The following is a 102,407-nucleotide window of genomic DNA, read 5'->3' as shown; positions in this document are numbered from 1 at the left end:
TACAGCGCCACCCTGTCCCTTAAAACATGGCATAGTAGGCTGTCAAATGCATGGCACCTGGGAGCAGAGCAATAAAGGTAAAGGTAAAGGTACCCCTGCCCGTACGGGCCAGTCTTGCCAGACTCTAGGGTTGTGTGCCCATCTCACTCAAGAGGCCGGGGGCCAGCGCTGTCCGAAGACATTTCCGGGTCACGTGGCCAGCGTGACATCGCTGCTCTGGCGAACCAGAGCCGCACACGGAAACACCGTTTACCTTCCCGCTTGTAAGCGGTCCCTATTTATCTACTTGCACCCGGGGGTGCTTTCGAACTGCTAGGTTGGCAGGCGCTGGGACCGAACGACGGGAGCGCACCCCGCCGCAGGGATTCGAACCACCGGCCTTTCGATCGGCAAGCCCTAGGTGCTGAGGCTTTTACCCACAGCGCCACCTGCGTCCCAGTTCCTGCCAACCTAGCAGTTCGAAAGCACATCAAAGTGCAATACCTTTATACCAATTCCTAATCCTGCTTTTACTGGGGCATGGCAAATGTGAATCCCCCTTAGAGGAGAACGTGTTTAGTCCCACTCCACCAATTTCCTCTTGCAAATTCCTCTGAGACTATTCTCACCTCCCAAAGTTGGGAGAGGAGGTGAGTTAGTGGGCAGTGGGAGGCAGGGAGAGTTATGTTGTGTCACACACACACACACACACACACACACACACCAGCCTCCTGCAGCTGTTCTCATGGTATGGTCTGAAGGCACAGAAGGTTGCCACCTTGCTGAAGCTAAGCAGATCTGTGCCCTGGATGGGTGATTGCCTGAGAACCACATGCCTGGAAAACCACACTGATGCCACTTTGGGTTCTATAAAAGAAGAAAACTGGAATATAAATGTATAGGGTTAAAAAAAAGTTAACCACCCTATCTCCCCACATTACTGGTGCAAGACAACCATGAGGTTTGGCAGCACTGGCTGCCATCCCCCCCCCCAATAAAGCCATCATTAAATGTGGGACTGACTGTAGCCTTGCACCATAGGTCTTATCTTAACTAGTGGGACATTACTGGGATTTCAAAGGTGGAATTGAAGTCTGGGAGGAATCTCCAAAAGGTGGCACTTTGTCTTGGATCTTAGGCAAGTCAACCTTTGGGGGGTCCTGGTTTTTACTTTTTGAAATACAGCAACCCTATCTTAACTGAGTATCTTATTCATGGTTAATATTCCCCATACCTAATAAATGAGAAGGATGCGGGTGGCGCTGTGGTCTAAACCACTGAGCCTTGGGCTTGCCGATCAAAAGGCCAGCTGTTTGAATCCCCGCGATGGGGTGAGCTCCCGTTGCTTGGTCCCAGTTCCTGCCAACCTAGCAGTTCGAAAGCACATCAAAGTGCAAGTAGATAAATAGGTACCATTCCTGCGGGAAGGTAAACGGAATTTCCGTGCACTGCTCTGGTGTCAGCATTCTGTTGTGGCAGAAGCGGCTTAGTCATGCTGGCCACATGACCAGGAAAAACTGTCTGCGGAGCGGACAAACAGCTGCTCCTTCAGCCTGTAAAGCAAGATGAGTGCCGCAACCCCAGAGTCGTTCGCAACTGGACTTAACTGTCAGAGGTCCCTTTACTTTTAAATACCTTATTTTTTGCACCATAACACTCACTTTTTTCCTCCTAGAAAGTAAGGGGAAATGTCTGTGCGTGTTATGGAGGGAATGCCTACGGGTGGCATGCCTACGGATTTTCCTCCTCTAAAAACTATGTACGTGTTATGGTCGGGTGCATGTTATAGAGTGAAAAATACAGTAAATGAGTTCCTTGGACATTAGGGTGATAGGAGTTAGTTCATTTTGCTGCAGTTTGTAACTTTCTCGCCCCCCCAACCCTTTGGGTTGATGAGGGAAAATGGGCTGCAACCTGCAGGCTGAGTTTCAGGGGAATCGGCAGAACTGCTTCACCCAGACCAGAAGTCTCCTGTTTCCTCTGCCATCCACAGCACACTCCACGTGCTGGATGCTCTGACCTTTGGTCACGTTGGAGGGGTTTGTGCTGTTATGTTAGGAAGTGGTCCCACGTGGAGGGGAATGCTTTAAAAAGAAAATGGGGGGGAGAGAGAGAGAGCACACAGAGCAGGCAGTTACCACCCAGAAGGTTGTGCGCTTGGTTGTGTATGTGCTAATCTGCCAGGATTACCTTTTTATGGTTTATTTCATGGCCTTTGGAGACAACCGTTCTCGCCCTCCCTACTCACCTGCCACCCAAATAAACAAACATGCAGTTTGCTTCTCCGTCCAGAATAGGACACGCTGATAGTCCCCTGCCAAGTCCTTGTTCTATTTTTAAAGCACAATCCCATTTAAAGACCAAGGCGAGAGAGAGAGAAGGGAGCATCTTTCCAAATACAGAAGTACAAGAATGCTTTTAAATCAGGGGAAGCTGATAAGAATGTGTGCTTGGGAGAAGGGAAGTTATTAGAGGTCAACATCCATAAAGTTAATGGGGTGGTTGGTGGTGGAGGAGGGGGGCAAACCCTGATAAGGTGTATTATTGGTTAGTGACCAAAATATCTGTCATGATGGCCTGTATGTATGAAAAGGTTATTTGTTTATTTGGGGGGAGAATAAACAAACTGCCTAGACTGCTCCATTTCAGACCACAGGTGTGTGCTCTCATCTGCACGTCCTTTTTCAAAGGCAAGATTCACAATTTGATTTTTCAAAACAATACCAGACCCTCCATGTGTCCCTTTTTTCGAGGGATAGTCCTGGATTTACAGAAGCTGTTCCAGTTTCTGATTTGATCACAGAATGCACCGCTTTTCCTTAGGATGTCCCTATTTTCACCGGATAAATATTGGAGGGTATGGAGTTATGCAACCCTCAAGCCAAGGAGATTAGTGACTATACAACCCTCAAGAGATATCTGAAGGCACCCCTGTATACAGAAGTTTTTTTTAGTGTTTAATGTTTTATTCTGTTTTATATATGTTGGAAGCTGTTCAGTGTGGCTGGAGTGGGATATTATTATTAAACAGGACATCCCTACTTTCATCAGAGGAATGTTGGACAATATGCAACACACAAACCGAAACCCAGCCGTCTTTTGAAATTCACACTTCTCTGAATTTTGCAGTGCAGCTCTCCAGCTAAGAAACATGTACCAAAAACACACACACAAGCTGGGATAAAGTGTGCATATAAATGCATATGATAGTGAAAAGAACATACAAACTGCATTGTACGAAGGGGAATTGCTTGACAATATTATGTATGTTAGGCAAATTTGCATGCAAAGCTGTGCGTACCAGGGGAAATTCTCTTTAAAATGCTAATGAATTTTCACGAGGTCTTTTTAAAACATTGCCAACGGATGTGTAAAATGGGATTTAAGACTGGAAAACTGGGAAAGGCAACGCTACTTGCTGCTGTCTATTCCTTTTTTGCAGCTGTAGGTCAGTGGTCTTCAGCCCTTTCAGACGCTGTTGGGTTTCACCTTAGACCAGACCGTGGCACAGCAGGGGGTCCTGACCCCCCAGTGTCCTAGCTGACAGCACCTCTTTTGCTCTAACCCTTCAGCAGTGCCCCCTCCCCCATATATATAAATAGTATTCAGGAATCCTGGCTCTGAGCCTGCCGAATCACACTGTCTTCCCAGTAGAATTGCTAGAAGGATTTGGCAGCCTTGTTGGTTTTGGGTTATATAAGTCCCTCCCGGCCCACTCCATACCTTGTACCATTGCCAAATGCCCTGGCCCTGCTCTGGCCCAAAGGCTTGGATTAGCTGTCCCATCCCTTTCTCCTCCCACCGCAGGGTCTTGCCCACAGCCCCGAGGGGCCAGATCACCAGGCCTGCGCCGTTATGCCCGTCATCCTAGTGACCTTGGGCTCCTCACGGGCAGAGACATGTGAAGGCTGGGCTGCAAAAGGTAGCCCGAGCCTGTACATATCAGGCTATCTTTGGGGTTGGTCGCCAAGGTCTGCCTTAACTTTGGTTACTGTTTGTAAGAGACAGTTTGGCTTCGGAGGTTGCTAGGGAAGGGGGGAGCTTGTGCATGGAGTGGGATGGTTATTATCCGAGTACAAGTGGGACCAACAACAAAAGGTTGCACTGTGTTCCTCTTCAGTGTTCCAGCCAGCCATGCCCTTTTCTAGGATACCATTCCATTCCCTCTGCCCCATTTGCGTGACCCAAGTTAGGAGCCATTACACGTCCCTGAGTATCCTCAGGTCCTGTTTGCGTGCTTCCCTCAAGCCACTACACAGGTTGCTGGACAAGATGAGCCACTGAGATGACTCCACTATTCTTATGACAAATGTGGCACTGCCCAACCAACTTTGGTCTGCCCTCCGCCAGCCCAGACCTGCCTGCCTTCTTACTCACAAGAAGCCCAGAGGGTGGCCTTCCTTGCCTGCCAGCACCACCCTCCTTAGTCTCAGAGTTGCCCTTGCAGAACTCAGCAGGGGGACAAAACTAAAATGAGTTGGCTCTGGCTCTGCCTACTGCTTGACTGCCCCAGTGCTTTTTTTTATCTGAGGGTACTCAGGGGTATGTAGTATTGGCACACACACCCCCCATGTTAAAAGTGTGGCACTTACGGTAAGAACTTTGTGGTGAGCAGTGGCGTAGCGTGGGGGTGCAGGGGGGGCCGGCCGCACCGGGCGCAACATCTGGGGGTTAGGGTTAGGGGGCGCAAATCCACGGGTTACGGGGCGGAAATCCACGGGTTAGGGGGTGCAAATTATTTGCCTTGCCCCGGGTGCTGACAACCCATGCTACGCCACTGGTGGTGAGTACTGGCACCTGTTTTTCTTTTAAAAGGGCACATGCATGCCCCACCATTTTTGTTGGGCACCAGACACCACTGCCTTGACTTCTTTGGCCATGTGAAAATTACAGGAGCAAGGCTGCTTGCCCCATTCCTGCAGTGTGTGGGTGGGTGGGTGTGGGTGGGTGGGCTGCTGTTTGCACAGTGCAAAACAATCAGAGCCCCAACAGAATTCTGGGATATGTTTACACATGTGACAAACCCGAATGTGATCCACCCTTCCGAAGGAGATAAACACATTCCGCGCTGCTCTCGCCATTCCTTAAGAGCACAATGCCAAGGCATGGTCTTGTCAGACAGCAACCCCAACAAAAGTATCTCATGCTGTTAGGCCAAATTTCTAGAGGCATAGCTGCGTTGGCAGCAGAAGCAACAAAGAGGTCTGCAGCCTAAGGAAAACAACAACAAATATAGGACAAAGCTGCTTTATACCAAGTTAGGCAATTGGTCTGTATTGTGTTATTAAAAAAAAAATTAAGGGACACACATTCCACAGCAAACCAATCCTTCATCCTTCAAAATTAGGAAATATTCTCTGAAGAAATAGACACTTTGTTTTAGTACACAGGTCAATACCAATGTCATCTTGGCTGTCTTGGTAACCCCAAATATTTCCCCTGCAGTAAAAGGAAATATCCTGGGGAAACCTTTTCTTTTCACCTATAAATCCATCAAATCCTGTGTATGAATAGGAGAAGTCTATGACAATGGTTTCAGAAACTAGGGGATTTACCATTTCAAAAGAATGGTCCAGACTGGCCTGGGGAATGCATTCGGCAAGCATTATCATGGATCTTGACAGACAGCAGACAGGCCACATTCTCAAATTTCTGTTGTAGACTGCCTCTTTCTGTAACGATTATATGGTGCTTTTGGGTGGTCTTTGGCTAAGGACTTGGGCAATTTCTAAAATCTTTAAAAGTTGTTACACACTTTTGTTCTGGTTCCTCACCATCGTGAAAGGTAGTGGTGGTGGGACTCTGTTGCCACACAATAATAAAGATATCCCTTCCTTCTTTCTGCTTTCTTCTTCCTGCCTCCACCCACTCTTCTCTGACCAATCATGGACATAGGGGACTCTGAGTCCCTTGGGAGATTTGGGTTGTAAAAGGCAACCCCAAATTTTCATATAACTTAGGGTGGATTTTCACACAAAAAACACACACGCTATAAGTAAGTCAGAAAATAAATTGTTATAACAAATACGTAAAGAAAAAGCTATGGGAAATCGCAAATATTTTTATTTTATTTTTGCTCTCCAGCATCATATGGTGTTGCATGTTTATAACGCGTTCAAAACACTGTTTTTTGACTAATGTAGCTGAGTCCATAGTCCACAGTGACTGGCAGTAGCTCTCCAGAATTTTAAATAAGTCTTTCAATCTTTGTCTGCAGGCACCAGGGTTTGTACCTGTGGCCTTTAGGATACAAATCACAGGCTCTGCTACTGAGCAGCCCTTCCCTTGTGGCACTTTTAAGACTAGCAAATATATTGTGGCAGAAAGAATCATCCACTTGACTCCACAAAACCTTATGCCACAATCCATTTTTAAAGTCTTTTAAGATGCCGCAAAACTCGCTGTTGTTTTCACATAGGTTGGAGACAGACATAGGCCTTTCCAGTGAACTCAACGGCTGCATTCTGAGGTGTTTCTTTTCAAATTCCAAATGACTTCCAATGCTAAGCCTGCCTTCAATCATAGATTTACTCCCTGGATATCCCTAGGAAGTCACAGATTTTGACAAGGGTCTACATGCTTTGATCATTGTGAACATGCAGTTAGCTAGCTATAAACTGTTAGCTAATGAATCGGCTCAGGCACATTTTCAACAGGGGATTTGTGGAGTTGGGTGGAGATTTCAGTGAGGGGGGGGGAATATTTGCTGATTCAAAGGTCTCTTCTCAACAACATCCAGGACGGAGTTGCAAGAAGATGTTGTGACTTAAAAGGACATCTTGCAATCACTTTTGTGTGTATGTGTGTGTCTCCGCAGGTTGTGTTTTACTAACTTTTACTCAGCGTATACCCATGCTGTTAGCTGAATACAGCCCATAATAATTGGGGAGGTCCATGCTCCTGTGCAGTACCTGTGTGTATGTGTGTTTGAAGGGGGACTTCCATTCACACATCCTGGTGTGGGGCTGTGATGGAAGGGTGCTTGTTTTGAGGGTGTTTTACCCCTGGTAAGTAAGGAGGATTTTGCATTCATACACATGTAGTAGCAGCTCCAGGAGGGAGAAATCCCAAATGGAGACACAGAAGCAGCTTAATCCTTCCCCTTCCCACGGTTTCCCTACTGCAGTTCTTGCCCCTGTGGGCTCCTCCTTCCACCGCAAAGTTCCAGCCGTGTTTATTTGTAAGGGTAAATAAACCATGTTACTTTCCCTCTTTCCCCAATGGAAGTCACGTGAACAGCTGCATGCTCCTTGACCAACGCAAGCTGGACTGAACCAAACTATGCCACCCAATTCGATGTTGTGTTTCCGAAAGCGGCAAGGTAAGGTTTGCTTGGCTTTGCTTTGTTTCCTAAGGTGTGTTGCAGCATGAAGTGAACTGAGAAACTGATGTCTACTTGTGAGGTGGCACAGAATCAGTGGAGAACTTGGCTTTCTTCATAGCTGGGACACCAGCTTCCTTTCCTTTGCACCCGTGGGACTTCTGCGTCACTCTTCAGGGCGCACATCCCTTGAGCATGAAAAAGAGAGCTGAGCAACTTTGCCAGGCAACCTGACAAAAACGCAATGTCTCTGAAATTTAGGAGGTCTTTGAAATTAAGGAGACATTTTTTCTGTCATTCCCCTCATTTTTATTTATCTTATAAGAATACAATAAATCACCATACAGCATTCCACTATGATCAATGTTTTTTACTTTCTTCAAAAGTAAAGCAAAGGACAAGAAATACAGGACATGGGGGGTATTCACAGTGGATTTCTCTACAATTCTTAATGATTTGTCTATAGTTTATCATACCCTATGGGGAGGAGTCAGATGTAAAACCAAATCTGTTTCTTGAACCTCTTCTGTCCAGGTTAAAGCCTCTTCCTTTCCTTCTCTATTAGCCCCTTAATTCAACTTTGGCCCATCTTCACCTCCTCAAGCTGCAGATGTTCCTCATTATATATGCACTGGGAAATTTTTACTGAGTCCCCGTACCCCAAGTCAGGTCTATCTGGGGAGGAGGGTGAGAGAACGCCACCTCAGAAGTTGCTTAGTCCCATTAACCTCTCCCTGCTCCTCAAGTACAACATTCAGATTCCTCTCCACCCACCAAACACCTGCGCAGGCCACATCGGCTGAAACAGAACCAGGAGCGTCGCCAATGTCTTCCATACTCTCTCACTTGCCGCTAACCCTTCAACCTTCCTCTTCTTTCTGCAAGGAACCCTCGCTCTCTCCTGCTAAGCTCATGAAGCAGGGCTCCCATCACCATCTATCTGCAAATATGTTTCACCCAGCTATGTGAAACCACAGGGAGGCGGGCCCTTGAGCTCCGTGAGCTGCTTTGTGCATGACATTCTCGTTGTTTTCTTTTTCTCTCTCCTTTAATTCAGGGGCTCTCCCTAACTCTCCCTGGGGAGGTAGTCCTTTTCTAAAAATAAAATAAAATAAACACCACCGCAATGCACGGTGCAGAAAGGAAAGCACTGGTGGCAGAAGTGCACGATGCTGTACATCTAATATATACATTCACACACAGAGATAGTCCTAGTCCTAGTCCTTGCCCCCACCCCCAAGAGTTCTCCATTGGAGTCATCAAGGTGGCTTTGATCCTACCAAACCTTTTCTATGTGCCTGGGCCCCTTCGGATTGCCCTCATGCAGCAACAGATGTGGGGGGCCACCACCCCCGAGGCATCCAAGCCAGTTCCCGAAGGAAAGTCGTTGCGCTGGGGAAGAGTCCCGTACGCTCAGCCTCTCTGGGCATCCTGAGACATGGAACGGGACAAGGAGCGGGGCAAGCCTTTCTTGAAGTCGGGGCAGGTGGGCTGGATGACCAGGGGCAGCTCTTTGGTGATCTCGGCCACAGATTTCTTGTCGAGACACACGCCGGTCGCCGGCAAGGACTCCACAGACTCTGAGGGGGTCGGGGTGAGCTCCCTGGCGCTTAGCTTGGCTGGTGTGAAGATGGGCAAGGGCAAAGGCCTCTGGTACGGCAGGTGGTAGGAGGTCAGAGGTTTGCCCAGCAGACCCAAGCGAAGGATGCCCCATGGAGACCTCTGCACTATGACCCGGGCTTCCTGTTGCTGGCGGTAGGTTTCTCTGCGCTGTTTGTCTGCTTCAAACCGAGACCAGCTGCGGAGAGAAGGAGTGGAGAATTAATCACAGATTCACCCCACAGCTCTGCTTCAGGCAGGGGTGCCCAAACTTTTTTTTCCTTTTTTTAAAAAACTTTTTATTAAGCAACATAACAAATTATCAAACCATATAATTGCATACATTATTTTTTCCTTTTTCTCTCCCCCCCACCCCTCCCTCCCCCTCCCACCAAGGACTTCCCTCAGCTCCTCTCTCTGATTTCTCTGCACATATCATTCTCTGCATGTTATAAAATTATACATATCCTTACCTTATCTATCTATCATGTTATCAACCAATAAATTTGTGTATGTTTATTTAAAACCTGCCAAGGAGTCCAGTTCATTTTGTTGTCTTTTTAGATAATTTGTAAAAACTCCCCATTCTTCCTTAAAGTCACAGTTGTCCTTGTCCCTCAGTTTGTATGTCAATTTCACCAACTCTGCATAGCTCATCAGCGGCAAGAGTCTTGATAACACAAGGATGGAAGAATGAGGAAATCCCAAAAAACTTTTTTCAAAGAGGGCCAGATTTGGTGAAGTGAGCATGTGTGAGGGCCAACCAGAATTGCTGACCTTTTTTTAGGATTGAAGTTCTTGAGCTTTTTTGGGGATTTTACCCCAAGAAAAAAACTGCCACAGGGGACAGATTAAAATGACCAGCGGGCCGGATTAGGCCTGCAGCATCTCCAGGTGGGGCTGTGAGAGACTTCTGTCCCATCCCTGGAGAGCCACTGCCAGTCCCTCTAGATAGTTCTAAGATACATGGCCCAATGGGTTTGATTCAGTTTAACGCAGCTTCCTAGGTTCCTATGCTCTTCTTTGCTGATAAGGTTGACAAGCAGAGACTAGGCAGCCATCTAACAGTGATGCCCTAGCTGCATCCGGTGTTATAGATCCCGCACTGAGCAACACCTCCTTCTGTTATTCTATGCACCCCAAAGCCCCCTCTCCCAGCCTTAAAACCCCACACGCCTTACCATCCCAGCCCTAGCCTGGCAAATATGATTAGACTGCTTCATACCGGGAGAAATACTTTCTCCCCTGATTTCATACTCATACAAGTGTGATATCCTTGCAAAGAGTTAGAAAGGAAAGGGAAAGATGAACTGGAGGACAGATGTAGCACTCAAAACCAAACCACCACAACTGCTAAAAGCAGACACTCCGCTTTCATTGTCAGAGGTGAGTGATGCAGTGGCCGCATTTGCTGAGGGCACCAAATTATTCAGAGCGGGGGGGGGGGGGGAGAGCAAACAGCGCCTGGAAATTAGCTCCGAAAGGATCTCCACAAGCTGAGTGAATGGGTAATGAAATGTCTAATGTGCCTCAATGTCATGCACACTGGGGCAAAAGAGCCCCCTAACTTTATACACTGATAGGCCTGTGCTGTCTCCCCCTGCCCTTCCTCTTTGACATGTCTGGCACCTCCAAGACTTGACTGTATCATAGGACCATAGAGCTGGCAGGGATCCCAAGAGCAATGCATGTTTAACCTCTCCCAATACTTGGCTTTATCTAGGCTTCCTTGGGAGGACCCAGCCAGTAGACTTCTGTAACAAATACAAAGCCGCCTGGCTGGATTATAACGGTTTGGACCAAGCCTATCATCCCCACCAGACCCAAGCCCAACACTCACCCTTCCTCAGGCCTAGCGGTGAGTGAGAGGTCCTTCCATTCCGCACTGAAAGATTCCTTCCGGGATGTGTCTCTCTCGGATACCTGGCAGCTCAGCTCAGCTGCGGCCAGGTTCCCTGAGCTGCGAAGGACCACACTCTTTCCGTGCATCGTTGCGTCTGGGCTTCTGCTCGAACTAGGATGCGTTCTCGGAGTCTCCCTTCGGTCTAGTCTATTGTCCCTGCTGCGGCCGATTTATATAGGTTTCCTGAATGCCGATTCCAGAGGGGTTGGCATTCAGAGCTATATCGGTCTTGCAAAGTCACCGGTGGAGCATTCTGATACCGGACACCTCCCCTCCCTTCCCCCTGGGTGCGTTTGCTACTGGAAACCAAATGTGTGACGTGACAATATTTTTAATACATTTTTAACCCTGTCATTTCCTGGCAGCAACGTGTGGCTGTCGACGGGTCGTTTCATTAATTTAGCCCGGAATATCAAAACACGCACTATTCTGAGACGGGAGCTGGAGAGATGCTGTAGAAATAATGTTCGTTGCCATTTAATTTGGTGCTTCCAATCTGGGCCCACTGGAAGCCAAGAGACGAGGGCTTCTTTTGATTCTCAAGAGGGATACCGGGTCGTTGCCTAGAGAAATATCTCTTTCAATTGCTGAGGCTCAGCACCACAAACATATGAGGCACTCTCCCTTTGCGGTTTCCAACAACGGGTCTGTCACTGTGAGAACAGGATGCTGGACTAGATGGGCTGTTGGCCTGATCCTGAAAGCTCTCCTTATGTTCTTATGACTGCTATTTAGAAGCATTACTGGCTCTAACTGTGGAGGCAGGTCATAGCGACAGCTTTCGATAGCCCTCTCCTCCATGAATTTGTCTAATCCTCTTTTAAAGCTGGTGGCCGTCTCTGGCTCCTCCAAATATTGAAGCCATGGCAGTATTTGACAATCAGCACACAGCGGTATATGCAGTGGTTAATGCAGCATGACACTGTGGAATAGAAGTCGATATTTAGTTTTTGACAACTTATGGGTGCCCATATTCGTCACCTGTCCAAAGAACCAAGTCACCAATGTCTAATGGAGTGGGAAGTTCACAATTCCTCAGTGGCAAGAGGAGCATGTGTGGCATTACCCTCTAACAATATGGATGCCCTAAGGAAAAGTGGGACATTCCAGGATCAAATCAGAAACTGGGGTGGATTCTGTAAATCCAGGACTGTCTCTGGAAAATGGGGACACTTGAAAGGTCTGAGATCTGGATTCTAATCTTTGATCAGCAGTGGATTTTACTTCCCTTGTATCATCTGTAAAATGGGAATCACTTCAAGGGTAAGTAGTGATTTCGAAGGAGGTGGAGCATTTCATGTGAAATCTAGTTGATTACTAGGGGAAATGCAAATGTTTAATCTCCCCGCTTTCTCTTGATCACTCTTCATCTCAGATGGGAAGGTTTTTTGAGAAAATACTTGGTTGCTGGAAGAAGACTGCAGTGACATGTGGCCTCATCCATGTTGATAATGAGAACGCTTACCGTTATGATCTCATGTGCTGCAGGGATACTAATTTCTGTAATGTACATGACCCTGTATATGATCTCATATGTTCCTACGATGTCACTATGCAGACATGAAATCTCAGCAGAATTTCTGGAACTTTCTGGAGAATGAAACGAACTTAGGTGTCCTGCCTCTGACGAAGAGAAGTTACGAGCAAGGGGATGCGATTCAGAAAGGCATTTGGTGATGGATGGATGGAAGGGTTACGGGATTCACTGGCTGGAGAGGTTTGCACTGAGCCAGCACAGCTGAGTAACGACGCGTCTGGGGGATGAAGTCATTGGGAAAGAAAGATCTTTCCACCCACTCATTCCCCCTCCCCTCACCACCCCACTCTGGTTTCGGGAGGACCAACAGCCCTCCCTCCTTCCCTTCTTCTCTCTCGCACAGACACAGTGCCAGGTTCAAAGGCACTTTCGATCAGCCCCAGAGACAGAATGTCAAAACTTTGGCATAACGGGGAGAAAATGTCCTGAGTGGATTGAGCTGTCTCCTCCTACAGGGTGAGGTGGGGACAGGGGGCAACGTGACAAGCCGACTGGGCAAAAAAGTCACTCAGTAAGGAGTGTTGTGGGCAGAGAGGGCAGGACTCCTGACGCACATGTCTCTCTGTGTGTGCAAGAGATTGCAGGAGGCATTGGTTGGAGGGAAGGCAGAGGGTGGCAAAGAGAGAAGGAAAACCAGTGAGTGGTGTGTCAGGCCTTGACCAGGCAAGAGGACTGGGCTCAAATCCTGGTACGAAGGTCACTTGAGGCCAAGTCATCCTCTCACAACCTAGCCTGCCACACAGGGTCATTGTGAGGACAAACGGTTAGAAGCATAGGCATGCATACCCTCCAACATTTCTCTCATGAAAACAGGGGCGCCCTATTCCATAACAACAACAATAACAATAATTTTACTATTTAAACCCCACCCATCTGACTGCTTTTGAATTATGGTGCTGGAGGAGACTCTTGAGAGTCCCATGGACTGCAAGAAGATCAAACCTATCCATTCTTAAGGAAATCAGCCCTGAGTGCTCACTGGAAGGACAGATCGTGAAGCCGAGGCTCCAATACTTTGGCCACCTCATGAGAAGAGAAGACTCCCTGGAAAAGACCCTGATGTTGGGAAAGATGGAGGGCACAAGGAGAAGGGGACGAGAGAGGACGAGATGGTTGGACAGTGTTCTCGAAGCTACCAGCATGAGTTTGACCAAACTGTGGGAGGCAGTGGAAGATAGGAGTATCTGGTGTGCTCTGGCCCATGGGCTCACGAAGAGTTGGACACGACTAAACGACTAAACAACAACAACAACATCTGACTGTGTTGCCCCAGCCACTCTGGGCAGCTTCCAACATATACAAAAACATAATAAAACATTAAACATTTTTTATTTTTTTAGAAGCCCTCCTCTATACAGGATTGCCATCAGACAGCTCAGGAGTCAGATAACTCCATACCCTCCAATATTTCTCTGATGAAAATAGGGACGTCCTAAGGAAAAGCGAGGCATTCTGGGATCAAATCAGAAAAGGGGGCGGCTTCTATCAATCCAGGACTGTCCTTGGAAAATAGGGTCTGTGTATGCCATCCCAGGCTCCTTGGGGGAAAAGTTGGGGTAACAATGTGAAAAGCAAAAAGAACCACATTCACACCATACATTCAAAGCACCATGTGCCACTGTAAACAGTCGTGGCTTCTCCCCCAAAATTCTGGGAGCTGGAGTTTGTTAAGGGGGCTGAGAGTTGCTAGGAGAACTCTATTCCCTTCATGGAGTTACAAACCTCAGAGTTCTCTGAGAAGAGGGCTTAATAGTAAAAACCACTAGACAGTCTCCTCTGTTGTAGGAGGAGTGGGGTGATTTGCAGGCCCCCCTGCCTCTTGCATGGAAGGGGGAGCTGTCTAACCTTCTGCCAGCCGGGCTCTTCCCTGACAAATGACATAGACTCCCCCTCCCAGCCCACCCTAGTTCCTGACAGTAATTTGGTTATACTGGATGAACAGCTTCAATAAAGTGTCCTTTCAATAGAGTTATTAAACGACTATCCAGTGCGAGATAAAGCAATCCGTTCCCTCGCCCCCAGCGTTGCCAGGACCTCCATCAAGCTCCTGGAAAGGTCTTCTCAATTACTCCACGGCGAGCGGAAGAGTGTGCGAGAGAAATGGCCCCAATTTAGACAGGCCCCGCAGGCTGATCCTGATGGTATCAGCCCAAAGTACTCGGGACTAATTGCATTCGGTCAGCCTGAGCTATAAAGCCACTCACCCAGAGCCGGTTGCGTGAGCCGGACACAGCCAAGCATTTCCCCAGCCATGAGCGCCAATGGTATCGCGGCTGTGGCCGAAAGCTACCAGAAGTTCAACCCTCGGGCCTACCTGCAAAACAACTACATGCCACCCCGTGCCAACTTCGCGAGCGAAGAGTTTGCAGTGCCCTGGAAACTTCGCTGCCTGGCAGATGCCTTTGCCACGGGTAGGTAGACCTGTAATTGTTTTCCTTAGCAAACCTGGGTTTCAAAGGTGATCTCCCTTTGTCTCGTTTGAAAATCTTCTGCCTTGCCTCTTGACAGGGCCGGCCCACCCATGAGGCAAGGTGAGACGCCCGCCTCAAGCGGCAGGATTCACAGGGGGAGCAGATCCCAACGCAAACCTTTATTCTTCCCTTGTTCCTGATGTAGATCTTCATTCCCCTCTTTCTTCCCTGGCTGGGAGGCAGGCACCATTTAGTGGTTCGGCCTCAGGTGCCAATATGTCTTGGGCAGGCCATGCCTCTGGGTCATTTTTACCTTTTCCTTGACAATGTCACCATCCATCAGAAGTAAGCTTTCCAAATGCGGAGCTGTCTAAATTTGAAAAAAGTGCATTGCAAAAAAAGAGAGAGCTCCTTTGTAAACTTGGAGGGTGGGGAGTAAAATGCTTTGCAAAACCTGAACTATGACCTTCCAGGACCTCAGCATCTTTCTAACATTAATTAACTAACTAACTAACTAACTAACTAACTAACTAACTAACTATCATTAAATAGTTAGCTGAACCCAGGCAACTGACTTAGATTGGGTGAGATTTTGGCCTTGTAAGAAGCTCCATTAATGTGTGGCCCCAAAATTTTGCTTTCCCCTGAAACCAATGCCAAAGTTTAGTGCTAGTTTAGTGCCATTTTGAGTTCCAGCATCCTTAGGATTCTTTAAATGCTCTTTAGATGGTGCGCATGCAGCCCAAGTCACTCGTTTTTTTAACCATCGCCAGAGGCTATCAACCACAGAAGTGATCGCAGGTGTAAGTCTTTGCTCCATTAGCTTGCTTAGCATAGGACTAGACAGGCCAGCTTTCTGGTCTGGTGTTTTATTTTCATATTGATAGTGATTACAATTTCTCCCTTAATAAAAATTACTTCTCTTAAATAAATTTCTTAATTGGATTTCTGAGCTGTGCCTGTTTCTAGAGCCCTGAAACTTTGCACCAAATACTGAGGATTGTAGCCAATGCTAGTCTTAGTCAGAGTTAAGGGGCACGCCTAATCCAGGTTCATGAATTTGAGCAGGTCTTCTCCGAATAGATCTTCGTTGAATACAATCCTGATACTCTGGCAATCTTACAGACCGATATATTAGTTGCAATCTGCTAGTCCGTACGGTTTGTAAATAATAACCTCTTTACCTTTTCATCTGCTGGCAAATAAACCAAACAGGACTCAAGAAGCAGGAGGTAAACTGAGCTGCTGGGGTGGGGGTCTGCCTATAAGATCTTTGCTCTGTGCTGCTTGGCGCTTAAGTTTAGGAAATGTGGCGACTTGCAAATTAACTGAGTTTTCTTGCAAAGTTTGCAGAGCGGCTGAGCCATCTCACAAAGCAGGCTGCTTTGATAGACTGTGATAGATTCCTGCTGTGATCTACTGTGGTAGGTTCCTGCCATGGGACTTTGCAAGAGCTCCATTAACATGTGGCTCTGAAATTTCAGGTCCCCCCTCCAAATAAAACCCACAACTGATGCCAAAGTTACCTTAAGTGCTAATTGGACAAGGTTGGATTTGGGGGTGGGCATTAACTTGTGGCCCCAATTTGCTGTGTCAATTAATTAGTTTGGGGGTGGCACAAAAAGTGTAGTTCTGTGTGTACAGTTCCCAGGAGCCTTTTGGTGGCGAAGGGGTGTGTGTGTGTGTGTGTGTGTGTGTGTGTGTGTATTCTTAAATGAATGTACACAGTAGGAGACCACACTGCCACATTTTATCCAGCCTAGAAGGTTCTTTTTATCATATGTGGTGGCCTTGTAGTAAGGTTAAAGCTTACTGGGAAATGATACATAATATAATGAAAATGATGTTTAAAATAACCTTTGTAAAAACAAAAACAGAAGCTTTTCTTTTAGGAATTGTAGAGACAGAACTACCTAAAATGTATTGAAACTTATTCAGGTATGCTACTACAGCAGCAAGTATGTTACTTGCCCCAAAATGGAAAAAAGCAGAAGTCCCAGTAAAGGAAGAATGGATGCAAAAACTTGTGGAATATGCAGAAACGGGGAAACTTACCGGAAGAATACGAAATCAAGATAACATTTTTTATATATATATAAAAGAATGAAATGGTTTATTGACTATTTACAGATAAATTATAAACGGATAAAAACATGGGCAGGATTATTGTAATAACCTGCAGTTTTATAAAAGTATATATTTAAAGAAGATGAATAAATGAGCAAATTAAGTGAATTTGGATATGCAGAAGATATTAAAAACTAATTTAAGGAACTGCAGAAAGAGGGGGAAGGAAGCCAAGTTTTGAAATATCAAAAGGAATGTAAAATTAGTGAAATGTATAAATAAGAGAGAGAGAGAGAGAGAGAGAGAGAGAGAAAGAGAGAGAGAGAGAGAGAGAAAGAAAGAAAGAAAGAAAGAAAGAAAGAAAGAAAGAAAGAAAGAAAGACATTTTTTGGCAGATGAAGGTGATGGACTATATGGAATTGGCAGAAATGACCGGCAGAATCCGAGACCAGGGAGAAGAGTCGGTGGAAGAAGATTGGAAGAAATTTAAAGACTATCTACAGAAATATTGTAAAATTAATGAATGACAGAATGATGTTGGATAGCAATTAAGGGGTTTCCAGCTGTAATGCTTTAAGAGAATATGAAAAAAGGGTTATAAATGGGTTAAAATCTAATGGTAAGGATTTGCTGAACCAATAATTTGAAGTGGAATACAAAAAAGGGAGGTATGAGGAGGTCTGGGAAATAAGTTAAAGGAAAATAAGTAATAGAAAATATGTGTGTTTTTAACTGTTTTTATTTTGTATTTTTCTTTTTTCTTTTTCTTTTTTACTGTATTATTTTTTTAAAAAACCTTAATAAATATTCTTTTTTTAAAAAAGAAAGAAAGACATTTTATCTAGCTTAATCAGTGAGATCATGAGTGTGAGAAGGGCAATTGACCAACGAGAGGGGAGGATCCTTATGGGCAGGGGGATCCCGGAGGAAGAGGGGACTGAGTCACTTCTACAAGGTGTGAAGGAGGACCCAGATGCCTAGGCTTCTCTTGCCAGACAGCGTGTTGCGATGTGGAGTCAAAGGGATGCTAGTTTGGTAGGTGGCTTGCGAGACATCACAATATGGAACCTGCTCTTCCAGCTATGTGGAAGACTTAAAATGTCATGCATGAGCAGATTCTTACAGCTCGGCTGGCTTGGAAAGATCCAGAAAACAGGACCATCTTTCGAGCTGCCCCTCATTCCTCCAAGCCTTGATTGGCTGGGAGCTTCTATCTGACTTTCCCTTGGGCATTTTAACCGTCAGCGATAAGGTGACCAAATGCAATAGAACACAAGCCTCTTGTGCCTGTGATATTTTATTAGAAGCGGCAATTCTGGCAGGTGATGTTTTTCCTGTATCTCCTGAACTACTGTATCACAACTGGAGGCGGTTGGAGGATGGATGGCGGCTAATGGATTGAAGTTGAATCCTGACAAGACAAGACAAGACAAGACAAGACAAGACAAGACAAGACAAGACAGAAGTACTGTTTTTGGGGGACGGGGGGCGGGCTGGTGTGGAGGACTCCCTGGTCCTGAATGGGGTAACTGGGCCCCTGAAGGACCAGGTGTGCAGCCTGGGAGTCATTTTGGACTCACAGCTGTCCATGGAGGCGCAGGTCAATTCTGTATCCAGGGCAGCTGTCTACCAACTCCACCTGGTACACAGGCTGAGACCCTACCTGCCCGTGGACTGTCTCGCCAGAGTGGTGCATGCTCTAGTCATCTCCCGCTTGGACTACTGCAATGCGCTCTACGTGGGGCTACCTTTGAAGGTGACTCGGAAACTACAACTAATCCAGAATGCGGCAGCCAGACTGGTGACTGGGAGCAGCCGCCGAGACCATATAACGCCGGTCTTGAAAGACCTACAATTCAAAGTGCTGGTGTTGACCTTTAAAGCCCTAAATGGCCTCGGCCCAGTATACCTGAAGGAGCGTCTCCACCCCCATCATTCTGCCCGGACGCTGAGGTCCAGCGCCGAGGGCCTTCTGGCGGTTCCCCCATTGCAAGAAGCAAAGCTACAGGGAACCAGGCAGAGGGCCTTCTCAGTAGTGGCGCCCGTCCTGTGGAACGCCCTCCCATCAGATGTCAAAGCGATAAACAACTACCTAACATTCAGAAGACATCTTAAGGCAGCCCTGTTCAGGGAAGTTTTTAATGTGTGATGTTTTAGTGTTTTTTGGTTTCTATGGAAGCCGCCCAGAGTGACTGGGGAAACCCAGCCAAATAAATTATTATTATTATTATTATTATTATTATTATTATTATTATTATTATTACAAGTACTGGATCCTGCTTCCCTCTCAATATAATTTCGGTGGGAAATCTTCCAGTGAGCTGCGCCTCCATGGGATCAAATCTGTTGGGGTTGGGGAGTGGGAGAAGGGGAGTATTTGCAGCAGGCTTCTCCATTACATTTTCCCACACAAACAGAAAAGGGAACCAAGTAGCCTGGATTCTAGGTTTCTCCTCAAGATACGACTTTAGCCATTTGACTTCCACCCTTCACCTTATGAGAAGGTCATTTCTGGGCAGAAAATTCGGGGCCAGGGTATTGAATCCCCTTTTATGATTGTATTTGGGAAAGACTTGCACTCCCCCTCCACCCTCATTATGAATACAGATTTATTTATTTTCTAAGAGGTTTCCAGTATTTTATGTACCGTATTTTTTGCTCTATAAGACTCACTTTTTCCCTCCTAAAGAGTAAGGGGAAATGTGTGTGCGTCTTATGGAGCGAATGCAGGCCACGCAGCTATCCCAGAAGCCAGAACAGCAAGAGGGATTGCTGCTTTCACTGCGCAGTGATCCCTCTTGCTGTTCTGGCTTCTGAAATTCATAAATTTTTTTTCTTGTTTTCCTCCTGCAAAAACTAGGTGCGTCTTGTGGTCTGGTGCGTCTTATAGAGCGAAAAATACGGTAATTGTTTATCGCCAGAGATGAGTGCACCTTAGTTCTTTATTCTCACTCCTTGCAGGGGAAATCTGCGGCCGCACCCTTATTGATATTGGCACAGGCCCCACCATTTATCAGCTCCTCAGTGCCTGCGACTACTTTGAGGAGATAGTGGCCACAGACTACCTGGAAGTGAATCGGGCCGAGATACAGAACTGGGTGCTCGGTGAAGACTCCAGCTGCTTTGACTGGTCCCCTTACATCCAGTATACTTGTAAGATTGAAGGCAATGGGTAAGAAATAAATGCAGAAGGGAGGGGCACGGCTTCCCAAGGAATAAGCCTGGGGATGCAATCATGGTTACCTGGGATCTACCACGCCTTACTGGCTGCTGGCACTGTGGTCTAAACCACTGAGCCTCTTGGGCTTGCAGATCAGAAGCTCGATGGTTCAAATCCGCGCAACAGAGTGAGCTCCTGTTGCTCTGTCCCAGCTCCTGCCAATCTAGCAGTTCGAAAGCACGCCAGTGCAAGTAGATAAAGAGGTACCGGCTGTGCAGTGTGCAGGTGACAAAAGCTTAGCAGAGGGATGGGAAACCTATGGCCATCTAAGTATACCCATTACAAAGCATCTTTTTATAATATACTGAGGTAAAACACCGACAATATATGATTACTGCGGCAAGACTGCTAGATGCACAAAGATGGAAAAGCACAGCCTTACGCACTATAGAAGAATGGCTGATAAAATTATTGGACTTGGCTGAGACGGCTAACATGTTTAATTAGAGAAAAATCATTTACCAACATTTGTTGAGGATTGGAAATTTCTTATGGACTTTTGCGTGAAAGAGAAAATGAGCTTGTAATATCTGGATTTGAAGATTGAAAAAATGCTGGTTTATAGAGGATAGAATGGTTGGATCTTAAAGAATAAATATCATATGTAGCTGCAGAGAGCTGGAAGTCCTTTTATTTTATCTTTCTTCACCCTCCCCCCTTCTATTCATTTTCTCTTTCTTTTCCCTTCTTTAGATTTCTCGTATTTTCTTCCTTCTGACTTTGCTCCTTTTTAGATTCAGAAACAACTATCTAACTTTTAGAAGACATCTGGAGTTTTTAATGTGTGATGTTTTACTGTGGTTTTATTATTTGTTTTGAAAGCCTCCCGGAGTGGCTGGGGCAACCTAGTCAGATGGGAGGCATATAAATAACAAATGATTATTTATTTAGGGAACCATGGAAGGAAAAAGAGCAAAAGCTGAAGAAGAAACTCAGAAGGATCCTTCCCATCGATGTCCACCAGGCCAAACCTCTAGGTTCCTCTCTCAGCCAGCCAGCCGATGCTTTGGTCTCGGCTTTCTGCCTGGAAGCCGTGAGCCCTGACCGGCCGAGTTTCGACCGGGCCCTGCGGAACGTCACAACACTTCTCAAGCCTGGTGGCCACTTCCTCATGATCGGGGCTTTGGACGAGTCCTTCTATTTGGCTGGGGAAGCCAAGCTGTCGGTTGTGCCCGTCAGCGAGGCAGATGTCAAGGAATCCTTCGCCAAGAGCGGCTATCGCACCCGCAGCTTCCGCTCCTACGTCATGCCGCCGAGCCTGAAGATTGGCGTGGATGACGTGCAAGGGATCTTCTTCATCCATGCGCAGAAAACAGCCTGATCCCAGCTCGCCTAGCAGAAACACACACACACAAGGCCCTTGCCCCCTAAAACCCAGCTTATTGCATGCTGCTCCTGTTCTTTTCTGTATTGCTGCTCCTGTGCTGATAACTGATCCTCTGTTCTGTGAGTGCAAATAAGTGTGTGTTCACGTCCACACCATACATTTAACACGTTTAAAGCATATGGCTTACCCCTGAACTGTAGTTTATCCCTCACCGATCTAGAGTTCCCAGCACCCTTAACAAACTACAGTTTGCAGAATTCTTTGGGAGGAAGCCAGATGCTTAAAATGTTTTCTTGCATCGTTCACACAGATCAAAATGTTAGCCTGTTGTTTCCCCCCCCCCCAACCTTTAATCCAGATTTACTGTTTCTGTGGAAAATCTAGTGCTGAAATCTAAACAAAAATCCTGTTGCTGACAGCCCTTTCGTGACATCTGAATGACCTGTTTGCAATATCAAGTCGTTCCCCCCCCCCCATTTATTGCAAAGCGCTTGACGTTTCTTGTAAACTACTTAGAGGTTTTACTACGATTAAGTGGTATATAAATTTTGTTATGAAATAAATCTGGAAGTACCTTTCCTTGGTACACGTTCATTAGGACATGAAGCAGGATGGAGGTTTCCCAAATGTTGACCTTTTTACTTTCCATATTGACTCTTCTGCCAAGGTATCCTAGCACGTTGCAGAAGATTCTGAGGTATGGCCTGTGGTAGGCTCTCGTCTTCCTGTGTGAGGCACTGGCCAGGCCTCTTGGGCTTCAGAAAGTGCAACCCAGAACAGAGCCTTCAGTCCCCTGTATTCCCTGCTCATTGCAGGAGAAAATCAGTAGTATGGTACAGGCAAAACCTCTATTTCAAGTAAGCTTTGCTGCCATTATTATTCCCTTTCCCGCCAATGTTCAGGCAGAAGGTCTTGTTGCTTGTGTAGGTAAAAAGCACCACTCACACACAAGAGGGAGGTACCAGAAGGCTTGAGGGAACCTTAAGTTTTGGGTAGAAACACAAAAGTAAATAAATCACTGCACATATTTGTCAGGGACAAGGGTTGTAGTCAGGAAATCCTAACATGTTGGTTTTCAGTGTGCAATGTTTCGTAATGGAGCAGCATTTTGTAATATGAGCCCTCCGCTCGCCCAGTACAACCCAGACACTGGTTTATTACCATACCTGTTTGCGACACAAAGGCAGAAATCTAAGAGGGAAATCTCCTCTTGCTGAGGAGAACATGTCGCTAGAGTCTGAATTAGGCGGTGGCTGGCCAGAGATTTAAAAAAACAACAACGGAGGCATCCGAGGACAAAATTAAGTGCTTCACCAGACGTGTTTCGATTTCTTATTTAAATAGCAGCTGCTGGTGGGCAGATATCAGATTGGGATGTTGTTGTTTTAAAAACCCTTCCTTCTGTGGCACAATCCAGGTTAAGGGGATGTTCACAATACCACGTACCAGTGTGCTCCCACTGCTAGGTTTTTAGCTTTCACACACTAGCCACATTCGAGATCAAGCCAGTGGTTTTCCTCACTGCTATCTGATGCATCCCCCCCCACCAATCCAATTAGAAAACTGAATGCGGAATAAGCGATAATATGAACATTTGAGGCAGCTGTCACACGTGCAGATGAGCACAAATACTCCATTAATGTTCCAGGGGGAAGTGACAGGGCCAGGAAACCAAAAAGGTTCTGTGCATCAGGCAAAGACACCCGCTTCCAATGGAGGCCAGACATTTTTTAAAATTCCAGCAGGCATGGTAATCAAATTTTGACTTCATAGTCTTAACTCGTTTTTACTTGTTGCCTTGTATCCTTGAGATGGCTGTAGCTAAGTAGCATATAAATTGTTTAAACAAACAAAATTAATAAAATGCATCCTTAACAACAAGAAGAATATTCTGTTTGCAAAATGTATCTCTGCTCGCCAAGAACATGGGTGAGCTTTCAGGCACAGAGGTAGGAACGTAGGAGGGGGCCTCCTACGAAGTCCAGACTTAGGCAGCTCAATATCAAGTCCATTTAGCCCGGGATAATATGTCCTGACAGACAAAAGGAGTCACCATAGGGACTTCCAATTCTTAGGGGCCAAGGTCCCTTTGGCTCCCCCTCAATAAAACATTTGAGGGGGCCAGCCCCCTCTTCCCAAAGTTGATGGACATTGCCATTCAAATGGTGAGCTGCATCATGTGATCAATTATGTGGGGCGGGGCACCCCCAATATTTTATTCAAGTTGGCACGCCTGCAAGTCACCAGCCATCATGAACTGCTAACCCTAATAGCTGGGTCCTCCCTCCACTGTTAGAGGCAGTAATGATTCTGTAGTTGCTGGAAACCACAGGAGCGGGGAGGGGTCTTCTGTTCATGTCCTGCTTGCTGGTTTCCCTCAGGTACCTGGTTGGCCCCTGTGAGAATTGGATGCTGGACTGGACGGGCCTTTGGCCTGATCCACGAGGGCTCTTTTTATTTCATTTATTCCCTCATACATTTTTATTCATTTTCCACACAATTTAACAAATTCAATTCAGTTTCTGCACAATGTTCCCTTAGCATTTTGACTTCCCACCCTTACCTCTGTGATGTTTCTGTTCAAATCCTTTTATCTACTGCCTTAAATGTAATAAATTATTTCTATAGCACAGGGGTCAGCAAAGTTTTTCAGCAGGGGGCCGGTCCCCTGTCCCTCAGACCTTGGGGGGGGGGGGGCGGAAAATATATTGAAGGGAAAAAATGAAGGAATTCCTATGCCCCACAAATAACCCAGAGGTGCATTTTCAATAAAAGGACACATTCTACTCATGTAAAAACACCGGGGGCCGGATTTAGGTGATTGGGCTAGATCCGGCCCCCGGGCCTTAGTTTGCCTACCCATGCTATAGCATATGTCCCATGTTACAGTCTTTTATCATTCTCACTCCTTGGCTTATATTTTCCAGCTCTGCCTGCGATTTAATTGAACTATAATGTTTTCTCAGATAATCAAAAAAAGGGGGGTCTCCACTATTCCGCAAACATTTCGTCTTTTTTGGCCTCTTGATTTTGTCACCAGTTTTGCCATCTCCATATAGTCCAATAGTTTTAAAGTCCACTCCTCTATTGTTGGAACTTCTTATTCCTTCCATTTCTGCGCGTACAGAATTCTGCTGCGGTGGTAGCTTTTGGGGGGACTTCTGCCCCTATTATCCCCCCCCCCAAAAAAATGCTTCAGGCTTTTTTGGGAAATGACTATTTGGCTCTATTTCCTCAAGCCCTCCCCCGGCAACAGCATGTGCTCTGTCCTGCCACTGAGCTACAGGCCCTCCACCAAGGATCCACATGGGCACTTTTCCTAAAGGGAGGGTGCAAAGCAGCCCTTGAATGCTCTCTGACCTTCAGCAGAAGCGCAGCGGTGGCCTTTGACGACAAGCTCCAGCAGGTCACCTTCACCCACCCGTTTCCGAGCTCTGGGCCAAAAGGGCGGGCAGAATGTATAGTTCTTTGAAAGCGGCCTGGGCTTTCAAAGGGGAAGAAGTGCCCTTTTCATGGCAGCAGGAGGATTATTGTTAATCCAGCACACACATCGAGCCAGAAGGTAGATACTATATAAAAATCCAGCATGGCACAAATACAGCTGGTCAGCAGAGCCCAAAACAACTGGCACCTGGGTGGTGAAGAGGGCAGAAGGCAGGCTGCCCCCCTCCTGCTTTTAGTGACTTGCAGAAGATCTGGCTTCCAACCTTGGCTTGGTTGATTCTTCTAGCTCAGCCAGCTTCCCTTGCTGAACAGTACTCTCAAGTGGTGGCAATAATAATAATAATAATAATAATAATAATAATAATAATAATAATAATAATAATAATAGTAATGATAATTTAATACCCTGCCCATCTGGCTAGGTTTCCCCAGCCACTCTGGGCAGCTCCCAACAGAATATTAAAAACATGTCAGTAAGAGATGTTCGACATTGAACAGATTCCCACAAGAGGTGGTGAACTCCCCTTAAAGGTACCCCTGACTGTTAGATCCCATCATGGACGACTCTGGAGTTGCGACGCTTATCTCGCTCTATAAACCGAGGGAGCCGGTGTTTGTCCGCAGACAGCTTCTGGGTCATGTGGCCAGTATGACTAAGCCGCTTCTGGCGAACCAGACCAGCACACGGAAACACCGTTTACCTTCCCGCCGGAGCAGTACCTATTTATCTACTTGCACTTTGACGTGTTTTCAAACTGCTAGGTGGGCAGGGACTGAACAATGGGTGCTCATCCCGTCGTGGGGATTCGAACCACCGACTTTCTGATCGGCAAGCCCTGTGGTCTAAACCACAGAGCCACCCGCGTCCCTGAACTCCCCTTACTTTGCCGGTTTTTAAGCAGAGGTTGAATGGCTGCCTGTCATGTATGTTCTAGTTGAGATTCCTGCATTGCAGAGGGTTGGACTAGATGACCCTTGGGGACCACTCTAAAGTTTCTGACCACTCTGAGATTCTATTAAATGTACCTTCCAAGGCACCAGCAAGCCCTACCACTGGCCTCCATTGCCACCTGGTGGCTGATTATAGTCATAGAACACCTGACATCAGCAAGCCAGCCAAAGCCTTTATTACTTTGGTTCTTCTCGTTTTGGGTCACTTTCTGAAGAACCCTTTGCAGTCTTGGCTTCCTCCTGCTGCACTGTCTCTGTCTCTCTTGTTCTGGCAGGAAATGCTTAAGTGTTCATGCACAACTTGCTGAAAGTGCTGCAACTCGACGCCTGGAGTGGTGCCAAGTTTGATGCCATTTCAGGGCTGCAGAGGTGTGTCATTTGGATGACTCATGGGGAACTTGCCCACCCACCCCCAAAATCTCTGGGAAGGTTCACAAAACCAGTTGGCTTTGCCAGAAATATTGAGGCAGCTTATCTGCAGCCCCACCTTAAAAGGGAATCTTCTGCAACGTCAAGTCTTTCCAAAAGACAAAAAAGGAGATAGGCTCACACCAAATGAACAGAGGAGATCTCAAGGCTGAGATCTCTGCCCCAGAATTCATAGGGGGCGAAATGGCCTCCAGGAATGGCTGTTTGCCACTGTAATCTAAGATGGAACCATGATGCATTTCAGAGATGCTGGGGACACACTTAAGCTTTACAGTTGTACCTTGGTTGTCGAATGCCTTGGTACTCGGACGTTTTGGCTCCCGAGCGCCACAAACCCAGAAGTTAACTGTTCTGGTTTGTGAATGTTCTTTGGAACCCGAACATCTGACGAGGCTTCCACGGCTTCTGATTGGCTGCAGGAGCTTCCTGCAGGCAATCAGAAGCTGCGTGTTGGTTTTGGAAGTCGAACGGACTTCTGGAATGGATTCTGTTCGACTTCCAAGGTACCACTGTACTTGTAAGCATCCCAAGGTTAGTAGACTAGATGCAACTTAGGTGCACAAGACAAGTCTTCTCTCTCTCTCTCTCTCATACCCCACTGCAGTCTGTGTCTATTTTAAAAACAGAGCAGATGTGTCAAAGGAAAGGAGAAATGCCATTTATTTCCCCCATGAATCGCATATCAGCTTGAACAGACGAATACAGCTTCCACAGACTGGAAGGAATAGTCTTCAGGATGAAAAATTTCAGAGATTCACCCCAATTGGGTTTTTTTAAAGAAGTCTTTTAAATATACATTTTTCCATTCTGATCAGACTTAATATGAGACAAGGCCCAACCCCTGGTTTTTAATGCCAGGACTCGGCTCTGAAAAAATAAGAATGAACCGAGGTGCATCTGAGCCCGTACAGAGAGCTCACACCACCAAGGAGTATGTGCACAAAGCTTTGAGGTCAGAGGGAAAAATCTTCTAGGTAGGTTGAGCCCAGCCCCATTTTTCCTCCTAGAAGTCACTGCAACCATCTTAGTTCTTGTTTTTATCACAACAGGGAAGTCGTGGGGAAGTAGGGTTCGCAGAGCAGTGTTACCTGATGGGCTGGCAAAGAACAAAAGGCAACCTGTCAGTGAAACAGCATGTCAGGACTGCTTCTCTGAAACAGTTGACATTTCAATTTCACCCATGGCACATGACAAAGAAGGCTTCTGAAAATTCTGCTTCGAGAAGCATTGTCCATGCTGCTTTCGGAAGTCCACTTAGCAAAAGCATATTAGACCAAGAGATCTAACACCATAGAGCTAATCAGGACGGGATAATAAAAACAAATGTTTAAAAATGAATCGACCAGGACAAGCCACGAGCAAAATCTCCCCAGAGAAGCATGAAAAGACTTGGGAAGGAAGCGCGAGGAACTTGAGCGCAAGTTTCGGGAGAGGCAAGATGTATATCCTGATACATCCAGGAGAAAGGCAGTCAGTCAGTTTAGGACACCATGTCAGCAGAACCCACACGTGGATGCTGGGGAAGAAAGAGGGCAGAACCAGGAAGTGCAAATTGCCGCCAGTGCTCAGAACACAGCACACTCCTGCTGGAAACGAACCAATGGATGTCTTCCATCGAGACCAGTGGTGTTCTCCAAGCTGTGTTCCACCAGCCCCTTCAGTCTATTTTAATGATGGAGTTGGCCTTCAAAAGATAGAGGCTGTCGTCGACGAGGAAACTGCAAGGAGAGGAAAGAGAAAGTTGCTGAATTGACTGGCAAGTGAAGGGATGGATTGAGCTACCCAATATGCCTAGAACTAGAATGTGCCCGTCTTTCAACCTGTAGAACCTGCCTTAGGTGAGGCCTTCCTGGTGATGTATGCAAGTCTACAGAAATAGCAGCTACGTGAACCGCAAGGAAGGTGCAGCACCCATACTGCCCTCCCTCAAATCTAAGGTCCACACCTGAAGTCCTGCTTGCATACCCCAATGGTGGAATTGATTAGAGCTGGTGAGCACATGAAACAGGTCCTTCCTGGTGGTGGCCCTGCAGTTGTGGAACCCTCTTCCAGTCAACATTCATCTGGCTCCTTCAGTTTGTGCATTCAAGGAGGCCTTTAAAGCTCACTTTTTCCCTACTGAATTTCCTAAATATAATCTTGGTGATCTAATTCAGTATCTCCCGTTTTTCTATTGGTTTCTATTGGTCTGCCTAAGGTTCCTGTTCTTTTTTGCTTCCCTGTACATTGCTATATGAGCGCTGAAATGAAGGAATACACTTTATGCTCCAGGGAAATGGCTGCTTGTAGCCTCGTTTCACGAAAGTATATTAAACACGTTACACAGGACTGGCTACAGGCCGCAGATTCCAACAAGTTCTAGCTTGTCGGATTGTTTGTGCTCTAGATAAGTGGTCCCCAGTTGGTGGTCTGCAGACCCCAAGGGTTCTGCATAACTCACTGGGGGGGGGGGTCCATGGCATCATTCACATAACAAAAACTACCATAAAGATATTTAACTTTTCAAAAGTAAGGGGCCCATGGTTTGGCTTTTGAAAAACAAGGGGGTACTCAGCATTTTGGTATTAAGGAACCACTGCTGTAGATCATATGCCTCCTCCATGAGAGTTTTGGTTGCAACAAGAGAACAGGCCTTTTCTGTGGTGGCTCCCCGTTTCTGGAATGCTCTGCCCAGGGAGGTTCGCCTGGCGCCTTCATCATACGCCTTTAAGTACCAGGTGAAAACATTCCTCTTCAACCAGGCCAATATTAAATGTGTTTGTGTGAATGAAGTGGGAGGTGGTGGTATTGGTTTTTGTTTTTATTATGTTGTGTTGTTATCTTGTATTTTTGTGCTGTGAACTGCCCTGACTTGGATGAAGGACAGGATACAAAATAAATAGATTAGTGGTGTGTGTGTGTGTGTGACACTCAAGATGCTGCTGGACCACACAATTCCCATAATCCCTGAGCCTTCGACATGCTGGTTGGGGCTGATGGGAGTTGGGAGTCCAAGCAACGCCCTGACAAGCAATCACAGAGAACCAATGGCAGAAGGCCCACCCGCAAAGGCAAGCAAACTTGGCTGACCTGTAGAAAAGGATATTGACGGGGATGGTGCTGATGTGCCAGATGGCATGGGCATCGAAGACCCAGAGCAGCGGTGGGAAGTCCAGGAGCTCCAGGAGGGCCAAGGCTTGCAGAAGAAGCACAACCGCCACGCACTTCCAGACGTACGGCAGGCGTTGCTGGTTCCTCATGCACCAACCCAGCCACCAGAGGAGGTTGAGGAGGCCTGCAAGGTACAGCAGAAAGAGGACGGTGTTTCATGCCTGACAGTAGTCACAGTGGGGCAGGAACTTAGGTATGTTATGCACATGGCGATGCACCAGAGGCACTAGCAGCCCTGGACCCCAGACCCCTTGCCCCTCAGCACCAAACCCCAAGGCATGCCAGGAATACCCCCTCCCCATGCATACATCCCCCAGAATCATCCACTGAGAAAGCATGGAGGAAACTAGAAAAATATGGGGAGCTGCAAGTGGTGACTCTGCTTCCGAGCCCTGATGGGGCCATAAGTCAAAGGAGGAACCTCTGGGCAAATATGTAACAACACAAGCTTTTTGCAGTTGTGGGAAATCATGGGTCCAGGGATCTACAGACCTGCTCTCCCTTTGCCTCTATAATGCTGAACAACCATAACTAAGGTGCCCTTTTCTTGCTGGTTGGCCCCGCACCCAGTGAATCTGCAGATCCCAGGGAACCTGCCCTGAGGGTCCTGGGCTGCTATCCTGGTGCTCTATACTACAAACGCCCTGGGAGTGCAGGGAAGGAATAAGGGAGATATGTACCAGCAATATAGATGCAGCCTCCAAGTTACGCTCACAGCTACATATTAAAGGGTGTAGCTACATGCTGCTCTTAGCAAGTTGCAAGTTGGCATCTGCCTGTCTCAAGAGACAATGGAGTGCGCCTCCGGGGGTGAAGTCAAACTGCTGCATTGGCGGCACTAAAGTGACCTCCCTGAGGCACAAGCCTGGGCAGTGTGTATGGAGGTTCTGGCTGCCCAGACGACAAGACCTTGACCTCGCTGATATGCTCCAAAGGAAAGCAGAGCAATATGTTTGGCACCAGCTTGGCTGCAGGAGGTGCCAAAAAGGGGGCGTTCAAAGCGCCATCCAACAGTCTTAGGGACTCCAGGTCTGCGTAGGGTTTGCTCCTTAGCCTTTTCTTCTCCCAAAGATATCCCACTAGGCAGGAGATGTTTGGGATCAGTGTTTTCCTCCTTCTAGATGGACTACCTTCCCAGGAGTACGAGCCCCATCTGACCTTTGCTTTCCTCGACAGAATGTGCATTAACTGCCTTCTCGACTGTTGGACCCACTATTGGCCTCATCCGCTCAATCCGCCGGAGCCTGTCTTTGCATGCAGGAGCAAGTCCCTAACTCGCCGAAGGATTGAGACCCATTGGCTACCCTCACCTGGTTTAGCCGGCCAGTCAAAGCTGTTTCTGGGGGGTGGCCACTGTCACATGCTGACAACTTCAAGGAGCCACAGGTGAAAACTGAGTGCAGGGGAGGAACCAAAGGTGGGCAAACCACCCCAGAAGGTGCATGACGTGTCTCCCCCCCAGAGGTGCTACCCTTCCCCTAACACCCCATACACCCCACTGCTCTGAGCATGGCTGGCATTATCTCCACAAAACAATCTTTTGCTCGGGTTAAGAAACAGAATGATGGGAAATGATCTCTCCGTTGCCTTTCTGTGGCCAGATGCAGAGAAGGACTTGTCAGAGATTCTCCAGCCGGAAACAGCTAATCTCTCTTCCCAGGAATTTGCAGTCCTGTTGGGGGATGTCGGGGGTGTTGCCTGACAACTCTCAGCAACCTTAACAATTTGCAGTTCCCAGGATTCATTGAAGGAGAAGCTACAACCATATAAAGTGCCATGATACTGATTGGTGCAGATGGGGCCTTAGAGAGGTTGGGGGCATTAGGGGAGAAGGCCATACAAAGGTTATCTGCTGGGCTACACCTCCACACCAACCAAACCTGCCGCAGGGGGAAGAACATTGCTCCACCGCCCTCACCTATTACCACGTTGGCAACCATATTGTAACCATAGTCAAAGCGCACGAGCGTCAGATACGACACATGGCAGGCCAGGAAGAGGAGCAGGAAGATGCCTATGGCGGTGGCAAAGGCTGGACGTTTCAGACCCAGAGTCCTGAAGGAAAAGAAAAAGAGAGAGACGGTGCTGAAGGAACTCGCAAGAGCTGTAGGAACTGGGTCACTTCTGGACTCGTTCCTCCGGGTCTAGGCCAGGGATGGGGAACCTGTGGCCCTCCAGATGTGAGCCAAGGGTCAAGGACAAAGGAGTCCAGTTGGAGCCCATCAACATCTAGAGGCCGCAGGCTCCCCATCCCTGATCTATGGGCACGGCTGAGCTGCAAAGGCTGGTCCTGCCATTCAGAAACTTGAGCAGACAGAACACAAAGGCATTTTTCTCTTGCCCGATTGGCCACAGCTACAACTCCCAAAAGGCCCAGCCAGTTTCCACTAGCTCTCCTTACTTGCTGCTCTTTTGCTTTGTCCTTGGGTTGCTCCTCCTCTATCTGCACATTTCTTGTCCACACACATTTCCTCTTGCAGCTTCAACCTGTCCTTTTGCAGATGCCCAGTTTTTGAATAAAAGCGAAATATGGGAGCTACGAGTGGACAGGGGAAACTCCTCTCTGCTTCTGCCACTCACCCACTCACTTAAAAAGGGAAACATGAGCTGCTCCCAACAGCTCTGGAGGCTGAACTGGGAGTGTGGGAGCTGCTTTAAAGCCTTTGCATGTTTCTCTGCGCTCTCCCCCTAAACCTCCCAGGTCAGGGGCTTAAAGGGGGAGGCTGGAGATACTTGGCAAAGCCACGCAGGGGATTTCGACAGGTGGGCAAGGCTGATAAAGATTTAGCCTGTGGAGCCCAAAGAAAGTTCCCCACGCCACCATAACATTTCAACCAGTGAAGTTGAAAAGTGAGAGGCAGGACAGACAAAGCAAGTTCGCAAGGCAAGTGGTGAAGCTTGTCACCGGAAGATGGTGACCAACATAAGCCGCTTTGGAAGGGGATTAGATACAATTGCAAGTAGGGGAGTGCTACTGGGCTTGCGCCAACCACATCAGTCTGCTTGGCCACTGTGGGATAACAGAACACCGAACTGGATGCGCCTTTGGTCTTTCCAAGTTCCAAGCCTCTCCTTATGTTCTTAAGAAGGAGAGAAACTCACCGGACGCAACACAGGTAGACAGAGTGAAGGATGACGGCTGATGCACAGAAATAATCCATTTTCTGTGGGAAGAGAAATGTCGTTAGAAATCGGGGCCAGTTCTCATTCAGTGCTACACATTCTCTTTAGAAAATTCTCGTGGTATTTGTGTTTATTCATGGCTTTTCTCCAGTGACAGGGATCTGCACTGAAAGTTTTCTCTTTCCCCTGGGATTATGGCCTGCAAATACTCAGAAGCCTACTAGTAGTGTTTTTAACACCCAACAGGGAAGATTCTTCCTGGTGATAGCTGTCCTCTTATCCTACCAAAAACAACTTGATGAGATTATGATCCTGAGCGCACATATCTAAAAGAAAGTCTCAGGCTAGAATCCGAACCTTACTTCCCTGGGATAAACCCCCACTGAATTCAATAAGATTTACTTTGGAGTAGACATAGTTAGGATTATGCTGTCATGCTGGCTGGACTATTTACCTGGGGTTCACATAACTTCCTTTTTTTCTACTGTTTACCTTATCTATTTTTTAAAAACCCACTAGAGGGGTTTCTGCAATGCCTTCAAAATTCCCCCGGCGCCCCATACCAACATTTTTCATGATACGAAAGCAAAATTGCTCACCTCAGTTAGATTCGTTTCTCGAGTATGGAAAACTGTAGACCAGAACCAGGCATTTAAAGAAACCTGCAGGGGGAGTGAGGGAGTAGGGAAAGAAATGGTTATCCTGAAAATACCACATTCTATGAAGTTCAGTTGTTAAAACTGGCTTCTACCACAGAAGTAATAAAAACAAGCCATTCTGGGATAACCGGGATAACTGCCATATGGTACTTAAACCAACAAACCCAGAAGCAAGTCCCACCCCCTCTTTAAAATTAGAGGAATCATGCTGCTTTAGTCTACTGGACTGCCGCAATAATACTGTATGTAAAACACTCAAAAAATCCTAGAACATGCTATCTATTATCATCATCATCATCATCATCATCATCAATCTATTCTATCCCACCCTTTTCCTCAAATTGCTTCCGAATCAAAACACAATTTGTCCGCAGAGTAGAAGAAAAAGCCTAGATAGAAACTGATATAAGAAAAAATTGCTCCTTTTCCCTTATGGGGAACCCAAGAGTCCGTATAGAGTCCTTATGTAGGTTCTCTATTGGTAGGAGAAAATAACAGACCAAACCAGAGAATACTGAGAGGCAAAGCAGCCAGTAAGCCTGATCTTTATTAAACTGTTGCACCAGGGTGCTCACCATGAAGGAGGAAGGAGGAACCCAGAACACTGATATGCAAGCTCTTACATAGACTTTTGAAATTGCCTACCCTGTAGCTCAAAACCACCTCCCAAAACATCATACATACATCACAGAAAGAGGTGGTCCCCAGCAGAAATCTGAGTGTGTTGCTTCTCTCCTGTCTGCCAGTATACCTGATAGTGCCTTATAAGATTGTCCTTTTTTGGGTAGCTTGGCCATTCCTTTGAGATGGAAAATACTTACAATAGTTCTTGAATCTCTTACGCATATTGATAGTGTGCTCAGCTTAACAGATACTTGCCAGACTGTATTTACAGGGAGGTGTAAGCCCATACAGTCCAAAGACAAATGGAAAGCTTTTCCCATCTGAGGTCAATTTGGGAGGGTCAAAATGGCTTCAGGGTTGTTCTCTTGCACTATTTCAGACATGTGGTTTATATACTTATGTATGTGTATGCTTTGTACATTTATGAATATATATATATGACCTTAGAATTTCTATAACAGAAACCAACTCTATAAGCGTTGTTCCAAAACATAACCCTTTTTTTAAAAAAGCACAGAGGAAAATACCACATAATTCAGCAAACCTTTGTCCAAATACCCACAATGCCACTGGAAACACACTGCACTCTGCTATGGCTCGCGTTTGTTCCTCATGGAAGATGCCCTCCTTACTTCGCTCTGCATTTCCTGAGACAGCCTGGACTGAGGAGCAGAACATCATGTGTTTCTGTGAGTCTTCTTGTAGGGAAACCTGCCATGTTTCCCCCGCTTCCTTCCCACAAGATCTCAAGCAACAAGAAGCCTTCCTTGTCTTTTCTATTCTCCATGTTTCCCACCTCTTTGAAGAAGATGAGAAGGAAGCTAAGGCACCCATCTTGCCGTGCTGAGGAATTAACTGTCCAGAATGACTTACCCAAGCAAAGGCAATGCAGGTATGGTACATGGGAGAAGAGCGGGGGACAGCAGCTTTATATCTGTTCAGCATCACTAAATTGGCAAGTCCATTCAGGAACGAAGCAAAGGCAGAAGCAGGCTCCTGAAAAAACAGGAAGCGGGAAAAGGGCCACTGAGGGTCGGGTGGGAAAACAAGGGAGGGAGAAGAAGAAGAAAAATATGTCATCAGCCAGAAATGAGAAGGTATACATGCTCTTTCAGGACGGTTTGAGGCAATGGTGGGGAACTGGATTTGGCCAGTGGGCCAGATCCTGGGCTCCCCACCACCACCACCCTTGGAGGGCTACTCCCACAGGTCAATCACTTAACATCACAATGATGTCAGGTGACCAATTTTTGTAGAAACCTCCACTACAAAGCAAAATCCCAGCCCAGGAGGGTTCGAAGTTACTACCAACTAGCTGGTAAGTTTCAAGCTCTTTTTTAATCGAGGGCAGATCTTTGGAAGCCATCCAAACTGGCAGCCATCTCTGCCTCCTGTGGGAGCAGGTTCCACAGTTTAACTACGTGTTATGTGGAGAAGTGCTTTCTTTTCTCCGTCCTGAATCTTGCCACTGTGGTGGAGTGTGTCTCTAAGCCACGTGTCCGTTGATGCACCAGCCCCAGGTGGCATGGCTGCTGCACCTTCCTCGCGCCACTGTCCCCAGATCCGAGCCCTGCAAGGCGACTCAGGGAGGATGGTGTGGGGATGCGACAGCCATGCACCCCGATCAAAGGGCGCACAGTTGCTGTGTTTGGTTGCCCTTTTCTGAAAGTTTTCCAACTCTGCAATATCCTTTTTGAGGCAAGACATCCAGAACAGTACACAGTATTCGAAATGCAGTTGTGCCACAGGTTTGTATAACAGCATTATGATAGCAGCTTCATTTTCAATTCCTACCCCAATGATCCCGAACATGGAACGTTTCACAGCTGCTGCACACGAACATTGCTTACCTTTCCATGAAACTGAGGCACTTTGTATCCTTCCTGGACGTAAAGGCCCACCGTCAACCACATACATTCATATTTACATTCATCTCTGCAGGTCCATCCTAGAATACGGTTGGGGGAGGACAAATTAAAATTAGTGCAAATGAATTTATTGCCTAATGCCTGAATGCAATGGAACACCGTGAAATAATTTTAAAATACCGGGGGGGGGGGGGTACACTCAGATTTCCCAAGTTTGTTTTATTGTAAGGGACCATAATTTATGGATGTCTGACTTTATTTCGGGTTACAGACTTCGCTAACCTGGAAGTAGTACCTCGGGTTAAGAACTTTACCTCAGGATGAGAACAGAAATTGCGTGGTGGCGGCAGCGGAAGGCCCCATTAGCTAAAGTGGTACCTCAGGCTAAGAACAGTTTCAGTATCTCCAGGCTTTGTCTTGCACATGGCACCTTAGTATGTTTGTTGTTTGAATGGTTACAAGTGTATCTCTATTCTAGATATTATTCTAGTAAATTTCGTTTTATACTTATAAGCCAGTTTGTGGTGGTGGTGTTTTGCTGGACTCCAACTGCCATCAGACCCAGCCAACATCCGAGGTGGTGGGAATGGTAATCCAAGATCTGGAGGACCCCAGGTTCCCACTCCCTTGCCATGTGGACTTCTCAAAATTAAATGTATGTTTGAAACCTGGGTCTGCCAGTTCTGCCATACATATATAACTATGGAACAGGAGATGTAATGGGCAAGAGAGGTTAAGGTTTCCTGAGTGAGAGAGGCAGAGTGTGGGATGTTAAGGTTGCAATCATATACACTTATTTTATTTTGTATCCCATTTTGCCTCGAAGAGGCTCAAAGTGGCACCCTTTTTATTTTCACAACAACCCTTTGTGGTAGGTTATGCTGAGATATAACTGCTAGCCAAAGGCTGCCCAGTGGCCTTCAAGGCTGAGCAGAGATTATCCAACACTCTTAACCACAATATCGCATCGCCTGCTTTAATTGGGGAGTATATATAACTGAACTCAGAAGGCTTCCTTCTGAATAAACGTACGTAAGATCTAACTGCATGTAAACGATGGTACATGTTATGCCACCCACAAGCAACCTAGTTAATTAAAGAATTGTGGCTTCTTCCCACTTACTTGCTATAACCTCCAAGAAACCTGGAGGGCAGATAAGGCGTTGAACCACATACCTAGCAGTGAATGCTACAACAAGCCACTCAATGGGCTCACTTTCAACAGCGCCATAAGAAACCTGGGAGAAATAAATCAATGGGGGGAGGGGGAATCTCGCTTGAAGAGAGATACTTTAAAAACGTTAGAAAATTGTTGTCTTTACCTAATGGGTAAGGAATGGCTACTCTCTCTAATTCAGGATGAGATATGAACAGCCTAAATAAGTAAAACAATAATAAACAAGCGACAGCTTGCAAGGCCTGAAGCAGGGAGACAGACGCAGCAGCTGCCCCACCAGCCCTTTTGGGGGCATAGCAGAGTCCTGCTTGCAAACAAGGATGCTGCAGTGCAACAGCTGTGTGTGCAGCCTGGCTGCTCTGGAGCCCCAGACTGCAACCCTGTGTGCATTTCCCTGCAAACTGAATTCAGTGAGGCTTACTTCTGAGTAGGACTGCACTGTTAAGAGGGGGAGGGGGCAACATCAGATCAGCACTACATCCAAGAACCACTGCCAATTTAATTGGAAAATGCACTCTGCACATGTTCAGACGCTACTGCCCGCTACTGAACCCCCTCCAACCGAGGGCAGCGGGAGAGAGCGTCAGGAATTGGTCGCGAGGGCGGGTAGGCGGTGCCACCAAGCCGTCCTATGCGGAGACCCAGGGCGGGGCACCATCATTCATGGGTGTGGCTATGCAAATAAGGAGCACGCCGCGGACACCGCCCCCCTCGCGCCTCGTCCTTGGCGGTGGGCGTGGCCCTCCCTCGGCCGGGGGCCATTGCAGTACCTGTGAGGCTCATGTAGAGAGGCTGGTGGGAGCGGAAGTGCCGCAGCCCGGGCCCAGAGCAGTTGCGCCTCTCGCAATGCGTCAGGCATTCTCGATAGACGGGCTCCCGGTCCCCCCGCGAGGCCTGGGCGGGGGCCGGGCCGGCGCCCGCCACCCCGAGCAGCAGTAGGAGCGCGGTCCGAGCCGCCATCCCGCCGGCCGGGAGGCTGCAAGCTCCACTTCTGGTTTGGGGACCGGAAACGGTCCTTTGCTTTAAGCAGCCGGGGGAAAAGCCATAGAGTTGGGGGAAACCCGAGCCGCACGCGCAAAGGTTCCGCCTTGGCGGCAAGGGCAGGGGATTGTGGGAAATGTAGTTCTACTTTAAGTCCTGAGAGACTACAGTACAGTATTGGGAGAAACTTACCCTTCCAGCTAGAAGCAGAGAAGAATCCCCTTCAAGCGCTACAATCCTGTCTCGTCCACTTACAAGCAGTATTGCCACCTCTCTTTCTCTTGAACATTACCTTTTTAAAATCTCTTCCAGCTGTCCCCAATTTTTCTTTTAAAAATAACACCCAAAAAACAAACCCCGTCCCTATATTATTGCCCTTATTTTTGCTTTTCGAAAATTCCTTTGTTCGGTGCAGGTTTCTAGAATGATCGCTCGTCAATGTTCAGCTCCATTCCTCTGGGTCTCTAGAAATTCAATCTTGGGCTGTGGGAACAGATATGTAGCTTGCCTCCAATGCACACGGGTGTATGCAACATGTACACGCACTGGCAATCTGCACACTACCTTTGAAGCACATTATTTGCCTAAAAGAATTCTGGGCACTGTGGTTTACCTACCACAGAACTACAATTCCCAGTAAACTGAAGTGTCCAGAATTCTTTGAGGGGGGAAATGTGCTTTGAATGTGCTTTAGTGTGCATGCAGTCACACATGCACGCACAGCATGCATAGAGTTTATTGTAGCTCTGCCTGCCATTTCACATGCTGGTGAGGTTAATTTTGATAACAGATTGAAGATAACGTATTGTTTGCTTTTCTTGCCTATCTTTAACCCAAACAAACACCTTGGCTTTTCAATCAAGTGAAGAACTGGCTATTGATGAGTAAATTAAATACAGTACAGCATAGCATTAATTGGGGCAGTAAGAAAGTTAGGTGCGTAAAATATATGGTGTGACCATAGTTTTTAGCATTTGTAGTAGAAGCAGAGATGAGGCAAAATGTGCAGGTACAGTGGTACCTCTGGTTACGTACTTAATTCGTACCGGAAGTCCGTTCTTAACCTGAAACTGTTCTTAACCTGAAGCACCACTTTAGCTAATGGGGCCTCCTGCTGCTGCTGTGCGATTTCTGTTCTCATCTTGAAGCAAAGTTCTTAGCCTGAGGTACTATTTCTGGGTTAGTGGAGTCTGTAACCTGAAGCATATGTAACCTGAAACGTATGTAACCCGAGGTACCACTGTACTGTTGTTCTTTTATGGCTGCTCTCCCTGTCAGTGTTTTACTCTTCACCCCAGAAAAAGTCGTGTGGACACCCACAGGCAGAGCTGATAGCAAAGTGAAGTAACAGGAAAGCCTAGCAATAAATAAAGTGACCCATGCTTCTGTCACTTCCCCTTGAGACTTTATTCCTTCTCCTGAAGAGGCTTAATCCCTTGAAATTCTGGTTAGATCCTCAGGCCTAACAAGTAGCAACCACCCGAACCAGACCTCATGAGCAACAGAATCTGGAGGAATTGTTTGCCTCTGTGGGCAGAAAGCATCCTGGTTGTGGCTTCTGAATTTCTTCATCTCCCAGGTTCCTGAGAATGGAAGGGTAGAAGCCATTGCAAATTTATTCTAATTCATGTACTGACAGTCCTGTCCATTGCTTAGAGGTTATAGCTGTGAACTAATTGTTTTAAAACAATCTATGGTACAGTAGTGGTTATGACCGCATCAGCATTACAATGAATTGTGGCAAATTTTATTTTTCAGTGTCTGCTGCCTGGATAGTGTGTGCATTTTATTGTATAGTGGTACCTCAGGTTACATACGCTTCAGGTTACAGAGTCTGCTAACCCAGAAATAGTGCTTCAGGTTAAGAACTTTGCTTCAGGATGAGAACAGAAATTGTGCTCCGACAGCACAGCGGCAGCAGGAGGCCCCATTAGCTAAAGTGGTGCTTCAGGTTAAGAACAGTTTCAGGTTAAGAACTTTGCTTCAGGATGAGAACAGAAATTGTGCTCCGGCGGCGCAGCAGCAGCGGGAGGCCCAATTAGCTAAAGTGGTGCTTCAGGTTAAGAACAGTTTCAGGTTAAGAACAGACCTCCAGAACGAATTAAGTACTGTACTTTACCCGAGGTACCACTGTACTCAATATTTCAAGGTGGCAGCCCCTTTTGCCAGGGACCAAGTCCCAATGAATTCAATAAAAATTACTTCTAAGTAGACACCTCCAGAGATTCATGTGTATACTCTTCCAAGGGCTGCTTTGCAGATATTACAGCTCCAACGTTAATTTAAATACCTTCTATATGATAATTATGCATTCCACCGAATACCTGTCAGACCTGAACCTGTTGCCCGATAGTAGCCTGAACTGGATGACCTTGGGTTCTTGTGTTTTGAAAGAGGGAGATAGTTCCCTCTCCCTATTCATTCTCTCCATACCATTCATCAATTTATAAATTTTGAGATTACATCGTCATGGGGGGAGGGATTAAAACCAAAAAGCCGCATCTTAAGCCTTCTTCCCTCCCCCACATAAGCTGCAACATGCTCTGTTTTTCCAGTCTTTTTACAGCGTCATTCCGTGCAGAATTAGGTGGACAGACTAAGCCCACTGAAATCAGTAGCATGGATCCCAAGATACCTAGTTAAGTTCACAGAAGGAAAGATTTCCTGTCCTCATTCCGTCCCCATCCCCCTCGGTAACCACCTGTGCCTTCTGGACAGCCTCTCTGGAGGGTCAAGGGAAGATGGAATCATTTAAAATTGGATGGATCTCTCCCTCCCTTGGGACAATTCCTCTTCTTCTGATGGAAAGAGCTGCTCAATAGTGGTGGTGCACTCTACTTCACTGGAGATACTTTAAAACAGGTGGGATGGTCACCCGCCAAGGATTCTTTAGCCGTGATTCCTGCATTGCAAGGGGTTGTACTAGACGCCCCTGAGCCCCTTTCCAACCTTACAGTTCTTCAGCAGCTCCCCATGCACCATATCCCACATTATTCAGGAGGGCCCCCAACTCTCCAGAGATGCTTTTGGGGAGGCACAGGTCACTACTGTAGGGAGGGAAGGGTGGGAAACTTTCCTTTCATGAACTTCCTTAACTTAAATTAGGATCTGAGCCAGTAGATCTAGACATGTCTACCTCCCGCATAGGACTGGGCTATTTGTTATGTATTCAGTGGTCTGTGTTTGCCTGATCTTTAGTTTGGACTAAGGAAGGGGTCAGCAAACATTTCCAACAGGGGGCCGGACTATTTTTTTTTGGGGGGGGGATGAATTCCTATGCCCCACAAATAACCCAGAGATGCATTTTAAATAAAAGGACACATTCTATTCATGTAAAACACACTGATTCCCAGACCGTCCATGGGTCGGAAGATGATTAGGCCGGATCCGGCCCCAGTTTGCCTACCCATGGACTAAGGAATCTGAGCTCCTGTGTTCTGATTTGATACATGTTGTCCAATTACGGAACATTTTAGGATTTGGGCCTCTGCCATTGGCCCTTGACCTCTGAGTCGTGATTTGCGGTTTGGAAGTATAGACAGCCAATCACGGTGGGAGTGGGAGTGGCCCAGGCTTTCAGAAACATATACAGTGGTACCTTGGGTTAAGTACTTAATTTGTTCCGGAGGTCCGTTCTTAACCCTGAAACTGTTCTTAACCTGAAGACTACTTTAGCTAATGGGGCCTCCTGCTGCCGCTGTACGATTTCTGTTCTCATCCTGAAGCAAAGTTCTTAACCTGAGGTAATATTTCTTGGTTAGCGGAGTCTGTAACCTGAAGCGTATGTAACCCGAGGTACCACTGTATAAGCAGTTGCTTTGCCTCTGTTTTCCAGTTATGTAGTTCAGTTAAGGTTCTTGCTGTTATTGCTGTGTCTTGCCTTGTGGGAACCCACCTACACTTCACTGGCGACGAGGATGGGATGCTAGGCTAGGTATGCAGCCCTGGCTAGCTTCCACATGCTGAAATCATTGCTGGGGAACTATTTCCTCAGCTGAGCTGAAATCACTGACTGCAGCCACAAGGCAGATGACACAGAGTGGATGTCATGGCCACATCAAGGAATTTGACACAACGGTTCCAGAGAAATACTATTAATTGGCCCTTTTAAATGCTTCTTGTAGCTCTGGAACAACCTTTTTGAGATGGGGGGGGGGGTGACCAGCAGCTGATTCCTGTGTAAATGTAGCATAATGTACTTAATGTCTGTATGATGATAAGGCTTTTTAAAAAACCAGTCCCTTTCCTAAGGTCTTTTATATTCCATTGCCCAATATTTGTAGGGAATATATTCTTTCCAGGCCCTGGTGTTCTACAATGCTTTTCAGCTGGGATTGCAAAGGTAAATGTCTCCTCTCTTTCAGGTGGAACCCGGGGAATTAAAACCCACTACTTGCAAACAGCTGCAAGGCATGGGGAAAAAATATGGCTGAGGGGAAAGAAAAGAATCAGTTAACACCACAAGAAAGTCACACACACAGAGCCTTTGGCTGCCTGCAGGGTTTGGAGGAGGCCTTGAAAGAACCCATTCTCTAGCAATTCCTCCACGTTCCAAGAATTTCCTCCGCAGAGTGCAGTCTCTCAAGCCAACTGCCCCTTCTTCTAAAGTCGTCTCCCACCCACTGGCCTTTCACATCTGAGGCAGACACACACAGAGCGAAACTACAGCAAGCCCAGCAAAGCCCTGATCACAACTGGCAGCAAAGCGAGGCTGCCAAAAGCGGCGAGGAAGTACAGCAAACTGGCAAGGCCTGCTGCACGCACGACTTTCTCATAATCCGTCGGGAGTCAGGATTTTGCCACAAGCCCAGCAGTGCTCAAAGCATCTGGGAGGCTCTTCCTGAAAAGGGGTTTAGGCAGAGGAGAGCAGCAAGGCTGTGGGAGGATCGAGAAGAGAGGGATTCTTAAACAGTCGCCCTGGTGTTTTGAAGGCAGTTGGGGGGTGGGGAGGAGTGTTGCAGGCTGACCAATACTGGGTTTCTTCTTGCCTATACAGTGGTACCTCAGGTTACATATGCTTCAGGTTACAGACTCTGCTAACCCAGCAATAGTGCTTCAGGTTAAGAACTTTGCTTCAGGATGAGGACAGAAATCGTGCTCTGGCAGCGCGGCGCAGCAGGAGGCCCCATTAGCTAAAGTGATGCTTCAGGTTAAGAACAGTTTCAGGTTAAGAACAGACCTTCGGAATGAATTAAGTACTTAAACCGAGGTACCACTGTATATCTTTTTTAAAGGGGAATACAGACATAAAAAGGCCATTATGATCTGCACACCAGGGAAAGGAGCAGCAAGTTTCCTTGCTGGAGAGCCAGTGTGGTGTAGTGGTTAAGAGCGGTAGTCTCGTAATCTGGGGAACCGGGTTCGCGTCTCCGCTCCTCCACATGCAGCTGCTGGGTGACCTTGGGCCAGTCACACTTCTCTGAAGTCTCTCAGCCCCACTCACCTCACAGAGTGTTTGTTGTGGGGGAGGAAGGGAAAGGAGAATGTTAGCCGCTTTGAGACTCCTTCGGGTAGTGATAAAGCGGGGTATCAAATCCAAACTCTTGTAAGTGCAAAAAATAAAAAGCACACCATTAGCATCCAAGGAGAAATATTTTCTCCTATTCAGTTCAAGGCTTTTGGCCAGGGGATAAAACATTTTCTCTACTCTCGCAGACTAAACCTGTTCCGACATCAGCTCTACGTTCCAGGTAGAGGGTTCCTACAGCTGGAGGCTCTGTACATGTAACTCCCTCTTAGGCCACAGGGAAAATAATAAATTGGTGGAAGCCTGTCATAGCACAGTGATAAGCACTAGCTGCCTGGAGTGTTGGGAAAGAGGAATGGGTTTGTACACGCCTTGGGTCCCTGAGATGAATGACTGAACAGAGCTAATTGGGGCAGTCAGGGGAGAACCTTAGGCCAGGGGGGAAATACCTCCAGACCTCTGAGACTCTCCCTTAAGCCATGCCCTCTCTGGCCTCTCACTTCTCAGACCCCTCACTTCTTTTTGGCTGGAATGTAACCTTGACCTGAGATAATGCCTCTTGCCTACCTGGATGAAGGTGTGTGTGTGTGCCTTCCAAAGGTGGGGGTGCCACCAGTGAGAAGCCTCCCCCTTGCCTCTTGACCCTCGTCAAACACGCCCCAGATCTCAAAGGGACTGAGAGAAGGGCCCTTCGGGGAGAGCTCAATATTCGGACAGGTTCCTACAGGGAGAAGGAAGTCCTTTAGGTAAATACTCATCCTCGGCCATTCAGGGCACTTTAAATCACGCCTGTAAATGAGCCAGCGAAGCTGTCGCAACTGGGAGTGACGTGCCCCTCCCTGGAAGCAGGACCTCTTGCACAGCTCTCCTGTTGACTTCTTCAGGGTGTGGACAAGAGAGCTTTCTATCGGGACCATGCACCAATTAATTATTACGGCTACTTCCCTGAGTTCCACATCTCCTTTCACATTTACAGTGGTACCTCTGGTTACGTACTTAATTCGTTCCGGAGGTCTGTTCTTAAGCTGAAACTGTTCTTCACCTGAGGTACCACTTTAGCTAATGGGGCCTCCCGCTGCTGCTGTGCTGCCAACGCACAATTTCTGTTCTCATCCTGAGGTAAAGTTCTTAACGCATGGTACTATTTCTGGGTTAGTGGAGTCTGTAACCTGAAGCATATGTAACCCGAGGTACCACTGTACTTACCTACTTGCCGGAACCCTTTTGCAGGGGGCGTTTTGTGTGTTGTTCTTCATTAGATCATTTCAGGGGGGGCTTTTAACTCTCCCCCCACCCCGAGAATACTCATCTTCTACATTGTCATTCTTCTGTCTCTTTTCATAGTCAGATGGGTTTGTGTGATTGACTAAAAATGTAAAACATTTTGAACTGCTTTGTTCCTGCAAGTGCAAAGGGCCCAGGGCTCAAGCTTGCCCAATAGCGGGCAGCCTCCAATCTGGAAGCCTTCACATGCCCAGAGGCACTGCCATCTGCATGAGTATCTCACATTAACGGTGCCAAGTCCCGGTCAATTGATTGTGCTAAGAAATCTGGAAATTCCTGGTACACTGACATGTAATCCTATTAACTCAAGAGTAAGTCCCACTGAGTACAAGTGGTTTTACTTTCAGAAAATGGGTGTAGGATTGTGACCTAAATTTCATCTCAGCTATGAAGTTGCTAGGTAAGCCTCTCCTCTCTCTTAGCCTCCCTTTCTGCAAAATGGGAAGTACAATACTTACAGGGGTTTATGTAAGGATTACTGTACAGTACTTAGCACGCAAAGTGCCTTGATCTTTCTAAAATGGTATATAAATGTTCATTTAATATCATTTTGCAGAACAGAGGCCCCATCTGCACTATGCATTTAAAGTACTATCATACCAGTTGAAACAGTGACAACTTCCTCCAAAGGACCCTGGGAACTGTAGTTTGCAAAAGGTGCGGAAAAGTGCTAGGAGACCTCTATTTCCCTCACAGAGCTACAATTTTCAGAGTGGCTTAACCAAAAATAAAAATCACTCTTTCCAGGCAACTCTAGGGAAATGGATCTGTGAGGGGGAAAGGGATCTCCTAACAACTCTTAGCACCCTTAACAAACTATGCTTCCCACAATTGGGGCTGAGGGCAGGTTTAAAGTGGTATGATACTCCTTTAAATGCATAGGACAGATGGGGTTTGAGCCTTGTCAACAAGTCCTGGAGCTGAACCTTGGCTATTCCAGAAATCTCTCAGTCCTTCTCATTTTAGATTGATTCATCTACTACATGACTGCTGATCTCTCCCGAGTACATTTTAGATTTACAGTACGTTAGAAATGTGCAGTGGTTAGAGGGCTAGGCTAGGATCTGGGAGAACAAGGTTCAAATCCCCACTCAGCCATGAAGCTCACTGGTTGATGTTGAGCCACTCACTCACTCTCCACCTAACCTACCTCACAGGGTTGTTGTGAGGATAAAACGAGAAGTATGCATGCTGGGTTGTAAATGTAATAAATAATAAGTTGTCAGCTTTAAGTGGTTCAAGCTGCAGCCCGGTACAGACTTATTTTGAGCTTAAAGGTAAAGGTAAAGGGACCCCTGACCGTTAGGTCCAGTGGCGGACGACTCTGGGGTTGCGGCGCTCATCTCGCTTTATTGGCCGAGGGAGCCGCCGTACAGCTTCCAGATCATGTGGCCAGCATGTTTACCTTCCCGCTGGAGTGGTACCTATTTATCTACTTGCACTTTGATGTGCTTTTGAACTGCTGGGTTGGCAGGAGCTGGGACCGAGCAACGGGAGCTCACCCCGTCGCGGGGATTCGAACTGCTGACCTTCTGATCGGCAAGCCCTAGGCTCTGTGGTTTAACCCACAGTGCCACCCACATCCCTGTTTTGAGCTTAAGCCCTATTATATACAACTGCAATGTAAAAGTTGACTGCTGAGGCTGCATTTTAATATTAATTCAATCCCCAGCATCCACAGGTAGGAGATTCCTGCCTGCAACCAGAGCTGCTGCCAGCCAGTGTAGACAACAGGAAGCTAGATGGGCCAATTGGTCTGACTTGACGTAGGGCAACATCCACGGTGCTGTGAGCTACCAGCATGTTAAGGGTTAAGGCTCCTTTGAATCTTGATTTTAGGATTTTTGCAATCTGATACTGTATTTCAAATGCATTGCAGGGGGTTGGACTAGATTACTCTTGAGTTTCCTTCGAAGTTTACAATTCTATGATTCTAAATGATAGTTTCCGCTGCTAGCTGACCCGAGTGGATTGTGATTTCTCAAGAAATCACATGTGCTTTATTAAATCATAAGGTCCTTCAGAAGGGCAACTACGTATACCGATTTTGGGTCACGGTCTGAAATCATGTATTTTACAGTATTCAAACAACCAATATTAATTATTTGCCTCCTAATCAGTTAAGGTCTTTTGAAATATTGGACAGTTCTACTTATCACATAGCTGTTTCTTCTCCCCCCCCTCCAAAAAACACCCCCACTCCAGATTTATATACTTTCCTCTCCCCACCGCCCCCTCCACCTTAAATCATTTGGCAAGCGTAGCCTGCATTTAATTTAATTCCAAGAAATATATATATTTCCCTTCTCTTTGTCCATTCAAGGTCGATGCTCTGAACTGGAAAGTGTCCAAAGAAATCGCCCAAGGAGAAGGAAAGGAATTCCACCTTCAGCAGCAAGGAGGCAAAGCAAAACGTTTCGCAAAGTTTTCTCCTCTCTCCAGCTTTGATTTCCCACGAGGCAAAGAACGGCTTTGGCGTGCTCCGACGAAGAACTCGTTTGCCACTCCCGAGGGAGCAGGAATCCTGCTCCGGAGCGCGCTCGGAGCGCGTTCCCGACGCCTGGTGCTGGTGGGAGAGAGAGAGAGAGAGTGAGAGAAGAGGTGGTGGCTTTTAGTAGTGCCTTTTTTTTTTTTTTTTTGGTAAAGGAAGTGAAAAGGGTTGAAAAGTTGGGTTGCAAAGAAAAGTGCAAAGGGGGAAGCGAAGCTCGAGAAAACAAACCGGGCACGATTGCCAAGGCGGTTGGAGAAAACAAAAATAAAAAACAAAAATCTCCACCCACCTTCCTTCCTTCTCTTCCCCGGACGAAATTATGAGCTGGGATTTGCAATGAAAAAACAATGGGGCCCATTCCCAGCCCCTGCTGGTTTTGCATGGTGTTCTTCTTGGTTTCGGTCTGGCCAGTTGTTTGGAGCACGGAAGGTAAGTTTGAATCCGTATGTTTTGTTTTGTTTCTATTTCTGTTTATTGGGGCGGCGGGGGGGGGGGAGAAGCAAAGAAAAGGAAGAGGGAAGGCGTCCAGGAAGGAATCTCTCAGCCAGTTTTGCAACCAAGAAAGGGGGTTCCAAGTTGGAAGAAATAAGAGAGGAGAGAAACTTGTGTGCGCAAACTTGTTGATTTTCGGGTTTCGTTCGGGGCGGGATTATTTCATTAATTAGCCGCGTGTTTTTGATTAATTTAATTAATTCCTGGTCTCCGGGTCAACGCAGATCGGAGTCGGTCGCCGGGGGGCGGGCGGGGTATGGTGTGTGTTTTGTGTGTGGGGGGGTGATCGACAAAAGCTCAGTTCTTTGCATTGTTTAAAACGTTGTGGGAGGTGGGTCTGGGAAATGGGGCCAGAGAGAAGTTTCTGCTCCTCTGATCTTCGGTTGCGCCGAGATTTCGGGCCACGCGCGCCTTCAAGGAAACGGCTCCATTAAGAACTCGTTGGGGCGCGGATTAGCTGCCCTTGAAGATGTCGGCGGCCGCCTTCTCTGCCCCCTTTTTCGCCCCCCAAGCCCGGGCTGCAAGGGGAAAAGGGCGCATGTTTGCAGAGCCGCCCTTGCGACGCGTGTTTTTGCGCGGCTGGCGCAGGGCGCTTCTGCGCCGCGTTAGCAATTGCTTGCAAGCTGGCGGTGGAGAGACAGCTCTACTCTCGAGTCGCTTTGGGCAGAGTTAAACGATGTCGCCTTGTTTGGGTTACACATTGCAGTGGATGTGTGTGTGTGAGAGAGAGAAGGGGAGGGTTTTGCCTGCGAAGGAGGAGGCGGGAGATGGTGCTGGACGGAGCGGGACTTGTTCTCATTCAGTCTCGATGAGTTAACGTGACTTAAATCCCCAGCAGGCCACCCCCGCCGTGTGTCAAAACTTGCCGAAGGGCATTGCTCCGGAGATCCCAAATGTCTTTCCTTAAAAACATAAGAAGTGCCTTATGGCAGGAGTGGGGAACCTTTGCCCCCACCCCCCAGATGTTGCCCACCCGCAAGGATGGCCAGTGGGGAAGGAGGAGAGGAGTTGAAGTACAGCAACATCTGGATCAGCACAGCTGTCTGTTCAAGAACTTTGTAAACTTGCAGATCATCTGCAGATCTTGGGGCGGTTGACCGCATAAAAACATGAAAAACATAACAAAATTTAAAAATTCCTTCCAGTAGCACTTTAGAGACCAACTAAGTTTGTTATTGGTATGAGCTTTTGTGTGCATGCACACTTCTTCAGATACGTGCACATGAAAGCTCATACCAATAACAAACTTAATTGGTCTCTAAGGTGCTACTGGAAGGAATTTTTAAATTTTGTTTTGATTGTGGCAGACCAACACGGCTACCTACCTGTAATGAAAAACATAGTAAAAATAAGAGCAGCAAGAAACTGATAATCCCTCCCATTCCCAAAGGCCTGGTTGAAAAGGAACATTTTTGACTGGAGCCTAAAGGTGTATAAAAGGAGAACTTCCCTGGGGAGAGTATTCCACAAATGGGGAGCCACTGCAGAAAAGGCCCGTACTCGTGTTGCTACCCTCTGGACTTCTCGTGGAGGAGGCACATGAAGAAGGGCCTCAGAAGATTATCTCAGGGTCCGGGTAGGTTCATATGGAAGGAGGCAGTCCTTGAGGTATCATATTGTTGTAAGACTACAACTTCCGCCATCCTGACCATGGACTATGCTGCCTTGGGTTGATTGACATGGGGAGTCCTGAAGCAATATGGAGAGCCACTGATCCCCCAGGGCGGTCTACTCTAAATGGGATAGTAGCCTACAGTCTACTTTCTGCTTGTCTGTGAGCTATGAATTGTCCAGTTATTTCAATTGCCCATTCATTTCGTGGTATTTTCTGTCTTGTGAGTGCATCATCCCTACCCCTTGGATGGACTATACCATAGGTAGGCAAACTAAGGCCCGGGGGCCGGATCCGGCCCAACCGCCTTCTAAATCCGGCCCGTGGACAGTCTGGGAATCAGCGTGTTTTCACATGAGTAGAATGTGTCCTTTTATTTAAAATGCATCTCTGGGTTATTTGTGGGGACTGCCTGGTGTTTTTATATGAGTAGAATGTGTGCTTTTATTTAAAATGCATCTGTGGGTTATTTGTGGGGCATAGAAGAAGAAGAAGAAGAGTTTGGATTTGATATCCCGCCTTTCACTCCCTTTAAGGAGTCTCAAAGCGGCTAACAATCTCCTTTCCCTTCCTCCCCCACAACAAACACTCTGTGAGGTGAGTGGGGCTGAGAGACTTCAGAGAAGTGTGACTGGCCCAAGGTCACCCAGCAGCTGCATGTGGAGGAGCGGGGACGCGAACCCGGTTCCCCAGATTACGAGTCTACCACTCTTAACCACTACACCACACTGGCATAGGAATTTGTTCATTTCCCCCCAAAAAATACAGTCCGCCCCCCCAAGGTCTGAGGGACAGTGGACTGGCCCCCTGCTGAAAAAGTTTGCTAACCCCTGGACTATACCATTTTCATGCTGAATCCTCAAGTGCAGTTCAGCCCAATTGCTTTGGGCCTGGGCTGCCTGCTTGTGGAGGATTGAAAATATATATACGGTATCCTTTCCCTTTATTTTGCTGCTACAAGGGAAATGGGGTGGGTAAAGGGTGCGTTATGATGAAAAAAAGTGTCTTGTTGAGCTCTAATACATATATTGCATGGGTGGTGATTTTAAATTGTTGTACACCACTCTGGGTGGTTCACCAGTTTTAAAATCAATAAAATGAGGCTACAACCAGACATTAAAAAACAGTCAATGCAAGAAACTGAACCAGCACCAAAAATTAACATTAAACCATCAGGAGGCAGTAAAAGATCGATAAACATGTGAAACACAACCAGGAAAGGGGTGGGTGGACACAAAACTGATCTAAGGACTAAAATGCAGTAAAACCATAGTTGTTAAACAGTATGTGTGAGTAAAGAGATAAATACCTGGTGCTGAAAGTGTAGGTGTTCAGTGAGCCTCTCTGGAGGCGTATTCCATTGTCTTCTGAGATGGACGGATGCCAATAATACTGGTTCCAAATCATTTAGGGCTTAAAAAAATTAATACTATCACTTTGAATTGGACCAGTGCAGATGAAAAAAACACTGGCATACTATGGCGTGGTATCTGTCACCCTCCCCTTTTGGACTCTTGCTGCCCTGTTTTGAGCTAGCTGGAGTTTCCAGCCCTTTTTCAAAGGAAGCCCCACCACACAGGACCATCCTTGGAGAGTAGGTGAAGATATGTAAAGTCATCTTTATTTAGGAGAGGTGAAGCACTGTAGCTGGGGGGGGGGGGAGATCATCTGTTTTGCATTTAAGATTCCCGGTTTGATCCCTGACCTCTCCAGGTGGGAGACAATACGGAGTTAGATGGACTGACTTGGTATAAGATATTACGTTCCCTCCCATAAGAGCTTTCATCTGATGAGTTTGAGCTGTTGTAAAACTGTGGGTTAATTTTTGCGTTGTGGTTTCTATGATCGATGTTCTTAATTGTTTGATTGCAAAACAAACAGAAAAATGTTCATATAGTTCTGCTGAAAGGAACCCTGCCAAGGGAAGAATCAAATGCCGGAATGGAACCAAGAGCACGAGCTGCAGGAATTCAGCTGATGAAGCATTCTCCTACCTCTCATGTTGTGTTCGTGGGGATTTTACCAATTAAGTTATGCCAGGTTGATGTTAAATGCAGAGGAGCAGGGCTGGTGCAAAACAAAGAGGTTGAAACTGTATCCTGGATGGTTTGATAAGTGTTTACGGACTTGATGCTGCCTCCCTGCATCCCACAGTCACTGTTTAGTGCAGAGATCTTGAATAATACTGAAGTGGGGGCCTTTTCACCACGTTGATTGAGCCAGCTTTCTGTCTGGAAATCTGAAGGGAGATGTGCATGTAGGAATAGAGTAAGGGGAACTGTTCTCATCGGTGTTGGTTGGGCTTTGCATTTTGGCCTGGTTCTGTATCTTGAATGGAGAATGTGAATTCTGCCAGCAGCCCTGGCAAATTGGCTCTAGTAAATTGACACTCACACACACACACAATTTAAATGTTTAGAGTTGGGACTTAAGTTGGACCAAAGATCTGACTTGAGTTGATGATGTTATTTTAGGCAAGGAAGGAAAATTTGATGGGGTTTACTGGAATGTTGCAAAACTTCTGATGTGGCAAGGGAAGATATGCTAACAACAAGCTGTAAATGACACGAAGGGGATTATTTGATCATCCATTCTTGTCATTACTGGCTCCTTGCTTTGCTGCGTGCTGTTCTTTGGCTCTTTTTACTGTGAAGTACAGCAGGCAAAGGCTGTGTTGTTTGTAAATAATTTTTTAATCCCTTGGATTTCATCATCTTTTGTTTTGTTTAATAATCCCGCTAAGAAAATCCAGTGGTTGAGTTTCAGAGTGAGAGATGCTGGGGCTCAAAGACCTTCCTACCTCCAGGTGCATGAGAATTGTTTGTGGCCAGGGATTTAAGAAATGTGTTCACAACCCAGATGGTCTTTCCCCCTGCACATTATATTTTAAATCAATTAACACAGTCACGCATATTTGGAGATTTGGGAAATGTGTAGAATTAGGATGAACCAGTCAGTCAAAAAGTTGCCAATGAAGGAGGCGGTTTTGAGTGCATGTAGGTGTTGCTGCCTTTGTATTGTTTGGCTGAAAAATGCTGTATGACTTGAAGGCTTGCATACTCCAGAGGTAGACTTAAATGCAGATAGCTGTTGGGCTGTAAAAGCATGGTGTGTTCTGCAGATTCAAATAAGACTTTAGCCGGGGTTCTGGTCAAGAGCATGTGAATGCCAAGATTATGCTTGGGCAGTCTCTGCAGTCTAATGTGTAATATACTACAGTGATGCTGGTCTACTTGGCAGGGTTGTTGTAAGCAGTGCTTTAAAAAGAGAGAGAGAAGGTGCCAGTACTCACCATGAAGTTATTACAGTAAGTGCCACAGTTTTAACATTTGGCGGGAAAAGGTTCCAGTACTACGTACCCTTGAAAACCCCAGAAAAAAAGCACTGGTTGTAAGGATTATTGAGGAAATCTGTGTGTCTTTTTTAAAAAGCCCTTGTAAATCATGAACAGACGCCAAAACCTATTTGGCAGACCCAAACCAGATGCTACTTTCATAGCTTTCCAAGATTGACACAGATAATTCTGTGAGAGACTCCTAAGAATTCCTACTTTTCTGAAAGTTTGTTTGCCATGTCAATAAATGGTGACCGAGAGATGCAACCCTTTGCTCAGAGCAGGGTGAACATAGGGGAGCAGTGACCCAGAGCAAAGGTGTGAGACAATAATTTGGCAAGGTCCCAACTTGATTTTCATTCTTCAATCTTCCTTTCTTCCTTGAGTTGGGATATTAGCATGAGTTGGGGGGGGGGGTGTCACACACTCCCTTGACCTTAGTTAGCTTGTTTCCATAGTGACCTTCAGGCTCCCGCCAGAACCTTCCCCCCACCAAACCTCTCTTCTATTGCAGCTGCTGTTAAATATTAAACTCTCTAATGCAGTGTTTCCCAACCGGTGTTCCCCGGCACACTAGTGTGCCGTGAGACATCGGCTGGTGTGCCGTGGGAGGAAGGCGGGCGAGTCGGGCGGTGAGAGGCGGCGGCGGCGGCGAGGATCCGCGTCGAGCCGGGGGCGGCTCCGCGGTGGTGGTGCTGAGCGGCGGGGCAGCGCGCGCAAAAGGGAGGAGCGCGAGACAGCGGAGGAGGAGGAGGCCGGCATGTCCGGGCAGCAGCAGCAACAACAGCAGCAGCAGCAACTCCCGCCGCCGCCCCCTCCTCCGCCCGCTATCGCCGCCACCACCACAACAGCCGCCGCCGCCTCAGCTGCCCTCGCTCTGCTGCCTCCTCCCACCCCGGCAAGGGGGAGGGAAAAAACTTTCATTTTTGTGCGTCCCTCCCGGCGTGACGCTGCGCGCTGACGTCACGGGGCGGGGCTTTAATGGTGGTGTGCCGCGAGATTTTTTTCCGGCTAACAGGTGTGCCGTTGCCCAAAAACGTTTGGGAAACACTGCTCTAATGGTTTTACAGAGCAAGCAAGAAACCTTCAACCTCCCAACTCTCCACCAATCTCTCTCCCCCAGCAACCCACCCCTGTTCCTTAATAGCAGAATGTGCTGGGTAATTGTAACAGACATTGCCATGCTCTGAAATCCCAGGGATTCTTTCTCCTGTAAGATGACCAAAAGAGGGAAGGGGAGATAGATAAGCACTACTCACTTACCACAGGCAGCTGGTGTCCCTGCCCCCAGACTGTTAAAAAATGGTAAAGGTCCCCTGACAGTTAAGTCCAGTCGTGAATGACTCTGGGGTTGCGGGGTTCATCTTCCTTTACTGGCCGAGGGAGCCGACATTTGTCCGCAGACAGTTTTTCTGGGTCATGTGGCCAGCATGACTAAGCCGCTTCTGGCGAAACCAGAGCAGCGCACAGAAACGCCATTTACCTTCCTGCCAGAGCGGTACCTATTTATCTACTTGCACTTTGACGTGTTTTTGAACTGCTAGGTTGGCAGGAGCAGGGACCAAACAATGGGAGCTCACCCTGTCATGGGGATTCGAACTGCTGAGCTTCCGATCGGCAAGCCCAAGGCTCAATGGTTTACACCACAGCGCCAGACTGTTACAGCACCCCAAATCCCTCATAACGCTGCTCCAGCAGCAGCAGCAGCATGACTCAAGCGCTATGCATTGCCATGCCAGTCTAGAATTGCACCACAACTTCTTCTGTGTCATTACAGGGGGTCCTGCGGTTCACTTGTTTTGACGACATGCTATTTTCTAGGTTCCCCTTAAATATACTGCTATCTTAAGTGATTGCACTTGGAATAGTTTGTTTGTTGCTTAAAGCATTCACCGATTTGCTGTGTAGCTGTTTATGATAGATCCAGTGGGGAATGGAATGTTCCGCGGGTTATAGACAACCTGGGATGGGGGACCTGTGACCTTGCAGATGACTTTGGACTCCATCTCCCATCATGGTTAGGGATGGTGGGAGTTGGAAGCCAGCAACATCTGGAGGCCAACAGGTTCCCTGCCCCTGGGGTAGATACCAAAACACTAAGGGGGGGCGTTGTTGTGAGTTGGAGGTTGATTTAGCAAATCATTGAATTGTAGAGTCGGAAGGGGCTCCGAGGGTCATCTAGTCCAACCCCTGCAAATCCTACATAGGTTTCTGCTTAGCCACTTGACTGGTCACTGTGCAGAATAGAAACTCTTTCCCGTTGAACCCCTGCTATCACAGAGCACTGTGTGTGCAGCTGCTACTTTGTTTTTCCCAGCGCTCTTATCCTCCTCAGCAAGATTAGAGATCAAAGTACCAAGTCTGGAAGGGAAATTGAGAGGCACTGCTAGTAGTGCCATGCCACACGGGTGGCTGTTCCTTTTGGCTTCCTCTCCCTTCTGCTTCTGCTAAGTAAGAATGCAGCTAGGAAGCCCACCAGCTTAGGAGGAGCCCCAGCAAAGCACAGTTTGCCAAGGGCTCCCTCAAAGCTGTTCAAGCAGGAGACAGAGAGTTGGAGGGCGAATGGGTGCTTATTAGACAGCATCTGTCCATCAACATCTTTTAAATTTCATGCTTTGGTTTGCCAGAATTCTGCCTCCTCAGAGAAGTGGTCAGATCTAGTGCCTTATCTCCATCCATTCTGGCTCTGTTGATGGGGTTCGCGAAGGGTGTGGATCTTCTGTCCTTCCCTTGAGAACTCATTCATAGCACAATTCCATAAACCGAAAGAACTAGCATGATCTAGTCTACCATGCTGTATCCAACAGCAGCTAGATGGACAGAATGTGAAGGTGACAGCCTTCGCCTGTTGTTTGCCTGTAGAATCACCTGGCTTTTTAGAAAGATGCTACTTCTTAACATTGATGTTCCATTTAGCTATTTTAGCTGTTCATAGATCTGTTAACCAAATGCCTCGACCTAGTGACCATCCTCACATTGTGTTGTGCAGAATTCCATAGGTTAACTGTGCGTTGTGTGAAGAAGGAAATGTTTACAGCGCTATTCTATGAGTCTTACCTGAATTTCTTTTTTCTTTTTGTGTCTGCAAACATGTGAAGCCTGAAGGTGGAGTGGGTGGAAAGGGGAAATTCAGAATAGGACATACCATAGTAGTGAAGGCAGTTGAATCAAAGGATTGGTGGTTTTTTAGAAGGAGAAGTGGTTTGTGGGCTTTGTGCTTGGACCACACCTCTGTTTTGTACTCAGGTTGTGATTTTATTCATTTATTCATTTGTACTTTATTCAATTTATATCCCGCCCTTCCTCCAGGGCGCAAATCACTTGACCTTCAGGTCCAGCACTCTTGTTTTAATACCTTTGGGATGCTTACAAGCAGCGCACGAGGACAACAATGTTCCCTTGTTGTTTATCTGCAACATCTGGTATTCAGAAATATGCTGTGTCTAGTTAGCTATGGTTTCTTCTGTTGGAAAAATTGGGGTGGAGCCACAGAAAAGTAGACATGATTTATAGCTCATTTCTTGCAGGCACCTGGTGCCCTGTACAATAGCATACTAACTTTCCTTGCTGAATTAATTGAAAACAAGCGGGTCCACTTGCCTCAGCTGTATTTGGTTTGTTTACAGATGCCTAATCCACTTTAAAAAAAAGTGGTGCAAAGAGGAGAGCATCTACGAAAGCTGTGGGGGCTCAGTCCGGAACTGAATCTTACCAGCTGTAATAAAGTTAATTTTAATGTGTCCTCCCACTCTTTTTATACCAAGCACTAGAAAAGAGCCCAGGCCCTCTGTTTGTCTGGGTGGCCCAGGCCTGAGGCCTCCTACTGCTTGGTTGCTGGGAGACCACTGGCGGACACGCTGAGAACTCGGGCAGCTGGGAGTTGACTTTATTACGGCCCCTTTTCAGTCGATTGTCCCGTAGGAGAGTCCCCACTGAGCCCTAGATGCCGAGGAAGCGAGACTGCTCTTTGGCAAGTGACATGGCTGCTGTGCCTCGGCCATGGTAGAATTCCCCATTAGCTGTCTGCCATGGGCAATGCACAACCATAGAATATACAGGGCTTCCTTTGGGGTGAAGAATGCCAAAGGAGCAGGGTTTCTGAGACAGCTGTAAGGATCCCCCAGCAAACGCTAGTCTCTTCCCCATTTTGCTCTCTGTAGGATGTGGGGACAGCATTTTTCTTCACAACTGTCTTTCCCAGTGTTGGGGTTCCTCAAAAACCTCCCACTTGTGTCTGGAAACTTATCTGTAGTGTTTGCTGAAACTTGACACACTTTATCGTAGCCTTGCTTACCAGACTGGTGTTTCTGTCCTTACGTGGGCAAGTATTGAACCCCTTGCATGCGGCTTAGTTTTCTTCCAAAACTAAGACCTTTCTCCTTCAGTCCTACCATCTATAGGCTTAGATGCCCTAACTAATTTTGAGATGCACCCTTCAAAACATGGGGAGCTGTAAATGTGCCTTTTTAATAAAGAAAAGAAAAAGAATGCTGAATTTCACCAACCACACATTTTAAAAACCGGGAGTTGAGAAAGAAGAGCACACCTGTTACTTGCCCTGCCAAATTTTGGTTTTTGTGCGGATAGTGTCATTTTTATGGTGTAGCCACTAGGTGACCCTGAATATAGCTGTATCTGGATGAAGTCAAGTTTCCTGTACTGTGTTGCTGTTGTTGAAAACAAGATAATAAAAGTTCTTGTCTGGTGTGACTTACCAGTGGCAGAGTGCATTTATCCAAAACCCTGTGATTGAATTGCATGTCAGAGCTGATTCAGCTCTAAAATGTCTGACGTAAATTTGAAGTGGGTCTCTGAACACACACAGAGTACATTTCCCCTCTTTGTTGCTGTATCAGCTCTCTCCCATGTGAGAATATCTAGAAGGCACAAAGTTGTTTGCCCCTGTGTAAAGAGACTGAGCCCTGTACCTATCAAATGCTTAGCAGCTCCTTCCTTTTCACAGCCTCTGCTATACTGTAGGTCAGGGGTAAGCAACCTTTTTCAGCCATGGGCCGGTCCACCATCCCTCAGACCATGTGGTGGGCTGGACTATATTTGGGGGGGGGGGGAATGAACAAATTCCTATTCCCCACAAATAACCCAGAGATGCATTTTAAATAAAAGCACATATTCTTCTCATGTAAAAACACCAGGCAGGCCCCGCAAATAACCCAGAGATGCATTTTAAATAAAAGGACATATTCTACTCATGTAAAAACACGCTGATTCCCGGACCGTCTGCGGGCTGGATTTATAAGGCGACTGGGCCGGATTCGGCCCACAGACCTTAGGTTGCCTACCCCTGCTGTAAGTCTTGATCTCCCAGTGGCAACTGGGCTGGGTGAAGTGGGGGAGCTTATCTTGATTCTAGCTCCTTTAAGCTGCATGGGCATGCCCAAAATGTGTAGAAGGTGGAGCATGTCGGCTCCACCAGCATTGCTTCAACGAGCCACTTTTCCTTTCTAAAACATGCCCGGCTTGAAAAAGCAGTTTTGTTGTCAAACCCTGCCAAACCCGCCCGGGGGTAGTCTAATGACACCATTGATCCAGGAGGGAGAAGGGTTGAGCCGCAGCTTCTGCTGCAGAAGTCATTCCTCAAAGAATCCCCCAAAAGGCCAATCTAGGCCTCCACCCATAAATGCTTGCTTCATTCTAAAATGGAGATTGTCTAGTGAAGTTACCTGCAATATTTTCAGAACTGGCACCTCAGTCCCAACCTGAAAATCTATATTTAATTTTCTTTCTTTCATCTACCATAAATGTCCATATTTCTCCTTTGCTCTCAAGGAGGCTAGCTGCAATTGGAGCAGGGCTCCTACATCTGTCAATAGCTGCAAAGCAGATTATGTTTTGATGTTCTTTGTTGGTTGTATAGCTCTGTTGACTTAAAAATTGGCAGGTGTAGCATGTTGTGCAGGGAAGGGGGCTCTACACCTGGAGAAATCCCCCAATCTGTGTGACGTTTAGCAGTAACGGGGTTCTGTGACCCTTTGCCATCTGATCATATAATCTAGAATAAGCTAGTGGTAAACTTCTAATTTGATTTAGATGCTGTCAAAGTTCTAATCTATTAATGGTGTATAGTGGATAAAAATGCACACAGTAGGAGGAACCTCCAGTTCAGATCCTGCCTCAGCCATAAACTCTGTTACGTTTAGTAAGGGGTTGTTTTTTCCTCGTTGTCAGTCATTTGTAAGATAGGCCTGTGTTGTTGCTGTTGCTGTTGCTGTTGCTGCTGCCTTTGCCGTGTTGCTGCTGGTTTACCGTCTAAGGCTGCTGTACCTATTATTTTACCGTGCCAAAAATATTTCTGCAACTTGAAGATCCAAATTCTGCCATTGGCTGTCGTGCCAAAGTAGTTGTTTTAATCAATTGTCCATAATACAACTAGGGCTTGGGCAACTGCTTCTCCATCCTAGGGCCAGTTCATTAAAATTAAGATTTAGAGAGAAAATACATGCCCCTTGCAAGTGTGTGCTCGCCTTCTCTCTCTCTCCAGTTCTTTATATAAAAATGACCAGTCCTTACAATTTTAAAAAATCCTCTAGATTTTAAACAAAACTTGTTTCTGTGTTGGCATACTGCAGGTCTAGATAGTTCATGAATCTACCAACCCAAACCTTGCTTACCAGCCTTGTATTGTGGGTTGCCTGCCACTTGACCTGTGCATTTACAGCCGCAATCAGACAGCTCTATCAGGTTATAATTCTGCCTGCTGGGCTGTTTGTTCAGCTTGGTAGGCCAGAAGTTGTGCACACCTGCTATACTGTTTGGAAGTATTGCTGGATAGAAACTCTCATAATAGCCACCATTTTGGGGAATAAATACTCTTTTCTTCTTCTTCTTCTTCTTCCTCCTCCTCCTCGTCCTCTTCTCCCCCATACGTACCTGGGCTACACTGGGTTACAATACATTTCACAGATGGACAAAGGGATCCTTACCGAAAGGATTCCTGCCTGAATTGATGCCTTTGCCATTACTGACTTCTGAGGACTATGTACTCTGCTGCAGACTGTACTCATTTGCTGTGCAGGTAGCCTGGCCTACACCACTTTAAAAGCAGAAAAGGGTGTTTGTTCATTTGGTTAAAGATGCACTAGGAAGACACACTTGCGGTAATACGTTACCAATAACTCAAAGGGAATCTTGCCAGCCACAGAATGTGAAATGGAAAGCTGTATCAAGCATGATACTTCAGTGTTCATTGACATTCATGCCAACAAGAATCCAGTCAGAGATTTCGCTTCTTAAAAGTCCTGGCTGGGGTGGGTGGGACTGAAATGCCACAAATGAAGAGTTGTGTATGCATACTAAACAACATTTTTGCAAGGCATCCCCCAAAGGCAAATGAGAGAAAAATGATTTATCAGGGAGAGGTACCCAAAATAGACTCGGCTGGAGCAGAAGAAATAAAAAAACAATTTGAAAGTCTGTGTAACTTGTTCTGAGATTATTTTCAGATAGTTCTCAGCCACATGGTAAACCTGAGTCCACCTGTTCATTGTTTTTAACCTACTTATTAGTCCCACCTCGCTTATTGCTTCATTCCCGCTGAACCTTGGACCTGACTTGAATCATGCTTTCTTCTGCCAACAGGAATGTGTCAGTTTCTTCCCCACTGTCCAGACTTTTATCTGATTGGGAGCTGCTGGGTTGTGTGTCTGTGGGATCGGTCACTTGGCTGCCACTGGGCTCCTTGGCGTCATGTTGCCGATCCTCTAGAGGCGAAGGCTGGTTCTGCCTCTCTTTCTGGTTCTTGTCCGTGCAGGAAAGAGGGTTGCATAAACGGCCCGCGTGGGAATGGAGTAAACATGAGGAGAAGACGCCCATCCCAACCAGAAAAACAAGCTTGTTTCTCTCCTGCTCTGAATGTTATAACTGGCCTGTTATTTCTTAGTGCCAATCTTCCTTCCCCCGCCCTCCGCTTTCAAGGAACAAAGTGCAAAATCTCCAGTGCATAACAAGTCTGAAGAATGCTCCTTTCCCCACAGAAAGCCTTTAAAGCTTGTTTCTATTCGGTCCCTATTTAAGGAAGGCCATATTAACTATACAGTGGTACCTCGGGTTACATACGCTTCAGGTTACATACGCTTCAGGTTACAGACTCCGCTAACCCAGAAATATTACCTCAGGTTAAGAACAGTTGCTTCAGGATGAGAACAGAAATCGTGCTCCGGCAGCGCAGCAGCAGTGGGAGGCCCCATAAACTAAAGTGGTACTTCAGGTTATGAACAGTTTCAGGTTAAGAACAGACCTCCGGAACGAATTAAGTACTTAACCTGAGGTACCACTGTACTTTTATAATGTTTCTCAGTTCCGTTTCCTAAGGGTGCTCAAAGCGGCATGCTAGTAAGAGAAAAACAAAAAAAGAAAACATTTGCACTTGTTTAAGTGCCTTCAATTTGATTTAATTAATTTTTATAATGAAATATTTTTAGATTGTGTAACTATTTTACTGTCTGATTATTTGATTGTTGTTAGCCGCCCTGAGCCCGGCTTCGGCTGGGGAGGGCGGGATATAAATAAAATTTATTATCATTATTATTATTTAAAATTAACTTGCTCCTCTACTGATTTAATACAGTGCAATTGCAATGAAGCTTTTTATTTGCTGCGGCAAGTTATACGGGGGGGGGGGCAAGGAGTTCTACAGAGTGGGTGCCACCAGCAAGAAAGCCCTGCTTTGTATCCTCTCAGTTCTTCCTGTGTAAAATTGCCCACAAAGCTCAGCCTCACATCCAAGTACAGCTGTACCCTGGTTCTCAAATGTCTTGTGACTCAAACGTTTTGGCTTCTGAACGCCGCAAACCCGGAAGTGAGCGTTCCAGTTTGCGAACGTTTTTTGGAAGCCGTACGTCCAACGCGGCTTCTGCAGCTTCCAATTGAGTGCAGGAAGCTCCTGCAGCCAATTGGAAGCCACGCCTTGGAAGTCGAATGGACTTCTGGAACAGATTCCATTCTAGAACCAAGGTACGACTGTACAAGAAGGTACTTATGAGAGAAGATTCTGAAAAGACTAATCTAGATTAACCGGGACTAAGATTGAGATAGGCAATCTGAATGCACACTGGATAAGATGAGGTACAATCTGCCAGCACATTTCTCCTGCGCAAGCCTAGTGAAAATGAACTGGAGCTGTTTCCTCTGCAGACTGCCTTTGAATTTTGACAGGTGTCAATCTGCGGGTGTCTGTATGACCTCAGGTGGATGATCCCACACACCTGTCAGAGTTGGTCCACAGCAGGTGGGGGAGCTAGGGATGTGGACCACCAGCTGGGTCCAGTTCCCACTCCTGCTTTAGGGTAGTTACCATCTGTGGGGCAGAATCTTGCCCCATGGTAAGGCTACCTACCTCTGACTAGGGGTGGGCAAATCGTTCTGTTTCCATTCTGTATCATCTCTGCATGTGCTAACCCATAAATTGATTCTATCCTGTTTCTCTATTAATCTATGGTTTTTTAAAAATAGCACACAGAGAAAGAAAATCGCATTTAAATGCACGTCTCTGCTGCTGCTGCAAGCAAGCCACAGTTTCCCACCACCACATTGCACATAGTAATGCCTGGTTGTACAAAATACCGTATTTTTCGCTCTATAAGACTCACTTTTTCCCCTCCAAAAATTAAGGGGAAATGTGTATGCGTCTTATGGAGCAAATGCAGGCTCCATGGCTTAAGCAATAGCAACGCAAAGCCTCCGAAGCGCAGTGGGAGTGCTCCCGCCGCGCTCCGGAGGTTTCGCATTGCTTTTGCTGCAGCCTGGAGAGCGAGAGGGGTCGGTGCGCACCAACCCCTCTCGCTCTCCAGGCTTCAGGGATAGCCGCCTGAAGCCTCCGGAGCACAGCGGGAACTCCCGTTGCGCTCCTGAGGCTTCGTGTTGGTTTCACAGAAGCCAGGAGAGCAAGAGGGATCGGTGCGCACAATCCCTCTTGCTCTCTTTGGTTTGGTTCGCTGGAGGGGCGCTGCACAGCTTTCCCTCTCTGCGCAGTGCCCCTTCAGCGAAGCGGGAGGAGAAATGGAAGGGGCTCCCTTTCTCCTGCCACTTTGCTGAAGGGGCGCTGCGCAGAGAGGAAGAGAAATTTTTTTTCTTGTTCTCCCCCTCTAAAACAAGGTGCGTCCTATGGTCGGGTGCATCCTATAGAGCAAAAAATACAGTATATGGTATCACCAGTGTCTTGATGTTGTACTAGTTTCCCCCAACTTCACTGCATCTTGTTGGGTGTTGCTTATAGCAAGGGCACCTCTCTCTCTGTGCCTGTGTCTCTGTCTGTCTGTCTGTCTCTCTTTCTCTTTCCAGCCAAGGCCCCCATAAGATGACCCATGAGGGAATGTGGCTTTTGTGCTGTAAAAGTTTCCCCACCCCCTGGGTTACTGCACGGCATCTCCCCTTCTGAGAGGCTGGGAAGAGGCCTCGGGGACCACATAGGGCCTTTGAATAGCACATAGGAGTGTGGCCAGCAGTCCCCAGTGGAGGGACTGTGTTGCCCCCTGCGCTGGAATAAAGCCAGCCTGACAAATGGGGATGATGGCGGAACTGTTTATATCGAGCTGGATGTTGCAGCTTTTAGTATGTTGCTTTTTACGCTAGTCTGGTGGTTGTGTCAAAAATAATTTCTTTTGCTAATGTGTTACGGTGTTTTTTGCTATCAAGGAAGCACATGCTCAGCGTTCATTGTCTTATAAGAATTATAAGGTCTAAGATTTAAAATAAATGTTCATAAATGTACCAGGCAAACACATATCATCATCATAATAATAATAGTAATAATAATAATTATACCCCGCCCGTCTGGCTGGGTTTCCCCAGCCACTCTGGGCGGCTTCCAACAAAACATTAAAATACACTAATCCATGAAATATTAAAAGCTTCCCTAAACAGGGCTGCCTTCAGATATAAACCACATGTCTGAAACAGTACAGGGAAATAGTCCTGAAACCGTTATGACTCTCCCAAATTGACCTCAAATGTTCCTCTGCAAGGAGGAAGGAAATGGGAAAACCTCGCCATTGTCTCTTTGCTCACAAATCCTGTCTTAAGGGCGTACCTGTGTATGAATAGGGTGAGCCTGTGACCTGAATTCAGGAACTGAGTATTTACAGGAATGCCCAAACTGCCCAGGTAATGCAACCAGTGACCATTATCAGGTACCCTGGCAAACAGGATTTCTGCTTGTTCTGTTGTTGACCACCTCCTTCTGTGATGTATGTTAGATGTTTCAGGGGGTTGGTCTTCGGCTACAGGGTGGGCAGTTTCAAAAGTCCATATAAGGGCTTGCACACCAATATTCAGGGTTCCTCCTCCCTCCTGCGTGGGGTTGTGAACACCCTGTTGCAACAGTTTAATAAAGATCAGGCTTACTAGCTGCTTTGCTTCTCTATATTCTCTGGTTGGCCTCTGTTATTTTCTCCTACAGAAAGAGAACCTAGTCCTAAATAATGACTCTACATGGGCTCATAAGGGAAAGGGAGCAGATTTTTCTTATAACAGTTGTGTGACTTCTAAAAAACCCTCCTCTTGTTTTTAATTCCCTGTTGTTTACATAAAACCTACCGGCCTCTTGGTTTATCTTATTCCAAGGTTTGTGGGGAACCTATACGCTTTGTTTTGTCTATTTCTATCTGGTTTGGAAAATATACATTTTTTCCCGTTTAGTCCCAAATGTGTTTGTTCACAAACAAAGGACGTTGCAAACCGTTGAATCTTGAGTGAGATGATCTTCGAAACAGTCGCTCCCTCCATACCTCCTCCTAAATGCCAAGTTTTGTCAAAATGTAGAGCTCCTTGGCTGAGGAGCAGCAATTCTTACACACACACACACAGAGAGAGAGAGAGATTGAGAGAGAGAGAGAGAGAGAGAGAGAGAGAGAGAGAGAGAGAGAGAGAGAGAGACTGAGTGACTGCTGGGCTGTGGAATTAATCAATAGGAAGTTATTGAAATGAGCTACCAAGTTGAAACGGGAGCCCAGCATTTCCTATAGTAACAGATAGTGCTGTGTTGTCTTTGGTGTTAGGAATCTGGAGGAGGATTTTTATTGAGGCGAAAAGGCTGTACGTGGGGAATAATTCATGCTGGTTGGTTGAATTGTGAAGAGTGGGGGAGAAGCACAGGAAGTATCGGGCTTTCTGAAAGGATGAGAGAAGTTCCTGCTTGGCTCAGAATGGCTTGGATAGATTCCAGCCTCCGGGAATGAGTTGCATGCTGAGATTCCCGAAGCCAAAATAAAATAAAATAAAATAAAATAAAATAGCCTCTTTAGTTCAAACCAGGGTATGAAATCACCATCCAGCACTGCCTATTTGAGCTCTCTGTTGCACAGGGATTTAAAAGATGCCCCCCTTTTCCATGCAGGGAATGTCACCTGTTGGATTTCTGCCTGACATATTTCTTGTTTAAAGCCAAGAAATCTTTCCAGAAAAATATATTTTGGCTCTAGAGCTGGAATCACATTTACAGGGAAAGACAGAACTTAGCTTCCTAAAACTTGCCTTTTCTCCCACAATCAGGCGTAAAGTTTATCACCTGCCACAGACCAGAGGCCTGTAACAGAAAGGCTGCTCAATTTTCAAAGATCATTTTATTTTCAGATTTTTGCTCTAGAGGGGGAAGCAGCTTGTCTATAAATAGCACGGTTCTCTACACCAGTGTTTCCCAACCTTTTTTGGGCAAAGGCACACTTGTTTGATGAAAAAAATCTCGCGGCACACCACCATTACAGCCCCGTGACGTCAGCGCGCAGCGTCACGCCGGGAGGGACGCACGAAAGTGAAAGTTTTCAATTTTTTTCCCTCCCCCTTGCCGGGGAACCTCCAAGCTTTGGGGGTGGGGGGGGGGGAGGAGGCAGCAAAGCGAGGGACTGAGGGACCCTAACCCTAACCCTCACCGATCACCCGGGAAAGCATGCGAACGAGGAGCCCCCGTGTCCTGCTCCCGGCAGCGGACGGCACAAAGTGAGGAGGCCTGGACAAGGCAGCACGCTCCCCGCTCTCGCTGCATCGGGGCTTTTCTCCTCCAGGCCGATTTCGAAGTCCCCTTCTCCGCTCCCAAGAGCCGGAGCCGCTGCTTCCAGGCCCTGTCCGAGCCCCGACTTGTGGCCTCACTTCGAGGAGCGCCTGTTGCTGGGGACGGGGCTGCATCCCCCTCAGCCGCCGCCTCGTTTCCTTCCAGGAGACCCGACGGCTCCCCCTCTCCCGCTCGCCCTCCTGCACCCGCAGCAGACCGAGACCTCCCCGCCCCCGCCCGGCTTGGCCCTACCTTGGGCGCCTCCAAGCCCGGCCAGCTCCGCGTCGCGCTCCACGCCGGGCAGCTGCAGCGGGGGCGCACGGCGGTCCGGCTGAGCGCGCCCCGGAGCCGCCGCGCCGTCGCTCGCGAGTCCCTCCGAGAGCCCTCGGGACTGACTCCGGAGTCGCGAGGCGGCGCGTCGCCCAGGGAAGGGGCGGCTTCCCACAAGTCCTCCGGGAAGCAAACGCCCTCGCCCGCCTCCCTCCAGGCAACATCTCGCGGCACACCAGGCAACATCTCACGGCACACTAGTGTGCCGCGGAACACCGGTTGGGAAACACTGCTCTACACTTGAATTAAAAACCTGTACCCCCAAATGAATTCTGCATAATTTTAATCCACTTTGCATATACCGTATTTTTCTGTCTATAAGACGCCCCAATGTATAAGATGCCCCCTATTTTGCGGGACTCCGATTTAAGAAAACGGGGGGAGATGTATCCGTGTATAAGACACCCCCAATTTTTTGACATTTTTTTTTAGGGGGGGACATAGTATTATACACGGAAAAATCCGGTATTTGCTTGTCTAAACTATTCTGCTTCTGCTAGTCACGAAGGAGAAAAAGTTACCGTATTTTTCCGTATATAACACGCCCCCATGTATAACACGGCCCCTATTTTGGGGGGACTCCAAATAAAGAAATCCCCCATATGCGCTATCCATGTATAAGACGACCCCCAATTTTAAACTTGAAAATATATGGCGGAAATATAGTCTTATACATGGCAAAATATGGTAAATGAAGCACTGAATTCCAACTCGGCTTGGCTCTGCCATGAGCTTCTGAGATTCCCAGCATACTATAGCAGACCTGAGGGCTAGGAACTTACTTTTAAAAGCCAAAAAGAGAGAGCTGAGATTCCTAGTGTGCTGGTTTCTTCTTCCCATTGCTAATTCAACGTCTTTTGGGAAGGGTGCCTTCAGTCTATGCACAGTCACGATAATGCGTACAGTGGTACCTCGGGTTAAGTACTTAATTCGTTCCGGAGGTCCGTACTTAACCTGAAACTGTTGTTAACCTGAAGCACCACTTTAGCTGATGGGGCCTCCTGCTGCCGCCGCGCTGCTGGGGCACGATTTCTGTTCTCATCCTGAAGCAAAGTTCTTAACCTGAGGTAATATTTCTGGGTTAGTGGAGTCTGTAACCTGAAGCATATGTAACCTGAAGCGTATGTAACCCAAGGTACCATTGTATTGATTCACTGGTTTATATATGTGGAACTTTTACCTTACATTTGGAAACTTAGTCTATTCTAGTTTTACCCAAGCCTTTCAAAAGGAGTTCATAACAAGGAGCTTAGGATTGCAGACATGCTCCCAGGTGTGTGTGTTGTGGATGCCTCCCTTTTCTTTTGATTCTAACCTTATTTGCACTTCTCCTCCTCCTCCGCAGTCTGCACCGGGACCGACATGAAGCTGCAGCACCCCTCCAGCCCAGAAAACCACCATGCCACCCTCCGCCACCTCTATGAGAACTGTCAAGTTGTGCAAGGCAACCTGGAGATCACTTATCTGCCGGCAGATGTGGACACGTCCTTTCTCAAGGTGGGTGTGATGGGAGAAGTTAAATGCATGTTCTCAAGACAGCTTCTCTTTATCAGGATGAAAATGAGAAGAGGAGGAAACAGGCAAGGTGGGCACACACTCCACAGGGTGGATAAAAATCAATGGGTTTTAAAAAAATAACCTCAAAAATCGGATTTTTTTTTATTGGATTTTTAAAATACCGTATTTTTCGCACTATAGGACGCACTTTTTCCCCTCCAAAAATGAAGGGGAAATGTGTGTGCGTCCTATGGTGCGAATGCAGGCTTTTGCTGAAGCCTGGAGAGCGAGAGGGGTCCGTGCGCACCGACCCCTCTCACTCTCCAGGCTTCAGGAAGCTATCCCAAGTCTTGCAAGCCCGGCGGGATGTCCCGCGGGCTCGCAAGGCTTGCGGGCAGCAGCCTGCACCCAAAAGCTGGGGACAGCGGGGAGGTGCAGAGCCGCCACCCCGCTATTCCCCGACCTGATCTGGAGGCTGGGGGTGGGAGAAGCAAGCCTGCTTCTCTCCCCCCCCCCCACCATCCCCACAACCTCCAGATCAGGTCGGGGAATAGCGGGATGGCAGCGCTCCGCCATCCCGCTATTCCACGACCTGATCTGGAGGCTGGGGGTGGGAGAAGCAAGCCTGCTTCTCCCCCCCACCATCCCCACAACCTCCAGATCAGGTCGGGGAATCGCGGGATGGCAGCGCTCTGCCATCCCGCGATTCCCCGACCTGATCTGGAGGTTGTGGGGATGGTGGGGGGGGGGGGAGAAGCAGGCTTGCTTCTCCCACCCCCAGCCTCCAGATCAGGTCGTGGAATAGCGGGATGGCGGAGCGCTGCCATCCCGCTATTCCCCGACCTGATCTGGAGGTTGTGGGGATGGTGGGGGGGAGAAGCAGGCTTGCTTCTCCCACCCCCAGCCTCCAGATCAGGTCGCGGAATAGCGCGCCATTCCCGCTGTCCCCCGACTTGGTTTGGAGGCTGGCGGAAGGCTTCCTCCTCCCCCAGCCCCGCAAGCTCCCAGAGCGATGCCAAAGCTGCGCGCAGCTTCGGCATGGCTCTGAGTCCCGTTCTGGGGGAGGGGGAAGCTCGGGCTTCCCCGCCCCAGCCCCGCGCCTGGCGGGGGGGGGGGATAAATTTTTCCCCCCTTTATTTCCCCCCCCCCCAAATCTAGGTGCGTCCTATGGACCGGTGCGTCCAATAGTCCGAAAAATACGGTAAAATGCTTTTGGAGGAAAAATCTTTCTAAAGATAGTTTTCTATTTAGCTCACATTGTAGTCCAAAGGCTATTCATCAGGAAATAAGGATTTGTTTTAAGTTTTTAATGTGTGCTAAAACTCTTAAGGTCTTTTTTAAATTGTTTAATCACACCAGTTAACAAACATGGATACATATGCTATAATGTTATTGCTTTAGTTAAACAAATTGTTTAAATTGTTACTAAGGAAATGGTTATTTTTCTCCTTCCAGTAAAGTACAGCAGAAAAGTTGTCCAAATATAAACAGTTAATTATGAAATTATTGTGAGGTTTAATAAATTATCTATCTATGTCTTTCTAATAGTATAACCAAATCAGTAATTTTTGATAGAACTGTAAAAAACTACTCTGATAAATTTATTATTCCAAAAATGAAACCTTCATCTGGTTGTAAATTATACCAGCAAGAAGGAGTCTTTCTGTAAAAAAAAGGATTTAAATCAAATCTTACTGATTAGTGATTTAAATTAAGTCTTACTGACTAGTGATGTAAATCGTGATTTAAATCAATTTGATCCACTCTTCCCCTTCATATTCTCAAGTAGCATTTAGAGGAGGAAAGTTGATGGAGATTGAAAAGTACATTTCACCAGGAGCAGAGGAGTCAGTTGTGCCATAGAAATCTGCATGTCTCTCTCCCTATCACAGTGAAAGTGTCACATACGGGAAGGTGCTTCCAAAAGCAAGCAAAGCTGGGTTTCCACCTGTGGCTGCCACCCATTTCCTCGAAAGAAGCCACACTAGCTTCAGGTGCTGTGATTGCACCTGCAGATGAGCAGAGTTGGCAGAAATAGCTTTGACTGGACAGCAAAGCTGTTGGATCTGGGCCCACGGAATCTGTGTTTGGGCGTCTGCTCAGCGGGATCTTGTTGTGTGCAATCTACCTAATCCTTCAGGCCCCGTTATCCATCTGTAAAACGGCAAACCATAGTGGTTGTCTCATAGGGGTGAGCTTGAATTAAGGGCTTTAGAACTCCACCATTTCAGGTTTTCGCTTGTTTTCAAACGAACGATAATACCCTAAGTGGAAACTAAAAAGACCCTTTCAGAAATGTGAGGAAATGCTGGAGAACGCGGCTTGGCCTTCTTGCTTGTACCTTCTTGAGCTGTTTGTTCTTGAGCTGTTTGTTCTGCAAGTATGCTTTCTGCTTCTTCTGTGCTGGGGATTCAGTGGCTGATGAAAAAAGCAGAGCAGAGCAGGTGCCACGGGGTTTTGTTTGGATATATTTAAATTTGTCACGCAAACGAAAACGCAGTAAGTATTAAGAGCATTTGTTGTACAGGTAATATATAGATAAATCTATTGCACCCTCAGTGTCTTTGGCACTCTGGTTGTAACTTTTAAAGCCCTATATGGCTCAGGATCCCAGGTAATAATAATAATTATTATTAGTGTTTCGTTGGACTGCCTTCTCCCACAGCAATCTGCCCATCTACTGAGATTGTAATCTGAAGCCTTTTGTCTGGGTGTCCTTGCAGCTTCTAGTATGGCAGATAGCAAATGATGACAAAGCCAAGGTCGCCCAATGAGCTTCAGGGCTGAGTGGGGATTTGAACCCTGGTCTGCCAGGTCCTTATCTGACACTCTAACCCGGTGTTTGTCAAACTTAGGTCCCCAGCTGGACTACAGCTCCCATCATTCCTGGCCCCAGGTCCTGCTAGCTAGGGATGATGGGAGTTGTAGTCCAGCCAGAACTGGGAACTCAGGTTTGAGTCACCACACCGACTCTCCGTAAGGATGGGGGGGTTCTGCCTCTCTTCTGGGGTTGCCCTGGGTGGCCTTTGGACAACTTACCATGCCGCGCAAGGAGGATTCCTTGCTCCTCTTTTCTTGGCTTCTCACCGTTTCTGTCTGTCTGTCTGTCTGTCTGTCTGTCTGTCTGTCTCTAGGACATCAGAGAGGTCCAGGGATATGTGCTGATTGCCAAGAACCACGTGCGCCACTTGCAGCTGGAAAGCCTCCTGATCATCCGTGGGACCCAGCTGTACGAGGAAAAGTATGCTCTGGCTGTCCTCAACAACACCGACCCCAGCGGGGATGTGGGGCTTCAGGAGCTGGGCATGTTGGATCTGACAGGTATGGAAGGAGGGGCATGAAAAGGCGACGGGGACCTGAAAGAACCCGATCTGCCTACTCAACTGAGCTACAAATTCAGACGTGTCCCCATTTGAATCTCCTCCTCTCCCCTCTTCTCTTCTCAGTAATACGAGATTCAGGGCTATTGTAAGCATTACAATGAAAAAATGCAAGTGAAGGTCCTTCAGACACTCCCAGGGTGCCATAGAAATGTTCCGAGTTTTGTTTATTTCAGCATTTGCTAAAGTCCTCCTGGACTTGGAAGTAGGCCGCAATCTAAGCCATAGAAATAATAAAAACAAAGAAAACAAAGCAAATTAAAGCAAGTCTTTTATGCATTGCTCTTTACTGTCCCTTTCTCTCCCCCGATTTCTTTTCAGAGATCTTGAAGGGTGGTGTGATTGTAGACGAAAACCCCCAGCTGTGCTTCCAGGAGACCATCCACTGGGGGGCCATTTTCCACAAACACAACCAGCAGAACTACACGGAGATCAGCAGCCGTCGCCGTCGGATCTGTAAGCGAACCTTGTTTGGCTGCTGGGCTGTGTTGGGGTTATAGAATTCTGCACCGAAATGCTCTCCCACAATACCATGGCAAACACATATTCCTCGCTGCTCATTCTTCCTTCGTTGGCACATGCCAGAGGCCTTTGAAGTCTGCTTCTACTCCTTTGATTTTCATGTCTCCGCCTATTCTAACCTCTAAATCGGACCACTGCAACACACCAAACATGGGGCTGCCTTTGAAGACGATTTGGAGATTGCTGGTGCAGATTCAGCAGCCAGATTGTCAACCGAGGCAGGGCAGTCTGAACATATAATGCCAGTTCTGGCACGACAACACTGTCCACCCATTAGTTCACAAGCTCAGTTTTGTCCTGGAAGGCAATTATGCAGCTCGGGGCCCCAGTGCCTCAAGGACTATCTCACATGAACCAACCTGGACCCTGCAATCATCACCTGAGGCCCCTCTTTGTGTGCTGCTTCCATGGGAGACTCGGAGGGTGGCAACGTGAGATTGGGCCTTTTCAGTGGTGGCCCCCTGCTTGTGAAATGCTTTCACCCGGTGTTATCTTGATCTATTTTTAGGCAAAGGTTTATCGCTTTACCTGTGTTCATGGCTTGTAATCTGAAGGGTGGCATTGTGGCCCTTTTTGGTTGGGTAGGATCAGAAAGTCCTACCTTTTATCTGTGTTTTAGATTCTTATTGGAGGTTCTTAATTGGTTTTGACCTAAGGTGCTCTGATTTGCTCTGTGAGAAAAGCCACTGTAACAAATAAAATACAGGAATATTTGGTGAGGACTACCCTGCTTTTAAGAAAGTGTCTGTTTTCCCCACTCCTCAGGCCCCGACTGCCAAAGAATATGCCTCAATGGCCACTGCTGGGGAGAAGGAAAAGGGAGCTGTCAAACATGTGAGTATCAGGCTTCTTGGGATCTGGGCTACACTAAAACATGCAGGTTTTACAGTATCTCTTAACAGCTTTGGAGTGCGTAATTTGCGTGTAGAATGGCGGATGAGTCGCCATTTTGTCTCCCCCAGCCTGAGCGCCGCATTCCCTTCCATGCAATCATTCGAGGGCCACATGTCAGTGGTGGGCAGGGCCGATGCTAAAAGTGGGAGGAGCAACAAGTGTGAATTGTACTGTAGGCTCATTTCTGCACACTTGTGCACACCCCTCTTTCCACCCATCCAGATGAACAAGAGGCACGTCAGAGTTCAGATATGCATTTCAGGCAGACGGGAACCGTTAAGCAAAGCAGGGCTGTGGCCTGAGTCCCAAGGGCCAGACAGAGGGCCAGACGTCCATCCTTGACGTAGATCAGGGTGGGCCGTGCGGCCCTCAAGGCCTTTTTGGCGGCCCTTGGCAACATTTGACGCCCCCCAGCCCTCATGCTGCCATTCCAAAGCTGGGTAAGGGAGACACTGGGCTTTTGGAAGGAGACATGAGGGTTCTGACAGAGTCCTGGATTCCCTCCTGCCTTCTTCCAAAGCCTAGTTAGCACTTTCCCAGTTTGGGGAAGGAGGTGGGAAGAGTACATCTGAGAAGAGTGCATCTGAGCATGTCTCTAAAGCAAAGCCTTGAGAGGTCCTCTGTTATTTGCTCAGGGAGTTAGACTTCTGCTTAGCTCTCCCCTGTCCCACAAAACTCCCTGGCATCCCCGCTTCTCCTGTTCTCTCAAAGGCACCTCTTTCTCCCTCTTAAGTTTCCTAGCCTGTTGCAACAACCTGGGTTGTCCCCTAGTGTAGCTGTGGCGTGCCTTATTTTCCTCTCACGCTGCTGTCACCTGGCATTTATGTGGCAGCCCAAGCAGCAGCAGCTGCTGCTGGCACCTCCCTTTTTGCAAGCTGTCAGTTCAGAGGGTACGAGATCCCTCTTGTGTTTGATGAAGGAGCTTCTGTGCCTCTGACTTTTGTTTTTCTCTTTGTCCCCCCTCCCCCCCCCCCGGCAGTGACAAGCACAGTCTGCGCCAGCAGCTGTGCAAGGTGTAAGGGGAGACACCCAACAGATTGTTGCCACGAGCAGTGTGCAGCCGGCTGCACGGGACCCAAACACTCCGACTGCCTGGTGAGTGTGTGTGTGTGCCCTGGGGTTCTCGTTTCTCATTTATCAGACGCGCTGTCAAGTATTCTGATTGCCAGAAAAAACACAAACATTTACTTCTCTCACACACCCAACCTGTACTGGAGCCGGAGCCAGAGCAAAACAGGGGTGGAGCCCTGGCGGAACCCAAAAGGCAAGGAGCCGATTCCTGTTGAATCTGGTGATCGTGAGCAGAGCTTGTTGGGATCTGGAGTTGACTGGCTTTAGAAGACATCTGAAGGCAGCCCTGCATAAGGAAGTTTTTAATGTTTAATTTTGTATCATGTTTTTGTTCCTGCTGGAAGCTGCTCAGAGTTGCTGGGGCAACCCAGTCAGATGGGTGGGGTACATTATTATTATTATTATTATTATTATTATTATTATTATTATTATTATTATTATTATTATTATTATAGCCTCTTACCTGACAAAGGTGGGGTGTTAGCCAGCTGATGAAGGAAGTGAATGGTTAAATGATTGTTTGTTTTTGAATGGGCAGTTCATCTGCAGGGGAGGAGTCTGAATCAACTACTTGTTGCGTGTTTATGTGTGTGTGTGTGTAAGTAAGAGAGAGAGAGAGAGGTTGATTCTGGAGTTTAAATCAACAAAGAGAGGCAGAGACAGGTTTCTTCCAGCTGAGGAAATAATTTCTGGATGGTATTGGGGATACAGCCTTCAGGTGAAGGCTGCTCACTGAACAACACTGCCTGTAGCAAGAGTGCCCGTTTTACAATTGTACCTTGGTTCTCGAATTTAATCCATTCTGGGAGTCTGTTCGACTCCCGAAATGGTTCGGAAACCAAGGCACGGCTTCTAATTGGCTACAGGAGATTCCTGTACCCAATCAGAAGCTGTGGAAGCCGTGTCAGACGTTCGGCTTCCAAAAAACATTTGCAAACCGTAACACTCACTTCTGGGCTTGCGGCGTTCAGGAGCCAATTTGTTCGACAACTAAGGCGTTCGACTACCAAGGTACGACTGTACTTCCATTTATACTGTGTATATTGCGCATTATAAATAAAACAAATATTACAAAGATGCCATAAAGCTGCAGCGCTCCCCTCCCCCCTAAAAAGAAATGAAACCCTGTAGTGCTGCCCCAGAATTTGTCCCCATTTTGATGTGGGTGCAGAGGCTGGTTCTACAGGCTTGGACCATGAAAAGAACGGCTTCAGAAGAATTTTGTTAGCCTTTGTGGGGCCGCGGAAACTTGGTTGCTTCTGATCCAAGCGACTCACTTTCTAAGGTGGCCCCTGAGTGTTCAGTGGGGTCCTTCCTATGTGAAAGTTCTCAAAGTGTACGTGCCTTTAAAAACAGAAAAATAAGGACTTGCCACCTTTCCGTTTCTCCAGGCCTGCCTGCACTTCAACCACAGCGGGATTTGTGAATTGCATTGCCCACTTCTCTTCAACTACAATCCAGACACCTACGAACATCTGCCCAATCCAAATGGACGGTACACTTTTGGAGCAACTTGTGTTGCTGAATGCCCTTGTAAGGCTCTTATTATTATCCCTTTTGTTTTGTGCATGTATATGTTATTGGGGTTGCGGTATGTGTGCAGGATTTTTGGAACTGAAAATGCCCTGGGGTAGTTGCTATCTTCTGTTTAGTCCTTAGCTATGTTTTGCCTCCATCCCTTCTCCCTGGAAGCCAAAGGCACATGACTGAGTCCTCCAGCACACAGAATATTCCTTTCATGTATGCCAGTTGCTAGTTTTTTAATTTCCACACACACACAACATGAAAAAGGCAACATACAAACACCTCTTAAAAACAGTTGAAAACAGCACAGAAAATAGCAGTAGACACACAGACACAAATGTAAAATGGTGGTGTTTTCAGTCATTTGAACAGTTGTCTGCATTCAGCGGTGGTATAATCCTGATATTGGTTTACCACCTCAATGAGAACTTGGCCTTTGTTTTCCCCCTTTCTCTATAAAGAAAAATGCCCCGAAATGTGTGGTTTTTAAAAAATTCTATTTCTATGCCTCTTTTTATTCAAATAAATCCCAAAGTGGCTGTCAGGACTGGTCGTTGTCCTCTTCAGATCACCACACAAACGCTTCTTGTTCTTTTATAAAACTTTTTATTGCGTATTAACAAAACAATCTTATAAACGGTTCTTAACTATTATTCCTCAGAGTCACTTATTTCAGATACCTTCTGAGCTCTGCTTCTCCATGACCAGCCACTCTCAAAATGGCGAAGGCGCCCTTCCCTTCGCTTTCCCGCTCTTTTTTCTAACCTCCTGGCTAGAGCTGGCTTGTATCTCCCCTCCTCCGAATCTGAGCTAGAACTGAACCCTTGCCTTTCCTGTGAACAGCCAGTCCCTCCCTGTTGCTCCTCTTGCTCTCTTCTATTGGAGTCACTGCTCTCCTTCCCCCCTTGGCAAATGCTTTCTCCCTCTGAGAAACTGAAAACTTCTAACTCTTCCCTGACAGTGGCTTACAAACGAAAGATAAAAATAACATAATGGAACATCGCAAACACAGCATAAATTGTATAGAATACTTAAAACAATCACAAATTGCAAATAAAACAGTTACCATCGACGTAACACTATTAACAAAACAACTAAAAAATAAGCTGAATGTCACAGTTACACACACACACAAAAATCATATAGGATTCACAAAGTATGATAGCATTCATATCTATAAAACAATAACAAAACATTAACAAAATAGCAACAAAACAAAAAAAGCCCTGATGAATTTGTACACATGCTCTCCCCTCCGCCATGACTCTCAAACTTTCAGTCTATTCAGTGCATCAAAAGACACTTGCACAAAAATGCTCTTGGCAGCAACTCACTTCTGAAGGATCATTGCAATGGAGGTGTTATTTTCTCCCAATTACATGAAGCAAAATGGCTTCCCAAAATTCTTTTTAAGAAGTTGGGTGGAGGGAGATGGAGCAGAACGAGAATGTGATATGACAGGGGTCAGCAAAATTTTTCAACAGGGGGCCAGTCCACTGTCCCTCAGACCTTGTTGGGGGCCGGACTATATTTTGAAAAAAAGAAGAAGGAATTCCTATGTCCCACAAATAACCCAGAAATGCATTTTAAATAAAAGCACACATTCTGCTCATGTAAAACACGCTGATTCCTGGACGGTCCGCGGGCTGGATTTAGAAGGCGATTGGGCCGGATCCGGCCCCCAGGCCTTAGTTTGCCTACCCATGTGATGAGGTATAACCTGATGGACATGGAATACAGGTGAGGATTTAATGGTCAGGCTGTTGCGGTACATGAGAAACATATTGGCAGTGGGGGCTCTTTTGCTGTTGTTGCAAGCTGCTTTGAGCATGCTTTCCCATGGGAAAACAGTGTATAAGTGAGTGGTGTACGTATTGCTATAATCTGCCTTGTTGCAGCACTGTCCTTATGCAGTGGGCTGTTTTGTAATTAAAGAAAAGAAATGCTGATTTCAGGCTGTCGTTCACTTCCTGCTGTTCTGAATTACAGATAACTACTTGGCTGCAGAGGTTGGGTCCTGTACTTTGGTGTGCCCTCAGACCAGTCAGGAGGTGAGCGTGGGCACCATGCAAAAGTGCGAGAAGTGCAACAAGCCGTGTCCCAAAGGTAAGAGCTGGGAATTGGCCAGTGGAGGGAGAAACACTGTTTCCAGGAAGACTCTGACTTTTCCCATGATGCATCAGTCTTGGCATCACATTGTGTACGCCCACCATACAAGTCCTTCTGAGAACCTGGGGTACCAGCAACACTTGTAGGGTATGCCCTCCTTCGTTGCATGGAGATATTTGGCATGAGGGGGAGGGATATATATGGGGACGCAGGTATGGGATGCTATACTACTTTGTTTCCTGTCTCTCGTTCCTGTTGCCCGTAGAAATGGCCAATGTTGTAGAGAAGGCTTATGGCAGCTTTCCCCACTTCGGTGTCCTCCAGATATCTTGGACTGCCACTCTCATCATCCCTAGCCAGTCCAAAACCAGGAAGGCGAAAGGCTTGTTTATGCAAACAGTTGCAAATGTTGAAACCGATTTGTGCTGTCTTCAAAGTTTTGGTTTTAACTTATTCTACCTCCTGAGTATTCTGACCCTATCCTTGACGCCCTTGGCTTTGCTCACCAGCTTTGCAGCCGTTTCAGGAATCGCATTTGTAGGTATTCAGCAGGCGAGTCACCCTGATTTTTGGGCTCGTGGCTCTTCCTTGGCCACTAGGGGTTGCAAGTGGTGCATTCAACACCCAAGAAGGACTTGGGTTAGCCCAGGCATAGGCAAACTCTGGCCCTCCAGATGTTTGGGACTACAGTTCCCATCATCCCTGACCACTGGTCCTGTTAGCTAGGGATGATGGGAATTGTAGTCCCAAACATCTGGAGGGCCAGAGTTTGCCTATGCCTGAGTTAGCCTTTCTTTCAGCCCTTTAGCCCAAAGGTTCTGTGTTGTTCCCATTGTCTGCTCTGCATCATGGTTGTGATGATGTTTGTAGACTCATATGCACATTCTCTTCCCTCCTGCCCCCCCCCCCGTCTCTCAGTCTGCTACGGTTTGGGGATGGATTTCCTGAAAGGGGTTCGTGCCGTCAATGCCTCCAACATCCACCACTTTGCCGGCTGCACCAAGATCTTCGGCAGCTTGGCCTTTCTGCCGGAGACTTTTGCAGGGTGAGTAACAGTGAGCTTTAGGTGTAAAGGTTGTAGCATCAGTTTGCTCAAGACATCCTTGTAATTGTGCCATGTGAGGTTTTAGCTTTGGAAGGGCTATGGGAGTGTTTATAAAAAAGGGAAAGAAGTGGAGGAAGTTGGAACGATTTAGGCTCTGGGGTATATAAGAAAAATGGTGGCCATGGAAATCAAACCACGAGGTGTGAAAGCCTTCTGGTATTGGGAACAAGTAGTCTCGGAAGCACCAGGGCTGGAGATGGAAAGAAGATAAAGTCCCTACTGGAGAAAAATGGCAAATTTAACTGTTGGAGTATGCTGAAATGGCAGAACTGACTGGAAAGCTCGAGAACCAAGAAGACCAAAACCTTAACAGAGAATGGAAAAAAATTATAATTTATCTTGGAGACTACTGTAAACAGATGAAAGCATTAGCAGGATTGCAATAACACTTGTAAGGTAGCAAGTACTAGGGAGACAACAGAGTTGTATTAAATATAGAATATTGGAAAAGATGCTGTAGAAAAGGTTTGATAGTAGGACCCATGGAGGAGACGGTGGGAAGTCCAGAGATTTGGAGGAATCTGTAAATGTGGATCTGTATGGTTGTATTGTTATAATTTTATATTTCTAAAATCAAATAAATGTATTTTTTTAAAAAAAGGAAGCACCAGGGCTGGCTTTTGTCCACAGCAGAGTTTCCTTGTGAGAAATGCTAAGGTGATTCCACTCAGAATAGCATGTGGTGCGTAAAATATTTTGGCCACATTTTCATCAACTGTGTAGAACCAAAATTAAAGTAGCCATCACTCAAGTTACAAAGAGTGCAGTAATAATAGCAAGAGGAAGCGAAGTGTGTCTGTTTATTTCATTTCTCACCAATGCAGTTTCCTTCCTTTCTGTCCAGGGATCCTGCCTCTGATACTCCGCCCCTTGATCCCAAGCAGCTTAAAGTCTTTGAGAACCTGAAGGATCTAACAGGTACGTAAGAATTTTATTTCTAGGTAGCCTTGGCCCCCTCCACCCTGCCTCCAAGTCCCAGGCAAAGGGGTTGTTTGTTGTTACGGAATAGCATAATTAAGGGAGCCAGTGTGGTTCAGTGGTTAGAGTGTCGGACTAGGACCTGGGAGACCAGGGTTCAAATCCCTCCTCAGCCACGAAGCTCACTGGGTGACGTTGGGCCCAGTCGCAGTCTCTCAGTCTGACCTACCTCGCAAGGTTGTGGCAAGGATAAAATGGGGAGGAAGAAAACCATGAATGCCACCTTGAGCTCCTTGGAGGAAAAGTTGGATATACAAGTGATAAATAAATCAGGTGCCCTCATCCTCCGCTGAATGGTCCTAACTTTGTGTTTTGCATAGGCTTCCTCTATATTGAATCCTGGCCGGAGTCTCTCATGGACTTAAACCCTTTCCAGAACCTTCAAGTGATCCGGGGACGAGCCCTTTACAAGTAAGCACCCTCCCAGGATTGGGGCAGAAATAGCTTAGATTGCAACGGCTAAAAGACTGAACTATAAATCAAGGATTCCAGCATCTGAGCTTGCCTCTGCTACTAACTCACTAGATGGCTGTAAGCGAGCTGTCTCTATTTACTTGCATAAATGCTGTCAAACCCCAATGGATTTCGTCGCTCTCCAGATCTAACAGGATATATCTCGTCCCTCTTTTTACCAGTCATCGAGTCCAGTGAATGTTGGTAGTTGTGTGTGTCTGTCGTCTTGACTTTGTCAAAGGCTTCCTGCTGGTTGTCAGCTTGCCACCATATTCCAAATATTCACTGTTAACGTGCACAAGGCAGTGTGGAACTTCTGTCACTTGGTCAAGCAAGCTCAGGGTCGCTCAGAGGAAACCTGGGTTTCCCATTGTCTCTCCTAAGGGGATCTCTGAACTGGCATTTCCTGCTGAAGAGAAATCCCTCCAGAGATGGAGGCTGATCCCACAGAAGCACTCAGCAAGTGGAGGGCCTTGTCTCTCGCCTTCTGACGAAAGGTCGGAGGGTATCCAAATAAACCGCAAAAACTTTGGGCCTACACAATGTAACTTCCTCTCCCTCACCTTTCCCCTCACACACCAGCCATGTGGTAGGTAGAGCGGAGAGAACCCTCTGCTTTGTAATCCCTCACTAAAGCACTTCATCCTGCCACGGTTTCTGCCCTGCGCCAGCCATCTTTCCTTCCTTACATGAAAAGGAAGAAGTTGGAAGTAATATCCTCAGGTACAGCAAAAAGATGCCTGAATATCTTACTTATTTTAAAACCTACACCCTTCATACTAACTGAAGTTCCTGAAATTATATTACTTGAAATGCAACAAAACAAGAGAGGTTGTTAAATGAGTCCCTCACTGGGCCAGTCAATATCTACTTCAGCACGGCAGGGATAGACAAATAAAATCGCTATTTTAGGGCTTCTTCTCTTCTTCCTGATTGGGGAGCCTGTTTTTTTCTTTTCTTTTGGCAGCGGAGTCTATTCTCTGACATTGCAAAACCTCAACATCTCCTCCTTTGGCCTGCGTTCGCTGCAAGAGATCAGCAGCGGAATGGTCCTGATTCACCACAACCCCAACCTTTGCTTCATCCAGAACGTTCCTTGGGAAGCCATCTTCAAGAACCCTCGGCAGACCTTGTTCCAGAATGACAACAACCCCGAGTGTGGTAAGTGTGTGGCACCAACTCCTATGGTTACAGGGAACCAGGCAGAGGGCCCGCCCTGTGGAATGCCCTCCCTTCAGATATCAAGGAAATAAACAGCTATCAGACGACTTTTAGAAGACATCTGAAGGCAGCCCTGTTTAAGAAGTTTTTCATGTTTGATGTTTTATTGTACTTTTAATATTTTGTTGGAAGCCGCCCAGAGTGGCTGGGGGCGAGTTATAAATAAATTATTATTATTATTATTATTATTATTATTATTATTATTATTATTATTATTATTATTATTATTATTTATTATTACTACTATTACAACTACTACTACTATTATTGGACCCCCTCCCCAAAATCTTCCAATCTGGGAGCCACTTTTTAACAATATGGTGTTTGGGGGGTGGGGTGGGAGGGAAGTAAGCCCCTTTGCCAGGCTTATGAAAAATCCTGTGCGGATAGGAGAATTTAGGGACTCAATATATGAGCTCTTTGTGAGCAAATGCATAAGAATTCAGGGTTACTCAGCGCAATGTTAGCTTGGGCAGCTCACAGTGAGGCCAGCAAGAGTCGAACAAAATGACTTGTCATTTATGTCTTCCTCCATGCCTTTGATGGTAGCAAAAGAACAGGTAACAAATGCATACATTCCTATGTCTTCTTCTCCACAGTACACGAAGACCAGAGTTGCTCCCCCCTCTGCTCCAAGGGGCACTGCTGGGGACCTGGGGGGACTCAGTGCATGTCCTGCATTGGGTTTCTGCGTGGGAATGAATGTGTTAAAAACTGCAGCCTTCTGGATGGGTATGTGCTCATGGGGAAAGCAGACCAGGAGCCCTGTCTGTCCAGAATTCAGATTAGGAGCAACTTAATGGCTCTGGGAGTGCTATGTAGAAAATAACATTGTTTAGCCACATTAAGGTCTAGAGACACTTGCTATGTTTATATATATATAAAGCTACATTTTCTTAGTGTTGGGTTCTGTGTTGTTGACTAAATTCTGTGCTTTCAGGGTACATGGAAGAGGTGTGAAAATAGCATACATATCACCTCCTTGTTTTTCTTCTTTTTTGAAACATCCATCTGTCACCACCAAATTTTATAGAACAATTAAAATGCAGCCCTAGTAGAAGTTACTGTGATGAGAAGGGCACCGGCAGATGATGGATGACATTCCAGGAAGTTAAGGAAAGCTGGGAGGAGAAAAACTGGAAGCTGCCTAAATTTTGGATTGACCTGACTTTGCAGTTCCTTCTCCTACAGAGAGTTCCGGGAATACGTCAACGGGACACGGTGCCTTCCATGCCATTCCGAGTGCTTGCCCCAAAACGGGACAGAGTCCTGCAATGGATCGGTAAGGGCAGGGACTGAAGGCTGCTGAGGCCCTCGCTTTATTCTGACTTCCTCGCCTTTCCACATCAAGTTGTCTATCCATAAAGTATCTTTTCATCTGCTCTAACACACACACCCCTCTGCTGATGTTTCTTGTCACCCTATGTGCACAAAAAGAATGACCAGAACTGGCATCTGCTGTCCTGGCAGGTCTGCCTTGGCCCTCCATTAATTTTTCCTCCTCTGGCACTGATCAGGGGTGGAAGCCACCATTTACATTTCCCACAATGCCCCAGAGGAGTGCTGTGGTATTGTCGGAAATTAAAATGGTGGCTTGTGGACCCAGTCTCCCTGTGCTGATCTGAGTAGTTCTGGCTGCTTGCTCCCACTATCCAACAAACCTGCCAGGGCTTCTGACATTGGAGGGGCCCCGCTAGACACCTCTTTGCTAAGGGTCCCCTCAGAGCTTCAGCTGTCCCTGAATATAACCTTGAACACACCCAAGAAGTTCAGACCATCCTTTGGTGCTGCATAAACAAACCCTGTGCCCCCCTTTCTTTTCTGCTCTGGTTTCTTCTCTCACCTCCAATTTACATACATATATGATTTGCACAAACCGTAGGATGAATTGGTTTGTATTCCCGGTTTACTGCTCAAGCAGAGGTGAGAGGAATCTGGAAGGTGGAAGCATGCAAATGGCAATGTGTGTTCAAATAGTGCCAAGCCAATTGATCCAGTGCTCCCCATGGCTGCGCCAGTGACTGTAATGATAAATAACTGGTTCTGAATTGGCTTCTGCCCTCCTCCCTCCCCATTCATTTTTCCTTGTGTGTCGTGCCTTTTAGATTATGAACTTGCGGGTGGGTACTGTCTAATTACTGATCTAATAAGCCACTCTGGAAGGTTCTGGGTTTCCCCCCCACTAAAGAACATAACAAAAAATAAGCTTCTGAGGAATTCCAGTGTATGCTGGAATAAAATATGGAAAAACCAGTACTCAATATAGCAAGGTGTCTTTTCCAAAGTTGTTGGACTACAAACCCCATAATTCCCAGCCATGGGCCACAGTGGCTGAGGCTGCTGGGGGTCGGAGTCTGGAGGACCATGGCCTTCCCATGTCTTTGCTACAGGCTCCTTCCTTTAAAACCAGCTATGAATCCATGCAGTTGAATCTGTGGAGCAAGTCAGTGAGGAGGTTTCACCTGTTCTGTCTTCTCACGTCACCTGTATCCAAATATTAAGGGAGAATTCCTCAGGCTCGTTTTCAAACAGGCTTGTTTTTAAATCAGGTGGCTATGAAATACCAGAGATAAATTATTAACAGGAAAGGTGTGCTTGTTTGCATTCCTTCCAGCTAAATTATGTCACGGCTTTACAGAAAAAAATTAATGGTCCTCTTACCACAGGTTTTTCTGGGTTTTTCTGCCTTCTTGATGTTTTGATGGATGTTTCTATTTTGTAACGTAAAATGAGAAAAGTCGAGGGTAATAAAACTTAAATAAACTCAATCATCAGTCTTTATACACACAAAACCTAATAGCTGTGTGACCCATAAATGCGTTAGCGAAATGCTATTATGTAAAAATTTGAGTTGAACCTTGTAATAGAAATGATAGGAAGAAACAAAGATCCAGAAAACTGAATAGCAAATAACTAAAACAGATAAATTTATAAACACAGCGTATATCAATTTGAACCACTGATACATCGCGGTGGCTGGGAAGCCACAGTGTATCGGCAGCTCAATAATTCTGAAACCGGTGTTGCGATGCAAATGCCAAAGCGGTTTCAGACAATAAATAGAAGTATCGCCCATCCCTCCTCTTAAGGACTGCCCACATAGTCATTATGCAAGAGAGCAAATATCAGCTGACATGCTGGCAAAGACTTCGTGCATCATAGATAAAAGCTGGGTGAGCTTTATTCAGAGATTGTCGCCTCAGACACTGAAGATAAAGTCAGAACTAGTCATTTATTTTAGATTTTTCAGAGCGAGATCCAGCCAGAGTGAAGAGCTTTGAAGCTTCCTTGAAAGCTTTGAGGCTCATGCCTTAAGCATGTGCTTAAATTTGCCCATTGAAATCAATGCGCCTGCGATGTTACAAAATCCAAGTTACCCAACTTTTCCCATCGTTAGGTAATAAAATGTGCAAGAACAGCACAGTTCACCTGAGGCAACTTTGCAACAGCCCCAGACCCAGCGACTCCAAATCCATAGATTCCTATCAAAGTTTCTGGCTTTAATGTCAGTCTCGGGTCATGTCGGCAACGAGTCGCCCTGCGTTGTAAGGGTGATATTGAATGCAGATCCATACAGGACAGCTGATAGGGAGGAGTTCCCCTCCCCCTGTTCTTATAGAAAGTCTTTTTTTCTTTTTCCGTCCTTCTTCCTTCCTTAGGACGCAGACCAGTGTGTGGCTTGTGCCCATTACAAAGATGGCCCCTACTGCGTGGAGCAGTGTCCCAGTGGCGTGAAGGTGGACGGTTCTTTCGTACCCATCTGGAAGTATCCCGATGGGGAAGGCATGTGTCAGATCTGCCCGACCAACTGCACCCACTCGTAAGTTTCCAACATGGTTAATAATAATAATAATAATAATAATAATAATAATTTTTTATTTATACCCTCCCTTCTGGCTGGGTTTCCCCAGCCACTCTGGGCGGCTTCCAACAAAATATTAAAATACAATAATTCATCAAATATTAGAAGCTTCCCTGAACAGGGCTGCCTTCAGAAGCCTTCTAAAAGTCGGATAGTTGTTTATTTCCTTGACATCTGATGGGAGGGCGTTCCACAGAGCGGACGCCACTACCGAGAAGGCTCTCTGCCTGGTTCCCTGTAGCTTCACTTCTCGCAGTGAACCGCCAGAAGGCCCTCGGAGCTGGACCTCAGTGTCTGGGCAGAACAATGTCGATAGAGAAGCTCCTTCAGGTATACTGGGCTGAGATCGTTTAGGGCTTTAAAGGTCAGCACCAACACTTTGACTTGTGCTTGGAAAAGTCCTGGGAGCTAATGTAGGTCTTTCAGGACCGGTGTTATGTGGTCTCGGTGGCCACTCCCAGTCACCAGTCTAGCTGCCGCATTCTGGATTATGGGGAGAAGGTCCTGCTGGAAAAGAGAAATGGGGAGGAAGAAATGCTAAGACTGTTAGCAGTTTGCTCTCTGCAGAGCACACCTTCTGTATAATTTAGCACATAATCGTTTTGACTTCTGTCAGCCTTTTACTTGGCCGCCCAGGAGCGACACCAAAAATCTGCCGCCTAAGGTGTCCTCATTCCCACCTGCCTCTAAATGGGCTTTGATGAAACAAGGTCAGCAAACGAAAATTAAAAGTTTTGTTTTTTTTTAAAGCCGCCTTTAAATGTCAGTGCTAGAAATGTCTTCCACGGTTTGTGATAACTGCATGTGCCCGAAAGCTGATGAAGCCTTGCAAACTTTTATTCAGTTGTCTTCTTTTTATATATATAATTTTTATTTGATTTTTTAAAAACATAAACATACGACAAAAAACAATTCAAAATCCAAAGATCTGAATCTCCTGACTTCCCTCCACCACCAATCCCTTCCATGGGTCCTAATGATAATATTTACAACTGCATATCAATACTGTCCCAAGTTTTATCCTTCCAAATTATCCATACTTTCCGTTAGTTTACAAGTGTGGTTGAAATCCTGCTAATGTTTTAACCTGCTTACAATGTTCTTGTAAATAGATTGTAAACTTTTCCCATTCTTTTTTAAAGTTCTTGCCCTCTTGATTTCTAAGCTTCCCAGTTAATTTTGCCATTTTAGCATAGTCCATCAACTTGGTTTGCCATTCTTCTCTGGTCAGGGTTATTTCCATCTCTGGGCTAGTAATTATTATTATTATTATTATTATTATTATTATTATTATTATTATTATTATTATTAATACCCCGCCCTCCCCAGCCAAGGCCGGGCTCAGGGCGGCTTACAAGCAATAATAAAAACAAGTTGAATGAATACAACTTAAAAACAAGATTAAAATACAACATTAAAATATTGAAACATTAAAATATTAAAATGCAGCCTCATCCCAGGAGGAGAAAAGGAAAAAGAAAGAGGGGGAGGGAATCAAATTGGCTCCAAGCCAAAGGCCAGGCGGAACAACTCTGTCTTACAGGCCCTGCGGAAAGAAATCAGATCCTGCAGGGCCCTGGTCTCATGAGACAGAGCGTTCCACCAGGCCGGAGCCAGTGCTGAAAAGGCCCTGGCTCTGGTTGAAGCCAATCTAACTTCCTTAGGGCCCGGGACCACTAGGGTGTTGCTATAGTAGCATCCGTGAGGCTGTTGTCGCATACAACAAACTTTTATTCAGTTGCCCGTCTCCTTCATTCTGCTCTACTGAACATTATTATGCTTGTTACACTTTATAATCAGATTGCTTTTAGTTCTCCACACTTTGTATTTATCAGTCGTTTCAATCAGTTAAAAAAATGCAAAAGTGAAAAAGCAATTAAAATTGCCTAAATGTTTTCAAGTAGCGAGCTGTATTCTGTTCTGGCACCCGTTGTTTCTCCTTAACAAGTGAAGTGGTATTTCTTAAATGGTTGTGTGATATAACTTGGTGTTTCCTTTTCCAGGTGTACAATACGGGATGAACGCGGCTGCCCCGTGGATCAGAAACCTAGGTATTAGATTTCGGCTCATTTTCATTTATATCCCATGTGTCTTCCGTTGGAAGTCAAGATGTTATGCAAGCCTATACAAAGTATAAAGTGTATTGTGTTACTGAAATATATGAAAAAATAATAAAAAAATTGTCCAGTAGCACCTTAGAGACCAACGAAGTTTGTTCTTGGTGTAAGCTTTCGTGTGCATGAACACTTCTTCAGATACCTGTGTGTTACTGAAGTTACTGAACATGGAAGATTTCTGGGCACAATCTAAGTACAAAGGGCATTCTAAGAGCCATGAATATGTGTGATCAGGGAATTCAGTATTCTGAGAAACCTCAGCTTTCAATTACAAAAAAAGGTTGTTTTTGAAAGGATGTTTTCCTGTCCCTGTGACGGGACAAATAATCCCGATGAGCTGAATGTGCTACAGAAAAAGTAAATGGCCACAAATTTGGAAAGATTCGCTGGAGAGAGAGAGATTATTCAGTAAAAACCAATAAACTTGTGGCACCCTAAAGACTGACACATTTATTATGCCATTTGCTTTTGAGGGCCAGAATCCACTTCATCAGATGCGTGAAGTCTCAAATTGGCAGACAAATATACATAGTTGCGTGGGGGAGAAGAGTGAGGTCAGAGGGAAACAAAATGCAGTGATAATTTCGTAAAAGTGAAATAATTTTCAGTCCATCTGGTGAATTTGTGGCTGATCTGAAACATAAACCACAGTGTTTGTGCTCACAGCCTGTGCTCTTTATCACTAACATGCATCAGCTCTAAAAGATCTAGGAGATAAATCCTTTGAACGCATTATTAAAAAACAAATTCTAGCTCCTCATTATTAAAAGAATCTCAGAGTAGGTTAGAATCACAGTACATTAGAACCTTATGCAACAGAAAAAGCAACAGGAACCACTGTGTTTTGAAACTATGATTATTAAGCAGTATATGAGTCGGTGGGTGTTTTTGCTTTATTTGTTTTAGTTATTAAAATGCCAAACCAAGCACAAAACAAAATTCATCACAGAAAACAGGCATGAAATGTCTAAGCCAAGGCAAAGAGGGGGGCTACAGACATCACCAATACATTCCAGACTTTTGGTATAATAAGAATTATAACTAGTCTGTAAAAAATAAAAACACCAGTACAATGGATAGCCCTTGTTTTCCCGGGGGCTGAGCTGCACTTCCAGCAAACTTTAGTTTGTGGAGCTCTACCTGTATTCCTCTATCATCCACAGCCGTTTATAGGCCATGGGGGGCTAGTGGAAGGAGGAGATTGCTTATGTTATGCATTGTTAACATAAACAATAAGATCACACCAAACAGGAAGAAATTTGTCCTTACTTTTTTGACCTCTAGAGGCTCTCAGTTTATATTTCAGTTTCTCTGGTAGGGCTGATTCCCACACCTTCGTGTGCCTGTGAAAAAATATCCACTCCGGCTAGTTCCCACCAGAATCGGGTTATTGTGGCTGCGGCATACGGAGAATCCATTGTTGTTGAAATATAAATAAAAACCATGAGGGATGAAAATTCGCCATAACATCAGGAGAGACTGCTGACTTTCCTTGAGTATCCCACGGTTCACTCAAAGGCCTGAGGAATTGGGCAGGTCTCTAATTGGCACTTGAAACCCCCTAAAAAGTTCCTCTCTTGGCAACTCATCCTCCTCACTTTCTCTGCTTGGTTAAGCCCTGCCTGGCGCAGCTTCTCTGCCTGCCTGCCTGCCCGTTCGCATCCCCTGAAAGTTGCAGGCGAAGTTGGCTACCCTGCTTCAGGCTTCCCCCCTTTTCTCTCTGTCCTCTTCCAGCCAGGCTACGTCCATTACAGCTGGGGTGGTGGGTGCTGCGCTCGTCCTGGTTCTCTTGTCCATCATCATCATTTGCATCAAGCGTCGGAAGCAGCAAGAGCGGAAGCACACTCTGCGGCGTCTCCTGCAAGAGACAGAGGTAGGGTTTGGCGGCTGTAACCTCTTTCCCCCCGAGGTGGGGTTGTGAGGAGAGCCTGCAGCAGAGCTCATGGGAGATTTGGCATGGCACTTCTGAATTTTAGCAGCCTTTTTGGAAGCGCTGCTTTATTTCCCCATGTGGGGAATTGCCTCCCTGTACGTTCCATGCTCAATGGAACCTCCATGTATAGGGGCAGTAGATCTCTGAATATGAAATGTTGCCAGACGTTTCAGGAGGCCTTCATCTTCATGCTCTGCTTCTGAACTTCTGCAGACAGCTGACAGAAAGTCAGATAATACAATTGCTTCCCTGTTATGCATGTATAAGTCTGAAAGGGAACTCCCCGCTGCTGCTGAATAATAATAATAATAATAACAACAATTTATTATTTATACCCCGCCCATCTGGCTGGGTTTCCCCAGCCACTCTCGGCGGGTTCCAACAGAATATTAAAATATTAAAATACAATAATCTATTAAACATTAAAAGCTTCCCTAAACAGGGCTGCCTTCAGATGTCTTCTAAAAGTCTGGTAGTTGTTTTTCTCTTTGACATCTGGTGGGAGGGTGTTCCACAGGGCGGGTGCCACTACCGAGAAGGCCCTCTACCTTGTTCCCTGTAACTTGGCTTCTTGCAGCGAGAATAATCTTCACAGGAAGTCCCCAGCGCTGTTTTGTTCTCATTCTTCTCAGTGTCCCTCCAAATAATTTTATTACATGCTTGTACGTGAGACTGACTAGGGGGCAGTGGAACCATAGAGTTGGAAGGGACCTCAAAGCTCCTCTAGTTCATCCCCTACTGATCCCCCTCTCTCTGCACCCCTCCTCACTTGCTTTGACGCTGTTAGTTGGTGGAGCCATTGACGCCCAGCGGAGCCCTGCCGAACCAGGCACAGATGCGTATTCTCAAGGAGACGGAACTGAAAAAAGTCAAGGTGTTGGGGTCAGGTGCTTTTGGAACAGTGTACAAGGTGAGGAGCGCTGGATTAGATTTGTTGCGTGGGCAGATGGTGGCGCAGGAAAGCCCTTGGCTGGGAACCCAACAGCTTGAGGACCTTTGGAAACCTTTTCAGAGACTCAGTTTGAACTACCAAGCCTTGAATCCTGTTCCTCGTTCACTCAGGATCCAAGTGTCTCTTTTCAACGAAATGTTCCCGTTCTAGGTGGTGATCGCATCTTCCCAGCAGCCATTAAGTTGGTACTGGGGAGGAAATGTGATTCCTTTGTCAGCTAGCAGGGCCACTGCAATTTAACTTAAGAGTTCTGTCTGGGCTGCTGCTGTGTGCAAATACCTCTGGCACACCACGAAGTCCCGCGTGAAGAGAGGCACGGCACTCTGCGTTGCCACACTAGGCCACATCTTTCACTTGGGAGTTTTAGCGCAGTGTTTCTGAAGTGTCTAGTAGGCAGTCTCCTTCCCATATTCCTGTAATCATCATCATCATCATCTTAAAAAACAAAACCCGATGCATTTATTCATTTTGCTCTCTTTCTCTTAACCATCAATGCAGGGAATTTGGATTCCAGATGGCGAGAGTGTGAAGATCCCGGTGGCCATCAAAGTCTTGCGGGAAAACACCTCGCCCAAAGCCAACAAGGAGATTTTGGATGTGAGTGAGGAAGGCACAGTGACCCCTCTTAATCCGGGTTTGGATTTGCAGCCCAGTGGCTAAAGCTGAACCAGGGACAAGCACCCTGAGGCTCAAGATTTTAACTGAGAATAATTACACTGTTTCCTGATGCACCACTTGTACTGTAAACCTAAATAACGGCACAAGAAAGTGGGGGGAAATCCATCCAAGCAGCTCAGCGAGGCAAGGCACTATGACTAAAAGAACAAAAACAGTCGAGGTGGTGCAACGGGAATAAAACGATAACAGCAATTTGAATAAGAATGAAACAGTCTGTGTGTGTGTGTGTGTGTGTGTGTGTGTGTGTGCGCGCGCCTGTGTGTGTACACACGCACACACGCACACACATTAATAATGATGACCAGCCCAAACCTTGCCTCCTCTGAAGATTTTACCACCTCCAACCATAAATCTTGAGGGTGGCCCGGCAACATTTCCTTGCATGTATGCTAGCTCCCTTGGAAGGCAGAGTGACGATTGCACAGCTCCTTGTTGAAAGGATCAAGTTGTGCGCGGCCAATGGCAATATAAAACACATGGAAGCTGTAAGGCTCAGTCAAGCATTGTTTACTTGAACGGCAACACCAATCTTCATGGTAGAAGACTTATTTGCAACTTTGCTACAATGCAGATAGTAAGGCAAACTTCAGTTGTACATGTTGCCTGCAGTCAGCTCAGCAGTCTCTCCTCTGTAGGAATCACACATGTCCACAGATAAGTGCTCCACCGCTATTTATAGCTGCTGTAGACTAGGCAATCTTGCACCTCAATGCTTCTGAGAATCTTTGAGAATCTTCTCACAGTTTCTGGAAACGGACGGCGCTTTCTCACTTGCTCTAACATCCTCTTGGTACTTCCTCCAGCCCACCTAATTGAAAAGCAGGCTAAGTGCCATAGCTGCAGTTGCTGTTCTAACTGCATAGCACATGAGCATCAAGTTGAAGATAAATTGATAGCTACCAGTTCACTGCATTGGGTCAACAGGTTCAAAAGATCCCAGCAGAGCAAAGCAAAACCAGGAGAAACAGAGGAGGAGAATATGCAGCACCTTCCAAAGTTGTAGTTCAAAAGCATCTGGAGGGCCACAGATTCTTCACTCCTGCTGTATGAAGATCACATACTACCCCTGATATTGTCTCCGTGTGCCAGATGCCAGTGTGGAATCCATGGGGCTTATTGTCCAGAACAAGGATGGGGAACTTGTGGTCCTCCAGATGTTGTTGGACTGCAACTCCCATCAGCCCCAGCCAGCATGGCCAAAGGGTCAGGGATGATGGGACCTGGAATCAAAACAACAACTGGAGGGACCACCTTTGCCAACCCTGCAATAGAGAGATACTGTCAAAAATGGTGTAGGAGGGGTGGGGCAGTAAGATGATGGTGAATAAGGCTTGAAAGCAAAAATTGTGGGTCTCTTCTTTAAAGCAGTGCAGCCAGACCTTTATGTCAGTTTGGAGCTGAGAAATAGACCTCTAATAAAATAACTCCACCCTTCCTATATGCTCAGGATTTCCCTGGGTTAAAATGTCACCGAAATCCCTCCAGTTGACTTAATTGTCACGCAGGACACATAAGCACATCTCCTCTCAGCATCTTCTCAAAGCCGAGCCAAATATGTTGCGGTTTCTCTATTTGCTGTGCTTCCTCACGGATCTTTTCTGCTCTTACTGGGTGCAACGTGCCCTCCACCAATTCTCATTATCCTGGGAATGCCACAGACTCAAAACAGTCTATAAACACTTTTTGTTGGCCAGAGTTACAAGCAACTTACACAGCATCTGGGTTCCCTGTTGTTGTCACCCGTGTTTTGTTTGCCGTGGCTGAATTCAGCAATTCCTGGGGTCTAGTGGGAGTGGATTGACAACCCCTCCTGGATGTCTTCCCTCTAACCTGGGTTAGCAAACTCACACTGCTCCCTCACCCCCAGAAGGATAGAAATCTCCCCTTGAAGTCTGGCCTGTGCGAGTTCTTCTTCCTGATCCTCCATCACTGTTTCTCTTCTGAAAGGAGACCTCTAACACCCACCTTTCCTCCCCAGGAGGCTTATGTCATGGCTGGGGTGGGCAGCCCTTACGTATCGCGGCTGCTGGGAATCTGCCTCACCTCCACGGTGCAGCTGGTTACTCAGCTCATGCCCTACGGCTGCCTGCTGGACTACGTGAGGGAGAACAAGGACCGCATTGGATCCCAGGACCTCCTCAATTGGTGTGTGCAGATAGCAAAGGTAGGCGGAGCTTCAGTGCAGGGGGCGGGGCTTCATGGTGATTGTCCGTCTGGCATGCGACTTTGCATAGCCAGTTGTATTCTGCCCCTTTCAGGACCCATCTCCTCTCTTTGCCCACGTTCAGTTTTCTTTGCTTTATCCTCCCCCAGCTTTCTCCTCTTTAAAGGTGGGGGTTGTAGAATCACAAACCGACAATCAAAGAAAATAGGGTCACGACGGAGGTAGTAACTGAAGAGAGCTGCATTGTGAGGGATCGTGGCTGGTGATGTTGATGGGCTCATTACAGAACAGGCTTTCCTGTGCTTATATGAACCACCCCAAAGGGAGGACTTCAGCAGGTGACACTTGTCCCACCACCCTGTGGTATTAAAATGGAAGATTGGGTGATGTAACTTGCTGAAATTCTTCCTCCTTCACAAATACAAGTGCCTCGCTGAATCGAGTGCACTTGGGAGGAAACACAGAATATGTGCATCTAGTCTCTCTCTTGCGTTTTAAATTTGCAGCAAGTTCCTAGCCCTGATCCCAGCTTTTAGCAAACCACTTATATTTAGGCTTATTGCCTGCAAATCCATCCACACATACCCCCACTGCCACTCCCAAAGCACTGACATTTGTAGAGATGTGAAGTGTATAATCCAACATAACTTAATGGTTGAATGTGTGCTGTGCTTGCAAAAGACCCCTGCTTCAATCCCTGATATCTCCAGTTAGAGCAGGGGTGCCCAAACATTTTTCAAGGAGGGCCAGATTTGATGAAGTGAAGGGCCGTGAGGGCCAACCAAAGTTGTTGCGCTTTTTTTAGGATTGAAATTGTTAAGCTTTTTTTTTTAGGGTTGAAGTTGTTGAGGGGTTTTTTGAGGATTTTACCCCATAAACTGCCGAAGGGGCCGGATTAGGCCCCCGAAATGGACTTTGGACATGTCTGTGGTAGAGCCTTTGGCCAACAAGGGAATCAAAAGTGTGCTAAAGGTGGGAAAGGAGGTTGCAGAGGAGCTGAACGGATTACTTGCATCTGTCTTCAGAGCAGAAGACTCGCGAGTAATAAGGTGAAACAGGAGAGATGCGAGCCGGGAAGAGCGACAGAAGGGCCCGGCCGGGCGGTGACTCACCTCGCAGGCGGTGCGCCATCCCTTTGGCCCAGGCGAGGCGGCGGCGGCTGCTCAGCGACCTCCTTGCCCGTCTCCTCGTGAGGGAAACGCGGCGGCAGCGGCGGGGCGCCTCCGGCGGAGCAAGGCCGCTGGCCTGCCTCCCCCCCCCCACCTTCCTCCTTTTCGCCGCGCCGCCTGCACCTCTGCTGCCTCCCGCTCTCGGCAGGCCCTCCCGGGCGTCGGGCTCTGAGGGCGAAGGCACCCCACTCCACCACGCCCATCTGCAGCATGGCCCCCGCCGCCACGCTCCCGCCAGCTGCCCTGGCCGCTTCGCCCGCATCCTCCTCGGGCTCGAAGCCCGGGTTGTCCCGGCTCCAGGCCTGCCTCGAGCAAGACGAGAGCGGCGGCAACGGCGAGCAAGACGAAGGAGGAGGAGAAGGAGAAGAAGTGGCGGCGATTCCGCCGCCGCTGCCCGGCAGGTCCCACAGCCGCCCCAGCTCCAGATGCTCCAGGCCGCCGGGAGGGCAAAGTCCCGCTATGGCCCCCCGACCCTGGACGAAGGCCGCCGCCACCTCAGAAATTTTCTCTCAGGCCGGCCGAGTAACGGCGCGGGAAGGGAGCGCCTTCGCTTTCTCCACCGTCCGCCTTCCAGCCCCCCATCCGTCCGCCTTCCAGCCCCCCATCCCCGCCCACAGCGCGCCGCCTCGCAGGGGGAAGCGGGCTGGCAGCTACACGGGCCACATGATGAGGTCTGGCGGGCTGGATTCGGCCCGCGGGCCTTGTGTTTGACACCCGTGAGTTAGAGGAATGACAGCAGGACTGAGTACAGTATAACTTCTGTCTGAGACATTAGAAAGCTGTTTTCGGATAGTACTGAGCTACAGGGAACGGTTGCCTGGTTTAGTATAAAGCATCTTCGTATTTTCAAGCATATTTTTTGTTTTGTAAGCTGCTGAAAAGGAATAAACCAGTTGAGTCAGGCATGGAGGGTAGGAGAGCACTGCAAGAACCCCCTTTCCCTTCTCCAAGCAAGTTTAGCAAGTTTGTATTGATGCCACAGAAATTAGAAATTAATGTTAATTATTTTCTCCACTTCTGCAGTTGAGACTGAGGGTGCGTGGCATCTGTTATTGCACCTATGTGTTTTTAAGAGCTCTAGAAACAGTTCCCCTTGGCTCCACTTTAAGGGGATAGTTACCAGCATTTCTTCCTTCTCTCTCAGGGTATGAACTACCTGGAGGATGTCCGTCTGGTCCACCGGGACTTAGCTGCCCGGAACGTCCTGGTGAAGAGCCCAAACCACGTGAAGATCACAGATTTTGGTTTGGCTCGGCTGCTGGACATCGATGAGACAGAATATCATGCCGACGGAGGGAAGGTTGGTCAGAGAACACAATTATGGAGCAAGTCCAGGGTGCACCTCCCTTTAAGACTGAGTAGCACCCTAAAGGTTGATCAGAATTGTTTAGAGATGGGTGCATTTGCATATCATTTGAGTAGTAGGAGAAGTGCACTGACACTTGGTTTTGTCTCCTCCGGGCAAATTTATTTATTACAATTCTATCCCACCTTTTGACGCGGGTGGCGCTGTGGGTTAAACCACAGACCCTAGGACTTGCCGATCAGAAGGTCGGCGGTTCGAATCCCCACGACGGGGTGAGCTCCTGTTGCTCGGTCCCTGCTCCTGCCAACCTAGCAGTTCGAAAGCACGTCAAAGTGCAAGTAGATAAATAGGTACCGCTTCGGCGGGAAGGTAAACGGCATTTCTGTGCGCTGCTCTGGTTCGCCAGAAGCGGCTTAGTCATGCTGGCCACATGACCCGGAAGCTGTACACCCCACCCCCCGGCCAATAAAGCGAGATAAGCACCGCAACCCCAGAGTCGGTCACGACTGGACCTAATGGTCAGGGGTCCCTTTACCTATCCCACCTTTCCTCCAAGGAGTTCAAGGTGGCGTATGTGGTTCTCTCCTTCTGCCCATTTTTATCCTCACAACAACCCTGTGAGGTAGGTCAGGCAGAGAGTGAGCGACTGGCCTAAGGGCACCCAGTGAGCTGGATGGATGAGTGAGGATTTGCACCCTGGTCTCCCAGCACTCTAACCACTAGGCAGTAAATGGGAAAGTGCCTTATACCAACTCAAGACAGTTGGCCCATGTAGCTTGGTATTGTTTACACCAGAGGTAACCAATGTGTCACCCTCCAGATGATGTTGGACAAAGACTCAACATCTCTTGCTGGTTGGAGCTGATGGGACCTGATAGTGCTTTTTTTCTGGGGGGTATGCATACCACTAAACATTTTGTGAATCTAAGTTTGGCCTCATTGAGGAGCAGTATTTCAATATGAGTAGGAAAATGAGAGGGGGTACCATGTTGGCTAACCCCAGTCTACATGGACAGGCAATGACTCTCGCGGTTTTCAGGGCGGTCTCGCCCAGTCCTGCTTGGAGGTGGCAGTGCTTAAGGTTTTGCATGTAAAGCAGAAGCTGTACCACTGTACTGTATCAGACCTGGTTCTTATACACAACAGCAGAGGTAGTGAGCCTGTGTCTGAGCTGCAACACTTCGAAGTGCATGTGAGGGCCCACGTGATCGAATGAGTCTGAAGGCAAAACAGTTCTCCCTCTCTCTAGAAAATAAGCCTCTTGGAGAAAAGGTCTGTGGCCTACCTCTTAGCTTGGCATGCTTGCTTTCTATATACAGTGGTACCTTGGGTTACATATGCTTCAGGTTACATACACTTCAGGTTACCGGCTCTGCTAACCCAGAAATAGTGCTTCAGGTTAAGAACTTTGCTTCAGGATGAGAACAGAAATCGTGCTCCGGCGGTGCGGCGGCAGCAGGAGGCCCCATTAGCTAAAGTGGTGCTTCAGGTTAAGAACAGTTTCAGGTTAAGTACGGACTTCCGGAATGAATTAAGTACTTAACCTGAGGTACCACTGTACAGGGAGCATGTTCTCTGTGAAGGAGGATTCCATCCTGTGTGCCTAGGCTTGCCCTCTTGTGGTGGTACGGCCCAGGCGCGGATTGACTAGCTCCCTAAGAACTAGGCCCATAAGCCTGTTCTCCTGCCCCCCCCACACACACACAGCTGCTGCTTGGAACCAGCCCACAAGCGGGATGGTTTGATGCCACAGTGGTCAACTTTGTGCCATTTGCCTTGCCCAGGTACCTATCAAATGGATGGCCCTGGAGTCCATCTTGCGCAGGCGTTTCACACACCAAAGCGACGTGTGGAGCTATGGTAAGTGGGGGCTCGTGGGGACCCTCCTGTTCGTTCCTGCGGCGAGATGCCGGCTGGCGCTTGACGGGACCCCCTTGCCTGTCTCTCCAGGTGTGACTGTGTGGGAGCTGATGACTTTTGGAGCCAAGCCGTATGATGGAATCCCCGCCCGAGAGATCCCTGACCTGCTGGAGAAAGGAGAGAGGTTACCACAGCCTCCCATCTGCACCATTGATGTCTACATGATCATGGTGAAATGTAAGAAGCTAGAGGTCTTGCATGAAAGGAAAAAGGGTTGCAATGAAATATAGGGGCAAGGGGGGGCAAGGCCCTTGGTTACTGTAGCCTTTGTTGTCGTTGGCACCCCATAGCCCTTAAAGCAGCCCTTCTCAACCTGTGGGTCCCCAGATGTTGTTGAACTATAACTCCCATTACCCCTAGCTAGCAAGGGCAGAGCTCAGGGATGATGGGATTTGTAGCCCAACAGCATCTGGGGACCCACAGGTTGAGAACCGTTGCCTTAAAGGAAAGTGGAATGCCAGCAAGTTGAGCTATACCTTTTTCTTGGAGGATCTTGATGGTGCCTCCTAAGAAGTTCTGCATCTTTGAACTTGTATTTTCTGGAGTTTGAACCTTTTGGCTAAACGTTTGTATTGAACTTAAAAGTTCATTTCACAAAGGAGCTGGTTCCAGTTCCCCTTTGTCCCGTGACAAAATGAACTAGTTCGGTTCGTCTTCAGTAGCCAGTTCAATTCAACTTCACCCAATGGATCCTTGGCATGTTTGTTTTTCAGCATTCATAATATTACAAGCTTCTGTGCCGAAGTATAAAATACACTTAAGAAAATACCCAAACACACAAGTCAAATGTGAATGGTTTAATTTATTTCCCCCAACAATTGTGGTGTTTAATCTTAAAGGCCCAAAGCGTCCAAAGAGTAAAGAAAAGTACACATATAAGATAATGAAGATGAACTAGAAATCATTCAGAGTGCTAGCCCCAAATGAACTTAATGCACATTCAGTTTACCTGTCAATTATGGGAGCTACCTTCAGGGATAGCTTAGGTAATTTTTAAGTAATTCAGTGAACTTGATTAAACCGAACTAATTCATTCTAAGTGCTGACTGTGCTTGCCACACAGGTTGGATGATCGACTCAGAATGCAGGCCCAAGTTCCGAGAACTGGTCACTGAATTCACGCGGATGGCCAGGGATCCGCAGCGTTTCGTGGTCATCCAGGTGAGCCAGGAGTGGTGGCAGGGAAAGCCTCTTTCATCCTGCCAAGACCTAGGCTGTCTTCAAAGGGGATTTTTCTCCACTGTGTTAAATTAGCTTTTATGAAAGATTTTCTTGTGTTACAAAATGGACAAATAAGCAGAGAAAAGTTCAATGGGGGGAAGAGGGAGGGAGAAAAATGGGAGTGGTGTTGTTATTTGATTCTATTGCCTAGTGATAGATCCTTTGTGTGTACACACGCACATGCACGCGCACACACACACCACACACACACACACACGGGGTTAGGGCAGGCATCCCCAAACTCGGCCCTCCAAATGTTTTGGGACTACAACTCCCATCATCCCTAGCTAACAGGACCAGTGGTCAGGGATGATGGGAATTGTAGTCCCAAAACATCTGGAGGGCTGAGTTTGGGGATGCCTGGGTTAGGGGGTCCAGAACTTGGTTGGTTGTGTTCAGTTGGTTGCAATGTGGCTTGTTTGTATGTGTGTGGTGGGGCAGGGGTCAGTTGATGGTGTCTGTGATTGCTGAGCCTGATAGCTGCTGCTGCTACAGTCATTTTGAGGGTTCTGAACACATACTGTCTGACTCCTGTTTTAACCTGGCCTGGGTGAATTAGAGTCTCTTTCATGCCTGGGATCAGATTGATCTGGGGGAGGGAACTTTACTCCCAAGCCAGCTTAACAAATGGCTGTTTATGTATGGCGTTCTTTGCCCCCTTGTAGCATATGGTGTGGCTCACTTGTTTGAGTCCTCTAGAGTTAGAATGATGGAATTGTAGAGTTGAAAGGGACTATGAGGATCATCTGGTCCAACCTCCTGCAATGCTGGGATCTTTTGCCAATTGTGGGGCTTGAATCCCCAACCCCGACAATTAAGAGTGTCATGCTTTACTGACTGAGGTGTCCACTAACCTACTGTACAAGGTTGTTGTAAGAATTATGGAGAAGATGCTATATGGACTACTTTGATGAACCCTAAGCCCACTCCTACTGCAGGAGCCGTGGAATTCTCAAAGCCACAAATACTTATTGCTGTCTATTAGAACATGCATGCACATTAATATCTCTGGTTGTTCCTCCTTGGCAGAACGATGATAAAATGGGTCTTGCCAGCCCCATAGACAGCACTTTCTACCGCACTTTGCTAGAGGAAGAAGACATGCAAGATCTGGTGGATGCCGAAGAGTACTTGGTACCCCACCAGGGCTTTTTCAATGGTGAGGCATCTGCAGACTATCGCTCTAGGATCCCCTCAACCAGGGTAAGCATGTGGCTATTATCAGTTTATGGTGATAATAGACAAAGCCAGTTTGTATCCTGCTCAGGCTGGACTTCCCAGTGGGCATGCCCTTCTCTCCTGTAAAGCGCATGTGCTGGAAACTCATGTATGGAATATTTCATTACGTTTGCAAAAGAGAGGTGGTGACCAGCCCATAGCCTACAGGCTGTATACACAGTGGGTGGTGCTGTGGTCTAAACCACTGAGCCTCTTGGGTTTGCCGATCAGAAGGTTGGCGGTTCGAATCCCCGTGACGGGGTGAGCTCCTGTTTCTCTGTCCCCGCATCTGCCAACCTAGCAGTTTGAAAGCACATCAAAGTGCAAGTAGATAAATAGGTACCGCTCTGGCGGGAAGGTAAACGACGGTTTTGTGCGCTCTGGTTTCCGTCACAGTGTTCCGTTGTGCCAGAAACAGTTTAGTCATGCTGGCCACATGACCCGGAAAGCTGTCTGTGGACAAACACCGGCTCCCTTCACCTGAAAGTGAGATGAGCACTGCAACCCCATCTTCGCCTTTGACTGGACTTAACCATCCAGGGGTCCTTTACCTTTTACCTTATACCGCCCAGCAAGACCACCTAGCTTTTTTTTTGGGGGGGGGGCAAAATCAGAGGGCTTGTGAACCCTGAGTGTGGCAGTTCAGCCAAGAAAGATTAGCCACCCCATCCCCAGAATCTCAAATCTCCTTCCCTGCTGGCCAGGGCTGCAAAATGGTCCCTAAGCCTGAACTCTCAGCTTACACTTACCCTCGGCCATCAGGTTTCTCCTTGGCATGTGTGGTTCATAGGCAATGCTGAAGCGCACACCTGCTTTTTCCACTTTCCAGAGTACCACAGAGACTCCAATGGATGAGGATGAACCCGAGCAAGCAGCTCAGTACCCCTATTTGGGCCCGCCTCTCTTGGAAGAGCCAGGAGCTGTCATCCCTGACTTGCTCGAAGGGGACTATACAGGAAGCACTCTGCAGCGCTACTGCGAAGATCCCACTGGTGCCTCGATTAATGAAAACGAGAGCCCAGAAGCTAAGAACTACAATTCACCTGTGTCCTGCAGTATGGTTCCAGGTATGTGCCTTGTTCATTATGTATGTACTTGCAAAAATTTCAATTGGGGAATCTTGAAAAGTGTTTTGGTGTGGTTTTGTTTTGTTTCAAAAACAAGCTTCCAGCCCCTGTGGCTGTGGATTGCCAGTAGCAAGTGTGGCGTCTTATTTGAGGACTCGAAAAGCCATGTTTGCTGTTAGTTTGGGTGGAAGGTTGGTGGAAGTCACTGCGTCCTGGTTTCGGCCATTTGTTTTGCATTTTTCTTATCTCTGCAGAGTATGTGAACCAGCCAGAAAACAGCCTTCCATCCAGCAAAGGCCTTCGACCTCCAGGATCCACCCTAGAAAAGCCAAAGGGTCACTTGGGCAAGAACGGGCTCATCAAGGAACCAAAGAACGCCTTCCATAACAGCAGCAGCTTCAGCAACGTGGTGGAAAACCCAGAGTACCTGACACCCTGCAACCTCCCTCTGGCCGGCCCTTTGCCTCAGGCCTTTGACAATCTATATTACTGGAACCAGGAGACTCCCAAGAGCAACCCAGCAGAATTCTTTGCCGGCTCTGCCACTCCTGCCACCAACAGCTTTGCCACTACGCCGACGGCGGAGAACCTGGAGTACCTAGGCCTAGCCGAGTCGGTTTCTCGCCCCAAGGACTTTGCGTGAGGACCCCTGTCACCACTGAATCCTATTTTTGATATTTAGGCAGCTCAGGACACAAATGAACGAACTATTAATGCATGCAAGATGAGCGGGATTCACTAAGGCCTTAGCACAGCCCTCTTGAGGCCTAGTAGGCCGCTCCTTCTTGTCCTGGCAGTTGGGCGAAAGCACTTTGTTTGTGACAATCTCCTGTCATGCAGTTTGGGCAACCCAGGCCAACTGTCATTTGACATACAGCAGGAATGTAAAACAGGACGATCGCCGGGGTGCTCCTGATCGATCCCCCCTAAAGCTCAACAACTCTGGTGCATCCTCCCCCCCAAAAAAAGCTCAAAAACCGTGGGCAATCCTCTCCACAAAAAGCTCAACAACTCTTGGCAATGACAATGGGTAGATCACTGCCAGTTTTTTTATACTGGGAGTAGATCGCAGTCTCTTAGGAGTTGGACGTGCCTGACATACAGGAAAAAGGGGCTGCTCTTCTGCCCCCTCCTCCTCTCCCTTCGAATACGAGACAAAGAGGGTCAGACCACTGACTGGGCTAAAGAACTAAGAGGTGGAATGCTACTTTTTTTTTAAAGGTACATTTTTCAAAAAACAAACTTAAGGGTACTGACATGAGGTGGGGAGGGGAGAACCATGAGATCGTGTGTTGTAAAAAATGAGGGCAACGCATGGGTGTCGCATAAAAACGGTGGTGTGTTTTCTGTTATTGGTCATTTAATGACAGTGGTAAAAAGGGAATGTGCTTCCTTGACCTTTGGATCGGGGCCAGGGGCACCTGCGTCCTTACAACAGAGTAAACTGGGGGGGGGGTGGAATTGTGGGTCTGGGGAGGAAGAAGAAAACAATGTTGCCTAGTGGCGAGAGCCTCCTTCCCACCCCTTTGCCCTCTCAAGAAGATTCCAGAAGAAGCAGGTGAGGAACTCAAACCAACTTCATTTCTTGGCTTGGACAGCTTGGCAAACTGAGAACAGTTGAACATCTTAATTAAGAGAGAGAATAATTTTGGAGTGCTTCCCTCCTCCTCAGAAATAACACCATGTTTTGAACTCTCTTTTTGTATAGGCCACATTTTATGCCCTGGTGGTTGTTGTGGCTTCCTGTTCTGAGGCAGTGGGTGAAAAGGGAAAAAGAGAAGCTAAGTTGGCATGTTGTTTCAGAGGAGAGAGGTTAAATCGCCCCATAGAACCAATATGTAACGTGTAGGGGAACCTGTGGCCCTCCAGAAATTGCTGAACGACAACTCCCATCATCCCTGACCATTGGCCAGGCCTGCTAGACAGTGCTGGCCCAAGATATTTTGGCACCTAAGACGAACCACAAAATGGCTCACTCCCCTCCCCACCATGGAAGAAGGGATCAATGAAGATTTACATCAGGAACAAGGGCGAGGGGAGTAAAGATTGATATTGGGATCTGCCACCTGAGGCAGTTGCCTCACCTTGCCTCTTGGGTGGGCCGGCTAGGGCTGCTAGGAGTTGCTGTTCAGCAACGTCTGGTGGGCCAAAGGTTCCTCACACCACTGGGTGGGGCTGGGTGCATGCCTCCTCTTACATTGGAGAGCTGGAAACCCGCAGTGTGTAGCTATGGGTGCAGCCATTTAGCTTCCCGAGAACCATATGG

At 47.0% G+C, this 102,407-nt stretch overlaps 4 protein-coding genes across 5 annotated transcripts; 2 read left to right on the top strand and 2 right to left on the bottom strand.

The window, feature by feature from the left end:
* Positions 1 to 7,585: 7,585 nt before the first annotated feature.
* Positions 7,586 to 10,961, bottom strand: TCAP (titin-cap). The gene is made up of 2 exons (XM_081168721.1): positions 10,740 to 10,961; positions 7,586 to 9,098 (listed from the first exon to the last, which is right to left on the bottom strand). Exons 1-2 carry the CDS (start codon positions 10,886 to 10,888, stop codon positions 8,714 to 8,716), a joined length of 534 nt encoding a protein of 177 aa, XP_081024847.1. The 5' UTR covers positions 10,889 to 10,961; the 3' UTR covers positions 7,586 to 8,713.
* A 3,175-nt stretch (positions 10,962 to 14,136) lies between these two features.
* Positions 14,137 to 23,208, top strand: PNMT (phenylethanolamine N-methyltransferase). The gene is made up of 3 exons (XM_081168713.1): positions 14,137 to 14,750; positions 19,779 to 19,989; positions 20,929 to 23,208. Exons 1-3 carry the CDS (start codon positions 14,591 to 14,593, stop codon positions 21,356 to 21,358), a joined length of 801 nt encoding a protein of 266 aa, XP_081024839.1. The 5' UTR covers positions 14,137 to 14,590; the 3' UTR covers positions 21,359 to 23,208.
* Positions 23,209 to 26,824: 3,616 nt separating this feature from the next.
* Positions 26,825 to 37,776, bottom strand: PGAP3 (post-GPI attachment to proteins phospholipase 3). 2 transcript variants are annotated; one of them, XM_081168711.1, is made up of 8 exons: positions 37,560 to 37,776; positions 35,595 to 35,692; positions 34,618 to 34,740; positions 33,061 to 33,123; positions 32,441 to 32,502; positions 31,257 to 31,393; positions 29,258 to 29,462; positions 26,825 to 27,906 (listed from the first exon to the last, which is right to left on the bottom strand). In XM_081168711.1, the coding sequence occupies exons 1-8, from the start codon at positions 37,747 to 37,749 to the stop codon at positions 27,846 to 27,848; spliced, it is 939 nt and encodes a 312-aa protein (XP_081024837.1). In that variant the 5' UTR covers positions 37,750 to 37,776; the 3' UTR covers positions 26,825 to 27,845. The 2 variants fall into 2 exon arrangements, with proteins under 2 accessions (XP_081024837.1, XP_081024836.1); XM_081168710.1 differs by having other exon boundaries at positions 34,618 to 34,770; positions 37,560 to 37,772.
* A 9,212-nt stretch (positions 37,777 to 46,988) lies between these two features.
* ERBB2 (erb-b2 receptor tyrosine kinase 2) lies at positions 46,989 to 101,488 on the top strand. The gene is made up of 27 exons (XM_081168641.1): positions 46,989 to 47,441; positions 67,126 to 67,277; positions 70,412 to 70,598; positions 70,979 to 71,113; positions 71,945 to 72,013; positions 73,053 to 73,168; positions 74,536 to 74,677; positions 76,658 to 76,774; positions 77,696 to 77,822; positions 78,727 to 78,800; positions 79,181 to 79,271; positions 80,281 to 80,474; positions 81,134 to 81,266; positions 81,726 to 81,816; positions 84,194 to 84,354; positions 86,400 to 86,447; positions 88,248 to 88,386; positions 89,234 to 89,356; positions 89,897 to 89,995; positions 92,055 to 92,240; positions 94,554 to 94,709; positions 96,500 to 96,575; positions 96,666 to 96,812; positions 97,699 to 97,796; positions 98,886 to 99,059; positions 99,904 to 100,141; positions 100,396 to 101,488. Exons 1-27 carry the CDS (start codon positions 47,360 to 47,362, stop codon positions 100,782 to 100,784), a joined length of 3,744 nt encoding a protein of 1,247 aa, XP_081024767.1. The 5' UTR covers positions 46,989 to 47,359; the 3' UTR covers positions 100,785 to 101,488.
* The last annotated feature ends 919 nt before the right edge of the window (positions 101,489 to 102,407 follow it).

The sequence above is a fragment of the Podarcis bocagei genome (genome assembly GCF_964188305.1).
Source record: "Podarcis bocagei genome assembly, chromosome: 13".
In the NCBI taxonomy this organism is placed as follows: Eukaryota; Metazoa; Chordata; class Lepidosauria; order Squamata; family Lacertidae; genus Podarcis; species Podarcis bocagei.
The sequence above is the reverse complement of the archived record's forward strand: the minus strand, read 5'-3'. Positions and strand labels throughout refer to the sequence as shown.

Excerpts from the sequence above, each read along its gene's own strand:
- TCAP (XM_081168721.1), bottom strand. The coding sequence starts at position 10,888 with ATGCACGGAAAGAGTGTGGTCCTTCGCAGCTCAGGGAACCTGGCCGCA. Across the intron at positions 9,099-10,739 it reads ACCGCTAGGCCTGAGGAAGG|CTGGTCTCGGTTTGAAGCAG; the intron begins GTGAGTGTTGGG and ends TTCTCTCCGCAG.
- PNMT (XM_081168713.1), top strand. The coding sequence starts at position 14,591 with ATGAGCGCCAATGGTATCGCGGCTGTGGCCGAAAGCTACCAGAAGTTC. Across the intron at positions 14,751-19,778 it reads GGCAGATGCCTTTGCCACGG|GGGAAATCTGCGGCCGCACC; the intron begins GTAGGTAGACCT and ends CACTCCTTGCAG. Across the intron at positions 19,990-20,928 it reads TGTAAGATTGAAGGCAATGG|GGAACCATGGAAGGAAAAAG; the intron begins GTAAGAAATAAA and ends TTATTTATTTAG.
- PGAP3 (XM_081168710.1), bottom strand. The coding sequence starts at position 37,749 with ATGGCGGCTCGGACCGCGCTCCTACTGCTGCTCGGGGTGGCGGGCGCC. Across the intron at positions 35,693-37,559 it reads TCTCTACATGAGCCTCACAG|GATGGACCTGCAGAGATGAA; the intron begins GTACTGCAATGG and ends ACCGTATTCTAG. Across the intron at positions 29,463-31,256 it reads GGTTGCCAACGTGGTAATAG|GCCTCCTCAACCTCCTCTGG; the intron begins GTGAGGGCGGTG and ends TGTACCTTGCAG.
- ERBB2 (XM_081168641.1), top strand. The coding sequence starts at position 47,360 with ATGGGGCCCATTCCCAGCCCCTGCTGGTTTTGCATGGTGTTCTTCTTG. Across the intron at positions 94,710-96,499 it reads ATCATGCCGACGGAGGGAAG|GTACCTATCAAATGGATGGC; the intron begins GTTGGTCAGAGA and ends TGCCTTGCCCAG. Across the intron at positions 97,797-98,885 it reads AGCGTTTCGTGGTCATCCAG|AACGATGATAAAATGGGTCT; the intron begins GTGAGCCAGGAG and ends CCTCCTTGGCAG.